Source organism: Astyanax mexicanus, chromosome 19 (assembly GCF_023375975.1).
Source record: "Astyanax mexicanus isolate ESR-SI-001 chromosome 19, AstMex3_surface, whole genome shotgun sequence".
Classification (NCBI taxonomy): Eukaryota; Metazoa; Chordata; class Actinopteri; order Characiformes; family Acestrorhamphidae; genus Astyanax; species Astyanax mexicanus.
The window spans coordinates 31,404,154-31,509,582 of record NC_064426.1 but is presented as its reverse complement, the minus strand read 5'-3'; the positions used below and the strand labels follow the sequence as shown (position 1 = coordinate 31,509,582).

The following is a 105,429-nucleotide window of genomic DNA, read 5'->3' as shown; positions in this document are numbered from 1 at the left end:
CCGTTAAAATGGTATTAATATAACAGCTTCACCAAAAGAGAATAGAGCTTAGATCGGCCCAAAAAATCCGACCCGACCCAGCCGGAGCCCGTGCACATTCTGCCCAAGCCCGAACCATAAACTGTCATTATCAGCCCGAGCCAACCCAAACCATAAACTGTCTGTTTTCGGGCTGATTGAATGAGCGAAATATAATCAGAATTATGTTAATTAACACTGTAACATAGAAGCATAGAACTATTATTTAATTTAAATGATTTTTAAGAACAGCTACACACAATGCTGCAAGTCAAACGCGGAGGCGTTCACGTGCGCCCAGAGCTACGTGATTACAGTTTTCATTTTTATTATAGTTTAATTTAATTTTGTTTTTATTTTTTCTGTTCATTTTAGGGTGGGCTTGCTAGCGCGAGCGCTTTACACAAGAACTAACGGACCACGAGTGCCGCGCGCTCGGCACAACAACTCCCGCTGTACAACTCCGCTGTACAACAGCGCTTATAAATAAATTAAACACAAAAATGAGGGTAATTTCAGTTCGTTTTAGTTAGTTTTATAAACACAAAATACAGTTCGAGATAGTTATGTTTTTCCTTTTAATTACCGTTTTTATTAGATTCAGTTAACACAAATGTTTTTCACTTTCAATTTTCGCTATTTCGTTCGCTTTAGTGAACAATAATAATTGGTTACTTAGCAACATTGTGATTATCACACCAGAGCTTTATATAAAATAAAAATAGGAGCCTGATTTCGGGTCGGTCCTCAGGTCAGGTCGGGTTCGGGCAGAGAATCTAAGCTCTAAAATAGAAAGCAGCAGCACCACAAAAACCGGAGCAGCTAAAAAGAGCTTAACGTCCTTAATTCGGAACTTGGGTTGTCCACGGCAATCACTGAATTGATTAGAGCACGCAAATCGTCACAATTGTGCCTCACTTCACCACGCCAAACCACAGGCACAGCGGCCAGAAGCTCAAGTTCACCGGACAGAGGAGGGGTTAACCAGGGCAAAGCGAAATAAAAAAAAAGTTCATAGAGCTGCTAAAGTAACGTGCAGTAAGGGGGTGTCGGAAATGGTAACGGCGTTATAGTTACAGTCATAGTAATTAGTTAGATTACTGTTACTGAAAAAAAGTAACGGCATTAGTAACGCCGTTAGTTTTAACGCCGTTACTCCCAACACTGTCCAAATCCATGGACAATGCGACATGAATGTAAATCGGAATCAAATCAGAATTCATGCGTCTTTTTTGCTTTTACACATTAGCATTAGCGCTGCGTACTTCTCTCTCATACCCACAACACATCTCTTGGAGCAGCTGTGCAGCTATAGCTGCAAAAAAAAAAACAGCAAAAGCAAACCACCTGTTCTTTTTTCACCTCCTCGACCTGAGCATGTACTTCAGACCAGCTGTTTACTGTTTCTCCACTCCAGCAAAAGATGCTCCACATATGAGCTGCTAATAAACTCATCCATTTCATCTTTATAAAGCTATGAGTCGTCTCTCAAATATGACGTTTTTTTGTTGTTGGTGAAGAAGGCGACGTTTATACACGTATCAATGTGATCATGTGAGGCGTTTCAGGGTCAGATTCATTCACATTACACACAGATACAGATCACTTATATTGTGAATGTGAACCGTCAGGATCGGTCGCCAAAAAAGACGATCTGAGCAAAATATTGTATTTAAGCAATGTGGCTTGTAATGTGATCGTAGTCATGCTGTATAAATCACCATGGGCTCTTTAGGAATAATTTCTGATCTGGGATGAGAGAGGCCAACAGTGTGTTTAATGTGGATTTATTGTGGATCTTTTTTTTTTCCCCATTTTCTCCTCAACTCACATGGCCAATTACCAAACCCACTCATCAGGACCCCCCCTATCACTAGTGATGCCCCAACACACCAGGAGGGCGAAGACTAGCATATGCTTCCTCCGATACATGTGAAGTCAGCCACCGCTGATGCAGCATTGCCGAGTAGCATCACAGCGTGCTTGGAGGAAAGCGCAGCAACTTGGGTTCTGATACAGCAGCTCACAGACGCCCTGTGCTGCGCACATCACCCTAGGAGTGATGTGGGGAGAGAGCGCCATCTACCCACCCGGATGGAGCTGCGCCAATTGTGCTCCCTCTGAGCGCCGGCAGCTTGATGGCAAAGCTGCATGAGCGGGGATTTAAACCTGCGACCTCCTGCTCATAGTGGCAGCACTGTAGACCGCTGGACCACTCGGCACCTTATGGATCATTTTCTGAATGATTTTTACATCCTGCTCTTCTAAATTCTCAAAATTCCTTAATCTGTCCAAAAGCTTCACACTGCGCATCTTTAAAAATGCAAAACACAGCTGGATTATAAAGAGAACTTTTTTCCTGTGAGTAAGATCTGTCTTATCTAACTCTTCATTACAATAGTTAGAGCTGAAATGTCATCTACTCCAGTCTCCAGGCAACAGTGCATCTGGATGGGCTCAGGCAAGAATCACACTGTACACAAAGCAGAGACCTGTGGGAGCTATTTGAGTTTTTGAATATGAAGAGCAGGATCTGATTCTTTAGGATCGTATATCTGTAGAAAATGCATGAATTCCAGCTGTTTAACCATATTAAAAATCACTTGATATACACACAGTAGGGGTGGGAAATATTATATCGTATACAATATATTGTGACACAGAAATATCAGGATATTCAAAAAACCATATTGTGATAATAGAGCTGTTCTGTCTTAAAAGTAGTCTACTATTTACTGTGAAGCTTTAGGTTTATTTATTGTATAATTGTTTTAGTTTGCAGTTTATATGCATGCACTAAATATTCTGCAATATTATTTGCCGCATTATATTATTTTATGTTGTATTATTTATTTTGCCACATTATGATTATTCTGTTATACTATTATACTATATTCCTGAAATTAATGAATTATTTTAATTTTCCTATATCGCCAAGTATATCGTTATCGCAAAAATACCCTGAAATATTGTGATATTATTTTAGAGCCATATCGCCCACCCCTAACACACAGTACCTGAAATTCATCTGCAATTCATGAATTTTATCAGAATTAATTTTGCAATCTGTTTCTCTATCCCTATACCTATTAATCTGTGCTCACCTATCTACCTGAAGTTACTGTGTGAATACACAGTGTATTTAATGAACTATCTGTGCAGTTTCAAAGTTTTCAGTGCCTCGTTTTAAATATCAGCACCTCAGAATTCTACCAATGAAGTGTGGATCTACTATGAGATTGATAATGGTGTCAAGGAGCCATTTATTTACTTTTTTGCTCTTATATACACATGTGTAATTGGTTAATGTTGGTTCATGCATCTTTCCCATTGGCTCCTGTTATCATTTATTAGCATATTGGGTACCCATATTCTCCCCTCTAGATTACCATCAGTGTATCAGTTGTCTAAATCCACCTACAGCTACCTTCTCCTTGGTGTGAATTCATAGTTTAGATGTTGAGTAGCTGCCAGGCCTTTGTGTTGTAGGCTGTAAGAGCAAGCTACCCTTTTCTGTGTTGCTGTGTGTTAAACTAGTGTTACACTAGTGATCACTCTTGTGCTTTTCTTGTGTTGGCAGTTTTTTTTAAAGAAAATATAAATATTGTTTGAACTAAATGTATTAAACAAGTTGTCAAACTCCTTAAATTCTTTAAATCCAAAATACGTAAAGTAAATAAAGACAAGCTGAATACATTTACCAGGCCATGTCTTTACAGCTTAACTTAAAGTCAAAGCAAAATGACTTATCATGACCTAATTTCAAGACGGCGACACCCAAAGAATTACCTGAAGGTACTGTGTGTATTATAAAGGGTTATTAATAAACTATATTTGCACTTTAAAGTTTGTAATGCAGACATTCTGAATTCTATAAATAAAATGTGGAGATACTTTGAGCTTGTTAATGGTGTAAAATAGTGAAATAATGAAACACCTGGTTTTAGACCACAATAATTTATTGTCTGGACGGAGAGTTGAGGTGCACATTGAATTCTGTCGTGATTTGGGCAGCCGTGGTTTTATGTTTTTTGCATACAATCCGGTTTAGCACCCGAACATCCCTTTCAGACAGCTTCCTCTTGCATCCACAGTTACTCCTGTTGGATGTGGTTGCTCCTTCTTGGTGATATGCTGACATTACCCTGGATACCATGCCTCTTGATACATCACAAAGCCTTGCTGTCTTGGTCACAGATGCGCCAGCAAGACGTGCACCAACAATTTGTCCTCTTTTGAACTCTGGTATGTCGCCCATAATGTTGTGTGCATTGCAATATTTTGAGCAAAACTATGCTCTTACCCTGCTAATTGAACCTTCACACTCTGCTCTTACTGGTGCAATGTGCAATTAATGAAGGTTGACCACCAGGCTGGTCCAAGTTAGCCATAAAACCTCCCACACTAAAATGACAGGTGTTTCATTGTCATTGTCCAAACCCTGTAGGTAACTCTATCTTGTTCTCTATCTAGGGTTCAAAGGGTTAACATAACTCCCTCTAGCCTTTCACACCAAACAGCTGCATGAGTTAATGTTGAAATCTTGAAAACACAATTACCTATAACAAGGGGAAAAAAAATTATAGAACACCCCAGTTTAAACACTATAAATTTTATTATGATTATGTAAGATTTGCGACATAAATTCCCCGCTTTCTCCAGATGACAAATGCTGCACTTCTCTTCCTGCTGCATCTGAATTCACTTAGGAGTCTGAAGTTAATTTGCAGGCGAGTGGGTGGCGATGCAAAACATTAACAACACATATGCTAGAAATCCAAATTGGCTGCTTAATTCAACGGTGTTGTTTGGATATCGGATTTGAGGAGAGCATGCTGTGACAATGATAAATTAACGCATAAACACTATAAACAGGCCATGCATATTCATGAGGGAAACAGGTGGCGTGATGCTGTAGTTTTTGATTAATATTATTTATGAGGCATATTTACATGTTAACAGCCAAGGGGATGTGAGCTAGTGAATATTGACACCTAGAGATGGGGCGTGATAATGGAAATGGCACTTTAAGGCTGTAAGTCATGTATATGTAGTTACAGAATGAATGCATCAGCAGTTATTAAGCGTTATGCATAAACCATGCAGTGTTTACTGACCTTTTGACCTTTCAGACCAAGATACAGCAGATTTATGGGATTTATGAGAGAAAACACCTTCAGTCACGACGCTGACATTTCATAGGCTGGGTAATAAACAGTTGGGTTTTGTGTACAGTCAGCTGAGACATGACATACCAAGACGCAAAAATAAATTAATATATATGGAGATTTACTTTTACCAGACATGGGTTTACTGTAGAGTAGTCAGAGGTGAAATGATGGGAGCCATGATGCTCTTGAATGCATCCCGTCTAGGAGAAAAGAGAAAAAAAACACGGCCTGCCCACACTTCACACTGATTGGATGACTCACAGACTCTTTGCAGAAAACAGGAAAACTGTGGTACAGTAAAAAAAATATATTTTTACTAATTTAATGTGATTTAGGACACTTTTTATAATGTTTATAATATTTTACTGTTTAAGGATGGTTTCTGAAGTAAAAAGATTAATATTAAATATAAAATAAAAATGTTAAACACAGGCTTTTGATGCAATAGATATTAAAAATTTATCAGATTTGTAACAGAAGTCAATGATTCAGAATGTCATGACACTAATAATGCACTCCAAATATCTCCATGTATCCAGGACTAAAGTAAAATGAGAACAGATTATTTTTATTTACTTTTTTTTTGCTAAAAAGAGTACCCTGGTGTGATAATTAGGGGTGGGTGATATGGCACCATATTTCAAGGTATAATATCGTTCACAATATTGAAAAATGTTGGCGATATATATGGCACACCCCTACTATTTAGAAATGATTTGTAAATAAAATATTAACTTTAACTAACTAACTTACAGGGCACACATTATTGACTGTCTTTGTGTCCTGGTTTTTTATATTTAACTTGCATTTTATTAGGCCTGTCGCGATAACTATGTTATCGACTTATCCTACGATAATTTTTTTAATCGCAATCTTTTTTGCCGACGTCGATAACAGCCGCGTGTTTCCACCTGGATTTGTTTAGATAGACAGACAGACAGACAGACAGACAGATAGATAGATAGATAGATACTTTATTGATCCCTGAGGGGGATCAATGAGAAAGCAACTCGGGCTGTGCTGCTCTCTCGCGGCATCTCGACGAATCTGTCAGACAGCGACATCTATCGGTTAGGAAATGAGTGCATGCAGAGTTTCTGCAGCAAGAGGGTGCTGACTGACTGCAGCCTGCAGGAAGGCGGAGTTGGACGGCCAGCGCGTACAGCTCCGCCCAATTTGTCAGCGTCATGCCGTCCAGTCCCGCCCACTTTGTCAGCGTCATGTCTTAGCACCACCCCTGAACGGAAGTAAACATTGTACAGGGCAATTAGCGGTTGTTTTTTTATTCGGATTTATTCGGATGTGTACACTACAAGCTCGTGAGACTGACGAGTGTGACGTGGACAAAGTGGGTGGGACTGGACGCGCTGGACGTCCAACTGCGGCTTCCTGCAGGCTGCAGTCAGTAGTAGTTGTGTGTAGCAGTGAGAGTGAGCAGTGACGGTGCCGCTACAAAACTAAACAGCTTTAAAGAACGTTCAGAGAAGTTCAGTCCGGGATGGGCTGTGTTTTAAAGCCATATTTCACGGCTCCGGTGTGGGAGTATTTTGGCTTTAAGCCAACTGAGCGAGGAGAACCATCAACGCGAATCAGTCGGTATGTTTACAAGGTTTCACAACAGTAGAAACAAAAGCTGGCAATACAACTAACCTGAGATCTTATTTAATACACAACCATCCAGCCCAATTCATCCAGCTGAATACTAAATATGAATTGTTCCCCTAGAGATCCTGCCTCCAGCCCCACACGCTGAACATGCTGGTGTTTTTTGCTCGGAATTTGTCTGACAGTTACATTAAAAAATACATTTATAGCAAGAGCTCTGGCTGAACCATCTGTGTCTTTGATCATATGGAATGTGTGTTTTTGAGCTAATGTTATGTGTGTTTTACAGCATATACATATATGATCAGAAAAGAGAATCTGCCTTTGTGTCCAGAGTTAAAAAAAAAAACATTATTAATGTAAATGTTACTTTAATCTATTTGTTGTTACATACATTTTTTGTATAAGGGTCTGTTTAATTTATTTTTTTTTTTGTGCAGTTTTCTCAGAACCCACAGAGTCCCAGGGTGGTTGTACTTGTTGTACTATTTGTTTTAGATATTTAGGATATTAAAATATTTTATATTGGAAGCCCAATGTCTGCTCTTAATAATATAAAGTTAGTTTAATTGAAAACTGGTGTAATAGTATTATACTAGTATATTATTAGTGTGGCAAATTGTCTTAAAGCTTCTTTGCCCAGAAGCAGGAAAAAAGCTTTTTCTATAGCGGCGCTTGAAAATGACAATATTACCGTTTATCGCAATAATTTCTGGGACAATATATCGTCCTGAAAATTTTGTTATTGTGACAGGCCTACATTTTATATAAAATTCTGAAGTCTGCGTTTCAGTATTTTGTGTAATTGAATATCTTTTTCCTATAGAATATATCTATTTAGTAATAAAAAAATATATATATATTTCTGTACCAATGTTCTGGTTAACTCTAACTGCAGTGAGATATTTAAAGATCCCTCTGTCTTGTTTTTGTTTTTTTTTTGTTTAAAATATTAAGAATACACCAACAGCATATTAAATATTATTTAGCTATTTTACTTTGATATTTACTTAATCTCACGTTCATTTGTAAATCAATCAATCAACCTTTATTTTAACTCGGGAGTACGTTGAGGGTGACCCTCATTTACAATGCAGCCGAGTATTTACAGCATAAATGAAATTAAAAACATTTGATAAGAAATTAAAAATAGGAATAATAATAAATTAAATAAATGTACACTTCAAATAAATACATTTAATATAGATTAATAATTTCAGACATAAAATAATTCAAAGAAAACTAGTTTATATTAATAAAGTTTCATTTTCAGAAATCAATGTTCAGAAATTGTAAACAATTTTATGCATCTTGGCATGTTCTCCTCCACCAGTTTTACACACTGCTTTTGGACAACTTTATGCCTTCACTCCTGGTGCAAAAATTCAAGCAGTTCATCTTGGTTTGGTGGCTTGTGATCATTCATCTTCCTCTTGATTATATTTTTAATTTGGTAAAATCAAAGAAACTCATCATTTTAACACATAAAAGGTAAAGAATATATCAAATTTAAAATAAAGAATAAATAATAATTGAAAAAGTAAATTATAAGAAATGGTAAAATGAATATTAACGAACTATGGTGATAAGAATCAAAATAAAAAATACATCAATTAATACAAATAAATGAATAAAAAGTAACAACAATAACAATTAAAATAATATGAGAAAGGATAAACTCAGTTAAAACAGTCACAGGCTTTTTGATTAGAAACTAAAAGTTACACATTTTAAGCAATTAATGAAAATGTGTTGAAAGAAACATTTTTATTTTATACATTTTAATTAATAAAAATGTGCTGTAAGGCATGCTATGTGTAATCTAGTTTATTAATCACAAATAATGTCTTTTTTTTCATGACAACAGATATGACTTAAAGAAGCAAACCCCTCCATATTTAACATATTTAACATATTCCATATAGCTATACAGAGTTGGTTCCACAAGGGGGCGCTAGAAGCTCGCTGTTCGCTGCTGCTCACGGTCCCTAACGTGAGTCACCACATCTAATATACAGCCCTGCTGCAGTCCACCTGCAGTTCACCTTCATCACCACTAGATGGCGCAGTGACTGTGTTATTACAGCGTGCCCACGTAAACACAAAGCTGTACCTCTGAATGACCCACAGCTGCTGTTTAGAGCTGTTGATTGGTGGTATACAGTTTCTGGCTTCCAAATAAATGAGCTGTATAATTTTCACAAGCTGGTTTTGCTAGTGCTGGAACTGGTCTTCAAGCATTTTCACCTCATATTTAATTTAAAAACAAATCACTGTTTTTTTTATTTTAAGTATTTTTTTCCTCTTTAAACGGAATAAAAAAAATAAATCACACTGTAACTATATTAAACAAATGACCTCAACTAGCATTTAAAGAGCCACTAAATACTAAACCACATTTGTTTCCATTAATAGCCAGTACTGCTTAATTTTTTATAAACATTTCCTTACCTTTTATTGCTGTAATTTCTGCCTCTGCAGCACCCACACAGATTTAACTGTGCTATAGGTGCGGATGATGTGTTTGTGTACTTTGGTACGCAGACACATCACAATATGCAGATCAAGTCAATCAATAATGACCGCTCATCCCTGCTGACGTCCAACCATGTGCGTCTCACCGCTATCAGAGGCACCTCTAAACCCATACATCACCCAGTGCCCCTCCAAAACTACCCGTTCTATTTTTTAGCCTTTTTTTTTTTTTTTTTTGAGCTGAGGGTGGAGACCCTTTAACATTTAAGCTTCTTGTTAAAAGGTCTGGACTGAATTAATAAAAAAATACAAATTTGTAGTTAAACCCTATAGCTGGGCAAGGCCAACTACTCTGCACATGCTCAGTTTAACTCTGATTCTTACTTTTAATGCAAATATAACAATAATGATCTGAACACAATATAAGAAAATTGCACTACCTTTGTTTGGAATCTTGGTAAACCTCATATTTTATTCAGTAAGTTGCTTTGAAAAGACTTTTCTCACACTTTATATGTTAACAATAGCGTACATCTAGTAGATATAATGCAAATTATTATTATTTTTTATTATACAGTTAAATTATTTCATATATGATAACCTTTTCATACACCAGTAAAGCCAAAACAATATGTTTTTTTTTTCTGAATAAAGTCCCCAAATGTGTAATGTCATTTTTTCAACCAAAACATTTTTTTTAAATTATTGTGTTAACATCTTTATTGGCAACTAGTGGATGTTTACCACATGTTAGTGTTAGCTTGTGATAATTGGCAAAACACGGAATGTGATAACTGCATAGATTGAAGCACAAAACACATTATTTGTAAGTGCTTACATCACCTTTATTTATTGACTTGCCAGGGACAGTAGGTATAGATCCCTCAGTCAGACGAAGCCTGAGCTATCCAAATGGCTTACAGAAGCACATGATTACTGATACCAAAATCTTTTAACTCATTCACAGAAAATAAATGGATTATTATTTTTTTTTTCATGCTTGTTTGTTTATAGTGATGGATGAGGATGAAACCAGCTGCTTTCTGAGCTCCAGAAATACTCCATAAAAAATAGGCAGCATTTTCTTTCTTTCCTGTCTTTTCATTTTCATGCAGGTCCGCGTCTCTAACCTTTCCGCTGCTTTATGAGCATTTCATCTCCTCCACAGCCGCTGACCACCATCCTCCAGCCCGCGTCTCCAGGCAACAGCCAGCATCCCCCCATCCCTCACACACACACACACACACACACCGTACCTTTCCTCTTCGCTGATCGCGTATGCCAGTCAGAGCGCGTGACCCTGGCTCACCCCTTTTTTTGCGTAAAACCCCCGCAAGCTCGAGCTGCTCATTACCCACCCGTCTCCCTTCATCCGGGTAACCATCAGCGAGCTGCGCGAGAGAAAAACAACAGCAACATGGGGGAGCCGTTTATAATAACCGCTGCACTCGCGCTCACTGCTATACTGCATCCTGAGCACTCACACACACACACTTCACACACGCACCACACACTTCACAAGCGTTCATAGGACCACCTACACAATCCCACCGCACCACTGCAGTGATGTTTCTGTGTAAAACGCTGTAAAGAGGTAAAGCTGACTGCTTCAAAGCTAGGAAGCTAAAAATGTTAACTAAGGTGCCAAATAATGTAGCTTATTTATTGTGTATCTAAATTTGTAATTGTATATTAAAGCTTTTAAATAGTGGCTAGCTAACCTAGGTGCACAACATGCTATTTGTAATTTTACGTTAGGAGTGTAAAAAGGGTAATATTTGCTTTTAGTTTTTTGCTTTATGGTAACAAAATAGCCCCTGGGACATTCCAGGATTTTGTTACATTTCCTGTCCAACCACTTAAATTTCAAATGTACGTATCCAAAATATCTAAATTACTATTTTTTTGTGAAAAATGTACTTGTTATAAGAAAAACTGTAAAATTTGGTGGAAAAATAAGCTCATTAGATATTATTCAAAATACCAAATACCTTTGGACCACCTCAAAAAATGGCCGTTTTCTCTTGTCCCTCACATTGGGTGACCAACTCCTTTGGCAAATTTAACAATTAAAATAAGCTCTAAATAAATGACTTCCTCCTGTATATTGTTGATATGCATCTCCTTTACTTATGAAAACAACTTCTTTGGTCTACATTGTTTTGCATGTTACAGTATTTATGCTATTAAGTTGTGTCCCACAACATGCGCACAACCCTGTTACCATAAGGAATTTTACCTGGCAGAGAAAGAGTTAAAAATATTTGTCTACTGCCACAAAGGAAGTTACATCACAAGGACATTTTCTGCCCACATGGCAAGACCAAGAGTAAGTGCTCTAACAATTTTCAAGGTTTTTTTCCAAATATGTTTGTCCAAGTTGTGTGTGTCACTCAGTGAACGCAACCCTGTTACTCATATTGTAAGACTAATAATGAGTAGAGTCAAATTTTTCTTTATATACTTATATAACCATGTTTGTCCTTGATCTTGTATACATAGCTAAATTTTACAGTTAGCATCTGTTTCTAGGGTAAACCACAACTTAGCCTAGATTTGCAACCCTGTTACTGTAAGTTACCCAATATATTGCATAATCTAATAAAAAAAAACTGCTTTGATACCTGAGCTTGACGAATCAAACTTTTTGATAGTCTATTACCTGTATTTAATAAATATATGACTAAAAATGATCAAATTGAAGAACAAATGTCTGCCATTCTTCTGTCTAAATCATAAATTTAGATTATTTTTTTCTATAGTGAACATCGTAGCTTACTAGCTACATAAGCTAAATGTGCATTAGAATGCACTGTGACTTTCTTACTAAAAACAGATGATGTTTGCTCATATTAGTCAGTGATAATCATGAGCCACTGGATGCTAAGAATTTTAGATATTTTCTCATGCATTGTGTTAGTGAGAGCTGTATTTCTCGGACTAGGTAGTGGGATGCAAAAGCAGAGAATGTCTAATATTAAAATCACAAGGCAAATTCAGATAAAAAAAAAAAAAAAAACAGACAAAGAGTCAAAAATACAAAACACAGGGAAAACAACGCTCAATAATGACACAACATGGCCTGATATACAGCTCTGGAAAAAAAAATTAAGAGACCTTTTAAAATTTCTTTGTTTCAGAGTTTCTTTCATTTTACCAAGCATGAAAACCTCTGGCACGTAATCAAGAGGAAGATGGATGATCACAAGCCATCAAACCAAGCTGACCTGCTTGAATCTTTGCACCAGGAGTCTCATAATATTATCCAAAAGCAGTGTGTAAGACTGGTGGAGGAGAACATGCCAAGATGCATGAAAACTGTGATTAAAAACCAGGGTTATTCCACCAAATATTGAATTCTGAACTCTTAAAACTTGAACATGAACATAAATATTTCTTTGCATTATTTGAGGTCTGAAAGCTCTGCATCTTTTTTGTTATTTAAGCCATTTCTCATTTTCTGCAAATAAATGCTCTAAATGACAATATTTTTATTTGGAATTTGAGAGAAATGGTGTCTGTAGTTTATAGAATAAAATATAGAATAAAATGTTCATTTTACTCACACATATACCTATAAATAGCAAAATTAGAGAAACTGATTCAGAAACTGAAGTGAGCTCTTATTTTTTTTCCAGAGCTGTATATAGAGCCATGGATTAGCAGATGAGAGCCAGGTGAGTTTGGGTGGAGTCTGCCTCAATTGTTCGTAGAGGGTGGTGATCTCTGGACAGTGGAATGGTGAGTAGGTAAGATCATAGAATGATCAAAGGTCATTCTATGAATAGTCACATTACTAATTCTAACCCTAACCCTAGTCATAGATTGTTGATTAGTAAGTTAATGTCAGTAAAAATGTTGCAGTGTTAATAATAAGAGTTTTCACACAGTATTTATTTGCAGTACACCATCGTTAAACAGTACATTAGACATTTTAGTTCCTGTATAAAGGTTGTTACTTTTCAATGACCCCACCCCCATATCAGAACCTGCAGACCAAAATCTGCAGTCCACTAGAATCAACTTTTAACTACATAGTGCCATTGCACTGTGCCAGTAAGACCATTCCTGTACAAAGCCTACCCAAATGAACTTTGGACAGTGTTTTCAGCTTGATATCTGCTGCCCAGATTTGTCTGACCTTTACCTTCACCTCAGTGTGTACGTATACACTTTCACAGCTGCCTGTGCATATATACACACACACCTACTCCATTCACTAGACCTACCCTGACAGCAGAGCGGTCCGTTCTCTCTGTCAAGGTCAGCGTTTGGAGGTGGTGAAAGCTCAAACCAGTCACCTAGATTCTGAATTACTCTGCTGCTCAGTTTTTGTGACAGAGGCACCGTCCAAATGTGAAAAAAACAAAAATGCTGTCAGCCAGACAGTGCTCAACTAATGGTGATGAATGAGGAGAGTCCAATGGTTTGCGAAGGTTCAATGCGTGGAAATGTAAACATTTCCGTCCCCCTTTTTTTGTGGATGGTCAACTAAACCTCACTGTCTTGCACTGGAGACCAAAGTGTTTGATTATTTAACAAGTAAGTTAACATCTTTATTGGCAACCAGTAGACATTTACCACACGTTGGTGTAAGCTTGTGCTAAATGGCAAAAAACAAACTGTGATAACTGTCATAGAAGCATAACACTCATTATTTGGAGCTTGCTTACATCTCCCTTATCTATTGACTTGCCAGGGACAGTAGGTATAGATCCCACAGTCAGAGGAAGTCTGCTGGGTAATCCTGCTGTGTACTGTCTGAGGTTTCTTAACCAGAAGGACCAAAATTCTGTTTCTTCAACTGATTTAGTGGGTGGGACTCTAGTGTTGGGGGTTGATGGGTGAGCAGTGCTGCCAGAAAGCACTACCAACATTTAACCACTACAGCTTTACCCCTATCTAAAGGAACTGCATGAATGATTAATCTGTATAGAATGGATTATTTCAGGACACCATTACAAACCAAACAAAGTCCATGCTGAGATGTCTGGCATGTTGTGTTATGTGTAGCTGAGCAAATATGACAAAGCGTTGCCCATATTAGTCTGAATTTGTTATCATTCATTGTTCCTGGTAACCTTTATCTTCCTTCTGCATAGCATTGCAATCCGACCCTTCCTTTAGGGTACAACTATTTTTGCAACTACAGCTCAGGAATAAAATAAGAGACCATTTAAAAATTATGAGTTTCTTTGATTTTACCAAATTGGAAATCTTGAATTTTTGCACCAGAAGTGGCATTAAGTTATCCAAAAGCAGTGTGTAAGACTGGTGGAGGCGAACATGCCAAGATGCATGTTCTTAACTGTGATTAAAAACCAAGGTTATTCCTCCAAATATTGCTTCAGAAACTGAAGTGGTCTTTTAATATTTTCCAGGGCTGCATTTCTTTGACGATGAGTCTATAGGAAAATAAGCATTTGGATGGATTCAGAAGCATGCATGCATACTGGATCCACTGGCAGTAGCGGCAGCAGCGAATGCGAAGACTTGGACTGAGGGAGCTAGACAGGGTTGCCAAGGATTGAAGGTTTCTGCCTCCGCCTCCTCATTTTCATTCATGACACAATCAGGGACACACACATGCATTCGCACACACGTGCATGCACACACACACACACACACTCACACTCCCTCTATCTTGCGAGTGCACTCATCTTGCATTCTCGCAGTCAGACGTTGCTGGCAATCTCTCCAATTGCATCCCATCTTCTTTATTTTTTCTCGGTCCTTAAATCACTGAACTCTCTAGTCCCACACCCACAAATGCTGCTGAGATCAACACCACACACACATTTTTTATATACACACACACTGTACATACACAGATACACAGAAACATATAGCTTCTGCTTTGCTGACATCCTCCCTGATGAAAGAGGGAGGCTCTAACCTGCGAGACTTTGAGCCTTTGAAGCAGACATCCCTCATCCCCCCTCCTTCCCCTTACTGTCTCTCTCTTTCTCTCTCATTTTCTGTCTCACGCCTCCCTCTCTTCCTCTCTCCTTCACCTTCCCTCCCTACCTCCCTCTCTCTCTTTCCCCATCCCTTTCTCTATTCAGCTGACAGTACCCCCACTATCTGGACTGACTCCCCATGCTCCCCTTCACTATCACAGAGCCACACACTCTCTTGTTCTCTCTCTCTTTCTCACTCCCTCCCTCTCTCTTTCTCCCAATCTGTCTCTCTCTCTCTCTCTTGCTCACTCTCTCACACTAACCCCTTCATCACTGCTTGTCTGCATTCAATGACACGTACACATGAAAAGCCTGGACTCTGGATGTGTTGTGGACTGCCTCCAAGGCAGCACTGAGCCGAGGAAGCCCCCTTCTCTTTCTCTCTTCTTCTCTCTCTTCTTCTCTCTCACACCTTCTTATTCCCCCCCTTCATCACCGTCTATCCACATTCAACGACACGTACACATGAAAAGCCTGAACGCTGGATGCATTGTGGACTGCCTTCGAGGCAGCACTGAGCCAAGGCAGCCCCTTTTCTTTCTTTCTCTACCTCTCTCTCCTCTTTCACCCCTTCTTTCTTTCACCCCTTCATCACCGTCTGTCCGCAATTAACAATACATACACATGAAAAGCCTGAACGCTGGATGCGTTGTGGACTGCCTTCGAGGCAGCACTGAGCCAATAAAGCCCTATTTAGAGGCAGCCTTCTTCTCTCTCTCTCTCTCTCTTTCTCCCTTTATCATTGCCTGTCTGCATTCAATGACATGTACACATGCACAAGCCTGGACACTGGATGTGTTGTGGACTGCCTCCAAGGCAGCACTGAGCCGAGGCAGCCCACTTCTCTTTCTCTCTTCTTCTCTCTCTTCTTCTCTCTCACACCGTCTTGACCCCCCCCTTCATCACCGTCTATCCACATTCAATGACACATACACATAAAAAGCCTGGGGACTGGACTGCCTCCAAGGCAGCTCTGAGCAGAGGCAGCCTTCTCTCTCTCTCTCTCTCCTCCTCTCCCTCACTACTCCCTTCATCATTGCCTGTCTTCATTTACAACACATACACATGCACAAGTTTGGACGCTGGATGCGTTGCGGACTGCCTGCAAGGCAGCACTGAGCCGAGGAAGCCCCCTTCTCTCTCATTCTTTCTTTCTACTTCTCTCTCTTCTTCTCTCTTTTACACCTTCTTTCTCTCCCCTCTTCATCATCATCTGTCCACAATTTACAACACATGCACATGAAAAGCCTGGACGCTGGATGCGTTGCGGACTACCTGCAAGGCAGCACTGAGATGAGGCAGCCCCAGGTCAAGGCAGCCCCCCTTAAGCTAATTCCATTATACATTCCGTCTGGAAGTAAAGAGGGCTGCCTTCTAATTGCTTTCTTATCCCCCTGAGCTCCGCTCCCCTCCCTTCCCCTCTCTCGCTCTCTTTCGCTCTCTCGCACTCCCTCACTCTCCTTCACTCCCTCTGCTTCCCCACCTCTCCTCTGCTCTCGCCTCTCCTCTCACCCCCCTCCCTTCCTCCATCCCTACCCACAACAGTACCCCCCAGCCCCATCCGACACACAACCTCTCGCTCCTTTCCACCCCCCGCCCCGCAGTGAACATGGCAGCGACAGCAAGGAGGAAAGCAGGATAGATAGAGAGAAGGAGAAAGAGAGAGAGTGAGAGTGAGAGACGCACACAGAAAGAGTAAGCGAGCGAGAGAGAGAGTGTGTGTGAGAGACAGACAGCAAGAGGAGGCTGCCGTTTGACAGGGAATAGCTGCTGCCGTTTTTTCGCCTTTGCAGGAGGCTGCAGGACCAGGATTTGGGCACAACGCTTACGAGCAGGTAAGGCAGGTCTGCTTCTTCCTTTTGGGCTTGCAGCCAGGTGCTTCGTGGCAGGGTGGATGGACATGAACGTGGGGAATGCAGGGATTGAGGGATGCAGGGGGAAAACTGGAAGAAGAGGGGGATTCAGACAGTGTGAGTCTCCAGGAGCACGTTTTAGTCCGAGCGGTGATCAGGGGGGCGTGTTGGATAACATGGCAATGTGCGCACACTGTTGAGGATGCTCAGGCTTGATTACTGATTCAGGATCGGCTTCTTTTTAGTAGAGACTGATGATGCTTATAAGTCCTGGACCCATGTCAAAAATATTATTGCATATACTGGCATATATGGTATATATTTACTCAGGTTCAAGATTTGCATCTGAGGATGCTCAGGCTTGATCCCTTATTTGAGGTCCTCATTTACCTTCTTTAACAGTGTCCCACGTTTTTAGGTAATCTTTTTAGTATCTTATTTTGCCATTCGCCCAGAAGGCTGGTCTGAGATCAGCTTCTCTTTTTTTGGGGTCCCTATACACTATCCTCACCATCTAACTGACCTCCTGTCAGTAGTGATGTGGAAACAGAGCATTTTTTTCCTCTGTATGAAGATGCATCCATCCTGTTTACCCCCAAGGCTGTAGGTTTTCCATATAAGGATGCTCAGGCTCGAACCATATTTGGGGGGTTCTTTTTTTTACCTCACCATCTAACTGACCTCATATCAGTAGTAATGGGAGCAGTTCAGATGCTTCTGTCCTGTTTACCCTGTGAGGGGGTTCAGGCTAGAAGGCTGTTCTGAGATCAGCTCCTTTATTATATTGCTTGGTCCATTTACATACGCCAGCAATGCATCATGATACCTTATTTAAGTAGTGAAACAATTTTTTTAGTTAACCTTTTGTAACATGTTTGCCAAATATCACTTACGTAGTTTCATGTCAACAGCCTTTAGGGCTGGTCTGAGATCAGTGTTGTTGCCACATACCATATGGTAACTAACTACATGTATGGCTGATCCAATAGAGCATCCTTTTTTTAGGGTCCGTTTTTACCTCACCATCCAACTGACCTCATAACATTCGCTTCTCTACGTGAAGATGCTTCTGTCCTGTTTACTCCAAAGGCTGTGGTTTTCACATGTGAGGATGTTCAGATTGTAAGGCTGGTCTAAGATCAGCTGCCTCTTTCTTATATTGCATGGTTTATTTACTTACGCCATACACCATGCACCATGCACCTGATGACTAACTATGTTTGGTAACAAACACCTTGCAGCTGTTTTTATGTCACTAGCCTGACTGGGTCTGACTGACCCAAGATCAGCTTTTTCTTTGCATAATGCATGTTCTATTCACATACTCCATGCACCATGCTGCCATATTAGCTGCAAATTGGACTTCTGAGCAACAAGGCAATGTTTAGCCTAGATTTCATGTCAGTAGCCTATAAGGCTAATATGAGATCAGTGTCCTTTAATAGGAGTCCGTCTAAAGAATGGCAAATGAGTATGTTATTTCTGATCTTAAATCCACCGCTATGATATCATGCCTTGATGGACATGATTTCTTTTCAGAAGCCTATAAGGCTGGTCTGAGATCAGCACCTTTTTGGGGGGATTCTCTTTTACCTTACTGTCCAACTGCGTAGTAACTAGAGAACCTACTTCTCGATGTGATGTTGTGTCCTTTTCCTTGTTTACCTTGAAGGCTGGCACTCTCTCTTTCACTCTCATTTCAGGATGCTGAGGCTTGCAGGCTGATCCAAGGTCAGCTTTCCTTTTTTGGTTCCTTATTTACCTCAGCATCTTACTGAGCTATTCATAGTAATGGAAGCATTTACTTCTGTATGTGAAGATGCTTCTGTCCTGTTTACTTAGGCTGTAGGTGTTACATGTGAGATTGCTCAGGCTTGAAGGCTGGTCTGAGATCAGTTGCTTCTCGATGATATTGCTTGATTTATTTGCATATGCTGTGCATCATGATGCCATAGTAGCTGCAAAAGGAATTATACTGTATTGGTTACTATTAAGGATCTAAGGATCTAATCAAAGGATTCTCAGGCTCTAAGGCTGGTCTGAGATTAGCTTCTCTTATGTTGTATTGCTTAATCTCTTAACATATATGTACATATATAAACATATGTCATGCGCCATAATGTTTATTCATTGTTTTTTAATCCATGATGATGCTTCAAACACTATGCACTTGATTAAATGTCTATGCAGTCTGTACGGCTGATGTGAGATCAGCTTTTCCTTTAGCGCACTGCTTGATCTACAGTATTTGCATATGTCATGTATGATATAGTCATATTAGGAACAAAAAAGATTACATTTTCTGCAGGACAGTGTTTTTAGTTCATTCGTTACCATTTTAACAAATACCGTGCACCTGCTTTTATTTTATTTTATTTTAAGACTGATCCGACGTCAGCATTCTTTTTTTTTATTTGAGGTCCATCGACCTTTTACCTAACATCAGTTAAAATGTAAGCTTTTTTTTTGTATTCTTGAAGATGCTTCTGCCTTGTTTACTCTGGACTCGGAAGGTTGGTATCTGAGGACATCTTCTAGCTCATCTTCTCCTTTATCATCATATCGCATGGACTATTTACATACATGCACATCATGCACATGTTCAGCATTCTTTTTTTTCATTTAAGGTCAATCGTTCTTTCAAATAACATCAGTTGAAATGTAAGCATTTTTTTGTATTCTTGAAGATGCTTCTGTCTTGTTTACTCTGGACTACCAAGGAAGGTTGGTATCTGAGGATGCTCCTCCTAGATCAGCTTCTCCTTTATCATCGTATTGCATGGACTATTTGCATAAGCCATGCTTATCGTGCACATCGTGTCATATTTAGGAGGGAACTGTACTTCGTATTCTCACAATCAAATAATTTCTTAATGCACATCCTGCAACTCTAGGCTTTAAATCCTGGATCAGCTATGGCCGCAAATGATCAGCACCTTATCTCCTGTCAACAGCAAAAGAGGCAACATTTTTTTTTTTTCTCCCTAAAGGTGTTTCTGGGTTTAGTCTGGTTATGGGCTGTTTATCAGTTGCAAAAAAAAAAAAAAAGCCAGTACTCTCGTTCCTTGTCCTCTTTCATTACGGTCAGCTATATTTGGTGCCGTGAGTCCATCCCCCGATGACCGCTGGTCATTAGCTGAAAGAGGCAGAATGTGAACCGGACTATATTTTAGCTCTGGGCTAAGAGCTACAATCAGGGCTACATTGATACACATTGATATTTATGTCGTATAGGTATACGTACAGTATATGTGTCTATGAGTGTGTACTGTGCCCTTGATGGAGGTGGGGAGAGATTGGGGGGGGCACACTGCAAAGACAGCCCTAACCTATTCAACACTGCACTGAGACTGCAGTGTCACAGCTGAGTGAAATTGATGCTTTGGACAGGCTCCCACTCTGCAAGGATGCATTTGGAGGGGGGGGGGGGGGTAGCATGTGTGTGTTTGTATGTGTGTGTGTGTTTATGCAGGGATATAATATAGAAAGCGAGAGCGATACAGAGGTGGAAGAACAGAGAGGTGTGAGGCAGAAGGAGGCGGAGGAGTGGGAGGGAAGGAGGGAGGGAGGAAGAAAAATAAAGAGAGAGACTGAATCAATGCATGAGTGAATTAGAGAGCCAGTGGAGAGATTGATCCCCCCAGCATCAGCAACAGCACACTGGATATATCAACAATTAAAGAGATAAAAATAATAAATAAAGATTAATACCACCTCTACGCTTCTATGCATTTCGTATATACGGTATTTACTGGCATGCAAAAGAAAAGTAATGAGATTTATTTATTTATTTATGTATTTTTAATATTGCAGCAGAATCGAAGGATCATTTTCTTTTGGGGGTTAAAAAAAAGAAATCTTATCTTATCCTAGATAGCAATATGTAAAAAAAAAAAGTTACCTCACCTGTATACTTTGTGAGGTGTTATCTTCTGAGTTTGATTTATTTATTTTTGTATTTATTTATTAACGTTGCAGCAGGATGTATCTATGTAAAGTCCAAGGCAAATTTCCTTTTTAAGGACAATAAAGTATATCTTATCATATCTTATCTGAGATAGAAGTATGTAAAGAAGTTGATCATCAAGTGTTACCTCACCTGTATCATTTGTGAGGTGTTATCTTGTGAGTGAGTTTGAGTAATTTATTTATATATTTATTTATTTATTTATTTAACGTTGCAGCAGGATATATCTATGTGAAGTCCAAGGAAAAAGTCTCCTTTGGGGACAATAAAAAAATATATATATATATATTTTATCTTATAGATAGCAGTATGTAAAGAACATTAATCATCAAGTGTTACATCACCTGTTTAATTTGTGAGGTGTTATCTTGTTATTGAGTGAGGTTTTTTTTATTTATTTATTTATTTAATGTTGCAGCAAGATATATCTATGTAAAGTCCAAGGAAAATATCTCCTTTTGGGACAATAAAGTAAAAATAAATCTTATCTTATCTTAGATAGGAGTATGTATAGAGGTTTATCATCAAGTGTTACCTCACCTGTATAATTTGTGAGGTGTTATCTTGTGAATGAGTTTGAGTAATTTATTTATTTATTTAACGTTTGCAGCAGGATGTATCTGTGTGAAGCCCAAGTAAAATTTCTCCTTTGGGGACAATAAAGTAAAAAAAAAAAAAAATTATCTTATCTTATAGACAGCAATATGTAAAGAACGTTAATCATTAAGTGTTACCCTTACCTGTTTAATTTGTGAGGTGTTATCTTGTGAGTAAGATTTATTTATTTATTTAACGTTGCAGTCGGATGTATCTATGTGAAGTTCAAGGAAAAAAATTCCTTCAGGGACAATAAAGTATGTCTTGTCTTAGATAGCAGTATGTAAAGATGTAAAGAAAGTTAACCATTAAGTGTTACCTCACCTGTGTAATTTGTGAGGTGTTATCTTGTGAGTGAGTTTTATTTATTTATTTATTTATTTATTTATTTATCATTGCAGCATGATGTATCTATGCGAAGTCAAAGTAAAATGTCCCCTTTGAGGACAATAAAGTATATCTTATCTCATCTTAGATAGCAGTATGTAAAGAAAGATTGATCCTCAAGTGATACCCCACCGGTATAATTTGTGAGGTGTTATCTTGTGAGTGAGTTGTTAATATACATTTTTTTAGATTTCTTTAGAGAGGTATAAAAGTGGGTGTAAGTTGAATGGGACCTTTTAATTTAAAATTGTTCAGGCATTAACGATTCCCTGACCAACAGTTTCACAGATTCATGTGTGGTCCAGGAATACACCACAGATGACATTACCACCCAGAGTGGGCAGCAGTCGCAGTGGGCGCTAATGATCATGACCAGCGGCCTCTAGATAGAACTGTCTGTACAAAAAGACAAGGGACTGCCGCAATGATGAGTTCCTGTCCTATGACTTTTGGTGTAAGTGTATATTTGCCGCTGTAACTTCTGTAACACTATTGGGCCTAGTTTAGCTCCTTTATCACAATAACAGCTTCAGTCACTTTTTATGGCATAGACTCTACACGATATTGGAAATGTTGCTTTGAGATTCTGGTCCATGTTGACATTATTGCATTATTGAGTCGCTTGTCTGTTCACATGCACAGTTCTAGCTAGACCAATGCTGTGCTGTCGACCCTGCCAGGTAATCCCTTCTATGATGTATTTCTGCTATACACATGAAACTGTGGATAGTTAGATATTGGAAATTCATTGTCCTATCTATCTAGCACCCACTTTCAGACCTCACTTGAACTGTAGCCTGAAAAGGAATGCACATGGTCAGTAATAGTACTTGTTCCCTCCACTGTGTTTCCTTCACTGGCTTCCTGTTGCTGCCTGACACTGGCCTACAAAGCCAAAAATGGACCAGCTCCTTCCTACTTGATGGCAATGGGCAAAGCCAGGCACGGCTTGGCTCGGCTCGGCTCAACCCACCGTCACTCAAGACCAAGGTGGTGGAACGAACTTCCACTGGGTGTCAGAACAGCAGAATCACTCGTGGTCGTCAAACGCTGACTGAAGGCTCATCTTTTCAAAGAGTTCTTAAACTAATCTTTAAAAAAGTTTCTCCTAGGGTTGTAAACAATTTCAAGCTTTGCTTTCTTTATACTAGTCTCTACAAACTCTACAAAATATTTTGAAGTAAACAATGAAGCTCTGTTGTAAGTCGCTTTGGATAAGGGTGTCTGCTATATACCTTAAATGTAATGTAAACGTAGTACATGGATTTAAGCTGTTGGTGGCAAATTCTGCTTAGGTTAGGTTAAGATCGTTTAGAATGTTTAGGTGAATACTATGGTGTAGGTTAAGCTTAGGTTTAGGTGAAAATTGAGGTGTTAGGTTAAGGTTAGGTTGAGATTGCTGTGGGTAAGTTGCAGCTGGGAAGGATACATCAGTTGTGTCAATAAAAATCACTTCAACTGTAGGCTGCAATTTCAGGGTTCTTCACATTGGAACACAGCTTGTATGTGAAATTTGGACACAAGTTACACAAGTAATGAAAGTTGTCAATGAAATTTGCTATTGAAACCTAGTTCTCATTAGACGTTAGAGACATTTTACATACTTGTAGATTTTGCGTTGGGTTTGTCGAGACGACTCTAAGACAAGTCGCTTGTAGTCATTTCCTTATCTCTAGAAATGAGTCCTTTTACCAGACAATAGCTTATGACTTATGAAAACATTTTCACTAGAGATCTGCTGAAGCATACATAGATTTTTTTATAATTTTTCTGTTCTCAGCTATCAGGCAAAATATTGGGCAGATATCGAATCGTTATGTAAACTGAATCGAACGCTGAGTTTTGCTTGTGTTGATGAAATCTAATGATGAGTGTATCGTTCCATCCCTGGCCGTGTCAAAGTGGTTCCTGAATAATTCATGGCAGTTAGTGGATAATAAGACTTTAGATTAATCACTGAATAATAAGCCTACGTTTTAATGGACCCTCAATCGCACTACGGCAGACCACCCACCCGCTCAAACCCCCAGAGCGCTCTCTCCCACCGCTTAGAGACGGTGCTACTGTCAGGCCGTATTTCACGTGTCCGCAGCAGTGGTGGGGATGAGGGCTGATGCAACAGCCTGAAACCCTGGCCCACTGCCGCTGAGCCGAGGGTCAGCGTGGGGCAGAGATAGAGAACGGGGGCGAGGGCGAGAGAGTGGGGGGTGGTTTGGAGGGCGTTCTAGAACAAGAAGAAAGCGAGGTGAGATTAGCAGAAGGCAAGGTGAGAGGAATGGATGGAGACCAATAATAAAAGATGACAGGATAGAAAGAGAGAGAGAGACGGCTCTCTCCTGAGCGCGAATCTGCTTCAGCGCAGCTCCAAACAGATCCATAAGGTCAGGACGGGGCAGAGCGAAGCGGGAGAGAGGATGGAGAGAGAGAGGGAGGGAGGGAGGGATGATTTCTGTCCAGATGCTGCTCCCCCTGCACCACTCAGCCCTGCTGTGGGACACATAGAGAAGAGGGAGCGGAGGGAAGAAAACAACCAGTCTAGCGTTTTTGTGGTGTAGAGCTGAGATCTACATGATATTTTAGTATTTGGACACACTGTGGCATTTCCTGCAGAGCCTGTTGGCGAATCAAATTTGTCTTGCATATCTCTGAAAGGAATTTCGGGAAAATGGGAAAGCTAACACTATCATCGCTCATCCTTTTGCGATCCCGCGCTTTACTCCAAAAGCATCACCAGCAGTCAAAAATTGGCTGACTTCACAGGTATCGGAGGGGGCATATTTTCACCCTCCTGGTGTTGTGGGATTACTAATGATAGGGGGAGTCCTAATGAGTGGGTTTGGTAATTAGCTGTGTAAATCGAGGAGAAAATGATTGGAGAATTCCAAATGTTGCAAAAAGTGGTAAAGGTAGTCTACAGCTAAAGCCAAATAAGGTCAAGCTAAAAAGAGTTGTAAAGTTATATAAAAGGGTTTCTTGAATAGACAAAGACACATCGTATATTTTCTCCATGTACTAACCTATACTCTGCACAAGTATCCAGCTTCTGAAGCAATAAATCTATGACCTAATATAAAAATGAATGCTGTGGTTCCATTACCTTCCTTTTTATACATTTGAAGACAAAAATATCCAGTCAGACTTGCCTACGTATTTTGTAGGCCTGCCCCTCCCCCAGAACAAGCATCTCAGACTGCCTTCCTTAAGCTTCCAGTGCAACATAAAGAACCAGAAGCAAACAGGTTTTTCCACTGGATGCCCAGTTTGTCCAGTAAAATGCAAAACAAATTATATTTAAATTAGATTGCAAATCTCAATCTCAATCTGGAGCTCAAGTTCGCGGATTTTGAGACAAAACCAAAGTTATTACTGTTTGTTTTTAACCCTAAAACTACAGAGAGAGAGTAAGAATACACTAATGATGATTAAAATAAGAAATTAAATTATGTTTTAAATGGTGTTTTGACTCAATTTAGAGTTTATTATGCCTAGCTACTTTAACATCCTGTAAAGATTGCCCAATCATTCAAAAACTGTAGTGAAGTTTGTACTGAGTGTCTGGTAATGCAGGAATCAATCAACAGCACAACACCACAAGATCAATAAAAGTGCGATTACCTAGCTAGCTGTCTCACAGCTCAACTACAACTCAGCTACTGAATTGTGGCTTAAAAGCTTGAGTGCAGCTTACCAATGAAACACATATTTTATTTGGCATGGAAACAATAGCCAGTTCTCATCAAATTGGCTGGAAAAAACAAAACCTGAAGGTGCTCTAAAGACGTGACTGATATAATTATTGCGAAAAATGACTTCTGGGGGAGGGAAGGAGTCAGAATTCACAAACAGTCACAGGTTCCACCAACACTTCGCCACTCCGTCACTTCGCAAATGATCTGCGAAGAGGCCGAGCTGCCCACTAATGGCACCCGAATCTCGAGCGCAAAACCTCAACATATGCGGCTATTTTCAGCTCGGAGGAGGGCACCGGGAGATCAGGCGCTGATCTGGGAACAGATTAGCCGCTGTGTGAACTCGGCCCACGCCGTACGTGCCCAGAATCGTAACCTGATCCAGGACCAGAAGGATCCTCACCAGAAGCGTGAAGAAATCCAGACGTGTCCAGGATGCCGCACGCCGGTCTTGATTGCAGGATGTGGATGCTGGAGCTAAGAGGAGGACACAGATTGTCTCGCAACAAAGGAAGGGCAAAAACAAGCTGGGAATCATTAGACTGCAGATGACTGCGAATGATACCAGCGGATTTCTGCTCAGTGATTTCAAAGCCAGACTCCACAAAACCCCTCAAAGTGCGTGATTAGCCTCCGTCTGGGGGCCGCTGGCACGCTTTGGTTTGAAGGTGACATATGCCTTTGGTTTGGGTCGTTGTTTTTTTTTTTTATTAATAATCACAAACAAGACATCTCTCTTCTCTGATTGGAGATAATTGTCCTTAAAAGAAGAATACGGAGAATAGAGAGGAAGATCAGTGGGATCCTCACGTTCCATTGATTTTCTTATTGTCTGATGTTGGCCGATGTTATGCTGTTTAAATTATTTCAAAGTTGCTGGTTGGTAGTGGTCTAGTTGTTTGATTTTGATTTGTTTATACAATAGCCTAATTTACGAGCAGTACCATTGTGGTGCACTGGACCAATGGAAATGGTCCAAAATGACTATTAATAAAAGTCTCATAATGTAAAATCCCACTACAGACACTACAGGTAGTGGAAGTTCAAGAACAATCAAATAACAATTGTGGCAAAACTGTATTTAATGGCCTGTTTTCCAGATGTCTGACATAACGGCTTGTTCTCCAATGGGTTGCCAGATTTGTGTTTATTTTTCCTTTTGCTAAATTGGACATATTAAAAATAGCAGGTGGAACTGCTGGAAAAGTTCACAGAACATATTATATTGTTGTCTTAGTTCTAAACTAAGACCAAAGCACTAAAACTAAACTCCACCAAAGCACAATTTGGCTTTATAGCCTAATTACAGTAGGATTAAAAACAAATCAACTTATCAATGCAATTTCTATAGCAACACATACATTTTCTGTTAATACAGCCTGGTATATAAAGAACCCGATCTAAGAAGACCAAAAATAACTAATCTATGTGTGGGCATTGTCAGAAACAGTGTCATTTTGAATTTTAAAATGTAAATAGGCACATATTACTGTTTTTCATTTGGTATGTTGGTATGGCACAGTGGATAACACCACTACCTGCTAAAAAGGTACTACATCATGTGGCAGACTGGGGTTCAATTCCCCGGTCTGGGTGACTATTTTTGCTACACCAATAAGAGTCCTTGGGCAAGACTACTAACACTACATTGGCCGAATTCTGTAATAGGAATATCTTTGTATTTATCTTTTTGTATAAAAGTGTTACCTAATGCTGTAAATGTAAAAAAATGATTGACACATAGTGGCAAGTGATGACGAGTGTTACTTTGAAGCTGATTGGTGAGTATATATATATACGTATATATATATATATATATATATACGTATATATATATATATATATATATATACGTATATATATATGTATATATATATATATATATATATTTCAGTGTCTAAAATGCCCTTCTCTACTATGCTATTTGTGGTGATAAATTACTCAGCTATGATTAGAAACCTTACTGAAGCTCAGTGATTACCTGTTCAGCAGAAAAAATAGCCATATCTTCCATTTCCATGGCTGCAGCACACTGTTAGCTTGATGTTGTCTATACCCGGCAACCCTGAGTGTGGAAATGGGACTAAGGGAATGGTGGTAGGCAGATTTGGAGGCTACATCCAACACACAGGTTACAGAGAAGCAACTTACAACAACTTAAATCATATAGATTCTATAAATATGGCAATATTAGGCTTATGGCTTGGACATGTCATAGTTAATTTTGCGATAAGGGACGCATCCTAGTTTGTATACTGTATTTGTTTTATAGAAGTTTAGAATTAAGATGCATTATCACTCTGAAAGCTCTGATTCTAGACACTGATAAATTAACAGTGTTCACCCTTTGCCAATAAAGATGCACCATAACTCCTGGCCAGCAGATTTATACCAGTAAATCAAACCAGTCGATTTCCATTAGGCCGGTGAAGTGGCCACTAGAGGGCTGGTGTAAAGAAGCTACTGTAAATTGATCCTAATGATGAATAGCTGGCAACCTTAATACAGAAAGGCAGAACAGAGAGTTCAGTTCAGTTTAAAGCCACTGAGCCATCCTGAGCATTATCAGCGTGTGCTGATGGGATAATGTGCATTTAATATCAGATAAAATGATCTCTGGCAACACTGCCAGCAATTAATGAATAGAGTAAGAGTATTTACCAGTAAACAGTGTCTGTTTATGCTTTTTGCTAATGCTTTTGGACACATTGTGGGCTAGTTTCTGCTTATAAAAGTGTATGATTATACAATTTAGTGCCCACGTTGTGAGGGTTTAGGTTCAAAATGTGAAACTCATATATTATATAGATGTGTTACACACAGAGTGATCTATTTTAAGCATGAAATGAAAAAGCAAAAACTAGTGTTTTAGAAAATTAGAATATTATATAAGACCAATTGGTACTTTTGGCAGTGTGCCAAGTCCTGCTGGAAAAGGAAATCTGCATTTTAGCAGAGGGAAGCATGAAGTGCTGCTGAAAGATTTTTTTCTTTGGACTTGATATAAAACACAGTGAACCAACACTGACATGATGATATGGCTCTCTAAAACATCACTGATCATCAGTAAATGTTCCAAATTTCATTTGTAAATCAAGGGAGCAGAGTCTGGAGGAAGAGTGGAGAGACGCACAGTCCAAGCTGCTTGAGGTCTAGTGTGAAGTTTCCACCAATCAGGGATGGTTTAGAGAGACATGTCATCTGCTGGTGTTGGTCCACTGAAAATCTTACAGCACTTCATGCTTCCCTCTGCTGAGAACTTTTTATGGAGATGTGGATTTCATTTTTCAGCAGGACTTGGCACACTGCCCACACTGCCAAAAGTACCAATTGGTCTTATATAATATTTACATTTTCTAGAAAAGTAAACGCTTAAAACAGAAATAAGCGCTTAAAATAGATCAGTTTGTGTGTAATACATCTATATAATATATGAGTTTTACATTTTGTATTAGTGTTGTAGTAGTAATTTATGTACCTACAGTATGTACAGTAAGTCTGTGTATCTATGTGTTAGTCAACATGTGTTAGTTGAACCTGTGTGTCAGAGAGTTTAGCAGGTGCATGCATGTGTGTGTGTGTGTGTGTGAGCCCGGATGTTTAGCATGCCGGTGCGGCACCGTCAGTGGCAGCGCTCAGCGCAGTGAAATCACTTGGATGTCATCCAGCTCTGTGGAAGGTCATCGGCAGCGTCTCCAAATAGATCCAGCCTTCATTTCCTCTCTGTAGCCCTGCTGTATTTACCGGCTCACTGGCCCAGAACGCCAGTGCCCGCTTCTGCCCTCTGCAACACTGCACCACACCACACCACACACACACACACACACACACACACTGCAACATGCCTCTACAGCCTTCCTCCATTTTAAAACACCTGAGGTGTTGTCGTTCATTTCCATCAAGTTTGTAGTCAAACAACTATTGAGCCACTCATACCTAAGGGAAATGCTGTATCAAGGATAAATTTGTAGTTTAAAGTGATATTGATTTGAGGCACATTTTCATAGCCCACCACTAGCTATAACGCATGAATAAGGGTGTTATAACATACATACTGCATTATAACTGAAGATGCACAAGTATCATAGATACAGTATGCAATATGGCATCTACACCCTTTCAGAAAAAAAAATCATCCACCCAAAAGTTATGTAATTCTACGATTTTTGAAAGGAGAAGCTCTGGTGAATCAGGTAAGACTTTAGTCTAAGAGCAAACCCAAGAGCTTCTTAAGCACCCAATGCATTCTCTTCACTGGAGCTTCATAACAGAGCCCTACTTATTTTGTAGGCCTGCCTCATTACCCCAGAACAAGCGTCTCAGACTGCTTTCATTGAGCTTATAGCCCAGCATAAGGAACCAAAAGCAATAAAGGTTTTGAATGCCCAGTTTCTTAGCTATGTTAGGCTAGGTTTACCCCAAGAACTGCTTATACTAGAAGACCTATTGGCTGAAACTTCAATCAGGTCGAAGATTGTAAAAAAAACTGCTTGCCATGGGTGCTTACAGTGATTTTTAGTTTTTTTTTTTTGTTTTAGTTTGGCTAAGCAAGGTTGGGTTGTTGTCAAGCTTTTAAATCGTGGGTGAAAGCTCAAAATACGCAGAGTATAGATAGTTATAGGAATATGATCCCACTGCCGCACTGGATGCTAAAACCCAAACCCAAGCTTTCATGACAAGAAATATCCAAGGGATATCCAGGATTATGGATTTTAAGTGGAACAGTCCTTTAAATTCCAGGGTCAGGGTGATTTATTGGTGTCCCATTTCCAGCTGAGGAGCTCTGCCCTATTTGATACATACAAACCCCCTGCAAAGGCAGCACAGCAGAAAAGAACCATTTAGCACATATCCAACAGATCCTTCCAGGATGCCCTGTTTTTACTGTGATTTGAATAGATTAGATTCACTTGATTACAACTAAAATTCTCAAATTTCAGCATTCTAGTATGATATTTTGGTACGATTATCAATTTATTGAAAATATGCTAAATATCAGGGGTGTTACACCAAAGCTAGCAAGTTCAGCATTGAAGGCATTAACACCCACAGTAGATAGTGATCACAGTGGACGAAATGATCGTGACTGGCGGCATCTGGTTAGGATTGTCCTGGCAGGCAGACACTCACACTTTTGATTCTTTTGCAGAAATCACATCCATATTTAGTGTAGAACACCCCTCTCACATATATTACTGCAGGTCAGTGCAACAAAAGCCCTGTCAGGACGGGATCAGTTTCTCAGGGGGACGTTTTATCAGTGATAAAACTTCTGCAATTGAAAAAACAGGAGGACCAGTGAGTTTTTTTGGTTTTCTCGTTCACATGACATCGCGTTCAGTAGCTCCTCCATTTCCACTCGCTGTTATGTTTACATGGATCTCCGTGGAAATGCAGGCTCAAAGTGTGATTACAGTGCGTGGCATGGCCAAATTGCTATTTGACTAAAATAGCAAGATGCAGGATGACTAAAATTACCGGAGGACCACGGAGTTCAGAAAAAAACAGCAGGACAACAGAGGACGTCTGAGAAAAACACATACATGATCGTTCCGGACAGGAATAAAATCACAGAAGACCCCCATAAAAGAGAAAGTACCTAAGGTCCCCCTGAAAAACTAATCCCGTCCAGATAGGGCTATGTTCTATAGGACATGGCAAAAGTCACGGGATAGTAATATGCAGACAACGCTTATTTTTTAATAATTTTTTTTTCTTCAAGCTATGGCACCACAAAAAAAAAACTGTTATGAAATTAAGAAGTATCAATATCTACAGATCGCCACTCTGATGTATTGTCTGATCCCCAGTTAGAGCTTCTCTAAAGGCCTGTGTTTTCCCGCAGTAGGAGATATGAGGCTGCTACAGTGCGGGGGAACATGCAGCCTATATTAGGGCAGAGACAGCCAGCAGATGAGGAAGGAGCTTGAGCATAAATGTGTGTGGCAAGGAGGCTAGTCTTTCTCTCTCTCTCTTTTTCTCTCCTCCTCTGCCACGATCAGAGCGGAACGGCGAAGCGTTTGAAAAAAGTTTTCTTCCGGCTTCAAACGCCCGTTTGAATTACGCCACAGACGAGAGGAGAGGGGGAAAGAGAGGGAGAGAGAGAGGTATAGAGAGCGAAAGAGGGAGAGTCGTATAGAGAGAGAAAGAGCAGGCAATTGCCCTGCGAATAGCATCAAACCCTTCCTCATAACAAGGCTCAGGCTTTCTTTAACAGGTGCTGTGGAGACTTTTAGCTCACCTTAAAAAAAAAAAAAAAAAAACACATTGAAAAAAGGGAAGCAGCCGTTAACCCTTTCAAACCCTTTCAAACCGTCTCAAACGCAGACTGAGGCAGGGACTAATGTGAACTGACACTATAAAGGCCTGTGTGTTCCAGGGACACTGTGAGTAGTGTGTGTGTGCGAGAGTAAGAGAGAGAGAGAGAGAGAGAGAGAGAGTGTGTGTGTTTGTGTGTGTGTGTGTGAAAGAGAGATAGATCTGATAAGAGCAATTCTGGTAGGCTATGTTGTCTGTGTGAACTGTGTGCTCTCTCCCTCTCTCTCTCTCTCTCTCTCTCTCTCTCTCTCCTGCTCGCATTCTCTCACTCTCTGTCTCTCTCTCTCTCTGCAGTCCAGCCGTGATTGGTCGGCTCACCCCCCGAGTTGCGCTGCATCAAACAGCCTCTGGGTGGGGGCAGGGGGCGTATGTGTGTGTGTTTTGGGTGTGTGTCTGCATGCATATGGTATTTATGCATTTTTGCGTTTCATCTGAATTGCTCTGAGTGGAGGAGCTTGTTTTACCTTTAACATTATTTAGAGCTGAGAGAGAAAAGCCTGATTGGTTTAAAACACTATACATTCATATTGCGTATATATACAGCTCTAGAAATTAAAAATAGGAGATCACTTAAAAATGATGTATTTCTTTGATTTTACCAAATTTAAATCCTCTGGAATATAATCATGAAGAAGATGGATGATCACAAGCCATCAAACCAAGCTGAACTGCTTGTATTTTGGCGCCAGGACTGGCATAAAGTTATCCAAAAGCAGTGTGTAAGACTGGTGGAGGAGAACATGCCAAGATGCATGAAAACTGTATTTGAAAACCAAGGTTACTACACCAAATATTGATTTCTGAACTCTTAAAATTTTATATATATAATTTTTTTTGCATTATTTGAGGTCTGAAAGCTCTGCATCTTTTTTGTTATTACTGCAAATAAATGCTCTAAATGACAATATTTTAAATTGGAGTTTGGCAGAAATGTTGCTCGTAGTTTATAGAATAAAACGACAGTGTTCATTTTACTCAAACGTATACCTATAAATAGCAAAAACAGATAAATTAATTAAAAACTGCAGTGGTCTCTTAACATTCCTTATATGCATAACTGGCCTAATATGTTTGAATGCACATTGACATTATACAGGAAGAGCTGTGCAGACGTAATATTCTTATTATTTAACTCAACTGAAGCACCTTACAGTATTCTGTATCATACTGATCACTGGTGTAAGAATGGGTTTAGGGTTTTTGCTTTTTTTGCTCCCAGTGAGAAAATCCTAGCAGATTATAAAATCAGATTTTTTTTTTAAAGCATTGAGGTCCTTTAATTTTACCAAATTGAAAATCTCTGCACCAGGAGTGGAATAAAGTTATCCAAAAGCAGTGTGTAAGACTGGTGGAAGAGAGCGTGCCAAGACGCATAAAAACTGTGATAAAAAAAACAGGGTTATTCCACCAAATATTGATTTCTAAACTCTTAAAACTTTATGAATATAAACTTGTCTCCCAGTGAGAAAATCCCAGGAGATTATGGCAGCACTGGCTAAGACTTGTAGAACATGACTGAATGTGGTTTATACTTGGCGGCTCGGCCCAATTTCCATATTATACTCAGCAACCGGGGTTGGCCATTTTGCAGTAATCAGCCGAATGTGAGTTAGGCCAGATAGATGCATAGATTCAAACCAGAACCAGAAAGGGTCAGAGTGATTTTTGCTATCTGAGTAAGTTTCATAACATTTATTTTAAATTAAACTTTAGTGTATGGACACATTATCTGACGTATTGGGTGTTTGTAGGTCTGTCTGTATTCTGTCTGTTCTCCACTTAAGGGATAAGATATGAATGCACTGCTTGTGTCTGAGTGGGAGTGTGTGTGTGTGTGTGTGCGCCGGGGTTGCTGGGGTGTTTGAGGGGGAGGACAGTGGAGGTCTCTCTGGGGAGAGCATGTAGCTGCTAGCATCCACAGCAGCGCAGTAAAGTGGGCCATGAAAACACCCCTCTAGCCGCATTCAGAAGAGTCTATACTGCTGTTCAGAAAGGACACGACCAAACACACACACACTTCGTCTCTCTCTCTGTCTCGTTCCTCAACCTTCTATCCCTTTATATCTACCCTTCTCTATCTCACTCTAGCTAACACAGATGGTCCCGAGATTACCACACACACCAGACTTGACTTATTACCTTCATCCTCGCACCATTAGCTAATTACCTCCATTCGTTAAATAGACAGTCTGACATTTTTCTCCAAATATAATTTGTACCAGCTTTTCTTCAGATGGTTCATTTTGTGTTATTCAGCTATTTTAAAATATTGTACAGTTATGTAAAAATGAAATGCTAAACAAATCAAATGATTAAAAAGTATTTTCAAAAGAACTTTTGTGAGGAAATGATTATTTTTACATTTATAATTTTATAATTTTTGCTGCTGCTTTAGAATGGTAAGAAATGTCATGAAATTGCAATAACAAAACTATGCAGAGGGCTTTTAATTTGAAAGAGGGCGTAAAGGGCATTACCTCCTATAGTGGACAGCAAGCACAGCGAATGATAATGATGATCATGACCAGCAGCATCTGACTAGAACTGTCCGTGTGAACAGAAAAGAGCTGCTCAGTGGTAGAAATCACATCCACATGCATTTTTTGGGAGGAAAAGTTTTGCCTTAATAGGACATTGAATGCAAGTTTTACAAGCATTAAAATGCATCTCTAAAAAAAATAAGAGACCACTAAAAATTGAGGTTCTTTGATTTTTACCAAATTGAAAATATCTGCACCAGGAGTGGAGTAAAGTTATCCAAAAGCAGTGTCACTCAAACATGTACCTATAAGTAGCAAAATCGGAGAAACTGATTCAGAAACTAAAGTGGTCTCTTATTTTTTTCCAGAGCTGTATTTACTAAAATATACATTTTCTTCACAGTTAAATAGATATTACGTCATTACCACCCACAGTGGACAGCATTAGTGAGTGTTAATGATTGTGACTGGCAGCATCTGGCTAGAACTGTCCATGCAAACCCCAAAGGTCCGTGTTGCATTCTTTGTCTTTCTGCTGCACATGGCAAAAATACTACTTCTGTATGTTTGTATGTTTAAAAAAATATTCAAAAATAGATAGGTTTTAAAGGGGTATATGTTCTAATATGTTCACATCGTTTCTATTTTTTGGCACAGAAATGACTTCTTACAGGCTTAGATGGGGCAAAGACTTGCATCCCGTTTCAAATTAAGAATGCCAACGCAGCCTCGGGTTATTATGAATGAATATTTAAACTTAAGATGTTAGCACAAATTGCCTTTAATCCTATTAGCTTGATAGCAGCTATTCTTTCTGTAGTAGCTGTGGAGGAAAGTGGAAAACAACAGTTTTTCAGATGAGTTATGAGACTGCATGCTTTCTGTTCTTTCCATTAGGTGGAATTAGTAGCCATTATAGCCTTCCTGTATTAGTACCGCTAGTAGTTTTTACACTTACCAAATACCAAATGTATCTCTATTATCATAAGTGTCCCATGACTTTTGCTACGTACCATAAAAGCTAAAGAATGCTGCACTGACCTGTGGGGTCAGTATTATTGTATTTCCTGCCAGATGCCGCCAGTCACAATCATTACTACCCATTGCACGAGGCTGTCCACTCTAGGTGGTAATGGCTTCTATTACATATTCCGTGGACATAGGTGACACACTGTTGGTCCAGGAAAGTTAAATGAATATGCATTCAAAAATGGGATGTCCTAACCATCTGGCACCCATTATTAAGTCTATCTCGAACTCTGATAATTCATGTCGCCTTGCCATGAACACATTTGGCCACTGTTCAGCATAATGCACAAGATAACACCTCACATCTTATACAACTGTTGGCATTCCCAAGCCATTTCTTGAGGTAACACTGTATGATCAATTTACATACTCCTATCCCATGACTTTAGACATGCCTATACAGTGTAAAAACATTGTGGTTGGCTTATTCTGTGTATATAGAACTTGGGATGGGAGGTAATTTTCTGACTGACCCTTAATCAATAAACATACCGCTCTGGAAAAAATTGAGACCGCTTCAGTTTCTGAATCAGTTTCTCTGATTTTGTTATTTATAGGTATATGTTTGATTAAAATGAACACTGTTGTTTTATTCTATATACATTTTTATTTCTTATATTTCTTATATTTATTTTTCCCAAATTCCAAATAGAAATATAGTCATTCAGAGCATTTATTTGCAGAAAATGAGAAATGGTTGAAATAACAAAAAAAGATGCAGAGCTTTCAGACCTCAAATAATGCAAATAAAACAAGTTCCTATTCATAAAGTTTTAAGAGTTCAGAAAGCAATATTTGGTGGAATAACCCTATTTTTTAATCACAGTTTTCGTGCATCTTGGCTTTTTCTCCTCCACCAGTCTTACACACTGCTTTTGGATAACTTTATGCCACTCCTGGTGCAAAAAATCATTTTTTTAGAAGGCCACAACAACAGCATTCAAATCAGTGCAATCCTAAAACACATCACATAAGTCTTACATAAGCCAGAGCATTCAAGTCACGGAGTCAGAAAACAGAAGGAGGCAGAGTGAGTGAGATAGAGAGAGAGATAGAGAGATAGAGAGAGTGATAAATACAGTAAACAGAGTGTTAATAGAATGGATGCTATAGTGCTGTGGTTATGCTTGCTGGTCTCATATACAGTTGGCCATGGTTCAAGCCCCAGCTAAACAGGGCTTTACAGGGCAGTTGTGGCTCAGTGGTTAGAGCACTGGCTTACTGGTGACAGGGTTGCTGGGTTCAATACCCTGGTTTGCCAAGACGCCACAGATGCTGCAGCATAAATAATTATAATTGTAAAACATTGTAGTTGAGACAATTGTGCCTGTCAAGCCACCTTCCTTTCATCTATGTGTCTTCCATTATTATATTAAATATAATAAATATAACTGAATACCCTAAAAAGTAGGTCCTTTTTTCCCTTAGCATTATATGTGCTCAGAGAATTTTATGTAAACGACTGTAAGGAAGGATACATCAGTTGCGCCCTTGAAATTACACTGAACACTCAGTGTTTTTAGGATATCTCAGCTTCATTTTTCATGACGTAGCAGCTGAGAGATGCTGTCTAGATTTAGGAGAATGGCTAGAGAGAGATAGAGAGAGCATGTATGTAAAAAAAAAGGTAGATACAGATATAAAGAGTGTACAGGTGAGAGGTTTGAAAGAAAGAGAAAGATACAGAGTGTGTGAGAGAGACTGGCATACAGAGTGAGAGAGAGAAAATATAAAATATAGCTGCCTAGTGCATTATCCTCCATGGCAACTCATCAGAGGGCTACTGAAAGTGGGGTGTTTTTGTGTGTGTGTGTGTGTGTGTGTGTGTGTGCATGTGAGAAGACAGGACTGGTGCCAGAAGGGAACAATGGCCTGAGTACCATGGTGCCGGCAGAGACAATGGGCATGGCATGCTGGCGGCGCTGATAATGGGTGCAGGCACGCTGCTGGCACACACACACACACACAGTGCTGTGCACTAAAAAAAGCAAAGAGGCACCCAAGTCACTGTCTGTCTTTTAGTGTGTGTGGTTGTGTGTGTGTGTGTGTATCAGAGGTTCCTTAGTCAGTGCCTTCCCTCGTCGCCAGAGAGAGTCCGTCAATGCAGACAACACAAAAAGCTGGAATGACAGATAGCACCGCACACAAACACATACACACACACACACACACACACACACATTCACACTGGACGTTCACAACACCACACCACATCTCAGCACTGTCCGGCTCTCGCTGACCACTTTTCTATTATTACCATCACTCCCGTGCAGAGAGGACACACTCGCTGCTACGAGCTTACTAATGCACACATATACATAAACACACACACACACTCCATTATACATACTTTCTCTCTCTCTCTCACACACACACACACACACATTCACATTCATTCTCTCAATTCCTTCCCCCAGCAAACTGCCACATGCACCGAATAGAGTCCTGATGGAGAAGACTGACAACAGTCATTGCTAATACTGTATACACACACACACACACAGACAGTGGTGCAGGTATAGACTGAGAGACATACAGTATTGCATAGTCTGTTCCACAAGCAAATTGTTGCATTCAGAGATACTAAAGAGTAGAGAATATACTGTATTGTGATGACATCATTAAATATTGCTTTTTTTAAATGCATGCTCCATCCAAATACGAGCTGCCAAAAAGCTCATTTAACCTAATGAAACATCTGGAGCTCACAGTCGTAGTAGGCTATTAGTGGGAAATTCTGTGTCTTAGTACCTACCGTACTTTTTGCACAATAAGGCGCACTTAAAATCCTTTAATTTGACCAAAAATCAACACTGTGCTTTTTAATCCAGTGCACCTTATGTATGAATTCTACCAGTCAGGTTGTAAGAAGCAGTAAAGCCACTAAAGAAGTTCAAGTTAAGTTTCTCCACCACCAAGACTGGAGCAGTATTAGTATTAGCCACTAACCATGCTAAGTGCTAGCACTTTCGATGCTCACGGGTGAGTATTTCTGACTTTAGCCTGTGCACTCACTGTTTTTGGATTATTCTTTTGTCAATGTTTCAATTTTCAGCATTGGGAACTTTCAGCAATGTTGCTACTTCTTCTCTGTTAGCTGGGATGATTGCTGGGTTACCAGCCCCAGACCAGCATAATAAACCAGTATGTGCTGTGGTTTAAACATGGGTCTGTTACTTAACCAGCACAGATAAGAATAAACCTTTATGCAAAGACAGACGGGTGTGGGCAATTAGAAGCCTGGTGAGCATGAACACCGTAGCATCTCGTAATCAGAGTCAGGGAGGGGAGTGTGAGTGTGCATGCTTGAAAGTCCTTAAAATTCGGAGTCTAGAGCAGGCAGACTGACAGCATCAGGTCTGACACCCACCAACCATGGTTCCTACCCCAGCTAAAAAAAATTGGACACACCTCTTCTTATTCAATGTGTTTTCTTTCTTTTTATGATATTTTTTTATGAAAAGTAACACATTTAAATTTAATGACAGACCTGCACACTCTTGGTATTTTAATCTCAGTGTCTTCATGAGGGAGAGTCACCTGGAATAGTTTTCTCAACATCTTGAAGGAAGTAGTTTCTGGAGGTGCTGAATCATCCAAATTCACCTCACATCACATCTCAGTTCATCAGGTTTAGATCAGGGGATTGTGGAGGACAAACCATTTTTTTTGTACTGTGTACTACATAAGTCTATATGTGTCTCTTAATTGTTTTATTGTCTTTATTAATCTACAATGTAAAAATATATATAATAAATAAATAAGTAAAGAAAAACACTGAATAAGGAAATGTGTCCAAAATTTTGACTGGTACTGTATTAGCACATCAACTGTTGGTTTTAGATGCTGGCATTGCTGTTTTATTTTATTTCTATTTTAAAATTTTTATCCCATTTTCTGCCCAATTTACACAGCCAATTACCCATCGCACTCATTAGGACTCCTCTTATTACTAATGATGCCCCAATACCAGGAGGGTGAAAACTAGCACATGCCTCCTCCGATACATGTGAAGTCATCCACCGCCTCTTTTAGAACTGTAGCATCACAGCGCGCTCGGAGAAAAGCGCAGCGACTCGTTTCCGATACATCAGATCACAGACGCCTTGTGCTGATCAGCATCACCCTTTGGAGTGATGTGGGGAGAGAGCGCCATTTACCCACCCAGAGAGCACAAGGCCAATCGTTCTCTCTCAGGGCTCTGGCAGCTGATGGCAAGCTGCATAAACAGGATTTGAACCCGGAGCCCATTGGCATTGTATGAAAATGATATTAGTCCAGGCTTTTCTCAACTACTGAAGACTTTTACTAATAGGATGATAAAGACAACAATAGTGAATCTTCTAGTAAATCAATTTGTTCTTATTATTAATAATAACAGGCAATCGCTTGATAAAGGGCAGGACCACCTTCTGCAGTATCAACATTGCAGAAGTCAGTATCTCAGTGATGATTATCTGTATTAAATATATTGCGCAGCCTTAGTGGAGATATGAAGTTGCTCCAGATCACACCACAGCACTCGCTCTGATGCAGGTACACTCGCGCCCTCCCTCTCTCTCTCTCTCTCTCTCTCGCTGCAGTAGAGACCTGGACATGACTGAGCAGCAGTGAAGCATGGAGACGAGTAGAGAGAGAGAGGGTGTGATTAATCACAGCCACACACACACACATACACACACACTGAGACACACACACACACAAAGATCTCTAATTGCAGGAGAGATGATGAGATCAAGCTGCTGCTGCTGCTGTGAGGGATAGAACGAGAGCAGAGAGGGAGGAGGGAGGGAGAGCAGGAGGAGGAGAAGGAGAGGGCAGAGAGAGAGATAAAGAAAGGACAGAGAGGAGAGAGAGAGAGAGAAAGATGGGGAGAAAGAGAGAGGGGGGATACAGAGAGAGAGTGCATGAAGCCAGAGTAAGAGGATGAGCAGGTTTATGTGTGTGTGTGTGTGTGTGTGTGTGTGCATGTGTGTGTGTGCGCGCATTAGAGAGTATGAATCATCCTCTCGCAATTTTCATATTGCAAGGTGTTAAGTGCACCCTCTCTCTCTCTCTCTCTCTCTCTCACACACACACACACACACACACCTTACACACTTCATGACATGTAAACACATGCCAGGCTCGCTCACATTTAAACAAACACAAACATATCTACACACACACATACACACACACACACTCGTATGCAGCCTCATGCACAGGGCATTTAAAAAGCATTCTGACACGCATGCATGTTCACACACACACACACACACACACAACAATATACACACTCACACCCTCAGGCTTGCACACATTAGCACTGCAGAAAGCTGAAGAGGCAAGGGGAGGTAGTAAGCGTGTGTGTGTGTGTGTGTGTGTGTGTGATGGAGGGGAGCAGATTGAGGCAGACTGCATTACCGTGGCTGCAGTGAGTCATGCTCAGCCCCACCACTCATCCCCACCATAACAAACATACTGTACACACACACACACACATTGTTTGTTTGTCATTGTTTATACTGTCACTAAACAAAAGCACACACATTTACATTCGATTCCGTAAGAAATATGTATAGACGATACACAACATTTGATTACAGGTGTTCGGACGCTTGCCGTCTAATGCTAAGCTTATGGAGTCTAATTCTATATAGGAAAGAGACTGGAAATAAATGTAACATCTAAAAGACGTTATTCTGTAAAAACACTTGGTTGATTTTATATTCAGACAGATGTTGAATTTTATGTTGGTTTTTATCAATGTTGTGTAGACATCAGTTCAACATTAGATAGATGTTGAACGTATCTGTCAAAAAACAATGTAAGTTTGACATCAAGCTCCAACGTTAGACAGATGTTGAATTTTGGCTCAAAATTTAAGTCACATATCCATCAAAAGCTAACACTGTGTTGACTTTAAGCATTAATGTTAGATTAATGTTGAATTTAGGCTGCGAATGTTGGACAGATGTTGAATTTTGCCAAAAAATCATACATACAGCTCTGGAAAAACCACTTAAAAATGATGAGTTTCTTTGATTTTACCAAATTGAAGACCTTTGAAATATAATCGAGAGGAAGACGGACGATCACAAGCCATCAAACCGCTTGAATTTTTGCACCAGGAGTAAAGGCATAAAGTTATCCAAAAGCAGTGTGTAAGACTGGTGGAGGAGAACATGCCAAGATGCATGAAAGCTGTCTTAAATCTCTGCATCTCTTTTGTTATTTCAGCCATTTCTCATTTTCTGCAAATAAATGACAGTATTTTTATTTGTAATTTGGGAGAAATGTTGTCTGTAGTTTATACAATAAAACAACAATGTTCATTTTACTCAAACATATACCTATAAATAGCAAAAACTAGAGAAACTGATTCAGAAACTGAAGTGATCCAGAGCTGTATGTCTATTAGGATTCAACATGAGACAGATGTTCAATTTCGATTTGATATTATAGTCACATATTTTCCAAAAAAACAATGTTGTGACAGATATTGACTTTTGGTTAGTTGGTAACACCAACAGACTAACATCTAACAATGTTCCAATTTCATAATGTGTGAATGTTAATGTTACAAAATTTAGAAGTTGTTGGGACTTTACAATATAATGTTTGTTTACTTAAACATATAAGGTGTGTTTTTTAAGACTATTTAATTAGGTTTGATCAATCAATTTGTGGTTTGTACATCAAATTGATGTCAGCATTAAACATAGTGTGGATGTCGAATTTTGATTACCCAAAGTCAATATCTGCATTCAACCAGATAATATGTCTATCATCATTGGTAGCCAGATGGGTTTATCTAGATCATGACAATACATGAGGCATTTCATGTTTAACTATGACATACAGCTCTGGAAAAAATTAAGAGACCACTTCAGTTTCGGAATCAGTTTCTCTGATTTTGCTATTTATAGGTTTATGTTTGAGTAAAATGAACATTGTTGTTTTATTCTATAAACTACGGACAACATTTCTCCCAAATTCCAAATAAAAATATTGTCATTTAGAGCATTTATTTGCAGAAAATGAGAAATGTCTGAAATAACAAAAAAGATTCAGAGCTTTCAGACCTCAAATAATGCAGAAAAGTTCATATTCATAAAGTTTTAAGAGTTCAGAAATCAATATTTGGTGGAATAACCCTGTTTTTTTAAACACATTTTTCATGCATCTTGGCATGTTCTCCTCCACCAGTCTTACACGCTGCTTTTGGATAACTTTATGCCACTCCTGGTTTGGTGGCTTGTGATCATTCATCTTCCTCTAGATTATATTCCAGAGGTTTTCAATTTGGTAAAATCAAAGAAACTCATCATTTTTAAGTGAGCTCTTATTTTTTTTCCCCAAAGCTGTATGTCATAACATCTCTATTTAGATTTAGACATTATATTTGATATTTTCTGTACATAGCAAGCAAGTTTAATCTAATATAAGGACCAATGCCTGTTTTTTATGAGAGTGTTGTGGTTTGTTAATACAGTTGCAGGGAATTCATATTGCTTCCAATACTTACATTAACTCGGATATGGTTAATAAGTGTCCGGGCTAATTTAGGAGGCACTGTTTCTGGATGGTTTGTAGGATACTAAGTGTGACTTCAGTCGAGTTAAGCCATAATAAGCCTCAAACTAATTGGGGCCAGCTGCTTTGAAGTTTTGAGGATGGGTAATTTCCCAAATTAAAACTGTACAAGTATGGAAATTTGTACTTGCATTTTAATTTGGAGTTGCTCCCACAGCCATTCTAAAAAAAAAAAAAAAAAAAAAAAACGAGACACGGACGATACAGAGGCAGAATTCAACTTTCAGATTCAGACAAACTCATATATAGAGTATATATGTACAATGACATGTCAAAAGCCCACACCTCTGTGTAAGTTGTAAGGTGTGTTTTTTTTTTTTGTGAGTGAAATCGAACAGTGGCCATCGTGCTCATTGCAAGGTTGATAGAGGTTGTAGCGAGACATGATACCAGGACACTGTATCAAGTCTGTAACAGGAATATGTCATAGAAAGTATTACTAAACACAGTAGAAAGCACAGGAGGTGGAAATTATCGTAACTGGTGGCATCTGGCTAGAATTGTCCATGCGAATACACATAGCCCACAGGTCTGGACAGCGAATTTTATCTTTTATGGGACATGGAAAAAGTCATGGGATATGATACTGATAGTATTGACTTTTGACATGTCAGTATTGTCACTGTCCAATGAAAAATAACAATTTGAACATACAAACTGTTCTCACACTGTGCCAAAATTTCTTGATGAACCGACCAATAGAAACCCTTCAAAATGACCTGAAATAAACTTTTTACATTGACTTCCATTAGAAGCTTGCAAGGTTTTTTTCTCTCTCCTGTAAAGTTGCTGTTTTGAAGATGTGTTTTTTCAATGGACAGCGACGATATGCTTTCATATTCCAACGACTCATTTTCATTTGCATTTCCTAAAGCAATTTAAGTGATATTTTGCCCTAATAGTGTTGCTTTGATATTGCTTAGTGGTTCCTAACATGATGCTGTGGTACAGGTGTTTGTTGCTAAGGTGTTGTATGTGGTGGCTAAGATGTTGCGAGTTGGTTGCTAATGAGTTGCTATACTTTTAAGGTGTTTCTAATGTGTTGCTAAGTGATAGCGCTGGTTGTCTTCGTGCTGGTTGTTAAGGTATTGTTGTGTTTATGTTAACATGTTCGCCGAAATGTTGTTTGCTACAACCAACTTTTGGTTCAAATGTGGGGTGCTAAAAGATTCTGCTATTCATTCCTATTGCAGAAATGTATGAATGAATGAATGAAGTTCAAATTTTCATAGCGCCTTTCTATAAACTCAAGGACGCTTTACAATTTACATGTTTTACACACAACCATTTATACTCAGCACACCGGTGAGAAGCGGCAGCCAATAGCACACAGCATACTCTTAACCGGAAACCGGGTACAGTCGTACACACATTTACACACACATACAAACTTACATGTATGGCGATTGTACATGTAGGTAGGTAGGTAGGTCATAGTCGATAGATAGGTAGGTGGGTAGGTAGGTCATAGTTGATAGATAGGTAGGTAGGTCATAGTTGATAGATAGGTAGGTAGGTCATAGTCGATAGATAGGTAGATAGGTAGGTAGGTAGGTCATAGTCGATAGATAGGTAGATAGGTAGGTAGGTAGGTCATAGTCGATAGATAGGTAGGTAGGTCATAGTTGATAGATAGGTAGGTAGGTCATAGTCGATAGATAGGTAGGTAGGTCATAGTCGATAGATAGATAGGTAGGTAGGTCATAGTCGATAAATAGTTAGGTAGGTAGGCCATAGTCGATAGATAGATAGGTAGGTAGGTAGGTCATAGTTGATAGGTAGGTAGGTCATAGATAGATAGATAGATAGATAGGTCATAGTCGATAGGTAGGTAGGTCATAGTCGATAGGTAGGTAGGTAGGTCATAGTCGATAGATAGGTAGGTAGGTAGCTAGGTCATAGTCGATAGATAGGTAGGTAGGTAGGTCATAGTCGATAGGTAGGTAGGTAGGTAGGTCATAGTCGATAGATAGGTAGGTAGGTCATAGTCGATAGTCAGATAGGTAGGTAGGTAGGTCATAGTCGATAGATAGGTAGGTAGGTCATAGTCGATAAATAGTTAGGTAGGTAGGCCATAGTCGATAGATAGATAGGTAGGTAGGTAGGTCATAGTCGATAGATAGATAGGTAGGTAGGTAGGTCATAGTCGATAGGTAGGTAGGTCATAGTCGATAGATAGATAGATAGATAGATAGATAGATAGATAGATAGATAGATAGATAGATAGATAGATAGATAGATAGATAGATAGATAGATAGATAGATCATAGTCGATAGGTAGGTAGGTCATAGTCGATAGGTAGGTAGGTCATAGTCGATAGGTAGGTAGGTAGGTAGGTCATAGTCGATAGATAGATAGGTAGGTAGGTAGGTCATAGTCGATAGGTAGGTAGGTCATAGTCGATAGATAGATAGATAGATAGATAGATAGATAGATAGATAGATAGATAGATAGATAGATAGATAGATAGATAGATAGATAGATAGATAGGTAGGTAGGTCATAGTCGATAGGTAGGTAGGTAGGTCATAGTCGATAGGTAGGTAGGTAGGTAGCTAGGTCATAGTCGATAGATAGGTAGGTAGGTAGGTAGCTAGGTCATAGTCGACATATTTTTTACAGTACTACATTACATAGTATTACATAGTAACAATTCAAAAGTTGTATAAAAGCCCACGTCATCAACGTGATAGAAAAACAAAGTTTTAAGTTGTTAAAGTTGATATCTCAGCAACTGCAGCCAGATTTAACCAGATATAATCAAAAAATATATAAATGCTGATCTATCTAATCTGATCTAAATTAATTCTTTATTATCATATACTGCACCACTTTAATGAGCATAAATTAAGAGTATGTAGGTGTATCAGCAGTCAGCAGTCTGCAGGTACTGAACTGGTGTGATGTGTGTGCTGCTTATTGGTTTCTGTGCACAGAGGTGCACTGGGATCAGAATGGGATCTGCTGCAGCCCCCCAGCAATTTAGTGCTTCAGAGAGAGAGAGAGAGAGAGAGAGAGAATCTGTCAGCCTGCCCACCGTGTGTGTGTGTGTGTGTGTGTGTGTGTGTGTGTGTGTGTGTGTGTGTGTGGGAGTGATGGAATTGGGAGGTAGTTACAGTGTTAGTGAGCTGGAGAGACAGAGTGCACTCAGTGCTGCAGAAAGAGAAAAAAGAACCCTAAAACCCTCCAAACACCCCAACCAACCCCACACTTCTACAGACAGCTTGTCGCTCTCACTTAGTCTTTCTCTCTCTCTGTCTTCCACTCTTTATTTTTCATTCTTTCATCCCCTTTCTCTCTCCCTCTCTCTCTCATATTCTCTTTCCTTGCTCTTGTTTTCTCTGATTCTGTCTTGCTTCCTCTCCTTTCACTTTCATCGCTTTTTCTCTCTATCCATCTTTGCTCTCTCTTTCTCTTATTCTCTTTTACTTTCTTTCTCTCCTTTTTTCCTCTCTTTTTCTTTTTCTCTCCATCTTTTCTTGCTCTCATCATTTTCTGTCTACTTTCTTTGTTTATCTCTCTCGCTTTTACTTATTTTGTGGTTTAGTCCACTCTTTTTTTAGCTCATTCTCTCTATCGCTCTCTCCATCTATGTTTTGCTATTTTATTCTCGTTTTCTCTCTTTTGCTTTCTTTCTCTAAATTTTTACCTCTGTTTCTCTTTTGCTCTCATATTTTGTCTTCCTTTTTGTTTATCTCTCTTGCTTTTACTTATTCCTTCTTTTATTTCACTCCCCTCTCTTTCTCTCTATCTCTCTTTCACTCTACTTTTCTTGCACTCCCTCTTTCTTGGTCTCTCCATCTTTTCTTGCATTTGTGTTTTAATATTCTCTCTTTTTTTTCTTTATCTCTTTTGTTTTTACATATTCCACCCCCATTTCTTTCTCTTGTTCCTCTTATCTCTCGCCCCATAATCTTTGCTATCTTTTTTTCGTGCTTTCTCTATTTTGCTTTCTTTCTCTCCTTTTTTCCATTTTGCTCTCACTCTTTCTTGCTCTCATGTTTTCATATTCTGTTGTCTTGGTTTGTTTATGTCTCTTGCTTTTACTTATTATATTATATATCTTCTATTTCTCTTCCCTCTCTTTCTCTGTTAGTTTCACATATAGTGTCATGTTTTCTTTTAATTCTCGTCCTTTTATATCCACAAATCTTCTTCTGTCTTCCTTTCTTTCTCTCCTTTCACTCTCTATATATCCCTCTTTTTCATTCCCTGTTAGTATTTCTTTCTATCTGTCTTTTTCTCATTTTCTCTGTATCCTCATATTCTCTTATTCTATCTCTGTTACTCCTCATATTTTATTCTCTGTCTGCATCTTTGCCTTCTTCTCCTTTTTCAGTCTATTTTGGCGCTGAGCGTAAGTATGGATCTTATTCTGCTTACTGGTCTCTCTCTCTCTCTCTCTTTCTCTCTCGCATTTCTCATTCACCTCTCACTTTGACCCCGTCTCTCTTTTCTCCATCTCTGTCTCTTTCTTTCTTCTCTCTCTCTTCCAATTTTAACACTCACCTCGATCATTCCCTGCAGCAACTCTCTGTCTCTCTCTAATTCAGTGTGTGTGTGTGTGTGTGTGTGTGTGTGTGTTCGCTGTGGAAAGCTCACTGTCTGGAACTGTATTGTCTGAGGTATGCTCAATTTTTAATGCAGCGTTAAGGTCAGAAGTCGTCCGGTGTGACAGAGGACGAAGGAGGTGGGGTGGGCTGGTGGGGCGGTGGGGGTGTCATCATTGGCATAGGTAATTCAAAGACATTCTCAGCAGCAGGACATGCACATCATAAACAAACGTGCTGAAGGCACGTTGTGAGGTTGTATCTGGTGAGTGAAGTTAAACACTAACTGGCATGCACATGAAAAAGTGATGTCAGTTTAAAATGTAATATTTCTTGATTCACAGTGTCACGGATGTACAGGGAATACAGTAAAAAAAAGTAATAGCAGGCATTACCATCCAAATATTCTTTTTACCGATGTGAACTGGATTTAACCATTCGCTGCATTCCCACCACCAAAAGTCATGTTCACTGCTGCTGCGTAACGCCCTCTATTGATGACGAATGATGTAACGTGTTGGTAACTCCATTCAAACTTGTCCACTGAAAAGCACCATGGTTGTCTTTTGGTGAAAAACAAACACTAACGTTGGATAGAACAGAGGATAGTAATGATTGTGACCAGTTAGAATTGACCATTCAATCAGGCAAGTGTCTCTGGTTAATCACATCCACATTCAGTGCAGAAGACCTCACATATACAGCTCTGAAAAAAATGAAGAGACCACTTCATTTTCGGAATCATTTTCTCTGATTTTGCTATTAATAGGTATATGCTTGAGTAAAATTAACATGTTTGTATTATTCTATAAACTACGGACAACATTTCTCCCAAATTTCAAATAAAAATATTGTCATTCAGAGCATTTATTTGCAGAAAATGAGAAATGGCTGAAATAACAAAAAAGATGCAGAGCTTTCAATTTTAAGAGTTCAGAAATCAATATTTGGTGGAATAACCATGTTTTTTATTCACAGTTTTCATGAAACTTGGCATGTTCTCCTCCACTAGTCTAACACACGGATTTTGGATAACGTTATGCCTTTACTCCTGGTGCAAAAATTCAAGCAGTTCAGCTTGGTTTGAAAGCTTGTGATGATCCATCTTCCTCTTGATTATGTTCCAGAGGTTTTCAATTTGGTAAAATCAAAGAAACGTATGATTTTTAAGTGGTCTCTTATTTTTTTCCAGAGCTGTATATCCCATATGAATGGGGTTTGGTTTAAAGTGATTTGGTTTAAATGAAATATCTACTAATACCTGAATTTCTTCTTTCTTTGAAGACAAACTGTGACTGTGTTTCTATTACCCTTATTCTACTAAAAGTACATCAACCTAAAAAGAGGGCTCCCTAAAATGATAATGGCGTGTTGATGTTATCTAACGCAGTTACACTCTTTTCATGACATTTATATGGATTTTACTAAGCAAGCCAAGGGAGGAACTTCTTAAAAACTTCTAAAACAGTTTTATGACACACATGAAAAGCCATGTTGATACGAGCTGTTATCAGTAAATGTTCTAGTGTAATGACCCGAAAAACACTTTTTGTTTTTAAACACGTTTTGAAGTTGCTTTATCAGAGGAACACACATTTCTGCATGATGTTCAGAGAGAAGAACAGGCTTTTGGATGACAGCTAAGATTTACAAGGTCAGCGAGCCCTGGCATACGTGCTGCAGTTCAAGCTGTTTAGTCCTGCACTCTTAAAACTAAGATATTTATGTGAAGAGATATTGTAGTGCTTCAAGTTCCTTTAAAACACTGCAGTTAGGTCATTTTGAGTGTGTTTGTGTGTTGTGGTAAACACTTTGTACTGATATCTGTTGTTTGTGTATTACTGTTTTATAGTTTTATAGTGAGATATTTGGATTTCTATTGTGTGTGTTTGTGTGTAGTAACATTAGCGTTAGCCGTCAGACAATGAAAACAAAAATCTGTGCCTCGGAAAATTAAAATATTATGTAAGACCAATTGGTACTTTTGGCAGTGTGGGCAGTGTGCCAAGTCCTGCTGGAAAATAAAATCCGCATCTCCATAAAGGTGGCAAACAGAGGGAAGCTTAAAGTGCTGTATGATTTTCTGGGAAACAAAACTGCACTGATTTTAGACTTGATATAACAGTGGATCAACACCAGCAGATGATATGTCTCTCCAAACAAACCATCACTGATTGGTGGAAACTTCACACTAGACCTCAAACAGCTTAGAGTGTGTGTCTCTCCACTCTTCCTCCAGACTCTGCTCCCTTGATTTACAAATGAAATGTAAAATTTACTGATGATCAGTGATGGTTTGGAGAGTCATGTCATCTGCTGGTGTTGGTCCACTGTGTTCTATCAAGTCCCGGAAAATCTTACAGCATTTCATGCTTCCCTCTGTTGACAACTTTTATGGAGATGCAGATTTCATTTTCCAGCAGGACTTGGCACACTACCCACACTGCCAAAACATTACTTTCTGAGAACTCTCCTTATTGCTGCCAACTTGGAAGTAATGTATGTTGATGATGGCTTCGGTAGATAAACTGCCACACTGAACAGCATAGTTAAAACAAATATATATTAAATACCCAATGCATTGAAATCCATTGTGATTCTGGCCAGCACATGCGTCTGTTGGCTAATGTATCAGAGCTGGTGATCTGGGGCTTACCTCCAAGCATGCTGGCTGTCTAGTGGTGCTACATTGATGGTGGTTGGAAAGTAGGCGGAGCTGAATTTACATGTATCAGAGGAGTCCTAGTGTTGAGAGCATTGCTAATGATAGGGAAAGTCCTAGTGAGAGGGTGGGTTAAATTGGCTCAGCTAAATTAAGAAGAAAGTTGGGTAAAAATACAAAAGTTATTCATTAATTCATTAATTATAGTCACTAAGCTTTAGGAGGGTGTAAAATAATCATTACAAAATCGTTCAAAACAAATTGCAACAGGTCTACTCTCTCGTATTCTCTAAAAACATGTGGGAAATGCCTCGATGAGTCGATTCTCAGCGTAAAATATACAGTAAAACAAAGGGTAAGGGTTACCAGGTTATCCAACAGCTCCAACAATCCAACAGTGTTTATGTTTGTTTATGAGCGAAGCAGCAGCTGCAGCATCTGTTAGGAAATGAAAATGATAAAACAAAATGAGTGATTTATCAGCTTGCATTAGGTTTGTGCTACTGAGGGGTGCTAAAGGGGGGTGGGGGCATGGGAGGGATTGGCTTGGCTCTGTGTTGAGCAGAAGGGCGCTAGAACTGTTTTTATAGCGCTGTTTTTATACACTCTATATAGTGCAAAAAAGAAAAAATGTTATACTTATGGAAAGATGCTAGCCATTAGCTTCTAAACATTGGGAATCTATGAGGAAAGGGTAGTGCACAGTACAGGGGTAGTACAGTTATGGCTGAGGATGCACTTTATGCATTTTGGAGGCTGTGAGCTGTGGATTGTGTGTGATTGTGTGGAGGCTATGGTGGATAATAATAGCATTCATAGGGAATATGGGATGGGGTTCGTTGGGTTTCTTGGGTAATCTGGTGAATGCATATGTAGACGCATATGATCTCCTGCTTTTATTGTTGGGGTGTATGTGTGTGTGTACATGTGCTTGTGTTGTTCATATGTGTGCGTGTGTGTTTGTTTCTGTGTGTGTGTGTGCGAGACAGCTCAATCTCAGTGCTCTCATTAGGATTTGAGGATTTCACGCTTCGTTATATTCTGACTTTCGCTTTAATTATGCCATTTAAGAGGCGTAATGTGGCGGGTTCTCCTCTGCAGAGGTCTTCCATTGACACGCACTCAGGGGTGCCAGCAGCTCAGGCTGCATTTTGGAGCCGACTCCAGAACGATGGCACGTACTCAAGAGCTCACGGAACATGAAGATTGCATCGCTTCATCTCTCTCTCTCTCTCTTTTCCCCCACTCTCTCTCTCTCGTTCTCTCTCTCTCTCTCTCGCTGTCATTTTGCTCTGTCCTTCAGTGTCTTTAGCCAGCTGCGCCTCTCACAGCTATTAGTGCCCTCGCCTCCCCCCCATTTTCCCCATCACTGACTCCCACAGCCAAGACTGAGCACCCCCAACCATACTGACACACATATATACACACACACATACACACACACACACACACACACACACTGTCCGTCTATCCTCCCACCTCTGGTGGTCCATCCTGCCATACCGTGCTGCTGGGAGGCTACTTCCGCAGACTGGGATAATAACGTCATCTGATATGTCTGCAACACACGAGGCAGAGGCAGCCCAACCAGACGCAGCACAAGTAAACACAAATACTCACCCAGACCCACAGGGAGGCGGCCTACGTGCCCTTTATGTGTGCCCCTCCTTTGGTGGAGCCTGTACTGTGCTCTATCAGAGGAAAGAAAGACTGTATCTTTAAATACAGATATTTTCTGTTGGTTTTACATGATAGGACTATGTGTGCTATAAAGAGAAGCTTGTGTTGAATAGAAACTGGAAAAATGGAGTTACAAGGTTCATCGCATGACAGAGATGACGTATTTGGTTGCCATGGCGCATCACAGGTTCACAGGAAACACTCTGCTTCTACCACTTACAGAGAGAAAGAGAGAGAAAGGTAAAGATGTGGGACAGAGACATGATGGAGGGAGAGACAGAAAGGGATAGAGAAGAAAAAAGAGAGAAAAAATCAAGGAAGGAGCAAAAACAAAAGTAGATAGAGAGAGAGAAGACAGATATGGAGACATGGAGAGAGACTGAGGCAAATAAGAAGAGAAAGACAGAAAATATGGTAGAGAGACTGAGAGATACAGATAGACAGGGGGAAGGAAAGGAAGGGAAATAGAGGACATATGAAGATTGAGAAAGAGTGAAAAGAAACAAAGGGAATTAAGTGGGGACAGAGACAGGGGGAGAGACAGAAGTAAAGAGAGGGGAAAGACAGATTAGGTGAGAGGTGAGAGAGACACTCTAGGTTACTATGGGGCTAGAGAAGGAGAGAAAGATGGCGAGAAAGACAGGGGAAATAGAAAGCGACAGAGACAGACATGGAGAGAGAATGAGATAAATAGAGAGATGAAAGATAGAAAAGATGGTTGAGAGACAGAGAGAAAGAAAGAGACAGAGAGTGGAAGGAAGACAGAAAAACAGAGAGGCAGAGAAAGGGAGACACGGGGGATGATAAGGGAAAAGAGACTTATGTGATGAGAGGAAGACAGGCAGACAGATAGACAGAAAGAAAAAAACAGACAGAGAGACCAAGAGTTAAGAGAAAGGGGAGAGAGACAGACATGAAAAAAAAGATAGACATGGGGGGAATGAAAGGAAATAGAGGACATGAAGACATAAAGATGGAATAAGACAGGTAGACATGGAGAGAGAGACAAAGGGAATTAGGTGGAGAGAGAGACAGGGAGAGAGAGACAGAGTGAACAAGAGGTAGACAGACACACAGAGAGACAGAAAGATAAAGAGGAAAAAAGAGAGCGAGAGGGGGAGCGAGACACGGGTTAGTGAGGGGGAAGCAAAGGGAGACCGACATTGAGAGAGAGACATGGAGTAAGAGGGTAAGAGAGGAAGACAGAAATGAAGAGATGAGATTGAGAGACGGAGGGAAAGATGGTGTATAAAACAGACAAAATCTTGAACTGTGAATTTCAGAGGGAAAGAGTGGAGGCATATAGACAGACAGGGAGAGAGACACAGGGAAAGAGAGGGGAAAGACAGATGAGGGAAGACAGAGACAATGGTTACTACTAACGGACTAGAGAGGGAGAGAAAGATGAAAAAAAGACAGAGGAAAAGAGAAAGGCAACAGAGACAGACATGGAGAAAGAGAAAATGAGAGAGAGAGACAGGGTAAAAAGAGCGAACGTGAGGGTGACAGACATGGAAACTGACATGGGGGAGAGAGAGAGACTGTGTAGTGAGGGCAAAAAAAGGGGAAAAGGAAAGAAAAGGGGGAAGAAGAAAAAAAAAGAGAAAAGGATGAGAGAGAAAAGGGGATATAGAGAGAATTAGACACACTCTCACGTAGCTCCATTGCCATAATGGAAATGCTGTTTGTGTAGACAGTGTGTTACTCTTCTTCCCCCTCCAAACACCCTCACCCACCCCACCACTGCACTCACTCTTCCTGTCTCTCTTTATTGCATTCTCTCTCTCTCTCCCTCCCTCTCTCTCCCACCCTCTCGCGCCATCCCTCTCTCTCTCTCTCTCTCTCTCTCTCTCTCTCAGTCCACTGGAGATGCTGTTATCACCCCGATAGCGGCGGCTGATTGCCTCTCGAGAGTGGGACGTGATGTTTGGGGCTTTTGTCCCCATTTTTCTTTATCTTCTCTTCTCTTGACCCATTCATTGAAGAGTGATCTGCAGAGAGCGGCAAAACAGCGCAAAATATCAATGTATGCACGATGTATTACATCATATGCGTCAGAGTAAACGTGTATCTCAATCCAATCTCTCTTTTTCTCTTTCTCTCTCTCTCTCTCTCTCTTTCTCTCTGGCCATTCCATTGATTAAATCTCTTGATTCTGTTATTTTCCTGGCACTGCACAATGACACAGGCCACACTTGAATATAGAGATGAGGTAACGAGGTCGTTCACTGCGCCGCCTCCTCGACTCAAAAACAAGCCCCCAGAACGAGTGAGGGAGGGAGTGTCTCTTTTTTCTTTCATTTGGGAGATGCACTCCTCTGTTCCACAGTGGAGGGAAGTGGATGACCTCACTCCCCTTGTGGTGGTGGGTTGGGAGGGGGCAACTACTTATACCACTTTACCCAGTGGTGTGCAATTAGGCTATTTATTAGAGTAGATGTACTTCCTGTTTGGCCATGCAGTTGCGTAAACAGGTGGCTGCATCATGGACATAGCTACAGTATTTGCATAGTTGCTCTACTGTACTGTATGTGTGTTACTGGAGGCTTCCACTAGAGGGCAGGCCAGACACCAGAGAACACGGACCAGACCAATGACAAGATAATACTGTCACCTGATCTCTTATCAGCTGTTGTGATATTCTGATATTTGTATGTATGTATTATAGACTTTACAGCGACACAGCTCTTCAAAAGTACCTCTTCAGATGTTCCACTTCAAACGTTCCACATGGTTAACACGAAGTAGCATGTAACAAGAACCTTGTTTTGTCTGGAACTTTAGACTTTTCAGTTTAATCCAAACCAATATAGCAGATTTGAAAGATTGCATGAACCACTGTCTAGACCAAAATTCCAAAATTTGGTCAATTAAACCAATGTGTTCAAATGCAAACACACAGCTTACCTAGCTCTTGTATAGAAGTACCATCATTCTAGAATATAATACAGTCTCTGAAGCTGATAAACAAGAACCAGTTGGCATCATGCCAAAAAATGTGGGTTTTAGGGGGTCATAAAAAACCTATAGCATTGTGTTTTTTTTATATGAATGTTTCCCCTTAAGAGTGAATAATAGAATTTGAAACCTAAACATTAAAAATAAGTAATAATTTGTACAGAAATACAGTGGTATGAAAAAAGTTTGGGAACCCCGATAATTTTTTAAGATTTTTCTTTATAAATCATTGGTTGCTCAGATCAGCAGTTTCGGTTAAATATATCATATAGCCGAAGAACACAGTGATATTTGAGAAGTGAAATGAAGTTCATAGGATTTACAAAAAGTGTGCAATAATTCTTTAAACAAAACTAGGCAGGTGAATACATTTGAGCACCCTTGTCGTTTTATATTCATTTTAATACATTTAGCCCTAAATATTGGAACATAAAATTAGTTTGGTGCGCTCATTGACCCTTGACCTACATTCACACAGGTGAATCCAATTATGAAAAAGGGTTAAGGAGGCCTCTTTGCATCTTTTCTAAAAAAAAAAAAAAAAAAGTCCACATGGGAGCATCAAAACAACTCTTAAATGACCTGAAAACAAAGATTGTTCAACATCGTGGTTTAGGGGAAGGATACAAAAATCTATCTCAGATATTTTAGGGAGGATTGTGAGAAAAAGGAAATAATGGAAACAATGTCATTTTTTCCTGTTTTGGGGTACCCAAATTTATGCATTTTTTTTGCACTCCCTAATTTTGTTAAAATAATTATTGCACACTTTATATAAAACCTACAAACTTCATTTCACTTCTCAAATAACAATGTGTTCGTCTGCTATACAATATATTTAACTGAAACTGCTGATTCGAACATCCAATGTTTTATAAAGAAAAATCCTTAAAACTTAAATCATCCAAACTTTTCCATGGCACTGTAATTTGTATGTGAAACAGATCCAAGCTTGAATAACTTTAACTCTCTCAGACCTGTGCCAGTGATGGAAAAATAAAAATAGCAATAATGCTGTTTTCTGTCTGTGATGCACACAAAAGAAATAATCTAATATTCTAATATAAAAGCTATATTTAAATTTAAATCCAGTTAACTAAAATAAGTAACTTTTTTATATATATATCTATTGGATTGGAAGTCTATGCCATATGACATTTTTATTTTAGATTTGATATTGAACATTTTGTTTACAAATCATCCCTAAACGCTTGATAAAAAGTGATTAAAAATCACATACAATTAGTAAAACTTAGCTCTTTTAATTTGCCTCTTTGGCTCTAGTGCTGTTTTTTTTTTGTTTCAGTGCAGTGGGCAGGGCTAAGCTATTGTTTTATTGGCTTATAAACTTTGTTGGTGTGGTGTGGTGTGGTGTGGCGCACTACCTGCCAGTGAGCCTCTCCCTCATTTGGGAACCACTCTGGTTGTATATGCTGTGCTATAGACCAATAAGAGTCCTTGGGCAAGACTCCAAACACTACATTGGTCTTTACCTCTGTAATAAGAATCACCTTTTAAGTCGCTCTGGATAAGAGCATCAGCAAAATGTCATAAATGAAATGAAATTAAATGAAACCTTTTATTGGTTCATTTATAGTCTCTTCTGATTAACAACATGTTATGTGCCACAAAACATTTTAAAAATAAGAAAATACATTGTGTCCACTGTATTAGACACAGGGTCTGAAAGGGTTAAGATGCATAACAATTTCTGAAAACCTGCACTATATGAGAAATGAGTTCCCTCCATCCTCTATCCCTCCCTCCCTCTTTCCCTCCCTCTCTTCCCCCAATCCCATCACATCAGCGCAGGCGGTAGTGGCCATGGCAGCGGAGCTGCTCCCAGCCAGCCGGCCTCCGAGACCACCCTCAGCACTCAGCTAATGAATTTTACTCGCCTTTTTCTCCACGACACCTGATCTACCGTTCCAGACAGGCCTAGCCATGCACATTGTCCTACACACACACACACTTACATATTAGAGCACACACACACATTTTGCTTGCACACACACACACACACGTGCAGTGCTTATGAGTCATGCGTCATGTCGACTCTGATGTTGTTGTTGTTGTTCCTTTTTTCTGCACGCTAAGCTGTAGGGGGATGCTCTGGGTAGTCTCCTGCTGCCTCCCGCAGACCCCGGACCAGCTCAACCAGTCAGATTCAAAGCGCAACCGCTATGAAACGAAAACACGAAGGGCTGATTTGAGATCAGTTGGAGCAGCTTTTTGTAGCAGCACTCGCAGACATAAAGCCAAGCTCCTTAGTATTCCGTGCAGGTGCACTTCATCAGTGGAAGACAGCGGTGCAGTGATGCCTCTGCGTGGGTGTGTGTTGGGGAGGGGGTGGTTTGAAGCTTATCGCCTTCGCGTTTGTGTTCCCTCTCCTCCGAGGGAAGGTTAATTACTGATCCCTGCCGCCGTCACTGCGACTGCACTCCTTACACACACACACACACACCTGGAAGTGTGCGCGAGCTCCTATCAACGTTAGCAGCACAAATACATCAATAAACACCCCCTCCCTTCGTCCCTCTCTGTTTCTCTCTCTCTCTCTCTCTCACTCTCTTGCAGTGTCTGGATTGACTGTCAAATCTGTAGGAAAGAGACCGTCGGACCTGAGTGGGGGTCGGTCTGGGGAAGGGGAAAGGAGAGAGGGACAGGGACAGGAGGGCTACCCTACCGACTGAAAGAGAATGAGGGTTGATTGTTGTTTATTAGAGGTGTGATGAGACATTCATTTCACAAGAACGAGACAAGACAAGATTTTAAAATATAAATTTTTTCCTCCCAATTTGGCTGTCTAATTGTCCCACCCCTTCATGCATCCCCATCACCAGTGGCGTCTGCGACCCTAGGAGGATGCGGACGAGCACATGCCTCCTCCGACACGTTCACCTCTTTTTTCAAGCTGCTGCCGTTGTATCATTGCCTGAGCTGCTAGCACACATGGAGGAAAGCGCAGCGACTCGGTTCCGATACATCTACTCACTGACGCCTCGTGCCGCCGGGCGCCACCAGCAGCTGATGGCAGAACTACATGAACAGGATTCGAACCTGTGACCTCCAGTTCATAGTGGCAGATTTATTAGATCGTGGGACCACTCCACGCCCAAGATTTAAAAAATATTTTAAAGAAAATAGTTAGAAAGAAAGAGAATAGAGTTTTATTAGACAAAGTCAAATAACGCAAACTCAACAGACAGGTTTCTCTCACATATTGAGTCTATAAAAAAAATAGAGACAGTATAAATAAAAAATAAAAATACTACTTCTATGGTGCAAACAAGTGCAAACCACAAGCAGTCATATTAATCCTATGGTTTCTGTCTCTTGTAACTTAACTATGCATAACCATAACCAGTCATATTAAGACTATGCTTGTGCAATATAGCAATAGAGATAAAACCTTTTTTTTCACAGCAAAGCAAAGGGATAGGCCTGTCACGATAACAGTTTTTTACGAACAATATGTTGTCCCAGAAATTATTGCGATAAATGATATTGTTGGTATTGTTGGTAATTATTGTAACAGGCCTAATAAGGGATTATTACAACTGCCTATGATCCAGTCATGTTCTTTTTCAAGAATATCACCATGTCTACATTTTCTGGAAGCAGTTGAGACCTTTGGGCACTAACTATATCTCTCCTGCAGTTAAAAAGACACTTTCACTTGGGACAGAGTGTTTTTGCATTGTGCTTGTATTAGCCGCGGTGTACGGCACGATTTTCGTGTCGAGATTCTAGCTATACAAAGGCAATATCTTAAGAACCAACACCAATTCTTTAGCTGCATCCAATTACCTTAGAAACAACTTATTAACTGAGCAGTTAGCATAATCACCACCTTCTAACAACTATCAGGAAACAACTTGACAACCTCATAGTAAACTTTAGTGACCACCTAGCAAAACCTTAGCAACCAACAAATATACTATTACCACACCTTAGTAACCACCCAGTGAGCCCTTAGTAACAGCTTAGGAAATGCTTACCAACACCTTAGCAACCATTTCCATTACCATACCAACAAACTAGCAATACCACAGAAACCAAGCAACTAGCAACGCCTTCTCAACTACCTTCCAACAACTGCACCCCACCAACACCTTAGCAACCAACTAGCAATGCCTTAGCAACAAAACTCCTATATCAAAACAAAATTGCCGAGCTGCAATCACAATCACTGTTTTAACAAACGTCAATTTGTGGGCTTGAATCGTCTTTTTTGCAGATGTTCTGCGACACTTGTCCAGCCTAGTAACCGTTGCTATGCGGGGCGAGCACACAGTGAATCCCCTGTCATAATACACACATTATTATCTCTGATTCTAAGCGAGACCTTTTCGCTCGCCCTGCTCCAGCGTCTTTTATAGGAACGGAGAGCGATACTGGTTTCTGTGGGAGGAAAGAAAAAAAAAGATCTTAGATCGGGTGACTCAGGCAGGCTAATAATGGTGGGGCTAGCTTCGGTGTGTGTGTTAATGAGAAGGATCTCTGTTATAGGAGGGTTTTATCAAGGCCACAGTTCAGATGAGTGTGTGTGTGTGTGTGTGTGTGGAGATGCTGCTGTGTGTGCTGCTTTATTGCCTCCCTCTGAGCTGCTGTCTGCTGTATTAGTGATCCACTGTCACCCTCTCCTTCCCTCCCTCCCCTCGCTTGCTCGCTCGCACCAGACAGAAAAGGCTGGAGAGGGGGAGAGGAGGAGGGAGAGAGAGAGAGAGATCACTGGGGAGATGAGGCCGTGCCGCTCAGACGGATGGACAGATGCATTGATAAGGATTGCAGGTTCTGCAGCACCAGCCATGAATTTACAATATCTTTCTCTCTCTCTCTCTCTCTCTCTCTCTCTCTCTCAATCTCTCTCTATCTCTCTATACATCCACCTCATTTCTCCTCTGCCTTTCTATACTCTATTCCCCCCATCCTCCAAAACCCAGACCTTTATCCTGCCCTCCTCTCTATCCCCGCCTCTCTATACGTCCTGCCTCTCAATTTTCGCACTGATGAGGACGGAGCGCTCTCCGATGGCTCTGCATCTCTCCATTAGGCGGCTGGCCGGGCTATCACCCTGACAGCTCTCTCAGGTCGACTCACAGAAAAGCTTCTCTCTTTCTTTTTTCTGCAGAGATTGATTGCAGAGAGAGAAAGGGAATGAAAAAGAGAAAGAGAGAGAGAGCACAAAACCCGATTTGAACATATTAAGCCACAGAGTCCGACCATATAAAGGCACAGATGCGGCAGCGAACAGAAAACAGTTATCGGTTAGCAGTCCATTTTCAGTTGCGTCTCTGCCAAGATCGCTTCACTCGCCGGCCCCTTTATTAGAAACACCTGCCTTGCTGGAGGAGACAGTAGCTGGATTGCCGGTTGCCAGGCACACCATTGGTTTCACCATTGGTCAGTGTCTTATGGAGGGAATACTTTATGCTGGCTCTTGGATGGTAGACTTTTTTAATCTAGCAGGGACAGTAATGCACATAGTAGTGCACATGTGCAGTACTACTATTAGTCTCCATGGAGTAACTGGAGCCATAAGTCCATAAGTAACTGAGCATGAAGTGTTACCTCAGGAAAGGGCCACAAAACATGCATTCCTGAATAAGATGTGAGGTGTTATCTTGTGAGCAAGGTTTAACACTTGCCATCAAACTCATGGCAAGCTTTGATAGGACAGTATCAGGATTATTATATCTGGATAAAAATGTTTAGTGTAAGTGTAAACAAATCCAAGGTGCATATAAAACAGATACAGCTGGTCCAATTAAATATGAAAATGAATATCAAAAAATAAAAAAACAATGATCTACATTTAATTTAATAATATTGGACATGTGCATCTTATGTATATGTAGAAACCCACCTGTGATAAGGATTTCTAACTGTGCATAACAACACAGGGACTGCAGTGCTTCTACAGTAAATGTATTGGTAGATATACTATTCTGATTGTCTGTATATCGCTGTTAAAACTGGTGTTTTATGGAAGTCTATCAGTCTGTTCTCCCCTTCAGCAATGCGTTGCATTTGTTCTCTCTCTCTCTCTCTCTCTCTCTTACTTGCTCATTCAGTCTCTCTCTCAGTCTTCCTCTTTCTTTCTCTCTCTTTCTGTTTCTCTCTTAGCTCACTCAGTCTCTCTCACCAGATTCTGTCTCTGTCTTCCTCTGTCTCTTTCTCTCTCTCTCTTGCTCACTCAGTCTCTCTCACCTGTTCCTGTCTTTTAGTCTCTCTCGGTCTGTCTCTCAGTCTCTCTCTGTCTCTCTCTCGTTCTCTATCTCTCTCTTTCCTGTATCTTAGTTTCTCCCAGTCCCTCTCTCTGTTTTCTTTTTTTTTCCACTTAGTCTCACTCTCACCTGTTCCTGTCTTTCAGTCTCTCTCTCTCTCTCTCTCTCTCTCTCTCAGTGTGAGAGTGAAAACAGAGGGTGACACTGGCCTTGAATCCCGTTACCGCACCGCCTGTAGGACACGCGCCTCGAAACGAGCTCGCCGGTTGCCATGGTTACCTCCCCGGAGACGCAAGCACGCTTGTTTATCTCTGGCGGCGCGCGCTCGCCCGAGCCACCGCAAAGCAGAGGCGGAGCAGCCCGCATTTGGCCGCTGCCGCCGTTATCGACCCCCCATCCCCGTTCCACCCCCACTCCCCCTCCCCCACCGCTTCAAAACAAAGAGGAAAAAAGGACAGGAAGGGAAAATCGATCCCCGCCGCTGCACGGGGCCTTTTAATTCGACGCGCCGCGCTCGCACGCGCACGCAAACGGCATAAACGCGACAATTACGGTGACAGAACGAGCGGTGCTGGGGGGAGGAGGGAAAGGGAGGAGGGGAAGGGAGGGGGGAGGAGCCGGGCGCTGGCGTCATCTGCCAAAAATACGCACCGTATAAAAGGGGAGGAGACGGAGCGCGAGCCGAGACAGCGGGCAGATGGAGAGCTGTAGTACAGAGGCTGAGAGAGATGCAGAGCGCATGCGCGGTAATGCCACAGCGCACATGAAGAGCTCACAGAGGATGAGCTGGCTCGAGACAGAGGGAGAGACTGGAGGAGAGAGACAGCGTGGCAGAGAGAGAGAGAGAGAGAGAGAGAGAGAGAGATAAACAAATAAATCAACAAAGCCAAATAAAACAAACTATATATAGAAATTAATATAGTCTTTCCTCATCCTTTGACCCTTGACTTTCTCTTTATGTTCCTCAACAGCCTCTCATCACATCTCTTTGGTGCAAGGCTGTGTCTACAGTATATAATGGGACACAGCCTAACCCTAAATTCACAAGATATATCGTCAATACAATAGGAATTATTATTATTATATTCACATATAATAAAATATCATCATATTGTCCACTTCTACCCGCAAACAGTCATTTTCTATTAGAGGACCTGATTAGTAATCATGATTTAGCGACAACCATCCTTTACTTTTCTTCCAGGATCAAGATTTCCTTTTTATGTACAAATAAATGTGCATCAGGAAAAGAAGAATTGGAATGTTTCCTTTTTTAGATTCATCCTGTAGAAAATATGAACAAAATAGAGATCAGAACCTGGGGACCTCTGACCATCGTGTCTTTGTTTGGTTAGAAGAAGTTGTTAGAACTCTTTGTTTTATGTCGCTTTTGTCTTGCCACCAAATTTCAGATATAAATCGTATTCTCCCATAGGGATGGCATGGTCAGTTGTTGTGCTTTTGCATGTTAATGTAAAGGTAGGGTCAGAGGGTTAGTCTAGCTAGATAATGTCTTTTACCTGCATGAAAAAGGTAACATTACCATAAATAACATCTCTCTCCCTCTAGTCTGATTTTTTTTTGTTTCTTCCATCTTTCTATCGTTTATCTCTTATGTTTTTACCCCTGTGAACGTCCTGTGACCTGTGAATAGTCCTTTCTTAGTGACTATTAAGTCCTTATTATCATTCAATCAGTCATATCAATCAGTATTTTATTCTTGGTTAATTGACTTTCCTCCATTTGATTATTTGTCATCCATTATATTAATTTTAAGTGTTTTACTCCTGATCTCTGATGTAAATGTATGTTTCATAAAGACCTTGTGTAAGGGCCATCCAACGGCCCACTAATACAGTATCTTTATCAGAATGTTCAGTACATTATGTGTCTTTTAATTTACACCATGTATATTTGTCCTGGTACATGCAAGTTCTCAATTTCTGTTTTTAGGGGCATATGCTTAAAGCTCTCAACTCCAGTGGGGGGCCTCAACTCATTCCCATATTCGGCAATATTTTGCACGAACAGGTAGCTAAAGATAGGAAGATTACTACACGTATGAGCATTGTTGCACCCTTTTCCAGGTATATAAGTGTCCCATTGAGAGGAGGCGAGAGGGCGCTTACTCTTTTTCTGATTCTTAATTTTAATTTCTTGCTTATACTTTTTATTTTGATCCTTAAAAAAAAAACATAAAAAGAAAACATAAAAATGTAAATGGATACATATATTGATGTATAATAATACCAATGGCTCAATGATTAAAACTTTAGTTTATAAAACATGTGAAGTCAGACTCCACCTCTTTTTGAACTGCTGCTGATGCAGCATTGTCGAGCATCATCACAGCGCTCTCGGAGAAAAGCGCAGGGACTCGGTTCTGATATATCAGCTCACAGACGCAGCCTTGTGCTGATTGACATCACCCTAGGAGTGATGAGGGGAAAGAGTGCCATCTACTGTACCCACCCAGAGAGAGCAAGGCCAATTGTGCTCTTTCAGGACTCCGGTAGCTAATGGCAAACTTTTCTTCAGCATCCTGGACTTTGTCAGTTTCCACGAAATCCCTCTCTCTTTTTCCTATCTCTCTTTCTTTCTCGTTCTGTTTTTATCTCTCTCTCTCTCTCTCTCTCTCTCTCTCTCTCTCTCTCTCTCTCTCTCTCTCTCTCTCTCTCTCTCTCTAGCACCATCTCTCTGTGAGGTTACAGTCAGAGTCACCCCCTAAAAATAACAGGTCCGCTTCACGGCAGGTTTCTCCCTCAGGAGCTTCAGTCCAGCTTCTCATTGTTGCCCTATTTCACACACACACACACACTCTCTCTCTCTCTGTCTTTCCCTCTCACCACTCTACTGCATGAACAAGCAAACTGTATTCTCTCTCTCTCTCTCTCTCTCTCTCTCTTTTAGAAGGCTCTCTCGCAGCTCATTAGGCCGGAGTACAGTAAACCCTCATTGTGTGGCTCGGAGCTCATGTTAGCGCCGCTGCCCAGTGAAATGAGCGAGAGTCCGGTTGATGCTGCTGTGCTGTGGCCTCCGCATGTGTGTATGTGTGTGTGTGTGTGTGTGTGTGTGTGTGAGGCAGCAGATGTGTGTATGTGTGATGAGGTTGGGGTTTGGGGGGTGTCTGGGGTAGGGTGTGTGTGTGAGGAGGAGGAGGGTACTGCAGTCTGTCTCTATCTGTGTGTGTGTATGTGTGTGCATGTCTCTAAGTGTGTGTGTGTCCACGCAGTGTGATGCAGAGCGAGAAGGGCATCAGTATGACACGCTCTCGCGCGCCGGCCCACGGCAGCGGGAGCCTAATTGCGGCGAGCGCAGATGAGGAGTGATTTTGGCGGCGATGGGGCGCTAATAAACGCAGGAGTGAGGGAGGAAAAGAGAGAGAGAGAAAGGAGAGAGGGGGAGGGGGGAGACTGCCTCCTGCCGCCAGAGCACAGCCCCCGTGTGACTGATGGAGTTCTGCACTCATTCTCAAACACTCACACTCATACACACACACACTGACACACTCACAAATAGTTTCTCTCCAGCAGCCGGGGCTGCAGAGCTCGCAGGCAGAGGGGGAGGTTTGTGCATGTATGTTTGGATGTGTGTGTATTTGTGTGGCAGGGGGGTGAAGAGAGAAACGAGAAAAGAGTGAAAGAGAGAGAAAGAAAGGGAAAGAGAGAGAGAGTGGGTGTATTTTGTGCTTGTGTGTCCAACTGTAAGGTTATTATTCTTGGGCTGATGTGGGCTGTCAGCTGGGCAGTGAGATCAAACAAAGAGAAAGGGAAGGGAAACACACAGAGAAGGAGGAGGAGGAGGATTTATGGATCCAAACAGGCAGAAGATGCAGAGACCTCGCTGGGCTCTGGCCAAGGAGGTACCAAACAGACCTTTCAGGAGAACCACCCTGTGTTTGATCAATAGCTGTACCCTAGAACTTTCCTATGTGTGTGTTTAAGGGTGCTTTCACTTTATTTTACCTACCTAGCTGGTCCGTGGTTTAAATTATCTGAAACTCTGATCTCTTTAGTTTGGACCAAATGTTGGTCCTTTGGTCTGAACTCTTTAGTTGAGTCCAAATCAAAATAATTGGTGTTGAAGGTACCACCATATGTGGTCCAGACTACAAAATCAATAATATTTGGTCAGTTTAGATCAATTAAACCTTGATTTGGTTTGTTTGCAGTGTAAAAGCACTATTTTTTATATTTGGATTGTTTGGACTTTCAGACTTTTGTCAGCCATTAAACAATAGAAGAAGAAAAACACTTATGTCGTGCCGAAATCTACCAAACTCTTATTCACCCGCACCCTGCACCTGTTACACAGCAGTATGGATGTTAAAGCTTACACTACTGGTTCCTATATCTACTGTAACTGTAGAAACTATTAAACCTTATTGATACACACAGAAACGAAAGGAATCTGTGGGTAATCTGTTACACTCATTCATTCTGCTGTGTGACGCATGTGAGTCATTTTCTGGCACTACACCTTAAAAAACGGTAACTCATGAAACTCCTCATACAACATTCTACAAACCAATCAACATCAAGTATAGCGAGCCTTAGACATACAGTAGATATAGATGATAAGGTGATGATGACGAAAATACATAGCAAATTCCTTTATTGCACTCAGTTGGTGAACTGCAGTGTGAAACCGAAACTAACTTTACAACCAAACGCAGGAACACAATCTAAAAAACAAACTTATGAACCTAGGTTAAGACTCTGGTCTGGACTTCCAGGTATGAAACACTTTTAGAATGCCTTAGAACTAAATGCCATTTCTAAGACTTGGAGTCTCGGTGCACTTGTTTTATTCCTCATCTGATCTGGGTGTGATTACTGTATTCACACCTGCCCAAACGAATCACATCAAATTTGAAAACAAACCAGAGTCTGATTCAACCAGACCAAAAAGTGCAGGTGTGAAAACACCCTAAGAGACTTTTTCTCAGAACCACCCTGTTTATGCCCAAAGTCTGCACCACCTTGAAGTGTGTTTGACTGTCCGTGGTTGCTCATGGAGGTGCGTGGGAGGTGGAAGAGGAGGGTCTGTGAGTGTGTGTGTCCGTGTGCATTTGTTCATACATGCCTTTGTGAGCATATGTGTGTGTTTGTGTATGTTTGTGTGTGTGTATGTATGTGCAGGCGTTTGTTTGTGTGTGCCGAGCCGTGGAGGTGTTGTGGCCGAGCCTGCAGGGGGGAGGGGGGGAGTCGAAGCTTCAGAGCGAATCAATGCGTTTGAACTGAGGGATTGCAGTTGAACAGCCCCGGCACAGCCAGCTGGAATAGACACACACATACATATACACACACACACACACACTCTTTCTTATCCACTTACACACACACACACACTCTCTCTCACATACACTTCTCTCTGTCAACACCTCTCTCTTATGCAGAGACGAGGAGAAGAGGTAGAGAGAATTTTAATGGTGGTCTCTCCGCAGCTCTCCAAAGCGCTGCCTATACGGTCACGGAAGAGATCAAACCCTGAGCTGCGGAAGAAAAGAGCAAGGCTCCAAGGAACCCGGCTCCCCCCCCACCCCCTCAGTTGTGAACAACGTCAATCGCGCACACGCCAGTCCTTTCTTTCATCTCATATGCATGCAAATGAAGCGTCTTATGCAAATGTCCCAGTTGGGGGGGAGGGACGGGGTTGAGGGTGGTTGATGGGGTTGCAGTTTCAGGTTCAAATCAGTCATTTGTGACGTGTGCACCTGACTCCCCGATCCAGACGCACCGCTGCAGCAGGTGTTGCGCCGCGCCGCTCTCCTCGGCATGCCGTCGGCGACAGCCATCCTGGTTGGTACCAGCCAGCCCACTGGGGGGCAAAGTGCCAGGCGGCGCCGAAAGCCCCAAACGTTCCCCTCAGAGCGCCGCCGAGCCGCTCCTCACCTTCTGTTTCGGAGATCCAGGCCAGAAAACAGTCCTCAAACGACTGCAAGCCCAAAGATAATGTGCACTTGTTATATGTAGAGTACTCAGCATGAACTCTTATGTTACTGTACTGGTAATGCCCCCTCAGTATCTGGAGTATCCTAAAGTAACCTGGATCAGGTAGCATGTTGTCATGTGCACATTAGGAAGTCAAAGTCTTGTTTTGGGTTTATACCAGATGATCCTGATACACAAGGTCAAATCTATCAGACCCAACAGTGCTCTTTTTTAAATGATGCTAACCTAATGAAGAGTACTATAGGGAGTATAAAGGCTGGCTAAAGCAAAACACTAAACCTGATTTTTGACTCATTGTCTGCTGCCAGTTCAGAAGATCCAGTGCCATTTGACAGACAAAAACTGCAAAGCCATAAAATCATCCTGGTGGATTTTCCCAGTAACCTGGGCATAAAGTTTGATGGAATGTTTTCATGTCCAGGTCACCTTTTGGAGCTCCAACAGCAGGCTTAGAACACTTCAGTTTAGTAGGCATTACGCAACTCAACACTTAGCAACACTTCATAGATGCTTTATATTTTCAATAATATTCTTCTCAGCTGATTGTGGAATATCTTGGACAAATACATTTCACCAATCATCAAGTTTTGTAGAGATATATAAAGGGTTTTAAATCATTTGAAAAAGATTTAATCTAGTAGGAGATAGCAAAACCACTCGTTCATAAACTAGGTCTCAATTTAATTGTTTTACAGTGGACAAAGTGTGCAATTAGTCATGTTTCCATCCACTGTAACAGTAGCCACAGTAAAAATATCCACCTAGCTACACATCTGGGAGTACAAATGCACCAGACAGTTCTGAGAGAGTGGTGTAGAGCCACTTTTCAGAGGAGCTTTAGGTGAGTTTCAGGCATTTCAGAAGTAGAAAGAACCCTTTAAAATGCTGTGTCATATTTGGACCATACTTACTTATGGTCATTCGTTTTCTCTTACCAGCTAAGCATAAATATCTGATAAAAGAATCCCCATTGCTTAATATAAGCTGAATTGAACATGTGCACTAAGTATAGGGTTGTGTAGGTAGTATTAGGTAGTGGGGTAACGCTTGGCATAGACATAACAAAAGTTTGTTGCTGTACATTCATTGTATGTCAAGCAATAAAAGAATAAAACTGATTAAACGGTACAAAATATTACAACTGGCACCAGATATGGCTTGATAGATTACTACCCAGCCATCATACTTTTTGTACAATTTGTACAAGTTCTAGTGTAAAAATAATAATAACTGTAGCAACAACAATTGCAAAATTTTTTGCTTAGAGATTTTGAATTTTAGGTCAACACAGCTTTGTTCGCCCCCTCCACCCCCTCCGCCTGCCTAGCTCTCTTTTGCCCGTCTCTTTTCTCACCATATTGCTTACGTGAAGAGACAATGCTCTCCCATCACAAAGCCCCAAGCTGTCAGACTGGGCATGCGAGCAGTGCGCTTGGGGTGACGCTGCGTGGCGAAGCGGCCCAGCGCTCACGGGTTTCCGCCGCTTCCGACGTTTAATCTCCGAGGACGCCGGCGCCCGTGTTTACCAGATTTGGAACAACTGTGTGTGTGCTGCTTGTAGATAATGCGTTTGCTTTGTGAGTCGATCATTTAAACAGCCATAAACACCAGCAGAATTCAGCACATCCTATACTGGCGCCTTTTCCTCCTCTTCCCTCTCCCATGCAAATCAGCTGAGAAGAGGAGACGATTGTTTTGCAGGGCTTTAACACCTTCAGTGAACGTGTAAAGGTGTGAGGCAGGAGCTGATTGTGAACGTTCCTGGTGTGTAACGATCTATAGTGGACAGGGCTACACACACTCTGACTCTGAAGAGGCTCAGCTGGCCTTGTCCACTTGCTCAGCCATCCGAAGGGTGGACGGCCAGAAGCCTGAAGGGAATGCTGACCCCCAGGCAGCCATCAACACCACCGGTCATGCAGAACATACACAGAAACACACTTGAAGAGATAGTTTTGGGGAGGATGAAAAATAGGTAGTTGGAAAACTGTCGGGAAGCCATTGGTTTTGGGAAGCAGCTCATATTTACACTTAATGATGGATCTTGGACTTGGACCAATTCAGGGACTCTATCCTTAGTAGGCTTCATTGAAAGACCAATTTTGACCAATAATCCACAGAGTTCAAGTTCAAGCATTAGTCTGTTAAATAGCAATGGAAAAAAAAAATACAAATGCATATTTGAATTCCCAGAGGTCATTAGATATTCTCTGAAAGCCTTGATGGCTCTAAAGATTCCCCATTGGGCTTTAAGGTGGGGAGGTGTGTTCTGCACATACAGTGCTGTTGACCCACTGTGATTTTAGGTTTTTATGACTCTGCAATCATCCAGCTGGAGTCCATCTTCATAGCGATGAGCCTTTTTTTTTTTTTTCCTTTTTTGCACATAAAGGACAACGGCAGGCTCTGAGATAATGGCATCTCTCATATCGCCCATCACCTTCTGGACTGTGGCATGAAATAGGGGGAGGGAGCAGACACCTGCTGTCCTATCTCTGAATTTGCCCCATCGATCACATTTCTGAATGCAGTTGTGCACACACACACACATTCACACATGCACACACTGACACACTCCTACTCACTCCTGCACACTTGCACACAGGAAATATGGTAGTCGGTTTTTGAAATAAAGAAGAACGAGGCTCGTCCTGGCAGAGGCAGAAGCTGAAGGGGGAAGAAGCTGGAGGGACAGAATCTGACAGTTGTGAGGGAGGCGGGGGGACTGTAGTGAGGCAGTTGACTAGAGACTAGACTGCAATTGTGTGGACTTCACCAGCCTGTAGGGGACATTGAATCGGACAGCGTCCGTAGCTGGAGCTCTGCAGCTGACTGCTCCACTTTTGGACAGGCACAGATACCGCCATCGTCCTCTATCCATAAAAGGGGGACGAAAAAAAATGGAGAAAAGGAGAAAAAGAGACATTTCGCCTGGAGGGAGACATGACCTTCAGCCAACCCTGCATCCTTCCTTTCTCCCTCTGTCTCTCACTCCCACGTACACTAGCGCACACACATAAAGCGAGCCCTCCTTAAATCACTGCTCCCCGCTCAATTACATTGCAGGTAATCTGTGTGGTATTGGAGATTAAAGTTTAATTAGGGCGAGCCGAGTCATTTGGGCCCTGGGTTTAATCTAATCACGCTGCACCGTGCGCCGCTCGGCTTCTGATGCGCACCGATGTCGTGTCCGAGTACGACCCGCGAGCCGGGATCTGGTACGGCTCTTCTTTTTTTTCTTCTTCTTCATCAACTGAGAACAAAGGCTCCCCATTCCCCCGTCTACCTCTTCTGGCTTGGCTGCGCTCCACCGACACATTCACACACTCGCCCATCCCTGTCCACACTCTCCTTTTCCCTCTCTTCCTCTCTCTCTAACTCTCTCTCTCTCTTTCTCGCACTGTCGCTGTACCCAGCGGGTCTCTACAACAGACAGCAGGTAGGGAGGGGTGGTAGAGAGTGAGAAAGAAAGTGAAAGAGAGAGTCAGAGAGAGAGAGAGAGAGAAAGAGAGAGTCAGAGAGAGAGTGAGAGTGAGAGAGACTGGGGAATAAATGAGCCAAAGCTCCAGCATCCCTTTGTCTTAAGCCTCATCCCCCAAACCGCTGACTCTCCGGGCATCAGAAAAAGCATTTCTGACAGAGCAATCGCATCAGCTGACGCTTTTCAAAGTGCCTGTCCTCCCCCGCCCCCCTTTTTGCCACCCACAACCCACCCCCGCTCCTGCCAGATATAGGGGCTCTTATGCTCTTCTGCCTGGTTTGGAGGTTTGTAGAATGTATGATTTCTTCCCTGTTTGAGAGTGAATGACCTTAAAGAGCGCAGCAGCGATGGGCTCCCAGGATAGTAGGGCTACAGCTAACGATTGCATCTCTTAATTTAGTTTGTTTTAAATCTGATCACATTTTCTCCACCATTTGAATGCCATTTGAACTCCACCTATCACTGGTATTGCGCCCAACACTTGAAGGGTGTAGTGTAACCAGACACTACCTCTTTTTGAACTGCCATTGATGCAGCAACACTGGGTAGCCAGCACATTCAAAGGAAAGTGCAGCGACCCAGCGCTGATACATCAGCCAGCAGATGCCTATGCTAAGCAAGGCTCTCTGACTCCAGCTGCTGATGGCAAGCAGCATGGTCTTTATGGAATTTGAACTGGCTAGTTTGCTGGGCCACTCAGAGCTCCTAACAAATGCATCTTCATTTGATTTTTGTGTTGCAGGGAAGCAAAAGTAGCCATTCACAATATGTAGCCAAAGTGTCCTTGCAGTCTTTCAGAATTGTGGTCTTCAAACTATCATAGTCATCACAGAAGCTTAGTCAGTCCAAACGTCTAAACCTACATAATGCACAGATGTAGAGCAAACCCTTGGAGCGGCAAGTGGTCCATGTAGTCATCTTTGGGGACTACTGCTGTGGACTATTACAGACTCCATGTCCACAGCAACCTTTATTTGCAGCCTTTTTTTCATAAGCATTTGCATCAGCTTAATTCACAAGTTGTCTCAGCAATCGTTGACTAATCGCACGAGATGCGCTGTGGCTTGCAGTCGCAAGAAGATGATTGACTGACCTGTGTTCCCTCCTGTCCGAGAGCCTCCAAACAAAAGCAATTAAAGGGGGCTTACTAATTACATTAGGAGGTTCGTCCGAGCGGCACTGTTATTTCAGCGGCAAGTGAAGGAGATAGAAAGGGAAAAATCGATGAAAGACCTGCTTTGAAATAACAATCCTCATCCCTTTTGCTAACCCCTAGCTCCATTCCTGCTTCTCTCTTTCTCTCTGTTTCTCATTCTCTCTAGCTTGCTGTCTCTCTCTCACACACATTCCCCATGGTATACCCGGGGCCCGCTCTGATTTCATGCGCAATATCAGTGAATCTGCGGCTTTTAACGTTAGCCTGCCTCAGTGAAGCTGGGTTTTCAGAGCAAATATTCCCCAGCCTGGTCCTCCAGTAACAGCTATGCAGTTGATAAGGCAGAGAGTCAGAGCTTGACATGAATAGAACATGAAGAGTCCAGGACATGAAGGGCACCTTCTGGGAAAGACCTGGGGCACCATTGCAGCCTCGTAAATTGCCCAGCCTGCTGCTAAAAGAAATGCCTCTCCCTGAACTCTCTCTGTCGCTATATGCCACCCTTTGATTGCCCCATGCCATCCCTCCTTCCACTAATTGCATTGTACCGCCCTTTATCCAGCATTCTCTGTTTGGCAGACTTGAAATCCAGCCAACTCAGCTTTAGCCCCAAGCAACCTTCATGAACAAGAGCCAAGAGCCAAATTCACTGTTTGGTAAATCAGCTACAGAGGCGACAGACGGAAGGGAGCTCTCAGAGGCTCGAATCACAAGAACCCAATGTCAGATCCCAGTGCAGAGAATCCGTGGCTGGTGAAGTCCTCTGACGAATGAATTTAGAGCAGCACAGCTTTTCGGCAGCCAGGCGCACATCAAGCGACATGACAGCATCTGCCACATCTTTCCATGACTGAACTCCTGGTGATTATGACAGAGGGCAAAAGCAGACATAAATAAACTGCATATACTGTACCACAGTTGTATAATATCACATAGAATGGAACCTTACAATTTGTGATCCCTAAAAATTGGTATGTCTTAAAATGTGCTCAGAACTTCCTGAGACTTGACGAAGAGAAGCCAATTGAATATTATTTACACAAAAACATTCTAGTTTTTACATTTACATTTTATTAGTGAAGTTCTACAATATTGAGATTTCTAAGTAATTTAAGCTCTTACTTATAAAGGATTTGTTCTCTGTCAATCCACTGTAAAAATCCAAACACTGCATTCCGAAATAAGAACCTCATTCTAGCTGTTAAGCATGGGGGTGGTAGTGTAATGGTTTGGTACTGCTTTGCTAATTTGAGCCCAGGGCATCTTGCCATATTGATGAACGAACCTCTCTGTGACCTGAAGCCTTGATGTAAGTGGGTCATGCAACAAGACACTGACCCAAAGTCCACTAAGAAATGTTTAGAACAGGACAAATGAAACATTTTGGAATGTCAGTGTCAAACTCTGGGAAGCACTGGGAGAATATCTTGCTGCTCTGTAGTCACATTTCTAGCTCAAGGCTGGTGTTGGTGGGCTACATCTGACACTCCCAAGGTCACTGTCTGCTGTTTTTTTTTTTTTTTACCCTGCTTTGAGGTAAAAGGTTAGTTTGTTGTTAAAGTGGACCAAAAAGGAGGAATGAAAAGCAGGCCAGTCAGGGAGGGATATGAGTGGAATGTGCAGAAAGTAAGATTTTAAGTTCATGTGAAAGAGAGAAGGGCAGTGGAAGAAAGAGAAAGCAAGAAGAAACGACACGATGCCTCTCGGAGAGAGACGGAACAAAGCGACCCCTCTGCTTCATCAATTGGAGATCTGAAGTAGAGGGGGAAAGGAAAAGAAGGAGAAGAAAGTAGAGCGGCGAGCCACACTGGGAGAAATAAATGACGGTGCCCTTATTGAGCGCAGCAAGGCATATAGCATTTCGGGCCAGTAATGTCATTGCGCCTTTTGTACCGCCGTTATTGATGAAGTCTGTCTCAAAGCAAATAATCCCTCTGAACAGGCAGCATCCGAGACTTCTCGTTCCATTCCGGGAGATCAATGTAAGCGATCTCAGGGACAGAAAACGTGGTGGGAGAGAGAGAGCAAGGTGCAATCAGCTGAAGAACGGACAGGCACAGCTGGTGCACCCCTGCAAAGAGCGAGGGAAACACAGAGAGAGAGAGAGAGAGAGAGAGAGAGAGGGAAAGCAGGAGACAAAGCGGAGAACAAGATGAGAGAGCGGGTGAAAAGAAGATCAAAGAGGGGCCTCTGCTTCAGTAGAGCACATCACCAAGAGACATGGGCGTGGTAGTGGGGGGAAAAGTGGACCTGACTACCCAGGGCCCGAGTAGGGAGAGGGGCCCATGAAAATCCTGATTTTTTTTTCGCTCACTTTCCTTTGTTTACTGGCATGGATAGGGGCCCATTAACATAGAGGGTGTACAGGGCCCAGAATTTGCTGCTACGCCCCTGCCAAGAGACAAGAGCATAGCAGCCTCACCTGCTGCAGAGATACTAACATCCCTATCCCCCTCGCTCGCTCTCGTTCTCCCTCTCTCTCTCTCTCTCTCTCTCTTGCTCTCTCTCTTCATTGCTCTATAGCTCCCTGCTCCCCTCGTGCACTAGAATATCAATCAGCCTCCTGCCCCAATTTGCCGACCCCTCGCACTCCCGTTTTTCTTTTTTCTCTATCTTTTTCATCTCCTTATTTACTCTCTCACACTCTCATTTCTCATTCTTTTCCTCCTTCTTTCTCTCACCTGTTCACTCTCTCTCTCTCTCTCTCTTATTTTCAAGTGCTTCTCCATATTTTTTCCATCTTTGACTCTCATGCTGACTCCCTCTCTTTTTTTCTATCTACCTCTCTTGCTGTTTCCCCTTTTGTCTTGCTCTCTCTCTCTCTCTCTCTCTCTCTCTCTCTTTCTTCTTTCTTTCTCTTTCACACTCTCTCTCTGTCATTTTTGTGTCTTTCTCCTTATTTGTCTCTCTCGCACTCTCATTTAAAATAAGACTCCGTCTTATTTTATCTTTACCTTTGTTTCTTGCTCACTCTCTCTGTTACTTACTGTCTAAATATGTGTCTCACAGTTTCCCACAGTTTTCTTTCTTATTTCTCTGCTTTTGCTGTCTCTCTCTCTTGAATGTTCACTCATTCTACCTACTTATCTTCTCTTTTTCTCCCGTTCTCTCTTTCTCTCTCTCTTTCTCTCTCTCTCACACTCTTTTTTCCTTCCTTCATCACCACCTTTTTTCTCTGTCAGTCTTACACTCTCTACCTGTCTTTCTCTACTTTTTTCTCTCACTGTTATTTCCTGTGTCTTTTGTCTTCTTTTTCTCGCTATCCCTCACATAAATAGAGATTTGACATTCCCAATATAGTTTCAAAGCTCTTGGTTACGTACATGGAGTCATCTCTGTTGTTGCCAGGGTAGCCAGGCTAGCCAGGTCATCTGCAGCTTCCTCAGGCTCAGAGAAATGGGAGGGTTTTTCTCATTTTTATATATATTTTTTAGATTTTATTCAGGTTTGTTTTTGTCTTCCATATTAAGTTTCAATTTTCTGTGCAAAATCGAAATTGAATTAAAAGACAAGAACCTCATCCTAACTGTTAAGCATGGGGGTGGCAGTATCATGGTTTGGGGCTTCTTTGCTGGTTTGAGTCTAGGTCAGCTTCCCATTTATCATTGAAATATGATATGATAGGAAATTCTACCTAACCATTTGTACCCTTACCTTTGTTTTTGAGTGTTACCCTTCTTTTTGGAACCGAGTTACAAGTTGGTGGAAATTCTCCCCCTTAAGAAATGTGACAACCCTTCAAGAACCCTATCTATTGCTAAAATAAAGACGTAGGGTTCAACGGGTACATTGAAATTTGGTCATCATGAGTCACAAAGCAAGATATTGCCAGTCCTGTATCTGCTTCTCTGCATACTTTACTATTCTCCTTTCACAGGACCACCACAGATCAACTACTATTTACGTAGGGGATCACTCTCAGTACTGCAGTGACTGCACTGGCATAATGGTGGTGTATGAGGTGTTGGTTTGTGTTGTGCTGTCTGTACAAGTGGATCAGACACAGCACTGCTGCTGGAGTTTTTAAACACTGTAACCACTCACTGTCTACTTTATTAGACACTCTTACTTAGCTGCTCCACCTTGTAGATGTAAAGTCATTCATCAGTGCCCACAAGATGCTGCCCACAGGACAATTCTAAAGTTGGTGGACAATTCTCAGTCCAGCAGTGACACTGAACTGTTTAAAACCTCCAGCAGCACTGCTGTCTATCATCTCTTAAGTCTAGAAAGAAAAGGTGCATTTTGAAATGAACCTTAGTCTAATAGGAATGGTAAGAAAATAAATAAAAAGAGTAGTTAATTCAGGAACACATATGTAAATAGCTTTTGATTACATATGCAGAGTCGTCTCCGTTGTTGCCAGGGTAGCCAGGTCGTCCTCAGCTTCCTCAGGCTCAGAGAAACAGGAGGTATTAGGACTCTGTGCTGGATGTGATCAGCAGACTGCATTTATCTCTCCTCAGTCTATGGCGCTGTCGCCAAAAGCTGCTTAAGCTCCGTCTCCCTGCCTCGAACATGCGTTTTAGACTGATTCAGGTATTAGGGTGCTTTGGGTGCAGCTGGAGACTTTTCGCACACACACACACAGACACACACAGACACACCCACTAATGCACACACACCTCGACACACTCGCATTTCGTTTCTGTCTCTCTTACTTCTTTTCGAACGCAATTGGAATTGGAGTGGAAGAGGCAGGTGGACTCTGGCCATGCCTGCCCCAGTCCCCTCTCCCTCTATCTGTGTGTTGGCACAGCGGTGGCAGCCCCCGAGGCGCAGTGCCCGGGGCACGGCTGGCGCTGATGAAACATGCAGCAGGCTCCTCGCAGCAGGGAGGGCAGGGCAGCACGCTTGCTTCGCTCAGCGTCGTCATGCCGACAGCGCCGGGGCTCGACATTTAAAGCCCACTCTCCAAATCCCCCCTAATGGCAGGAGCCACCCGGACAGTACCCACAGTGTTTGGACTGCTACAATTAAATGTACCAGTTTCGTGCTTGATTGATTGATATTGCTTGACTGGACAATATGGGCGTGTCTTATATGTCTTATCGCAGCACTGCATTTATTAGTATTTTTTTTTCCATATCAAATCATGCATCTCAACTAGAAGATCCTTAATGTTTATTAGAGATAAAGATATTGTAAATAAATGTTATTCAGAGTAATTTTGAAAAAAAAAAATCAATTTTGTTTTAAATTTATTGTATTTTATTATCTTATTTAGACAGAAAACGCATGCATGAAGTCATGCTTAGTTTAAAGCAATAAGCAAGTAAATACTTAATAATAAATGCTAAATAAATACAAATCCCGAATAGTGAATATACTCCCCATAATTGCTTTTCTGTGATTTGGCTTTGGTTGTAATACTGAATTGAGGACTAGGGGTGGGCGATATGGCTCTAAAATAATATCACGATATTTCAGGGTATTTTTGCGATAACAATATACTTGGCGATATAGGAAAACCGAAAAATAAATAATTAATTTCAGGAATATAGTATAAGAGTATAACAGTATAATCATAATGTGGCAAAATAAATAAAATAGCATAAAATAATATAATGCCGCAAAAAATGTTGCAGAATATTTAGTGCATGCATATAAACTGCAAACTAAAACAATTATACAATAAATACACCTAAAGCTTTACAGTAAATAATAGACTACTTTTAGGTCAGAACAGCCCTGTTATCACGATATGGATTTTTAATATCATGATATTTCTGTCACAATATATTGTATACGATATAATATTGCCCACCCCTATTAAGGACTAGAGTCAAGTTGATCCTTTAAAAACAAATCCACAAATATTAATTATAAATCATTGTACATGATTAAATCATAATAGCATCCCCGTTTGGTTATTTGATTAAGCCCAATTTTAGCTTTGAGTAGAACAGTGGACTAAGGCTCTGACAATATGATCAAAGGATTGCTGGTTTGAATCCTGGTCATACTGCTTGCCATCAGCAGCCGGAGTCAGAGAATGAGTGGGTAGAAGAACTCTCTCCCCACATCACTTCCAGAGGCGTCTGTTAGCTAATGTATTAGAGCTAGGTTGCTGCACTTTCCTCTGACTATACTGGCCACCCATTGATGCTGCTACAGGCATTGCTGGTGATGGGGGAGTTCATATAAATGGGAATTGAGTAATTGGCCTTCCAAATGTTATTTTTTAAAGCCCAGTTTTTATTATGACTAATGATTTGGATGAATGCAAGCAATGGGAAATTTAATATATCCATATATCTTAACTGCAGGGTCACTTCCTCCCTGATTTCTGCTTTATGTTGAGCATCAATACTGCATAAAACAGAATTCATATCATTCAAGTCAAGTCCTACTGAAATACACACCAAGGTGCAGTCCTTTAGAAATCTAAAGTCTAAAATTACAGAACCCAATTCACGTACTGAACAATTGTGATTAATTTGAGAAAAGTGGGCCATATTTTAACATATTACTTAAACTACCAGAAATAGCAGCCTTGCTCTTCTTCCTAGTGTCCAGTAATATGCTTCCTTTAATGACTAGCTCTCATATGCAGCAGATAAATCATGGAAGTGACCAACAGGACTTGAAATAAGCTTAAAAAAGCAGAACAGAATGTTCCGGACCATTCCACACTTCCACTAGCCGAACGCCCTCTTATTCCTTCCTGACTGCTGAGAATCACTGGGCAGGTCTGTTCATTGAAAGGTAGGATAGAAAGCCGCAGCTCTGTCAGTCAAAGTGATGTCTCTGAGAAATGCACCTTGCGCAGAATGGCCAATCGAAAGTGTCCAATCCGATTAGCATCTTCCCAACTGTCATTCTATAGCTTCAGAAACCTTGTACATTAGACAAGCTTCTTAGCTCCATCAGAACCTACAGTATCACAGGCTTTAAATACAGGATCTGCAGCTGTATATCAGACGGACTGGACTGTCTGTAATTTCAGCACTGAGGTCGCTAAATTTAATTTAGTTAATTCAGTTAAAGATGAGCCTCGTTGATGATTTTTTTTTCAGTGGGTGTTATTTATCCACTCATTTCAATGCAGATCTTGCAGGTGAACAATTTAATTTATTTTCTCAACTGGCCGCATTTAAATTGGATTGACCCTGTGCACGACCCTTGTCCCCGTCATAAACCCATTGTCCATGGCTGATCTTTTTTTCTGCATTTTATATATAACCAATTCCATTTGGCTTGTCTGTAATATCTTTTCCTATGCAGTGGTCACTACTCTGGGTATTTTCTTTTTTTATCTTTTCATTATATCAAAGGCTTTTTGGTTGCAGGCTCAATTCCCACAGGTTGTCTCACGCCCACTAATCCCTTAACCCCAGCTACCTTATGAGGGATTGGTAAATGCCAAACACCTCATTTATTGGTTTATTGGATTACAAATCCCGAATAGTGAATATACTCCCCATAATTGCTTTTCTTATATTAGCAGGCACCAGAGTGATGATTTAATGAAGTAATAATACCTGGTTTATGCTGCAATGTTTGCTCGAAAACAACTCATATTCATAAAATATCTGCAGTTCCTTCCTACAGAATTTTCAAAGTATAATGTCAACATCAATACAGAATATGGCATCAAAATGCCAAGTTCATGAATATGTAGGGGAACGAGGGAAGCTGCCAAGTCTACTGGAGTGTGTGTTTGTGTGTGGTCTTTCCTAAGAGGTTTTTCACTGCAGGGCTGAACAGTTCTGAGCATGGAGAGAAACCGTCATGGTGTCTTTTCCACATGGACCTGGTTCATGGACTTGGAACGCCTACAAACCAGTGGATCTAGTTTTCTTAAGACTAAGAAAGTTACCTAGCCTGATCTGCATTGGGTCACAGTAGCATTTAATAGGAAGTTTTAAAGACTGGAAGATTTGGGCCATCTTAACACTTTGGTAGTAGTGATGTGGGATGAGGTCTGTGGCTAGAATGCTAAATTTGTGTTAATTTAGTGTTAAGAAAAAAGTCTAGTGACTGGTGTGCTAACACTGTAGTAGTGATGCTGGATGAGCCCAGTCAGTGACATGCTAATTTTAAATTATTGCTCATGAGCAATACGGGTAGTTGGCTTGCTAAACATATGGTAGAAATGTTGGATGAACCGTGTAGCCGGCATGCTAATGCTACAAACTAGGCTGGGTCTAGTTTTCTAGACACTAAGAAACACTAAGAAAGTTAGCTAACCATATCTGCATGGGGTCACAGAAAAAAAAATCAGAGGGATTCTTAGGGGACTAAGCAAATTGCATATTGGTTATTTGGGTCACGCTAAAATGGTGGTATTAATGATGTAGGATGAGGTCTGTGGCTGGAATGCCAAATTTGCATTAGTGCACAGTCACTGGTGTGCTAACACTGTAGTAGTGACCATGTGCTAGCAATTTTAATGACCCCTGTAGCTGGTATGCTAATGCCGAAATAGCAATGTCAGACATATATGGACTATACATTGTGTTGGGTCCCGTTTTCCTAACACTAAGAAAGTTGGCTAACCATATCTGCATGGAGTCACAGAAGCATTCAATGGGAAGCTTCAATGACTGAACGATTTTCATATTGGTTAGTTGGGCCGTGCTAACACTAGTGGTAATAGTAATGTGGGATGGGATCTGGGGCTGGAATGATAAATTTGCTTTAGAGTTAAGAAACAAGTCTAGTTACTGATGTGCTAACACTGTAGTAGTGATGCTGGATGAGCCCAGACATCGACATCCACATTTTAAATAATTGCTAATGAGCAAAATGTGTGGTTGGCATCCTAACAATGTGGATGCAATGCTGGATGAGCCCTGTAGCCAGCTTGCTAATGCCGAAGTAGCAATGTCAGACAGATTAACTTGGTTCAGCATGGAATGCCTACACATTGGGTTGGGTCCAGTTTACTTAACACTAAGGACGTTAGCTAACCATATCTGCAAGAAGTCACAGAAGCATTCAGTGGGAGGCTTTAAAGACTGAGCAATTTGTGTATTGGTTAGTTGGGCCATGCTAACACTAGTGGTAGTAGAGATGTGGGATGAGGTCTTTGGCTGGGATGCTTAATTTGCTTTAGAAAGAAGTCTAGTAGTAGTGATGCTGGATGAGCCCAGTCATCGACATCCACATTTTAAATTATTGCTAATGAGCAAAATGGGTGGTTGGCGTCCTAACAATGTGGATGCAATGCTGGATGAGCCCTGTAGTCAGCATGCTAATGCCGAAGTACACCTACACACCAGGCTGGGTCCAGTTTTCATAACACTAAGGAAGTTAGTTAACCATATCTGCATGGGGTCACAGAAACATTCAGGGGGAGGCTATAAAGACAGAGCATTTTGATTATTGGTTAGTTGGGCCATTCTAACACTAGTTGTATTGATGTGGGACAAGGTTTGTAGCTTATATGCAAGTTTAGATACTGAGTTACTAGTGTGCTAACACAGTAGTAGTGATGCTGAATGAGCCCAGCCATTGACATGCTAATTTTAAATTGTTGCTCACAAGCAACATGGGTGGTTGGCTTACTAACTGGTATCAATGTTAAATAAGCCCTGTAGCCAACATGCTAATGTTGTAGTAGCAACATAGGATGAGGTCAGTAGTAATGTGGGATGAGGTCAGAAGAACTCACAGCTCTCTATCAGTTTTGCATGTAGTTGTTGTTTAATTTAGTTTTAGAGCATTTTAAATGCTCTATTTTTTCAATTAGCATCCAGGAATGAGACCAAACACATCTGAAAACAGCCACAGACAAGACCCCATGCATGTCCATGTCCTGATTAAGCAGCACAGCAAATGGAAAAATAAACCAAGCAAGGCTAACAGTTGTGTACAAAAATGTCACAAAAATATATATATGGCACAATTTTAGTAACTATTTAGCCCTACAGATAAAAAGGCCCGTATTTTCTTATGCTACCCTAGCATGCATATGTGAGGGGGATAACTTGGATATAAAAACATGGGATGAGCTTTTGTGCCACCAGCGCAAGAAAGAGAAAAGATAGATTCTAATGGATGTTCATACAGAGATAATGCGATCAAGGGAGCACTGTGTGTGAGATTAGTTAGCATGGAGCGTGACAATCAAGGCCTACACGTGTTCTTATATGTACAGCCAATGCATTATTCAGAAACGTAGCCCTGCACTGGCTGCTAAAGGTCTCATTGGGCATGCCTTTTGAAGGTACACTGGAGCCCACTGTGTTGGCATCCTGCTTTTACCACATTCTCTCATTCTGCATGTTAGTCAGGGTTAAGAACCGTGATTTAAAAAGAAAACGATTCAAACCCAGTCAAGGACCATGAATGCTGTAGAAATGTGGTTTTGTAATAGGCTTTTCTTTGAAAAATAAGACAAAAATACACGTAGGCTTTTTAGCCAGCACACAGTACAGGTGGGAACATGATAAAATGCATTCTGAGGGTGCATTGCAATTTTATCACTTATACTAAATTCATTCTAAAACGTAGTAGGGGATGTATATGAACACATCATCAATGTATGCATGTATGAATGCAATGCAAGAGCAGGACAGTGCCATCCACCGTCTGGAGCACACTACAAATAATTGCTAGTTTTATAGGTCAAACTGGGTGCCTCATCCTGATTTGGATAAGGGACTTAACAGGATGCATGTAAAAGCCAGATGCAAACAGGGACCAAGTTATATGGTATTGTAGAAAGGTCTTCATGTAGTTTGCCATCAGCTGCCGGAGCCCTGAGAGAGCAAAATTAGCCTTGGTCTCTCTGGCTGGGTAGATGAGGCTCTTTCCCTTCATTACTCCTAAGGTGATGTCGATTAACGCGAGGCATCTATGAGCTGATGTATCAGAACCGAGTCGCTCTGAGTTCTCTGAGCGCGCTGTGATGCTACTTAGCAATGCTGCATCAGGCGGTGGCAGCAGAGGATATACCACTGAGTTGCAGCTAAATGGGTGGGACAATTGGCAATTGATCTAAATAGGGGAAAAATGGGTTAAAAATTAAATATCTTATTTGTAAAGTGATCCCCGTCACACCATCCATGTAGTCCTGTTAAAAAAAAACAGTTTTCCAAAGTCACTGCATTTAACCACACATACTAGTGCTGCTCAATATTGGATACAATGATTATAATATAAATAATTCCCACTATTCCCACTAATTTGTCCTTTGAAGATATGTCATGGGAAATGAGAACAGTCCATAATGTCCTTTTATATCAAGCAATTTGTAGCATGATATTCATGGTTTATTTTGGCTTGAAACTACCTTCCCTTTGATGTGACTGTTGCAAATGTGCACGTTGACAATGGAGATGACGATGCTCAGATGATAAATTGTGCAGCCCTTATATATAAACTGAAGTAAAAAAAATATGCAACGCACTCACTGATGCATCGTCACATGCAGCCAAAAAAAAGGAAAAAAGAAAAAAAAAGTTTCTCCGCATTCCCATTTCACACGAAAAAAGCACAATCAAGCATGGTAAAAATGCACTGCTTGTACATTTCCACTATGCATGCTTTGAGGTCCTGAAGCTCGCATCCCAAGCGATCTTATTTGGGTCATTGTGTAAACAAGTACAGCAGCACCACTGAACCAGTAATAGATGGCTCGGGGTCTCCTGGGAGGTCCGCTGTGCTGTTTGCTGGAGGGGAGTGGTGAGCTCAGGGGCTTGGTGACTTCAGACAGAGCGCTAGTCAGATGAGTAATGCGAGAATCTGATGGGACCAGGTGGCTGTCCCTCGACAGGCTCCCAGTGCTGGAGTGCAGAGACGGAAGAGCCTCTGCTGCACTGTCTCTAGGTGACACTATTCCCTTTATAGTGCCCGCATCCCTCCATAAAACAGACACTCATTACTGACTAACTGGAGCTCGGCCCGGGTTGCCGAGGACAGAGAGGATTTGTGGGTGACATTAGCGGAGGAGTCCGTGTTTCGGCATATTAAACAGACAAAGACAGTGGCCACAGTGCAGATCGTCTACCGTGTCTTGGTGGTAACAGCAATAATGGCACAACTGTACACTGCTTGATGTACTTGGTAGATGCTTGTTTAATTAGTGCAGGGTCATTTTAAGGGTCAAACCTAGCTTCTTTCTAGCTCTAATACACCTGGGAAATCATTGACACATTACGTTATACATTAAGACTATTGTGAGCTGAATAATATGACGGTTCAGTGGTTGCAGTTGGTAGTATAGACTACTCCCATGATAAAAACTACAGACCAGCCTTGGTTTTAGGGACATTTTAGGGACATTGTGTGGAAAACAGTGAAAAAAAGCTTCTATGATTTGGGCTGTTTATTGGCAATAACCTGGCGATATGATATCTATCAAGATACAAGGATTATGATTCAATATGTTACAATTCAATATGAGGACTGCATTGGGGGTTAAATCATGAGGTGCTGAATTTCCTATAAAATGAAATCATAAAACAACTGAGCACAGCTGCTGTACGAACATCAAATTTTGTTTTACTTAAATGTAGAGTAATGTTTTGATTAGTCTATTATAACAAACCATAACTGAATTCAAATGAATTGCAATAAATAACACTGATCTCTGATAGAAATGATAAACTAAGCCACTAAGCACTTTCTCCCCCTCCCCTCCCTCTTTTTCTCTCTTCCTGTCTTTCCAAAAGAGCCCCCTAGCTGGAGCCATGCAGTCCTTCAGAGAGCGGAGTGGTTTCCATGGCAACCAGCACTGCTACCAGCAGGAACCCCATGAATTATCACGCCTTGAGAGTTACAGACATCATCACGGCCAGACCAGACAGGGCTACGAGGCGCACTCTCTGGCTGTTGCAGGGATGCAAACAGCGGGCGAAGGATCTAAAGACTGTTACGGCCAGCAGACTTACCCCACCTATAGCAGCAGCTCAGCCCAGACCAAGAAACCCTACAGAGGAGGCAAGGCACCGAGCCAGCACCTGCAATCTGGCTACAGCAGCCATATGAGTTCTGGATACTCGGCTCAGTACGTGAGCGAGGGACACTTGCAGAAGTGGGATGAGTCGGCGCAAATGTCACAGTATGAGCAGGACATAGTGGGCCGTCTCGAGCCTGGGGCCAGCGGGTCATCGCAGTACCTCGAGCAAAACATGCTAAGCATTTCTCAAAGTCAGTGCCATCTCCCCTCCCAATCCTCTGCCCCAGTCTATACAAGCTCCCATCAACAAGGCCACCCTCCCAATCCTACCCCTCCATCTCCTTTGATGTACCCACAAAGCCACCTTCACTTTCCCCAGCACTCCCAAGCACCCTCCTCCACCTCATCGTCCTACATGGAGAAATGCAATCCAATTCCTCATGGCTACAAAAGTGGCTACGGAATGCCTCCTAATGCCCAGTACTCAAGGCAGCTGGCCAACCATAGCAGTCTAAAGCAGAGTGGATACAGACCACAGAACAGCTATGGCTACCAGCAGCCCCCTTCAAGAACAGGATTTGAACAACAGACTTCCCTTCAAGGAATGTCAGGTACACCAGAGAACCTTCAGAAGTTCCAACATTACAATCAGCCTCAACAGAATTACTGCATCACAGACATTTCCGTAAGGTCACCCGAGCAGTACTACCAGAATTGCAGTCCAAGCTCCAGCCATTCACCTGCACGATCTGTGGGCAGGTCTCCTTCGTATAGTTCCACTCCTTCCCCCTTAATGCCGAATCCTGATTCGTTCCAATATGGCCAGCAAATAAATCCCACAGCTTCTGCCTCTTCTTCAAATTTGCAAGACCACAGCATGCTAATGCCTCCGCACACCCACCCATCTCCCAGTGTGAACCACCAATCTCAGAGCTACTCGAGCTCTATGAAAGAACGTTTCTCTGAGAAGCTTTTGTCCAACCCGAGCTTGTGGAGCCTCAATGCTCTGACATCTCAGGTAGAAAACATCTCGAATAATGTCCAGCAGTTATTGCTGTCAGAGGCTCTAATGGCCAACAAAAAAGGTAGCAAACGAAACCCACCAAAAAAAGGAGATGAATATAGAGGACAATTAAGACCAATGGAGGAGTCTTCATGTCCTGAAAACCAACATGGTGGTCCTCCCCACACTGATGCTTTTGGCAACAGATCCATGCCAGGTGAGATACAAGAAGGAGGCTACTCCAGCAGCACTGAAGACCAGATGGAAAGGAGCTACTACTACTTTGGCCAGAGCAAAGGGCCAGCACAGGCCTCAGCACATTCCCAGTTGAGCCTAGACACAGTATCTACCTGCTCGCTGAACTCAGCAGATGACATGTCCGTCAGATCAGGTGACTCAGTTCGGAGTCTGCAGAGTGCAACCTCCGAGGATAATCTTAGCTGTGACCCTAGAGTGCAGAGAGTGCCGTTTGGAGAAGAACAGAATAATTCTCTTAGGAGCATAAGAGATGAGAGGTCTCCCATTAGTGTAACAGCCCCAAGCCCTATGAAGCAAGAGAGCAATTCTCCACTAGATGTAAAGCAAGCTGAGAGTACTCTAAAGGAGAACTTTGAGGAATCTGCCTGGACTGAGAGGATGGCAGAAGAAAAGGAAATTGAAAAGAGAAAGCTGTCCATAGAGCATGAATGCAAAGGAGAAGTCATGGAGTCGACTGAGAAGCAACAGGAGTGGTTGAAGGAGGAGAAATGCCCCTCCCTTTTTCATAAGTTAAATAAAGCCGTGTCAGAGGAAGGCTACTCTTATGAAACAGATGACAATGTTTATCAGGAACTGAAGAGCAAATACGAAGTAGAGGAAGGAGATTTTGGTGAAAAGGGCCAAGGCCATTCAGACACCAGCTGCACAGGAAATCAGGATTCAGAAATGAAAACTGAAATGTTTAAATCAGAACCACAGCCTAATGTTGAAGACACTGTAACATCACCAGCTTTTTCAAGAGATGACCAAGAGTCAGATCAATACTTACCTGAGAAAGAGGAAAACTCAGACACACCCCAACTTACGTCTCAGGCTTCAGAAGAGTCTTCAGAAGAGGGGGTGTCAGTCACTGAGAGCCTGAATGACTCCTTTGAGCAGGAGCAGCCTGTCTCATCTCATCTAGATACTGAGTTGAGAGAGGAGAAGGGGAATCTGACACCCACTGAAGAGGTGGTTAATAATACAGCAAAACCAGAGGAGTCCTCTGCAGAAGACTGTAATATGCCAGGGGAGGCAGCAGATGGACCACTAGACAACACCGAAACTACAGAGACCAATGCCCAAGACAAGGTCCTCAGAAGCAGTGAAAGGAGGTCAGCCATTTGTGACATTACACCTCAGTCTCACTCTGTCAAGACTGGCTTCTCAGCGCTCAATGAGAAAACAACACCTCAGACTCAGGCGAGGGATCACATCGATCGCAGCGATGCGAAGGTGCTGGAGCCTGATTCTCCTCAGTTGCCAGGCAAGTCAATATTACACTCTGCACCATCTTGGGCTGATACTCCACCATCCCCACAGAAAGGAGATGAGGATATAGAGCCAGGTATAAGCTGCCCCTGTGCAGTAACACCATCAGCAAAGCCAGAGCCAGTGGCTCCATCTTCGCATCCAAGACTACTGGGCAGAAAGCATGCAAGAGGCAGAAGAAGAATAATCCATTCAAATGCAGGGATCAGGAGGCAGCCAAGTGTAGAGGGAGATGGAGTCCCACCATCTCCTCAAAAGCCCAGTTTGCCCACAAGTAATAGTGCTGTCTTCCCTGATCAGATGGAAGCTGCTCAGCTAGACATTAGCAGTCAAACGCCAAAACTTCTGCCAGATGGTTTACCATCCCGGATGTGTACTCGCTCTTTCGGGTCACAGAGTACCCCAAAGGTTTCCTCTCCAGAAAGAAAAAAACCAGCTCTAAAACCTACTTCAAAACCTGTCCCGAAAGCAGGGCCAAAGCCAGGACCAAAGCCTGGCCCAAAGACCGTTCCAAAACCTGGCACAAAGGCTTCAATAAAACTAGCTCCAAAACCAGTTTTTAAACCTGCTCCAAAAACAGTCTCAAAGTCAAGTTCAAAATCTGGCCCAAAGCCTAGTTTAAAGCCTGGACCCAAACCTAGCTCAAAATCTGTAGCAAAATTAGGCCCAAAGCCTGGGGCTGTTCCAAATGTAAAACCTGGTCCAAAGCCTTGTGCCAAAGTTCCAGCAGCAATACCTGCTTTGAAGAGTAGTCCAAAGCCTGGCACAAAGGCTACAGAAGGAATTGTTCCTAAAGGCCCTGGTCGACCCAGAGGGGTCAAATCTAAGATAAAAACATTAATACATGAACATCCAGACAATGTGCAGACTGTTACAGAACATATTATAAAAGACACAAATTTCACCAGTGATACAACTGAACAACAAGACAACACAGCTGTCACTGTGTCTGCAGTGGGTGGTACTACTTTGGACACCTCTGCTGGAAGCACCGTTGGTGCCACTCTGGAATCTTCTGTAGAAAGCACTTCTGTTAAACCTTCAGCAAACGATCAAAAGTCCATGGTATTGAGATCCCGGAAACAAACACTAATAAAATTAACAGAAGACAAGGAAAAAGAAAAAGAGGCCTGTACTGAGACATCATCACTGAAACTCCCTGAGACACAAATACAGGAAAAACAGACTGCAGCTCAGCCATGTGACAACCAAACATCAAACCATGAGGATGTCTGCACAGATTTGCAGAGTCAACCTAATATGTCTGTTTCAGTAAAACGAAAATCTAGTTTACAGACTTCAGAGCCTTCAGTGAAGAAAAAGAAAGGTGTCAAAGCTGGGAAAAAAACAAAAACACTTGATCCAACTTTAAAAACTGCAGTAGTTGCTGTCAAAGGTACTAGGGGGAGGCGAAAACGAGTACATCAAGCGGAACCATCCGAGTGCAGCATTCTGACCAAAGATAACACTTCCCCTGAAGATATCAGTGACACACCATGTGTGCCTCCTCAGTGTCCTACTAAAACAAAATATCTACCACCAAGGAAAGGCAGAGGACTAAAATATGAAGCTATGGTTCAGAAAATCACATCTCCAGCATCCAAAAAACAGCCTCTAACTATCCAAACAGATACTCTACCAGAAGAATCAGCATTAAAGACTGCACCAGAACCACAGGTAACAGAGAAGAGAGAGACAGTAAATACCCTAGAGGTGACACCAGTGGAAAGTAACAACACAGTTAGCACTGAGGACACCCCAGACACAGCAGGCATCCAGACTCCTAAGAAGAAGAGGAGAAAGTGGGCTACTGTTGAGTGCACTGACACACCGGATGTGGCACTAGAGACTGGGAGTCTTATTATCAACACACCAAGGCTAGCCAAACAGAGAGCCATCAAAAATAACCATGAAATGCATCTAAAGCAACGAAAGAAGAGGAGGAAAGATGTTGAGCTAGCGAACAGTGTGCCAATTGTTGAACAGCTTGAGCAGACTGAAACTGATGTACCTCCCGCTCCCCAACCAGCTTCACCCTTACCAACACCCCCACCTCCAGAACCACTAACCCCACCACCCTCCTCTCTCTTAGCAGACTCTGTTGAGAAGACTGAGAGTGAACAGCCTCCCACGGAAATTCCTCCTTTAATCATCAAACCCAAAAGAGGTAGAAAACCATCGCTTAAGAAGAAACAGGAGAAGGCCTTAAGTCAATGCCCAGTAAAGGAAGAAGGTCAAAAGGTCAAAAAAAAGCCTGGGCCTAAAAAAAAGACCCAAGCAGATACTAACGTCATCAAAGTCACTGTAAAGGCCCACAAGCTCAAGACCAAATGCAAAAAGGAGAGTATTCCTACTGTAAAGGCAAAGTTGTCAGATTTTTTGACACCACCAGAAAGTGAAGGCAAAAGCTCTTTTAAACCGTATGTACGCATTGACAGCTCCAGAGAATTTACTTCTCTTTGCACAATTGTAAACAGGCCAGAGGAAGAGCAGCTGCTCGCTCAGGCAAAAAAAAAGAGCTCAATGAAAATTAAAAATCCAGTCACATTTACCAAGGCAAAACCAGACTCTACAGTAATGCTCCAGGGGCCCTTAGTTAACAAAAGCCTAACTGACAGGTGTCTAGTATGCTGCCTGTGTGGAAAGCCAGCAAATTACAGAGAGCTCGGGGACTTATGTGGCCCGTACTACCCTGCGGATAGCATACCGCGAAAAACACTGTCTTTAATGCACCAGGAGGACTTGAGGCAAAACCGAAACACAGACAAAGACATGGCTACCAGCTGCAGCACAGAGCAGATCAACACTCCGAGGAAAGACGGAGCAAAGGATCCGCTTCAAGAAGGGACGAGTGAAGGAGATTGCGGACAGCCGAGAAGAGAAAGAAGGGCACAACTTAGAACTCGTCTTGGCTTGCGGATGAGGTTCAGAAGACTGCAGCTGTTGCAGGGGACAACTGGTGGAGCAGCTCCCTCTGCTGGCGAGGAGGGCAGTGACTCTGCTCTGCAGAGGTTGCAACAGGACGCTGAGGCTAAGGAGCACTGGGCACATGAAGCCTGTGCTGTCTGGACCAGTGGTGTGATCCTGGTCTCAGGCAAAGTTTATGGACTGAGGGAAGCTGCACAGGACTCCACGGTCACTGTAAGTAAATGTATATTTACTTTTTCCCGTTATAAGGGCACATTAAGGGGCAGTATCTCAGACAGGGATTTAGTCTAGTCTTGAATTGCACAGACTTTTAAAGGCATTGTATTGAAAATTTTGTCTGTGGCTAGGCCTAATGCCTGTCGAATGTACCTTTAGATTTTTTTTCCTTCTCTGCCACACCCACTTTAACTGTAGGTAAGTAAGGCATTGTCAAAGAGCTGGGCCTTGTACTAATATCATTCATGTTATTAATGATCATCTGCTAGAGAAAAAGTTTAAGGGGATTTTTTGCTTTACCACTGAACAATGATCTTTGAGGAAAGAAGCTAATTGATTAGTTTGAACAGAGCAAGACAGGGGTTCTCTAAGACTTGAAATCTCAGCAGCGAATCATACCAGCAGACACAGGACAACACAATAAATCACATGTAATACCAAACCGAGCAGTGGTAGGACATTTAGCCAAAGTAGTTCTCAATAGCAGTAATTAACATACAGCTCCGGGAAAAATAAGAGACCACTTAAAAATGATGAGTTTATTTTATTTTAGCAAATCGAAAACCTCTGGAATATAAACAAGAGGAAGATGGATGACCACAAACCATCAAACCAAGTTGAACTGCTTGCATTTTTGCACCAGGAGTCTCAAAAGGTTATCCAAAATCAGTGTGTAAGACTAGTGGAGGAGAACATGCCAAGATGCATGAAAACTGATTAAAAACCAGGGTTATTTCACCAAATATTGATTACTGAACTCCTAAAACTTAAAACTTTATGAATATGAACTTGTTTTCTTTGCATTATTTAAGGTCTGAAAGCTCTGCAACTTTTTTGTTATTTCAGCCATTTCTCATTTTCTGCAAATTAATGCTCTAAATGACAATATTCTTATTTGGAATTTGGGAGAAATGTTGGGAGAAATTGTCTGTAGTTTATAGAATAAAAGAACAATGGTAATTTTACTCAAACATATACCTATAAATAACAAAATCAGATAAATTTATTCAGAAACTGAAGTGGTTTCTTATTTTTTCCAGAGTTGTATAGAAATACAACAGGGACGGTATACATCTTTGTATTAGACAACTATACAATGTATTAAAACATTCCTCTCTCCCAAGGACAACAAGTTTGAGACTTTACCATCAGCAAACAAAGCCTGCGAGAGCATAATTGGCCACGCTTTCTCTAACATTATAATTCTGGATGGCATATACTGTACATCTGTTGGCTGATGTAGCAGAGCTGGGAATTTGGCATTATCCTCTGAGTGTGTTTGCTCCCTAGTCATTTTTCATTGTAGTGGTAGTAGTAGTATGTGGTTTCTGACTTCACATTGATTGGAGGAGACCTTGTGAGTGGGTGGGTTTACTGTCTCAGGCAAAGAATTGGGTACAAATTAAAAAAAGAAATTGTTCCTATGTCTTGACAGAAATGTTCTAAGTGCCAGAGTGAGGGAGCCTCCATCAGATGCCAATGGAAGAACTGCACTCACACGTACCATTACGTCTGCGCCAAAGAGTCAGGTATGTGTAAACTGCACGTAAGCCCTGTAGCTCTATATACAGGGGTTGGACAATGAAACTGAAACACCTGGTTTTAGACCACAATCATTTATTGTCCCGACGGACAGTTCTGGTGGAAACAGGAGAGTTGAGGTGCACATTGAATTCTGTCGTGATTTGAGCAGCCGTGGTTTTATGTTTTTTGAATACAATCCATGTTAGCACCCGAACATCCCTTTCAGACAGCTTCCTCTTACAGCATCCACAGTTAATCCTGTTGGATGTGGTTTGTCCTTCTTGGTGGTATGCTGACATTACCCTGGATACCGTGGCTCTTGATACATCACAAAGACTTGCTGTCTTGGTCACAGATGCACCAGCAAGACGTGCACCAACAATTCTTCTATTTTGAACTCTGGTATTTCACACATAATGTTGTGTGCATTGCAATACTTTGAGCAAAACTGTGCTCTTACCCTGCTAACTGAACCTTCACGCTCTGCTCTTACTGGTGCAATAATGTGCAATTAATGAAGATTGGTCACCAGGCTGCTCCAATTTAGCCATGAAACCTCCCACACTAAAATGACAGGTGTTTCAGTTTCATTTTCCAACCCCTGTATCTATACATTTACCAGTGACTAGGCGCCCTGCATGGCAAGTAAATGCCATAATCTCATCCTACCACTATCACCTCAGGGACTAGCCATCTTCTACGCATATCTATTGACGTAAGTCAGAAGATGAAAAGAGGAGATGGGTTCCATCCTGTGATTGCAACCCTGATGACTGACTCCTGTCTTTGATTCATTACCTTCTCTCTCTCTCCTCCTCCTCTCAGGCTGCATATTCGAAGAGGACACATTCTCGATAAAATGTCCAAAACACAAGGTAAGCCACAGAGCCTGTTCCCGAACATTAAAGGACATCTTTGATCTCAGCGACATCCCTATTATGCCTTGTACTTCAGTGCCCTTGCTGGAACATTTGCCGACCTCCCTAACAATGGGGCTGAATGGAGGTGTGCTGCACAGTCGCTCATCAGCTCCATCTCCCAGGGCAACAGACGAGCCTAGCAAGGAGCTCACCCTTATCTGTCTCTTATTGACTGCCCATCTCTCCAGCCATGGTCATGCTAGCACAGTGGATGCTAATTAGGTGCTCTCTGCTCTCAGCTTCCTGACTACTATTATCCCCCACAAGACTGAATTAGCATTAGAGCTCTACTGTTAGAGACTTGTAGGGTAAGGTAAGGATGCATGGCTGGCTGGAGATCTTTTCTCTTTGAAAAGAATGCACTCGTATAGCTCACGTATAGATTGTTTAGCGCATTTAAGCATGTGGGGTGTAGGTAAAGTATAGCGTTACATAATCTCAGGAGGAAAAGAAGAACAGTCTTAATGTATGAAACTACATTTGGCTGGATATTTGGTCACTAGTGGCCTTGTAATAACCCTCATATCTTTAGTAACTTTGCTAAACAATATGGAGAAAATATTTTGGAACAAACATATTGGAGTTACAGTTACTACTGTCAAGGTAAGGTTTTCTAAAAGATTTTGGAACTATTGCTGTAATGACTTGATAGCTTTCAACATGCAACAAGAGCATTAATGAGGTCCTACTCTCCTTACTAATGTTCACCAACCTCATCCCCAACTTCCCAAACTATCCCAAATGCCATTATTCCAGAAAGCACAGTTCCACTGCTCCACAGCTCAATGCTGGGGCCTATTTACTTTTTTTTAGCCCAAACCTGTCTTCTTTAGCTTGGTAATGAACAGTAAATCAGTGACTTTTTACCTGCAATTAAAGTACAGCTGAGTATATTTGGCAATAAATCCCAAGTAATTCAAGTTCCTGTTTTTGAATACTAAAAAAACTTGGAGTAGTTTGCTTAAAACAGCTTTTTCTGCCATTTGAATTTCTGGACAAAGTCTGCTGCCAAAGTCAACGGTTATGTTCGCTCCATCCCTCGTCTCTCCAAGGGCTCATAAAACCAACTTCACTTCAGCTAATAAAGTAATGGAATGGCCCTTAAGATGGAGTCTGGGATTCCCTCGAGGTCAAATACAGAGGATAAGTGAACGAGGGCATGGAAGGACCAGTATTTAACACATGGTGGGGTCTCACTGCTTTAGTGTCCTTGCCCCTCAGTGGAGAAATAAGCTTCCTTTTAAACTCCACACTCCCTTATTTCCCTCTAAAATGGTCTGAAGACCAGATTAACTTTCTGCACTAATTGTTGCATGTAGTATGAGTGTTTTACTGTGTTTTTAAACTAGAGCTAGCTGTGTTGTGACTCTTGATTTGATTGGACGCTCTTGGAAGTACTATGTTCTAGTGCTTTGCATTAGTGTAGCTTCCAGTTTTCCAAGTTTCCCATGTAATGTCAGTAGGGCTCTCCGTGTTAACAGTGCAACAGGCCGTTAGATTTTTTACATCTATTTAGAAATTCTGCACATACAAAAGAGTCCACTTGAAAATAATGATTTTTTTTTTGTTTGTTTTACCAAATTAAAAGCCTCTGGAATATAATCTAGAGGAAGATGGATGATCACAAGCCAACAAATCAAACTGAACTGCTTGAATTTTTGCACCAGGAGTGGCATAAAGTTATCCAAAAGCAGTGTGTAAGACTGGTGGAGGAGAACATGCCAAGATGCATAAAAACTGTGATTAAAAACCAGGATTATTCCACCAAATATTGGTTTCTGAACTTATAAACTTTATTAATATGAACTTATATTCTTTGCTCTGAATCTTTTTTTGTTATTTTTTATTGTCAAATTAATGCTCTAAATGACAATATTTATATTTGGAATTTGGGAGGAATTAGAGTAAAACTACAATGTTCATTTTACTCAAACATAAACCTATAAATCAGTGAAACTGATTCAGAAACTACAGTAGTCTCTTCACAGAGCTGTTTGTTTTGAACTCATACACAGTCCAGTCAGAATATTATGACCACTTCTTGTCATCTTATCAGCACCCAACACAAGTCGTGTAGCAACAAATAAGCTACTGTATCTCTCTCTCTACATCTACAATAAGTGGCTTGGTACAGTAGGTACAGTGTCCAACAGAATCTATTACAGTGGCCAATGAGTGGATGGAGTGTTTAAAAACTCCAGCAGCACTGCTGTGTCTGATTCATTCATTCAGCAACAACACATATACTAACACACCACATCTACATCAGATCCACCACCCATATTGTACTGTAGCTGCCCTGCGGTGGACATGTGGGGTCATGCACATTGAGGAACAGGGTGAATAGTGGATAATAAAGCATGCAGAGAAAAGTAATAGACCTACAAATACTACTAAATCTGCAATGTAGCCGAATTGCTCTTGACAGAGAGTGTAGAAACTTGTATAGAAAGTCATGGTCATATTATTCTGACCAGACTTTGCATTTTAAAATGAAGGAAGAAATATCAACCTCTCAGACTTGGCTTTAGACTTTAGAATCAGACTCTAAACTAAATACTTCATGACTCAGACATGGACTCAAATTTGACCTGGAAACTTGAGAAGGTGATTTGACTACAAGACACACAAGGGATACACACACACACCACCTAGAGGTCAGTGGTTTGTACTACAATGAAGAGTGTGTAGGGGAGGGTGAGAGACAGAGAAAGAGAGAGAAAGAGAGAGAGAGAGTACAGGGGTACAGCAGTAGCTGACAGGCAGTGAGAGGAAACCTGGCAACAGATCAAAATGCCCTGCCATTGCTTTTTCCCCTCCTACGTCAAAAGACAGTGGGGGAAGATCGAGAGAAAGAGAGAGAGTTCAGTACAAGCTGAACATACATCGACTCTGGGATCTAAAGGCTTTAGGTCTCAGCGATGCCAATTTGCTGTTTTTAATGAAAGCAAGCAGTAGGGGGTTCCACCCCCATGCAGGTCTCCCAGGAAATATCCTCATCTTGTTCTTCTTCATTTTCTCCACGCCTGCACAAGCACAGGAAGCTGTTTTTTTTTCTGGGGGTGGGGGGGGGATCTAGGCTCACGTGGCAGGGGAGCATGAGTGCAGCCCTGCATTGCTCCAGCCAGTGCTCGCTTTAGGCTGGGCCAAAGGGGGGGAAAGAATAGGCGAGGAGAGAGTAATGCAACTAGGTCTTCAGCACTCCTCCCACCTGCACATGCTCTTAAAACTGGGAGTACTTCAATAAAGGCAATGGTTATATAATACAGTATATATTTTTACTGTGTTTATACTCATCATCGAACATATTGAGAGTTGCAGACAGAAAGAAGTATCGGATTGTTATGCTGTTCAGAAGAGAGATAAAGGTTACCAGGTATAAAGGCAATATATATTGAGCTACACATTAAGAAGTTAAGAAGAGGGTTAAAACACCAGTTGAAAAGTTTAACTTGCGAGTTATAACATGTTGCATGGGTCAATTTGCTTCTGACAAACTAAACAAAATATCACTCTCGAGATTTTATTTTTTTCCTTTTTAAAATTTTTTTTTTTATCGTTTCTAATTCACAGTGGTCAACGGAAAAGTTTAACCCCTGATTATTATTAGATAAACCCAGAGTTTGTCTTTTAGCATAGCTAGCTAACTCTCCTGCTCTCCTTCTTCCTCGCCCCCCTGCTCCATCTTTGGTTTCTGAAGCAGGCTAAAGCATAGCTAGCTAACTTTCCCGTTCCACCTTAAACAGTGCAACAGATGAAAGTGATAGTTACATTATTTTTATGAACACTTTTTTCATAACATGCATAAAAAAGTTGCTAATAGTTTGTCTCAGTAGCTAGATAGAGTAGATAGCTAGTTAGCTAACTTTCCGGTTCCACCTTAAATGTTGCAACAGACGTCAGAGGCTGCAGCATTTAAGGTTGAACAAAAAAATAAAATAAAAGCGGATAAAATTTAAGCTTCCCATCACAGGGAAATTAATGAATGGGCAATAATAATTCATTGCTGCACCATCTGCCCACTTTCTAAAATTAACTAGTTAATCAGCAGATAGGTTGCTGAACTTTAGCAGTCCACTGCTAAAACCTAGCTGTTTCTGTATCGGGTGCATAAAGGGTTGTCTCGATTCTTATCCAGATGATTTTACTCCTTCCCCTTATTTGTAACTTTGTTCTAAGTAGAAGGAATACACACAAAAAATCCAAATAAAAATATTGTCATTTAGAGCATTTATTTGCAAAAATTGAGAAATGATTCAAATAAAAATGATGCAGAGCTTTCAGACCTCAAATAATGCAACAGAAACAATTTTATATTTATAAAGTTTTAAAAGTTCAGAAATCAGTATTTGGTGGAATTACCCTGGCTTTTGATCAGTTTTCATGCATCTTGGCATGTTCTCCTCCACCAGTCTTACACACTGCTTTTGGATAACTTTATGCCTTTACTCCTGGTGCAGAAATTCAAGCAGTTCAGTTTGGCTTGATGGCTTGTGATCATCCATCTTCCTCTTGATTACATTCCATAGGTTTTTAATTTGGTAAAATCAAAGAAAATCATAATTTTAAGTGGTCTCTTATTTTTTCCAGAGCTGGAGATGCCCTGTTGTGGTCCTGTAGGGTCCTGACCATTGATGAACAGGGTGAAAGGTGAATGATAAATAATGCAAAGAAAAGAAAAAACTACAGTCCTTCAGTGTATATTATCTATTATGAGTCTCTTCTCCTTGGTCAGGGTCTAGGCACCAAAAAATCTATTGGCACAAGGCAGGAATACCCTCTTGACAGTGGGCCAGTCCATCGCAGGGTTTGAGTGATAAAAGTGATAGAACTTTTTTATTTTTAACTCTAGGGAACACTTTTAGAGATGTTAAGAGAAGCAAGGGCTGTTCTCAGACTGCAGTGAGATACAGGGGGGCTGAGAGATTCTGGTGGTTAACCAGGGGGGGGATCAGTGGTGTGAGAGAGAGAGAGGGGAAGCAAAGGCAAGGCCGAAAAAAAAAGAAACAGTGCAGAAAGAAGAAGAGGAAGGAAAAAAGCTCCACGCCAACACAATTAGGGGTAGACCTGCTGGGTGCTGGAGGAAGCTGGAGAGAGGCAGCTGCATCGAACTGCTTGCTACAGCCTTCACACCAGCACTGTGAGGCTACTGCCTCAGCATGGGCAATTAGAGAGCCCACACCAGCCTGCTGATGCAGAGACACACACACACACACACACACACACACACACACTCACACACACACACACACAGTCGTTCTCTTACCTCTTTTATGGAGACAGTACAGCTGCACATAATAGAGCTTTGATTTATATACAGCATATGGAGATGTGAGTTGTGCAACCAGCACTGTGAGCTGCAGAAAATGCATATTCAGCTATTCCGCAAAAGAATGCACGAACAGTAACGACATAGTTTACTTTGTTACATAACTTCAGTAGGGCTGGAGAATATCTCTATTTTTTTCTAAATTTGTGTCACCTTTTATTTCTACATGTCTATGATTGGAGTATTTATTTTAATCCGAAAATCTTTTCACATTTTGTCACCTTAAAACCACAAGCTTAAATGTATTTGATATTTGAAATTGTATTTGTATTAAGATTTTAAGTGACATAGTTTTCAAAATCTGAATTAAAAAGCTGAAAAGTGTGAGGTGCACCAGTTTACTCTAAAATCCAGATCTCTGAGTCCAGCTGTGTGTGATTTGATCTAAGTATAAATTCACCTGTTCTGTGAAGGCTTCTGTGGTTTGTTCCCAAAGAGCACTGTCCAATCAATCATGCAAAAATGAACGAAAAAATATTCTACAACTGTTTTTACAAACCTACCAAGACTCCAAATATGCCAAAGTCCACCCAAACTGACCACACTAATCACAGATTTAATTGATCTTGGCATGTTCTCCTCCACCAGTCTTACACACTGCTTTTGGATAACTTTATGCCTTCACTCCTGGTGCAAAAATTCAAGCAGTTCAGTTTGGTTTGATGGCTTGTGATCATCCATCTTCCTCTTGATTATATTCCAGAGCTTTTCAATTTGTTTATAGCAATACAACTCATAATTTTTAAGTGGTTTCTTATTTGTTTTCAGAGCTGTAGATAACCAACATTTCTACTTATTTAAGGTAATGACGTCTAGACTATACTAGATGTATCAATTAGGGTGTTTCTAATAAAGTGCCATTTTTGCTTGTGTCCTTTGCCTGCCAGCATTCACTCACTCCCTCCTTCTGTCCATCTGCTTCTGTTTTCCAGGCGGCGTAATGTAAAAGCTGTAAATCACCGAAGCTGCGGAATGTCACCTGTGCAGTGCTGCAAAGGACAAGCATCAATCAGCTCTTATGGCACTGGACATCACCACAGGCTAACTCACTGGGCTCACTGGAACTGAAACTGGGGCTTCGGCTGAAGCACAATGGTACTGTAGCAATACAGAGAGATCTGAGATAGGATCAGATCAGATATGATCAGATCAGATCGGATTGGATTGGAATGGACCATCTACGCTCTTACTGTAGGCGCCTGGCACCCATCTCTGCACCCAAACCCTCTTTTAAAAGCCCCAAGCCCTAAGCCCTGAGCCCTGAGGCAACCACTGCCCCTCCCCCCAACCCCTTCCATCTCTACCCTTCCTTCAGCACCACAGCCTGGACAGCTCCTCTTTCTCTTTCTGAGACTCCGAAAGGGAAAAATAGAGGAGCAGAAATGGAAAGCTTCTTCTGAAAAAACGAGAAAAAAAATTACAAACAAAGAAAAAAAAACCTTGAATGTGCCATTCTTTCCTTTGATTTCTTTCTTTCTGTTTCCCCTTAAATCTTTCTTTTCTGGAACGGATGCTATCAGCCGGGGACACCTGGAGGCGGATTTGGCCGGCCGCCCTCTCCGAGGGCCCAAAGCCCCGCCGCTGTTTGGCACACAGACGCGTACGCCTGCCTGTTTTCCAAGCGCATTTGGATTCAAAGATGTCATGCATCAAGCAACCCACTGGATGTATTTCAATGTATGCTTAAGTGTTATTAAGAAAAAAAGAAAAAGTAAAAAAAAAAAAAACACAAAAAAAAGAGAGAAAAAGAAAATTGTACATGGCGTGCTATACAGGTCTAAATATTCTCATATCTGGAAAAAAAAATGAAGAAATATAAACATATTATTTTAATATAATGCTCTTCCAAGATGTATTTTGATGTGCGTTTCTCAACACATGGCAGCACTTAGGCCACATCTGTCCAGCGAGCGCAGTGTTCCTCCTCCAGAGGTCTTCTCTTCAACGCCCATTTATGTCCATCCATCCATCCCTCCATTCATTCACTGCAGCAGTATGTATGTATGTGTACAGATCTGCTGTGATCCGCTAGAGATTAACAAGAGAAAAAAAGAGATAGCGAAACAAGAGATGGCCTTCGTGGTAAACTGGAGTGTGGCCTGTATTTCACAGCTCGTGACTCACTTTGAACAAAGAATTTGAATCGCAAAGACCCGAAGACCTGAAACCGGAAGGAGGACAGTTACTTCACTAAGAACAGTGTGTTTTTCCATGTCTGCAACTTTGTGTGCTGTATGTGACACGACCAATATGGTAGACACCACGTAATTACGTACACACTCATTACACAGTGTAACACATCAAGCATCACTACACTACGCCACTCAGTTCACTACAGTAAGTACTACAGTATATAAAGGTGACGGAACCATCCTGTTAAATTATTCTTATGATTCTTAATTCCGAGTAATTGTGTATATAAGTATTTGCTGCTGTTTAACTGTAAGATGTGATGTACTATTATAATTGTGTATAGTATTTCTTAGAGATGTTTATTTTCTATAAAAAAGAAGAAAACAAGACGATTATGTTATTGCATATAAAACATTATTAAAAACAAACCAATTCGAATGGACTTTTTTTTCCCAGAATTGTATTTCTCCACATGAACCGTAAGAGCTGTTGCCATGTTTTACGAGCTGTTTGGAAATGTTTCCTTTTATTTCTATTCTTTTTTTTTTTATATTTTATTTGTACTGCTGCCATCAAATATACTGGATATGTGAACGTCCACAGCTGTCTTTTGCCGTTGAGATCAAAATCTCCCTTTGTGTTCTCTTCGTGTGCTGTTGTTGGGAGTGAAACAAAGCAATCCAGAGCTATTATCCTCAGAGGATGTCTACAGGACAAAAGAGCCCAAATTATATTTAAAAGCAAACAGAGACGCAGCACAGCGCTCTTCCTTTTATTTCCCCGTGCTTGTACTGGAGCTCGTACAATAAACATAAACAATAAGCGTTATTTACTCTGGCGTGAGCTGGCCTGTAGCGTAATAGCTGCGGTGAAATGTTCTCTACGGCATGAAACAGTCATTCAATAAAGGGCGAAGTTGCTAACTGGAGGAAAGGTCAGTGGGTTTTACCAGTAGGTTGGTTTTCACCAGTAAATCTTTAGTTTAGAGTTAAAAAATGAGTTGAATTAATCACAACGGAATTTAATCTAAGATTAAATCTTAGATAATCTCACATTCTCTAGATTTTGTGTGAATTTAAGCTTTTAATAATGCGTATCTAATCTCTTGAGACCCGGCATCCTCATATAGGGATATTACATTTCTGCTTCTCTGCAACATCATACTTTACTTTTAAACCTTGACCATTTGACCTCTTATGGAGACACTGCCTATCTATTATCTAGTGTCCAATGACAGCATTACACTTTATTGGTTAAATACAAGAGGGCAGAACTCCAGGTCAAAGGTTTTTATTGCCAGGCCTAAAAGAAACATGGGCAAGATAAAAAAAAAATCTTATCCAATTTAATGTTAGAAACTAGTTTAATTACATGAAGTAGAAAGGTACATTTTGGTTTTTGGACTGTTTTGGAATGCCAAAAATCATTTGACCATAAATGAAAAAATAAACTACTGTATCGATATGAGGACATTGTTTTTTGCAAAAACAAAAAAGGCTTCCTGTACAAAAATAAAAGTTAGTTTTTATACTTGTTAGGTTCTACTAATCGCAAATATTTAAGAGAAATTAAAAGTGCACACCAAGCAAAAGTCTGGGTCTCAGGAGGATTAATGCTAATAAATTAATCATTGATAGACTGGCAAAATGAAATTATGTTTATATGAATGATGTCCGTTTACATACATACAACATCCAGTGATTCAAACTGTATAAATGCTAGTGTTTTTGGGAGATGGACAAAAATAATCGGAGGAAATAAATGCTAGTGTAGCTTGGAATGGAAACATGCCAGCATGTCTGTGAAGAGTTTAATCCATACTGCATATCAGCATAAATTAAAATTAATCTACCTTCTGAACTAAGGAGTAAACAACACTGAGTTACGTAGCAAAATGCTATAATAAATGCAAAAAATGTATAATATAAAAAAACTAAAAATCATGAATTACAGACAGATTAGACAGATCAATTCGTTTTTTAAATACAGATTAAAGTTCTAGATTAATTGCTTAATTCAAAATATTTAACATTGAGAGCACTACTTTACTTTTATTTCGATAAGGGCCATTGGGCTGGCAGTCTTATATGGCTGTCGAAATTATTGATTTTATTGTTTTGGAGGTAGGCATGCTGTTGCCACGTGTGTTGCCTCACACCTGTGTTGCCTCAAAGCACACATTAAAAATTCCAATATATGAAAAAATTATGTGTACATCATATGCATTTGCTGCAAGAAACTGAAATGATTAGATAATAAATAATTTAGACTGTATAAAATTTGATTTAAAAAGAACATTTTTATGGTGCTCTCACTGTTTGGTGCAATACTATATATATATATATATATATATATATATATATATATATATATATATATATATATATATATATATATATTCAGTGTGTAACTGCCTTTACTCAGAGAATTCACATTGGGATCGTGGTACCCAGGTAAGTGGACATAGGAGTCTTGCCCAAGGGACACTTATTGGTGTTGTGTAGTACAACTGCAACGATTAGTCGACGTAATCGACAACGTCGACTATTAAAAAAACTGTCGACACTGAATTTCATTGTCGACGCGTCGTTAATGTGTGATGGAGCGCGAGAGAGAGAGAGAGCGCGAGCCAGAGTGAAGAGAGAGAGCGAGAAAGACAGAGATACCCCTCGCTGCAGAACCACAAGTCCAGGGGGTGGGGCTGGATCTGATCCAACTCTTCCTACGTCGTGTTTTCATTGGTCTGAAGCAGATCGGACTCTTCCCCATCCGGTTTTACTCACTCGCCTTTCGGAGTCAAGTAAACAATCATGAACGTGAAAGTAAGTTCATAATAGACACATTTTCATTTTGCTAATGCTATTAATTAGTTTCGTTGGGTGATTTTACTTAATTGAAAATCTGATTGCTTCTGTTTGCGCGAAAAGATAAAAAATAAAATAAAGATAAAAAATGAAATAGTTAATATTTATATAGGAAATGTACAGCATTTTATTATGTTTGTAATCACAGACATGTTCCTTCTTTTAAATCTGTATTGTGTGATTTAAATGTGCTACGTAGCAAATAACATTTTGATCTATAAACGGTAAAAGTCTTAAGGTTGGGTTCCAGGATTTATTTGATAAGATAAAATAAGTCCTGGTCGGGAAACGTAAGCGACACGTGTTAAGTTTAACGACGAATTGAAATGCGATGACTTAAAACCAATGAAAAGAAGATATGGGTGGTCAGGAGGTCAGGCTCCACCCCTTGGATCAGATCCAGCCCCACCCCCTGGACTTGTGGTTCTGCAGCGAGGGGTACTTGGAAAGACACGCACACACATATGGTGAGAAATAAAGCATCCTGATTGGCCTCACCTTATGCTTATTCGGCCAGTGAGGTTTTGGTGTGGGCGGGACTTGCAGCGCGAGACGCAGCGCGAGAGAAAACAGTGATTTAGTGAACACAAACAAATTACATCTGACTCCGCAATACTCTAGTCTGGATCTGGTGAAATAACGACAGGATTAACTCCTCCATTAACATTACTAAAGCTGGTATTAGGGAAATACTGTATTCTGTACAAGGGACATTCCAGGATTTTGGTACATTTCCTGTCCCACCACTTAAATTTCAAATGTACGTATCCAAAATATCTAAATGACAATTTTTTGTGAAAAATGTACTTGTTATAAGACAAACTGTAAAATATGGTGGAAAAATAAGCTCCTTAGATAATATTCAAAAGACTGAATACTTTTGGACCACCTAAAAAAATGGCCGTTTTCTCTTGTCCCACTCATTGGGTGACCAACTCCTTTGGCAAATTTAACAATTAAAATAAGCTCTAAATAAATGACTTCCTCTTGTATATTGTTGATATGCATCTCCTTTACTTATGAAAACAACTTCTTTGGTCTACATTGTATTGCATGTTACAGTTTTTATGCTTTTAAGTTGTGTCCCACAACATGCGCGCAACCCTGTTACCATAAGGAATTTTACCTGGCAGAGAAAGAGTTAAAAGTATTTGTCTACTGCCACAAAGGAAGTTACATCACAAGGACATTTTCTGCCCACATGGCAAGACCAAGGCTGTATTCGGAATGGCATACTACTATACTGCGTACTGCATACTGCACTAGTATGTACTGCATACTACACGCTGCCCAGTATGTAGTATTCGGTACTGTAACACTTTTGATTGTAGTACCCTACACGGTCCTGCTGTGACACACCAGTCAGTGCTCTGTAGTCCTCCGAATTCCTCAGAGTGAGTTGTAAACAGAAAGAACACAAGAGTAAGTGCTCTAACAATTTTCAAGGTTTTTTTTCAAATATGTTTGTCCAAGTTGTGTGTGTCTCTCAGTGAACGCAACCCTGTTACTCATATTGTAAGACTAATAATGAGTAGAGTCAATTTTTTCTTTATATACTTATATAACCATGTTTGTCCTTGATCTTGTATACATAGCTAAATTTTACAGTTAGCATCTTTTCAAGGGGTAAACCACAACTTAGCCTAGATTTGCAACCCTGTTACTCGCAACCCTGTTACTGCAAGTTACCAAATATATTGCATAATCTAATTTAAAAAAACTGCTTTGATACCTGAGCTTGATGAATCAAACTTTTTGATAGTCTATTACCTGTATTTAATAAATATATGACTAAAATTATCAAATTGAAGATACATTATTTTTAGAAGTGACCACCCCTAAAATGTACCAAAATCCTGGAATGTCCCACAATATATTAAAATTGTTATAGTAACTATATAATATACAGCTCTGGAAAAAAATAAGAGACCACGATTATTTTCTTTGATTTGTTCTTTGAATATCTCTGGAATAAAGTCAAGAGGAAGATGGATGATCACAAGCCATCAAATCAATTTGAACTGTTCAAATATTTGCACCTGGAGTGGCATAAAATTATCCAAAATGTACTGCACAAATGGTCTTGGGCCCTAAACGTTTAACAGTGAATGTGTAGTAAAATATGCATTGAATGAAGAGCCTCACCACTAGAAAGTGCAAATAGACGGCATGGCAAAAAATAATCGTAACTAATGAACTAATTAAAAAAATTATTGGCAGATTAGTCGACTACTAAAATAGTCATTTGTTGCAGCCCTATTGTGTAGTGTGGTGTGCTGTCCTGGTTATGAAACTGAACCCTAGTCTTTTGCAGACTAAAACACCAATTTACAATTTACAGATTTCTCTACTGAA

The 105,429-nt window shown here is 41.0% G+C and overlaps 1 protein-coding gene across 2 annotated transcripts; it reads left to right on the top strand.

Annotated features, from left to right (window-relative positions):
* The first annotated feature begins 16,707 nt into the window (after nucleotides 1-16,707).
* Nucleotides 16,708-101,245, top strand: LOC103025970 (retinoic acid-induced protein 1). Of its 2 annotated transcripts, XM_049467987.1 has the most exons (6): nucleotides 16,708-17,064; nucleotides 84,422-90,301; nucleotides 91,740-91,833; nucleotides 92,654-92,703; nucleotides 97,339-97,398; nucleotides 99,010-101,245. In XM_049467987.1, the coding sequence occupies exons 2-5, from the start codon at nucleotides 84,440-84,442 to the stop codon at nucleotides 97,366-97,368; spliced, it is 6,036 nt and encodes a 2,011-aa protein (XP_049323944.1). In that variant the 5' UTR covers nucleotides 16,708-17,064; nucleotides 84,422-84,439; the 3' UTR covers nucleotides 97,369-97,398; nucleotides 99,010-101,245. The 2 variants fall into 2 exon arrangements, with proteins under 2 accessions (XP_049323944.1, XP_022529039.2); XM_022673318.2 differs by lacking the exon at nucleotides 97,339-97,398 and having other exon boundaries at nucleotides 16,709-17,064; nucleotides 99,010-100,729.
* Nucleotides 101,246-105,429: the final 4,184 nt, after the last annotated feature.

What these genes read in the sequence shown, in the direction of transcription:
- LOC103025970 (XM_049467987.1), top strand. Translation starts at nt 84,440, where the DNA reads ATGCAGTCCTTCAGAGAGCGGAGTGGTTTCCATGGCAACCAGCACTGC. An exon ending in CACAGGACTCCACGGTCACT is followed by an intron (nt 90,302 to 91,739) that starts GTAAGTAAATGT and finishes ATGTCTTGACAG; the next exon opens with AAATGTTCTAAGTGCCAGAG. An exon ending in TAAAATGTCCAAAACACAAG is followed by an intron (nt 92,704 to 97,338) that starts GTAAGCCACAGA and finishes TATTTTTTCCAG; the next exon opens with AGCTGGAGATGCCCTGTTGT.